Source organism: Pseudophryne corroboree, chromosome 7 (assembly GCF_028390025.1).
Source record: "Pseudophryne corroboree isolate aPseCor3 chromosome 7, aPseCor3.hap2, whole genome shotgun sequence".
Classification (NCBI taxonomy): domain Eukaryota; kingdom Metazoa; phylum Chordata; class Amphibia; order Anura; family Myobatrachidae; genus Pseudophryne; species Pseudophryne corroboree.
In genome coordinates, this window is record NC_086450.1 from 25,695,159 (window position 1) to 25,818,859 (window position 123,701).

The 123,701-nt window shown below is 48.5% G+C and overlaps 2 protein-coding genes and 1 non-coding gene across 3 annotated transcripts in view; 2 read left to right on the plus strand and 1 right to left on the minus strand.

The window, feature by feature from the left end:
- The first annotated feature begins 5,475 nt into the window (after positions 1–5,475).
- Positions 5,476–81,545, plus strand: LOC134944209 (glycerol-3-phosphate dehydrogenase 1-like protein). The gene is made up of 8 exons (XM_063932792.1): positions 5,476–6,207; positions 8,439–8,616; positions 14,840–14,980; positions 18,022–18,160; positions 25,042–25,154; positions 37,578–37,811; positions 71,937–72,043; positions 80,236–81,545. Exons 1-8 carry the CDS (start codon positions 6,167–6,169, stop codon positions 80,330–80,332), a joined length of 1,050 nt encoding a protein of 349 aa, XP_063788862.1. The 5' UTR covers positions 5,476–6,166; the 3' UTR covers positions 80,333–81,545.
- Positions 35,080–35,194, plus strand: LOC134946812 (U5 spliceosomal RNA). The gene has a single exon (XR_010182399.1). It is a non-coding gene; the product is annotated as a U5 spliceosomal RNA (small nuclear RNA).
- Positions 81,546–117,800: 36,255 nt separating the features above from the next.
- LMLN (leishmanolysin like peptidase) overlaps positions 117,801–123,701 on the minus strand; it is a 97,867-nt gene continuing 91,966 nt past the window's right edge. The window contains exons 12-14 of the mRNA XM_063932540.1: positions 122,678–122,729; positions 119,374–119,584; positions 117,801–118,711 (exon numbers count right to left, since the gene is read on the minus strand). Of these exons, the coding sequence (XP_063788610.1) occupies positions 118,611–118,711; positions 119,374–119,584; positions 122,678–122,729 (364 nt within the window). The 3' untranslated portion in view covers positions 117,801–118,610. The remainder of the gene's footprint in view (positions 118,712–119,373; positions 119,585–122,677; positions 122,730–123,701) is intronic.

Below are 123,701 nucleotides of genomic sequence, written 5' to 3' on the forward strand. Positions count from 1 at the left end.
AAGTTTGCATAGATTCCCAGCTCATGTTCCAACGCGTTTCGCTGTGTAACACAGCTTTTTCAAGGTGATGATGCTTGGTGCCAAGATGCCCTGTATATAGCAGTGCTAACTGTCCATAGTTTGCAGGTGCTGCTAATTGCATATTCATAATCAACATTAATTTCATGTAGACTATGAATATAAACGAAGCATCACTAGCACTAGCAGTGGAAGGTGGGACTATAGGCAGGGCAGCCGAGAGCCGGGCTGGGCCTAGGTACTTTTCAAGGGGCGTGGCCTAATCACAGGAGGTGTGGTCGTGTATCCTTAGAAAAAAATACTGAAAAAAATAGTATTTTAAGCACCTCCCTGGCCACACTGCAGCCCAGTACATAGCAGAGTATGTTGGGCTGAGGAGAAGAGCTATCACTGACATGGGTTGAGAGTGTTGTGAACTCGGGGGTTCTTCCGGTGACCGGGAAGGGGAACCACAGCTGGGCCGAAGTAGAGATGGCCGAATGTAGGTTTTCTTCATACAGGACTTAGCGGCAGACAAGGTTCGTGACGGATACTGGAGTCCACCTGAAAGACAGGACTTGAGAACGATGCTGGTGAATACTGCAAGTGATGCTGAAGAGTACTGAGGATAAGGCTGATAAGCGCAGAGACCGGGATTCAAGGACGATGCTGAAAGCACAGAATTAGCGGATTTGTGAGTGATGTTGAAGAACACTGTGACAAATGATTGTGAGCGTTGCTGAAGCACACGGTGACAAATGATTGTGAGCGTTGCTGAAGCACACGGTGACAAATGATTGTGAGCGTTGCTGAAGCACACAGTGACAAATAATCGTGAGCGTTGCTGAAGCACACTGAACGGTAAAAGCACTGAAGTTTGTTAAGGCTAGAAGACACGCTGAACACTGTAAGCACTGGAGTTCGTTTGGTAGAAAGTCTCGCTAAACGCTGGTTGCACTGGTGTCTATGTTACTGAGACACTCACAGGATGCTGGAAGCACCGAGGTCTGTGCAGCAAAGGAGCACGCTGAATGCTGGAGCACCGGAGTCGAAAGCAGCAGTAGGAGACACTTTAATGCTGGAACGCTGGAATCCGAAGTAGCAGTAGGAGACACTTGCACACTGGAATCCTGAAGTAGCAATGGGAGACACTTGCACGCTGGAACGCTGGAGTTTCAAAGCAGCAGTAGGAAACCTTTGCAGGCTGGAACACTGGAGTCGACTTTCTGGGAAAGAGAAGATACTCAGGCGCCGGGGCTCTGCCCGGCGTCTGCTTTTGAACTTCCCGCCCCGGTTTGATTGGCGGGGAGAGGAGAGCCGATGACGTCACCCGCCCACCCATCTCCGTGGACGCCGGCGGCGCCCACTCCCCGGAAGACTGCCGCGACCAGCTGCAACGGACGCCGGAACCCGGAGCCCACCAGCAGGGACGACCGCCAGGCGACCCAGCGCACCCAGAGAGGTAAGCGCGGCGGCCGCGGCGATGTGACAAGCTGCAGCTGCTGCTGCCAGGTAAGGAAGAGGGGGCCTGGGCCCCTACTGGAACTTCACTGGGCCCATCCATCAGACCTGGGCCTGGGTAATTTGTATCCTCTCCCCCGTCTCTCAACACCACTGACTATAGGGCCTTATTCAAGTTTGTTAGCAAACCAAAAAAGCACACTAATAGACAAAACCATGTGCACTGCAGGGGGGGTGGATGTAACATATGTAGAGAGAGTTAGATTTGGGTGGGGTGTGTTCAAACAGAAATCTAAATTGCAGTGTAAAAATAAAGCAGCCAGTATTTACCCTGCACAGAAACAATATAACCCACCCAAATCTAAAATTCTCTGCACATATTACATCTGCCCCCCCTGCAGTGCAACAAGGTTTTGCCCATTAGTGTGCTTTTTTGGTTTGCTAACAACTCTGATTAACCCCCATAGTTACAAAAGTCCTAACCTTAAATCAGGACAATTTGGAGGTAGGGTACAGTTACTTTTCCTGCCCACCTCTATGGGGAGCAAGGGAAAATCAATTGATGTTACTCTGTGAGGACGTTAGTATATGTAGACTTTTGTGATCCACTACATGGAGGCATAATGTCATCAGTCCAGCCCTAACATAAGTAAGACTTTTAGGTTTACTGGATGGTGAGACATCATATCCTTCAGTGGTGAATGCCGCCTTTGGAGATCATTGGATAGAGATGTCGTGTGCTGGGGCCCATCCCAGTTGTATGTACCCTTTTGGTTATTGCTGGATGGTGATACGCTTACATTGTATTAGAGTCATCACTGGTGTATGTAGGATTTTGGGGATCCCTTGATGGTGAGTTACCATTGTAAGGTTGGGTGTGGATCATTGGGTCAACCAGAAATCGACAGTCAATATAGGTCGACCTCATATGGTCTACATAAAGTATGTTGACTAAGTACAAAGGTCAACATGGTCAATAGGTCAACATGAAAAAGGTAGACACCACAACAGGTCGACAGGTACAAAAGCTTGACATGGAAATAGTCATCACAAAAAGGTAGACACAAGTTGTTGTTTTTTTATGTTATTTTGAATATTTAACCATGTGTAAGCCCAATTAGTGGAAATGTGTACCCTCTCGGGGCTCGCTTCACTTGCTATGCTTCGAGCAAGGTGCCTTGTTTCGCTACCGCTGCGCGCAACACAAGTTCTATTCCCAATCGTAGTCCACGTGGATGGTAAATGGTGAAAAAGTAAAAAAAAAGAGAAAAACTTGTGTGGACCATATGTGCGTCAACCATGGTCACGTCGTCCATTTGAATCTGTCGACCATTGAACCTGTCGACCTTAAGCACTGTCTATTTTTTACTGTACATGTCAACCTTTTGTTCCTATTGACCCAATACATGTTGACCGTATGGGGTTGACCTAATGATTGTCAACCTATTATCGGGAACCTGTTAGGGTTAATCCCTGATTTATGTAGAGTTTATTTTTTAGTGTTTACTGAATGGTGATATATCACATGGGTGGTCTCTTCCTGGTATATGTAGACTTTTGGGGATCACAGGATGGTGACATACAGTATCATGTTGGGGACTAACTCTGGTATATATAAACATTGTGGGTTAACTGGATCATGAGACACCATGTTGAGGTCCATCCCTGTTGTATGTAGACTTTTGTTGATCACTGGAGTGGAAGACATCATATTGGGGACCATCTCTGGATTATCTAGTTTTTTTGTGATAATTGAAAAGTGACATATCAAACTGGTGGTCCATTCCTGGTCTATGTGAACTTTCAGTGATCATTGGATGTTGTGAAATCATGTTGGGGGTCTATTTCTCATTTATGTAGACTTTGGAAATAACTTGATGGTGAGACCCCATGTTGGATTCCATCCCTATCTCATGAAGACTTCTGGGGATCACTGTATGACATCATGTATGGGTCCATCTCTTGTGTATGTAGAGCTTTGGGTATTATTGAATAGTAAGACATCATGTGGGGACCATCCCTGGCATATGTAGTCTTTTTTTTAGGGGTCATTGGATGGCGAGACATAATGTTGGGAGTCCATATCTGGTGTATGTATTCTTTTGGGGATTTCTGGATGTTAGAGTCCATACCTATTGTATATAGACATTTGGTGGTCCCTGAATGATCAGACATCATGTTGAAGGCCCATCCCTGGTGTATGTGACATTTGGATTTTTTGGGTGGTCAGACATTATGTTGGAGGCCATCAGTTAGGCATTTGGAGTCCCCTAGGTGGTGAAACATAATGTTTGGGGCTCATTCCCGATGTATGTAGACATTTGTTGGTCCCTGGGTGGGTTGACATCATATTGGAGGCTCATCCCTGGTATATGTAGACATTTGGTCTTACCTGGGTGGTGAGACTTCATTTTAGGGTCCCTGGTTGGTGAGACATCATTTTGGGTGTCCATACCTGGTGTATGTAGACATTTAGGGTTCCCTGGGTGGTGAGACATCATGTTGAGGGTCCTTGGGTGGTGAGAAATAATTTTGTGTGGCCCTGGGTGTTGAGACATCATATTGGGCTTCCCTGGGTAGTGAGATATCATGATAGGCTTCCCTGGGTGGTGAGACATAATGTTGGGCTTCCATGGGTGGTGAGACATCATGTTGGGAGTCCTTGGGTGGCGAGACATCATGTTGGGGGTTCCTGGATACTGGGTGATGAGACAACATGTTGGGAGTTCCGGGTTGGTGAGACATGTTGGGGGTCCCTGGATCCTGGGTGAAGAAACATCATGTTGGGGGTCCCTGGATCCTGGGTCGCGAGACATCATGTTGGGGGGTCCCTGGATCCTGGGTGGTGAGACATCATGTTGGGGGTCCCTGGATATTGGGTGGCGAGACATCATGTTGGGGGTCCCTGGACCCTGGGTGATGAGACAACATGTTGGGGGTTCCTGGGTGGTGAGACATAGTTGGGGGTCCCTGGATCCTGGGTGGTGAGACATCATGTTGGGGGTCCCTGGATCCTGGGTGGTGACACTTCAGGTGGGGGGGGGGGTGGGGGGCCTGGGGGGTGAGACATGTTGGGGGTCCCTGAATCCTGGGTGGTGAGACATCATGTTGGGTGTCCCTGGATCCTGGGTGGTGACACTTCACGTGGGGGGGGGGCCTGGGTGGTGAGACATGTTGGGGGATCCTGGGTGGTGAGACATCATGTTGTGGGTCCCTGGATCCTGGGTGGCGAGACATCATGTTGGCGGTCCCTGGATCCTGGGTGGTGAGACATGTTGGGGGGTCCCTGGATCCTGGGTGGCGAGACATCATGTTAGGGGTCATTGGTTCATGGGTGGTGAGACATCATGTTGGGGGTCCCTGGATCCTGGGTGGTGACACTTCATGTTGGGGGCGCCCTGGGTGGTGAGATATGTTGGGGGATCCTGGATGGTGAGACATCATGTTGGGGGTCCCTGGATCCTGGGTGGCGAGACATCATGCTGGGGGTTCCTGGGTGATGAAACATCATGTTGGGGATCCCTGGATCATGGGTGGTGACACTTCATGTTGGGGGGGCCCTGGGTGGTGAGGCATGTTGGGGGTCCCTGCATTCCAGGTGGTGAGACATCAAGTTGGGGGTCCCTGGATCCTGGGTGGTGACACTTCATGTTGGGGGCGCCCTGGGTGGTGAGACATGTTGGGGGATCCTGGATGGTGAGACATCATGTTGGGGGTCCCTGGATCCTGGGTGGCGAGACATCATGTTGGGGGTTCCTGGGTGATGAAACATCATGTTGGGGATCCCTGGATCATGGGTGGTGACACTTCATGTTGGGGGGGCCCTGGGTGGTGAGGCATGTTGGGGGTCCCTGCATTCCAGGTGGTGAGACATCAAGTTGTGCGGCCATCACTGGTATATGTGTGTGAAGTGTGTGATGATGGGAATATTTAAATCTGTAGGTTAAAAGCACAGGGCACATCCCGCAGTCCCGCCCTCAAAACAGTTTAGCCAATCGCAGACTAGCGGGAAGAATTATCACCTGACAGTCTCAACGTCTCAGATAGCCGGGCAGCGGCAGCAGCAGCAGCGGGCACACAGGGCGCAGCGTCACCCGGGAACAGCAGCAGCAGCGGGTACACAGGGCGCAGCGTCACCCGGGCACAGCAGCAGCGGGCACACAGGGCGCAGCGTCACCCGGGAACAGCAGCAGCAGCGGGCACACAGGGCGCAGCGTCACCCGGGAACAGCAGCAGCGGGCACACAGGGCGCAGCGTCACCCGGGAACAGCAGCAGCAGCGGGCACACAGGGCGCAGCGTCACCCGGGAACAGCAGCAGCGGGCACACAGGGCGCAGCGTCACACGGGCACAGCAGCAGCAGCGGGCACACAGGGCGCAGCGTCACCCGGGAACAACAGCAGCAGCGGGCACACAGGGCGCAGCGTCACCCGGGCACAGCAGCGGGCACACAGGGCGCAGCGTCACCAGGGCACAGCAGCAGCGGGCACACAGGGCGCAGCGACGCCCGGGCACAGCAGCAGCGGGCACACAGCGCGTAGCGTCACCCGGGCACAGCAGCAGCGGGCACACAGGGCGCAGCGTCACCCGGGCACAGCAGCAGCGGGCACACAGGTTGCAGAACCATCCGGGCACAGGTGGCACAGCACAGGGCGCAGCATCACCCGGGCACTAGCTGGCACATAGACTCCTAGCACCAGTCAGTGGAAATGTCCCCGCTCAGGGTGAGCATCATCGGCTCCGGCAACTGGTGAGTGGCCCCGGTATACACTGTATACTATTATATATATGTATATTATATTTCTCTAACGTCCTAGTGGATGCTGGGGACTCCGTTAGGACCATGGGGAATAGACGGGCTCCGCAGGAGACAGTGCACTCTAAGAAAGAATTAGAGTCACGCAGCCGCTGCGGCCCGCCCCCCGTTCGGTCGGCCGTCTGGCATGCACCGGTGCATGCGCAGTTCTGACCCGATCGCACAGCTGCGATAAACTGCAGCGTGCGATCGGGTCAGAATGAACCCCATAGAGTAGATATGCATAATCAAACAAAAAAATTACCCAAAACAGCATAGGTAAAAAAAAACAATAAACCCCAACCATCCCCTTCCCACATACTCACCCCAACACAGGTATACCTAGACCCTAACATTATAAAAAATAAAAATAGTTATACAAATAGAACTAGGGGCAACCAGTCCCATAGCCTACAGGACATGGAACCCCCCACCCTGAGAAGAAATACGTTGGCGGAGAGAACACATAGGGGTAATGCACACCCCAGCAACAGAAAAACAGTCAAATAAGAGGAAAGCAACAGAGCAGTGAGAACAGATACTTATGCAGGACTACAGTGTCACGGAGGGCCGGCACGCAGCGGTGGTTGCAGATCAATCTAGGCCCAGGCAGCCTGAGGGGTATCAAAGAAGTGCGTGCGGTTACCAGCGACCACTCTGAGATGAGCAGGAAATAGCATCGAGTATTGGAGTCGAAGATCACGGAGCCCCCGCTTTACCTGGAAAAACTGAGAACGGGATTTTTGGACTTCCGCTGAAAAATCCTGAAATACTGCCACCCCAAAACCTCCATGCTCCAATGGCCCCTGCGCCTGAGCAAGGTGCAGTATAGCATATCTGTCTTTATAGTGGAGAAGTTTAGCAATAAAAGTTCTAGGTTGTGCACCAGGAGGAAGAGGACGGACAGGAACCCTTTCCACTGCAAACTGCGGAGTGAAGGAATCTTTGCCGAAGGCCCACAAAAGCCAGGTCTCAAGAAAAGTTCAGGATTCGACCCCTCAGCCTTTTCAGGGAGTCCCACAAATTGAACATTGTTTCTTCTTAGACGCTCCTCCATATCAGTCAACTTAAGCTGACACGCCGACATTCGAGACTCCAGAGAGGATAAACGGGTAGGGACCGGCTTGTAAGAGTCTTCCAACGTGGAAATGCGATTCTCCGTCTCCCCGACTCTTTCCCGGAGCTTCTGCATATCCTGCCGTATAAAAGAAATGTCTACGTGCACTTCAGCAACTTTGTCCGTAAGCCGTTTCTCCGAGTCAGTAATAGCTTACAGGAGCTGCGTCATGGTGACCTCAGGAGAGCCGGCCATATTAGGCGAGGGGGGAAGCAGAGTCCGTATGTGGGGGGGATGAAGATGCAGAAGAATTCGAGTCAGGATTCCTATGGGCACATTTCGCCAGGCGTGCCGCGGCAGAATTGCCACGTCTACGGACCATGGGGCACACACACACAATAAAATGCCTTTGCACTTCAAGAGTAGCTCCCGACCAGCGCAGCTTTAGCGTGCTGGCCGGGAGCTACTCATCGCTCCCCAGCCTGCAGCGGCTGCGTGTGATGTCACACAGCCTCTGTGGACCGCCCCCCGTTCAGTCCGGCCACGCCAGCGTTGGCCGGCCCACGAAACGGCGTACAAACGCTGCCGTTCCGCCCCTCCCACCCAGCAACCGCCTCTGCCTGTCAATCAGGCAGAGGTGATCGTAATGGCCCAACGCCTCTGCCTGTAACGGCCGTCTGGCATGTAACGACGCCTCTGACTGTAACGCCCGTCTGGCATGCGTCAGCGCACTGCGGCACCGGTGCATGTGCAGTTATGACCCGATCGCACCGCTGCGATAAACTGTAGCGTGCGATCGGGTCAGAATGACCCCCAGAGAATATTCAGAATTCATTTTAGTTTCAGGAAACTGCAAACATTTAACTACAATATAATTCCTATTAAACCAAATGTGCATGACCTCATCAGGGGTTCATACTGTAGGTGGACGCAGCAGCGCAGATTGGTGGTCGCCTGTCTGCGAGTTTATGCAAATTACCCTACAAAGTTTGAAGGTATACCACAGCTGTCACAGCGCCGGTTACCCATAATGCACTGCTGTCAGTAGTTTTGGGTAGTTTATGAGCCTAGCATTGAGGGCTGGAGGGGTTAATCATTAATGTCTTCTGTACTTCTGATTGTGTTCCAGGGGTTCCGCTATCTCCAAAATCATTGGTAATAACACCAAGAGGTCCAACCGCTTCCATCCGGTGGTGAACATGTGGGTGTACGAGGAGATGGTCCAGGGACGGAAGTTAACGGAAATCATCAATCAGGATCATGAGAATGTCAAGTACCTACCTGGTCACCCATTGCCCCGGAATGTTGTAAGTGCGCCTTTACTGTACTCCGTGACGGCTTGTGTAGTTTTCTCTATCGTCCTAGTGGATGCTGGGGTTCCTGAAAGGACCATGGGGAATAGCGGCTCCGCAGGAGACAGGGCACAAAAAGTAAAGCTTTAGGATCAGGTGGTGTGCACTGGCTCCTCCCCCTATGACCCTCCTCCAAGCCTCAGTTAGATTTTTGTGCCCGGCCGAGAAGGGTGCAATCTAGGTGGCTCTCCTAAAGAGCTGCTTAGAAAAGTTTAGCTTAGGTTTTTTATTTTACAGTGAGTCCTGCTGGCAACAGGATCACTGCAACGAGGGACTTAGGGGAGAAGAAGTGAACTCACCTGCGTGCAGGATGGATTGGCTTCTTGGCTACTGGACATTAGCTCCAGAGGGACGATCACAGGTACAGCCTGGATGGTCACCGGAGCCTCGCCGCCGGCCCCCTTGCAGATGCTGAAACGAGAAGAGGTCCAGAATTGGCGGCAGAAGACTCCTCAGTCTTCTTAAGGTAGCGCACAGCACTGCAGCTGTGCGCCATTTTCCTCTCAGCACACTTCACACGGCAGTCACTGAGGGTGCAGGGCGCTGGGAGGGGGGCGCCCTGGGAGGCAAATGAAAACCTTTTTTGGCTAAAAATACCTCACATATAGCCTCCGGGGGCTATATGGAGATATTTAACCCCTGCCAGAATCCGTTAAGAGCGGGAGACGAGGCCGCCGAAAAAGGGGCGGGGCCTATCTCCTCAGCACACAGCGCCATTTTCCCTCACAGAAAGGCTGGAGGGAAGGCTCCCAGGCTCTCCCCTGCACTGCACTACAGAAACAGGGTTAAAACAGAGAGGGGGGGCACTAATTTGGCGTTAGAAATATATAAAAAAGATGCTATAAGGGAAAACACTTATATAAGGTTGTCCCTATATAATTATAGCGTTTTTGGTGTGTGCTGGCAAACTCTCCCTCTGTCTCTCCAAAGGGCTAGTGGGTCCTGTCCTCTATCAGAGCATTCCCTGTGTGTGTGCTGTGTGTCGGTACGTGTGTGTCGACATGTATGAGGACGATGTTGGTGAGGAGGCGGAGCAATTGCCTGTAATGGTGATGTCACTCTCTAGGGAGTCGACACCGGAATGGATGGCTTATTTAGGGAATTACGTGATAATGTCAACACGCGCCAAGGTCGGTTGACGACATGAGACGGCCGACAAACAATTAGTACCGGTCCAGACGTCTCAAAAACACCGTCAGGGGTTTTAAAACGCCCGTTTACTTTAGTCGGTCGACACAGACACAGACAGGGACACTGAATCCAGTGTCGACGGTGAATAAACAAACGTATTCCTTATTAGGGCCACACGTTAAGGGCAATGAAGGAGGTGTTACATATTTCTGATACTACAAGTACCACAAAAGAGGGTATTATGTGGGATGTGAAAAAACTACCGTAGTTTTTCCTGAATCAGATAAATTAAATGAAGTGTGTGATGATGCGTGGGTTCCCCCCGATAGAAAATATGGGCGGTATACCCTTTCCCGCCAGAAGTTAGGGCGCGTTGGGAAACACCCCTTAGGGTGGATAAGGCGCTCACACGCTTATCAGAACAAGTGGCGGTACCGTCTATAGATAGGGCCGTCCTCAAGGAGCCAGCTGACAGGAGGCTGGAAAAATATCATAAAAAGTATATACACACATACTGGTGTTATACTGCGACCAGCGATCGCCTCAGCCTGGATGTGCAGAGCTGGGGTGGCTTGGTCGGATTCCCTGACTAAAAATATTGATACCCTTGACAGGGACAGTATTTTATTGACTATAGAGCATTTAAAGGATGTATTTCTATATATGCGAGATGCACAGAGGGATATTTGCACTCTGGCATCAAGAGTAAGTGCGATGTCCATATCTGCCAGAAGATGTTTATGGACACGACAGTGGTCAGGTGATGCAGATTCCAAACGGCACAAAGGTGTATTGCCGTATAAAGGAAGAGGAGTTATTTGGGGTCGGTCCATCGGACCTGGTGGCCACGGCAACTGCTGGAAAATCCACCGTTTTTACCCTAAGTCACATCTCTGCAGAAAAAGACACCGTCTTTTCAGCTTCAGTCCTTTCGTCCCTATAAGAGTCATATCTGCCCAGGGATAGAGGAAAGGGAAGAAGACTGCAGCAGGCAGCCCATTCCCAGGAACAGAAGCGTTCCACCGCTTCTGACAAGCTCTCAGCATGACGCTGAGACCGTACAGGACCCCTGGATCCTACAAGTAGTATCCCAGGGGTACAGATTGGAATGTCGAGACGTTTCCCCTTCGCAGGCTCCTGAAGTCTGGTTTACCAAGGTCTCCCTCCGACAAGGAGGCAGTATGGGAAACAATTCATGAGCTGTATTCCCAGCAGGTGATAATTAAATTACCCCTCCTACAACAAGAAAAGGGGGTATTATTTCACACTATATTGTGGTACTGAAGCCAGAAGGCTAGGTGAGACCTATTCTAAATCTAAAAAAATTTGAACACTTACAAAGGTTCAAATCAAGATGGAGTCACTCAGAGCAGTGATAACGAACCGGGAAGAAGGGGACTATCTGGTGTCCCGAGACATCAGGGATGCTTACCTCCATGTCCAAAATTTGCCCTTATCACTAAGGGTACCTCAGGTTCGTGGTACAGAACTGTCACTATCAGTTTCAGACGCTGCCGTTTGGATTGTCTACGGCACCCCGGGTCTTTACCAAGGTAATGGCCGAAATGATGGTTCTTCTTCGAAGAAAAGGCGTCTTAATTATCCCTTACTTGGACGATCTCCTGATAAGGGCAAAGTCCAGGGAACAGTTGGAGGTCGGAGTAGCACTATCTCGGATACTGTTACAACAGCAGGAGTGGATTCTAAATATTCCAAAATCGCAGCTGATCCCGACAACAAGTCTCCTGTGCTTAGGGATGATTCTGGACACAGTCCAGAAAAAGGTGTTTCTCCCGGAAGAGAAAGCCAGGGAGTTATCCGAGCTAGTCAGGAACCTCCTAAAATCAGTGCATCATTGCACAAGGGCCATGGTAAAAAAAATGGTGACTTCCTTCGAAGCAATTCCAGTCGGCAGATTTCATGCAAGAACTTTTCAGTGGGATCTGCTGGACAAATGGTCCGGATCGCATCTTCAGATGCATCAGCGGATAACCCTATATCCAAGGACAAGGGTGTCTCTCCTGTGGTGGTTACAGAGTGCTCATCTTCTAGAGGGCCGCAGATTCGGCATTCAGTTTTGGATGTTGGTGACCACGGAGGCCAGCCCGAGAGGCTGGGGAGCAGTCACACAAGGAAAAAATTTCCAGGGAGTGTGATCAAGTCTGGAGATTTTTCTCCACATAAATATAGCTAAGGGTAAATTTATAATGCTCTAAGCTTAGCAAGACCTCTGCTTCAAGGTCAGCCGGTATTGATCCAGTGGGATAAAACATCACGGCAGTCGCCCACGTAAATAGACAGGGCGGCACAAGAAGCAGGAGGGCAGTGGAAAAAACTGCAAGGACTTTTCGCTGGGCGGAAAATCATGTGATAACACTGTCGGCAGTGTTTCATTCCGGGAATGGAAACTGGGAAGCAGACTTCCTCAGTAGGCACGACCTCCACCCGGCAGAGTGGGAACTTCATGGGAAGTTTTCCACATAATTGTAAACCGTTGGGAATTACCAAAGGTGGACATGATGGCGTCCCGTCTGAACAAAAAACGGGACAGGTATTGCGCCAGGTTAAGAGACCCTCAGGCAATAGCTGTGGACGTTCTGGTAACACCGTGGGTGTACCAGTCGGTGTATGTGTTCCATCCTCTGCTTTTCATACCTACGGTACTGAGAATTATAAGACGTAGAGGAGTAAGAACTATACTCATGGCTCCGGATTGGCCAAGAAGGACTTGGTACCCGGAACTTCAAGAGATGCTCACAGAGGACTTATGGCCTCTGCCGCTAAGAAGGGACTTGTTTCAGCAAGTACCATGTCTGTTCCAAGACTTACCGCAGCTGCGTTTGACGGCATGGCGGTGGAACGCCGAATCCTAAGGGAAAAGGCATTCAGGAAGAGGTCATTCCTACCCTGGTCAAAGCCAGAAAGGAGGTGACCGCACAACATTATCACCACATGTGGCGAAAATATGTTGCGTGGTGTGAGGCCAGGAAGGCCCCACGAAGAAATTTCAACTCGGTCGATTCCTGCATTTCTTGCAAACAGGAGTGTCTATGGGCCTCAAATTGGGGTCCATTAAGGTTCAAATTTCGGCCCTGTCGATTTTTCTTCCAGAAAGAATTGGCTTCAGTTCCTGAAGTCCAGAAGTTTGTCAAGGGAGTATTGCATATACAACCCCCCTTTGTGCCTCCAGTGGCACTGTGGGATCTCAACGTAGTTCTGGGATTCCTCAAAACACATTGGTTTAAAACCAGTCAAATCTGTGGATTTGAAGCATCTCACATGAAAAGTGAACATGCTCTTGGACCTGGCCTGGACCAGGCGAGTGTCAAATTGGTGGTTTTTTTCTCAAAAAAGCCCATATCTGTTTGTCCATTCGGACAGGGCAGAGCTGCGGACTCGTCCCCAGTTCTCTCCCTAAGGTGGTGTCAGTGTTTCACCTGAACCAGCTTATTGTGGTGTCTTGCGCCTACTAGGGACTTGGAGGACTCCAAGTTGCTAGATGAGGTCAGGGCCCTGAAAATATAGGTTCCAGGACGGCTGGAGTCAGGAAAACTGACTTGCTGTTATCCTGTATGCACCCAACAAACTGGGTGCTCTTGCTTTTAAGCAGACTTTTGCTAGTTGGATGTGTAATACAATTCAGCTTGCACATTCTGTGGCAGGCCTGCCACAGCCAAAATATGTAAATGCCCATTCCACAAGGAAGGTGGGCTCATCTTGGGCGGCTGCCCGAGGGGTCTCGGCTTTACAACTTTGCCGAGCGGCTATTTAGTCAGGGGCAAACACGTTTGTAAAATCCTACAAATTTGATACCCTGGCTAAGGAGGACCTGGAGTTCTCTCATTCGGTGCTGCAGAGTCATCCGCACTCTCCCGCCCGTTTGGGAGCTTTGGTATAATCCCCATGGTCCTTTCAGGAACCCCAGCATCCACTAGGACGATAGAGAAAATAAGAATTTACTTACCGATAATTCTATTTCTCGGAGTCCGTAGTGGATGCTGGGCGCCCATCCCAAGTGCGGATTATCTGCATTACTTGTACATAGTTACAAAAATCGGGTTATTATTGTTGTGAGCCATCTTTTCAGAGGCTCCGCTGTTATCATACTGTTAACTGGGTTCAGATCACAGGTTGTACAGTGTGATTGGTGTGGCTGGTATGAGTCTTACCCGGGATTCATAAATCCTTCCTTATTGTGTACGCTCGTCCGGGCACAGTACCTAACTGAGGCTTGGAGGAGGGTCATAGGGGGAGGAGCCAGTGCACACCACCTGATCCTAAAGCTTTACTTTTTGTGCCCTGTCTCCTGCGGAGCCGCTATTCCCCATGGTCCTTTCAGGAACCCCAGCATCCACTACGGACTCCGAGAAATAGAATTATCGGTAAGTAAATTCTTATTATAATGCGTAATGCCACACTGTACAGAGCCGCGGGAAATTGTGGTGCGGTCAATTGAGAAGGAACATTTTATTTAACTAATCTTTCTTCATCAGGGTCCACAGGATTCCACAGGGGAGACAATGGGATGTAGGTGGGGGACAGGAACGGTCACAAGTTTTTCCCCTTTAAATCACCATTTAACTATTTATCAAGCTGTTATTTTATTAAATTCAATTTATATCCATTACAGTACAGCTCTGCAGAATATATAGGCACACTATAAGTAATGTATAATAGTCGTGTCGATAGATTGTAACCCCCTACGGGAAGTGTTATATGTGATTCTGTGCACGTGTGATTTTCATGCTTACAAATGATAACCAACCATATATACTGTACAACGCTGCAGTACACGCTGGGACATCGGTAATAGATGTAGAAGGTGGTTTAGAATGTGTTTTGCTATATAATATAGAAGGTGATTACACTGAGCTGCATTGCATTGTGTACAGGCAGACGCTTCAGGATTAAAAACATTCCCCCAAAAGTGCATTTGCCTTGGGGGGGGGGGGGGGGCAGTGAACTTATCTTATCTCATCCTAATGACTATTATTTACTGTATAAACCTAACTCTACATTTTCCTTCTTTCCTGCATCGTGTTACAAGGTGGCTGTGCCGGAACTGGTGGATGCTGTAGCCGGCACAGATATCCTGGTTTTTGTGGTGCCCCATCAGTTCATCAACAGGATCTGCGACCAGCTGGTTGGCCACCTGAAAACTGGAGCATTTGGGATCTCTCTGATCAAGGTGAGGACGAGGATGGTGAGAGATGAGTGATGAGAAGATACAAGTACCTCTCTCCGCTCCAATCTATCCTCAATGCTGCTGCTCGGCTCATCCTCCTCACCAAACGCACTACGTCCACCTCCCCTCTCCTACAAGCCCCTCACTGGCTTCCCTTCCCTTTCAGAATCCAATTCAAACTTCTCACACTCACTTACAAAGTCCTCACCCACTCCTCTCCCATCTACATCTCTGACCTTATCTCCCTTTACTCTCCCACCCGTACTCTTCACTCTGCTAATGCACGCCGACTCTCCTGTCTTCTGATTACTTCCTCCCACTCCTATCTCCAAGATTTCTCACGCGCTGCTCCCTTACTCTGGAATTCTTTACCTCTCCCCCTCAGACTCTCCACTTCTCTACAAAACTTAGGTGGTCATTCCGAGTTGTTCGCTCGCAAGCTGCTTTTAGCAGCTTTGCACACGCTAAGCCGCTGCCTACTGGGAGTGAATCTTAGTTTCTTAAAATTGCGAACGAAAGATTCGCAATATTGCGATTACACACCTCTTAGCAGTTTCTGAGTAGCTCCAGACTTACTCGGCATCTGCGATCAGTTCAGTGCTTGTCGTTCCTGGTTTGACGTCACAAACACACCCAGCGTTCGTCCAGACACTCCTCCGTTTCTACAGCCACTCCCGCGTTTTTCCCAGAAACGGTAGCGTTTTTTCACACACACCCATAAAACGGCCTGTTTCCGCCCAGAAACACCCACTTCCTGTCAATCACACTACGATCGCCTGAACGAAGAAAAAGCCGTGAGTAAAATACCTAACTTCTTAGCAAATTTACTTGGCGCAGTCGCAGTGCGAACATTGCGCATGCGCACTAAGCGGAAAATCGCTGCGATGCGATGAAATTTACAGAGCAAACCACTCGGAATGACCACCTTAAAACGGGCTCTTAAGACCCACTTCTTTACCAAACCCAGCCAAATCTCATCCTAACCCTCTGTTCCACGCTCTCTATGTACCCCATCTGTGTCACCCCTGTCTGCCCCTCCCTTTTAGAATGTAAGATCTCACGAGCAGGGCCCCCTTCCCTCATGTGCTTATACTTTTCTTACTTAATAATCCTCAACTGCCCAAATCCTGCAGTTTTCGGCCACCCTGATGCTTATCTCAGTGTCGTCTACTGATGTAGTTATGTTTAGTTACCCTGTACTTGTCCTATATATTGTCTTCATCTGTGAGGGCTATATTCAATAGGAGTCGGATCCATTCCGACATGCAGTTGTCGGAATGGATCCGACAACCCCTATTCAATGGACGGCCAAATCCGACTGTCAGATTTGGCCGTCCTGTCAGGCAGCTGGCAGCAGGGGAGGGGAGTAGAGAGCGGCGTCCGTGAGCGGGGGGGGGGGGGGGGGGGCTGGCTGCGGGGGACATGTGTGGAGCCGCAGGTGTGGAGCCGCAGGAGGAGCTGGCAGCAGGAAGAGAGGTGCTGCGGCGGCGGGGGGAGAATTGATCTGCGGCCAGCAGGAGGTGCTGGCAGCGGGGGTAACATGTCTGCGGCGGCGGGGGGAGCATTGATCTGCGGCCTACGGGAGGTGCTGGCAGCGGGGTAACATGTCTGCGGCGTCGGGGGGAGGCGCTGCAGGGAGAGAGGGGACCTGGCCAGGGGACAGCCAGGCACCTATCTCCCTGCAGCGCCTCCCCCCGCCACCGCAGACATGTCACCCCGCAGCCAGCTCCCCCCGCTGGCCGCCGATCTCAGCCCCCACACCACCGCCCGCAGTACCGCTCCTCTACTCACCTCAATCCGACTTGTTTTCAAGTCGGATTGAGTTTGTCGGAAAAGGGGCCCCATTTCCGACAGTAGCACGTGGATCGGCGTCTATTCCGCCGATCCATGTGTTTTCCGACAAGTCGGGAATTCCCGACTTGTTGGAAAAAATCAGCCCCTATTGAATAGGTTGGAACCCTTTCCGACCTATTTATGTCGGAAGCTGACGTCTTTCCGACAAGATGGCAGCTTACGACAGTATTGAATATAGCCCTAAGTCACTGTCTTCCTGTTTTGATTATTTGTTTATGTACTCTGTAATTGGGCGCTGCGGAACCCTTGTGGCACCATATAAATAAAGGATAATAATAATAATAATAATAATGCGTAGTCACGTTGTAGCTTAGTGTAAAGTGTTTGTGTTGGAGACACGTTTCCTCATCACAGTATAACGAGATATTAATATGTCCGGGTGACAAATAGTGACGATAAAATAAGTCACAGTGTTGTACTGTATGAGGCCACAAACCGTTCAGTATAAACTTCATTTATTGGAGTGACAGTTGGCAAATCGCTTCTTGGCCAATTATAAAAGGAGTCAGAAAAAGTTATTTACTAAAACTACATCAACCAATCGGACTTCACTTTCTTTGTTTGACAGGTAGCAGAGATATAAAGCTAATTGCTGATTGGATGGGTTTGTGTTGGTGCACATTTGTCCTCATAAAGGCGATTTACAGAGATTGATTCTGTTAATGACTCGGAGGACTATAATTATGAGACAGTGGCTTTTGTAGGCCGCCAAGGATCTGAAGTGAAAATTTAAAGCGGCACTCACATTAAGGGTCAAGCACGCCGCTGCTTCATAAATACAGGCCAAAATGTTTTCCCTACTTCCTGTGGCCGAATTATTGTAGTAACTGTGTGGGAAAGTTGTTAGCGGACTTTTCTATGTACAGAATAATTAATATCTATATATCTTCACCTATAATGCAAGCCTTACAGCCAGGCTGACCAGTAATTGCAATCCTCCAGCTACAATGAGAAACTCTAGGACTATTTTGTGGCATCATTACATTGTTGTGGTCTAGGGCAAAATAATTTATCTAGAATAACGTGTCATGAAAAAGGTGCCTGCCTTGATTTCCATGATCCGGGGTTGAGCCGCTGGGAACCAGTGTTGGGAGCTGGGTGACAGCGCCCTCTCCTGGGGACTTGTCAGTATACAGTGTTTTCATTCACATCGTCTTATTTGATTGCCGCAATGGCCTTGGTCTGTGCAGGGAGTGGACGAAGCGCCGGATGGACTGAAGCTGATCTCCGACATTGTACGGGAGAAACTGGGCATAGAAGTCAGTGTCCTGATGGGCGCAAACATCGCCAGCGAGGTGGCCGATGAGAAGTTCTGTGAGACCACCATTGGTAAGAATATGTCATTGTATGAGGTGGATACTCCATTCTCCTAATCTGGACGGCAATATGGACTGATACTCTGTACATGGACTGATACTCTGTACATTAGCAGATTTGACGTGTTTCAACATTTTACACTTGAGCCCAATGATATTCTATAGCTTAGGTAGATAAAGTGGGATAATTAAGGGGAAACAGAGTTCAGGTAAGAATTGTTTTACAGGAAGGGAGTTCTCCTAAGAATGGGTATCCAACAAGAAAGGAGTCTTGGCCTAAATTTGTTAAGCAGCGACTTAGTGAAATTTCTCTAACGTCCTAGTGGATGCTGGGGACTCCGTCAGGACCATGGGGATTAGCGGCTCCGCAGGAGACAGGGCACAAAAATAAAGCTTTAGGATCAGGTGGTGTGCACTGGCTCCTCCCCCTATGACCCTCCTCCAAGCCTCAGTTAGGTTTTTGTGCCCGTCCGAGCAGGGTGCAATCTAGGTGGCTCTCCTAAAGAGCTGCTTAGAAAAAGTTTTTAGGTTTTTTATTTTCAGTGAGTCCTGCTGGCAACAGGCTCACTGCATCGAGGGACTTAGGGGAGAGAAGTGAACTCACCTGCGTGCAGGATGGATTGGCTTCTTAGGCTACTGGACACCATTAGCTCCAGAGGGAGTCGGAACACAGGTCTCACCCTGGGGTTCGTCCCGGAGCCGCGCCGCCGACCCCCCTTGCAGATGCCGAAGATGGAAGAGGTCCAGAAGCAGGCGGCAGAAGACTTTTCAGTCTTCCTGAGGTAGCGCACAGCACTGCAGCTGTGCGCCATTGTTGTCAGCACACTTCACACAGCGGTCACGGAGGGTGCAGGGCGCGGGGGGGGCGCCCTTGGCAGCAATGTATAATACCTTTTTTATGGCTAAAAATACATCACATATAGCCCCTGGAGGCTATATGGATGTATTTAACCCCTGCCAGGTCTCAGAAAAACGGGAGAAGAAGCCCGCCGAAAAGGGGGCGGGGCCTATTCTCCTCAGCACACAGCGCCATTTTCCCTCACAGAAATGCTGGTGGGAAGGCTCCCAGGCTCTCCCCTGCACTGCACTACAGAAACAGGGTTAAAACAGAGAGGGGGGGGCACTGATTTGGCGATATGACTACATATATTAAAATGCTATAAGGGAAAAGCACTTATATAAAGGGTGTCCCTGTATAATTATAGCGTTTTTGGTGTGTGCTGGCAAACTCTCCCTCTGTCTCCCCAAAGGGCTAGTGGGTCCTGTCCTCTATCAGAGCATTCCCTGTGTGTGTGCTGTGTGTCGGTACGTGTGTGTCGACATGTATGAGGACGATGTTGGGAGGCGGAGCAAATTGCCTGTAATGGTGATGTCACTCTCTAGGGAGTCGACACCGGAATAGATGGCTTATTTAAGGAATTACGTGATAATGTCAACACGCTGCAAGTCGATTGACGACATGAGACGGCCGGCAAACATATTAGTATCTGTCCAGGCGTCTAAAACACCGTCAGGGACGTTATAATGCCCATTTTACCTCAGTCGGTCGACACAGACACGGACACTGACTCCAGTGTCGACGGTGAAGAAACAAACGTATTTTCCTTTAGGGCCACACGTTACTTGTTAAGGGCAATGAAGGAGGTGTTACATATTTCTGATACTACAAGTACCACAAAAAAGGGTATTATGTGGGGTGTGGAAAAACTACCTATAGTTTTTCCTGAATCAGATAAATTAAATGAAGTGTGTGATGAGGCGCGGGGTTCCCCCGATAGAAAATTATTGGCGGTATACCCTTTCCCGCCAGAAGTTAGGGCGCGTTGGGAAACACCCCTTAGGGTGGATAAGGCGCTCACACGCTTATCAAAACAAGTGGCGGTACCGTCTCCAGATACGGCCGCCCTTAAGGAGCCAGCTGATAGGAGGCTGGAAAATATCCTAAAAAGTATATACACACATACTGGTGTTATACTGCGACCAGCGATCGCCTCAGCCTGGATGTGCAGCGCGGGGGTGGCTTGGTCGGATTCCCTGACTGAAAATATTGATACCCTTGACAGGGACAGTATTTTATTTACTATAGAGCATTTAAAGAATGCATTTCTATATATGCGAGATGCACAGAGGGATATTTGCACTCTGGCATCAAGAGTGAGTGCGATGTCCATATCTGCCAAAAGATGTTTATGGACACGACAGTGGTCAGGTGATGCAGATTCCAAACGGCACAAAGATGTATTGCCGTATAAAGGGGAGGAGTTATTTGGGGTCGGTCCATCGGACCTGGTGGCCACGGCAACTGCTGGGAAATCCACCGTTTTTACCCTAAGTCACATCTATGCAGAAAAAGACACCGTCTTTTCAGCCTCAGTCTTTTCGTCCCCATAAGCATATCTGCCCAGGGATAGAGGAAAGGGAAGAAGACTGCAGCAGGCAGCCCATTCCCAGGAACAGAAGCCTTCCACCGCTTCTGCCAAGTTCTCAGCATGACGCTGGAGCCGTACAGGACCCCTGGATCCTACAAGTAGTATCCCAGGGGTACAGATTGGAAAGTCGAGACGTTTCCCCTCGCAGGTTCCTGAAGTCTGCTTTACCAACGTCTCCCTCCGACAGGGAGCCAGTATTGGAAACAATTCACAAGCTGTATTCCCAGCAGGTGATAATCAAAGTACCCCTCCTACAACAAGGAAAGGGGTATTATTCCACACTATATTGTGGTACTGAAACCAGAAGGCTCGGTGAGACCTATTCTAAATCTGAAATATTTGAACACTTACAAAGGTTCAAATCAAGATGGAGTCACTCAGAGCAGTGATAGCGAACCAGGAAGAAGGGGACTATATGGTGTCCGGGGACATCAGGGATGCTTACCTCCATGTCCCAATTTGCCCTTCTCACCAAGGGTATCTCAGGTTCGTGGTACAGAACTGTCACTATCAGTTTCAGACGCTGCCGTTTGGATTGTCCACGGCACTCCGGGTCTTTACCAAGGTAATGCCCGAAATGATGATTCTTCTTCGAAGAAAATGGACGACCTCCTGATAAGAGCAAGGTCCAGAGAACAGTTGGAGGTCGGAGTAGCACTATCTCAAGTAGTTCTACGACAGCACGGGTAGATTCTAAATATTCCAAAACCGCAGTTGTTTCCGACGACACGTCTGCTGTTCCTAGGGATGATTCTGGACACAGTCCAGAAAAAGGTGTTTCTCCCGGAGGAGAAAGCCAGGGAGTTATCCGAGCTAGTCAGGAACCTCCTAAAACCAGGAAAAGTGTCAGTGCATCATTGCACAAGAGTCCTGGGAAAAATGGTGGCTTATTACGAAGCGATTCCATTCGGCAGATTCCACGCAAGAACTTTTCAGTGGTATCTGCTGGACAAATGGTCTGGATCGCATCTTCAGATGCATCGGCGGATAACCCTATCTCCAAGGACAAGGGTGTCTCTCCTGTGGTGGTTACAGAGTGCTCATCTTCTAGAGGGCCGCAGATTCGGCATTCAGGATTGGATGCTGGTGACCACGGAGGCCAGCCTGAGAGGCTGGGGAGCAGTCACACAGGGAAAAAATTTCCAGGGAGTGTGATCAAGTCTGGAGACTTTTCTCCACATAAATATACTGGAGCTAAGGGCAATTTATGATGCTCTAAGCTTAGCAAGACCTCTGCTTCAGGGTCAGCCGGTATTGATCCAGTGGGACAACATCACGGCAGTCGCCCACGTAAACAGACAGGGCGGCACAAGAAGCAGGAGGGCAATGGCAAAAACTGCAAGGATTTTTCGCTGGGCGGAAAATCATGTGATAGCACTGTCAGCAGTGTTCATTCCGGGAGTGGACAACTGGGAAGCAGACTTCCTCAGCAGGCACGACCTCCACCCGGGAGAGTGGGGACTTCATCAGGAAGTTTTCCACATAATTGTGAACCGTTGGGAAAGACCAAAGGTGTACATGATGGCGTCCAGCCTGAACAAAAAACTGGACAGGTATTGCGCCAGGTCAAGAGACTTTCAGGCAATAGCTGTGGACGTTCTGGTAACACCGTGGGCGTACCAGTCGGTGTATGTGTTTCCTCCTCTGCTTCTCATACCCAAGGTATTGAGAATTATAAGACGTAGAGGAGTAAGAACTGTACTCGTGGCTCCGGATTGGCCAAGAAGGACTTGGTACCCGGAACTTCAAGAGATACTCACAGAGGACTCATGACCTCTGCCGCTAAGAAGGGACTTGCTTCAGCAAGTACCATGTCTGTTCCAAGACTTACCGCGGCTGCGTTTGACGGCATGGCGGTTGAACGCCGGATCCTAAGGGAAAAAGGCATTCCGGAAGAGGTTTTTCCTACCATGGTCAAAGCCAGGAAGGACGTGACCGCACAACATTATCACCACATGTGGCGAAAATATGTTGCGTGGTGTGAGGCCAGGAAGGCTCCACGAAGAAATTTCAACTCGGTCGATTCCTGCATTTCCTGAAAACAGGAGTGTCTATGGGCCTCAGATTGGGGTCCATTAAGGTTCAAATTTCGGCCCTGTCGATTTTCTTCCAGAAAGAATTGGCTTCAGTTCCTGAAGTCCAGAAGTTTGTCAAGGGAGTACTGCATATACAACCCCCTTTTGTGCCTCCAGTGGCACTGTGGGATCTCAACGTAGTGCTGGGATTCCTCAAATCACATTGGTTTAAACCGCTCAAATCTGTGGATTTGAAATATCTCACATGGAAAGTGACCATGATGTTGGCCCTGGCCTCGGCCAGGCGAGTGTCAGAATTGGCAGCTTTGTCTCACAAAAGCCCATATCTGATTGTCCATTCGGACAGGGCAGAGCTGCGGACTCGTCCCCAGTTTCTCCCTAAGGTGGTGTCAGCGTTTCACCTGAACCAGCTTATTGTGGTACCTGCGGCTACTAGGGACTTGGAGGACTCCAAGTTGCTAGATGTTGTCAGGGCCCTGAAAATTCCAGGACGGCTGGAGTCAGGAAAACTGACTTGCTGTTATCCTGTATGCACCCAACAAACTGGGTGCTCTTGCTTCTAAGCAGACGATTGCTAGTTGGATGTGTAGTACAATTCAGCTTGCACATTATGTGGCAGGCCTGCCACAGCCAAAATATGTAAATGCCCATTCCACAAGGAAGGTGGGCTCATCCTGGGCGGCTGCCCGAGGGGTCTCGGCATTACAAATCTGCCGAGCAACTACGTGGTCGGGGGGAGAACACGTTTGTAAAATTCTACAAATTTGATACCCTGGCTAAAGAGGACCTGGAGTTCTCTCATTCGGTGCTGCAGAGTCATCCGCACTCTCCCGCCCGTTTGGGAGCTTTGGTATAATCCCCATGGTCCTGACGGAGTCCCCAGCATCCACTAGGACGTTAGAGAAAATAAGATTTTACTTACCGATAAATCTATTTCTCGTAGTCCGTAGTGGATGCTGGGCGCCCATCCCAAGTGCGGATTGTCTGCAATACTTGTACATAGTTATTGTTACAAAAAAATCGGGTTGTTATTGTTGTGAGCCGTCTGTTCAGAGGCTCCTACGTTGTCATACTGTTAACTGGGTTCAGATCACAAGTTGTACGGTGTGATTGGTGTGGCTGGTATGAGTCTTACCCGGGATTCAAAATCCTTCCTTATTGTGTACGCTCGTCCGGGCACAGTATCCTAACTGAGGCTTGGAGGAGGGTCATAGGGGGAGGAGCCAGTGCACACCACCTGATCCTAAAGCTTTATTTTTGTGCCCTGTCTCCTGCGGAGCCGCTAATCCCCATGGTCCTGACGGAGTCCCCAGCATCCACTACGGACTACGAGAAATAGATTTATCGGTAAGTAAAATCTTATTATAAAACAGCAATAATATTACATGCAAAACTGGACGCGTTTCACATTTAAGGTTCTCAACATTTTAACATTTGGGTCAACTCTGTAGAGGGGATCCGTTCTCTAGGTCGACACTATCTAGGTCGACCACTATTGGTCGACAGTAACTAGGTCGACAGTGTTTCTAGGTTGACGGGGTCTCTAGGTCGACAGGTCAAAAGGTCGACATGAGTTTTTCACAATTTTTTTTCTTTTTATGAACTTTTTCATTCTTAATGAGCCACGTGGACTACAATTGGGAACTGTAAACTGTGCTGAGCGCAGCGAGGCACCTTGCCCGAAGCATGGCGAGCGAAGAAAACGACACAAAAACACCATCAAAAACCCATGTCGACCTTTTGACCTGTCGACCTAGACCACGTCGACCTAAAGAACCTGTCAACCTAGTTACTGTCAACCAATAGTGGTCGACCTAGTTACTAACTACCTTCCATACCACACCCCTGTAGAGAACCAGCGACTTGCAAGAGCTGGCGCTTAGTAAATCTAGTCCCTGATGTCTTAAATTGAAGGCGCTCTGCAGAATATAACTCCACGCGCTGGTTGTTTAGTTAGCAATGCTCTGCAGATCTGCAGTGTGCTCTGTAAGATAATGATCTGCAATTATTCATGCAAATGTATATCTCCCACGATGCACCACTAGCCACCGGGCTCACAGGCGTTGCAGAGCTGAGAGCTGCTTGCCTCTGTTATAGCTACGATTCTTAATACATAGGCTAACTACTAAAGCCGCACAGTGTAGCAAGGGATCAGCGGAACCAGGTAATTGTAATACAGATGTTGTATGATTAAATCTCAGTCCCTGGGGGTTTATTACATATCCCGGTACAGCGTGTTCCCCCCAGGTGACTCAGGACGGAACAGGTTTAACCATCCGCACCAGCAGCTTAACGTTCCAGCTGTGTCCTGAATAAAATGGAATTGCTATGTTTTGTTTTTACTGACTCACCGATAGACGGGATGAAATAGCGCCGGAGGTATATCTGATGCAGGCGACAGAACGCTGACCGCTGCCGTCTTTCCACAGGATGTAAGAACCTGCGGCACGGGCAGATCTTTAAAGAGCTGATGCAGACACCAAACTTCCGTATCACGGTGGTGGAGGACTGCGACACTGTGGAAATCTGTGGGGCCCTGAAGGTAAAATCCATCCCACTCGGAGGCGTAATGAGTGACCCAGAGCAGAGATAAGCTAGGGCATGCACAGCATCACAATGGCACTATATATCAGGCAGAGGCAGCCAATGTGGTCTGTGCAATCCAGCTAACAATGTGATGACACCATGATGTCACTCTCAGAACCTGTTTGAGTTCAGTATATATATGGATAGCTGCACAGTGCCGCTCCAATAGCACCTGTACACATTTCTCTGTCCTCCATCTGGGGGACGCTGCGCCGTTACTTGTGGGGGTTAGAGGTGTGTGGTAGTGGAGATTGGCACAGAACTATCAAAAGCTGACTCCTCCCCCCTCTAACCCCTCCCATCTCCTTCCTGCTCAGCCCTGACCAGTTTTAGTTTTGTGCCTGTGGAGTACAGACACAGTTTTGATTTCTCTTTAGGAATTTTTTTTTTTTTTTATTATTTCTTCTTTCACAAATACCTAGTCCCTGTTTACAGGTGACAGGTATAACAGTGGAAGGGGTTAGTATCCCATTCCAGACTGCTGCAGGGAGGCCACTATACCTTCGGTCACTGGGGCCTTCAGAGAGAGAAAGAGAGAAGACAGCAGCATCAGGTACTGGACAGCCACAATCTGTCATTGACAGTATTGGGCTGTCCCTATTTCCTATTATTAATGTCCCTATTTCCTATTATTAATGGTGAATTTATTGGGACTACCAAACTCCTCCTCCCCTCCCTCCCCCCCCCCCCCCCCCGAGCGCGCGATCACCCACAGACAGCACGGAGGCTGATCTGGGGTGAAATGTGAGGTGGAGGACTGTGTTAGGTCCGGGAGGGTGTTATTCACTCCCTGGACCGTTACTTGGCTGCCGTGACAACCGCTCTGTGTAGCGGCGCACGGGAGCCGAACTTCCGGTTTTTGACGAGATGAGAATGACGTCAGGCGGGCAGAGCCGTCTTCCCGCTCAGCTCTGCCCGCGCGCGCGCACGGCTGGTCACGGCGCCATCTTCTCTGCCTGCACACAGGGGACGCTGTGCTACGGAGGAGGATTACATACACAGGGGGATAAAAACCGCAAGTATAAAAGGGGGGGAGGGGGATCACAGTGTCTCCTCTAGTCTGGTGGCTAGAGCAGCATATTAACAAAGAGCAAGTCTAGTGGGTTGAATCTCAGATATTTTTTAACACAACTTGGGGGACATAGTTCACCAGAGTAAAGATGACCAGCAAGCCAGAGAAACCTACTAAGGGAAAAACAACCTCAGTGGTTTATTTCTCATGTTCACAATGTGGCACAAAGCTGGCTAAGGGGAGTGCTGACGCAGGGACCCTCTGTACATCATGCTCTGGTGCACCAGCGGCAGATCAGCAGGGCAGATCCACAGATCAGTCAATGCCCCCTTGGGTCAAGGCCATGGTGGACGCAATTTCAGATTTGCGTCAGTCAAGGTCGGAAGCAGCTTTGGCCCAGACTCAGGTGGAACCGCTGTGGGCCCAGAATATGGGAAAATGTCTCACTGATTTGACTCAGTCTGTAAATAAATTTGTAAGTTCGGCCAGTAGTTCGGCGGCTTCTAAGCGAACGCAGCCGTTACCCGCTATTGCATTTCCAGGAGAGGAGTTGGATACTCTGACATCTCCATTGGAAGAAGGGGAGGTAGATCCTGAAGGGGACGAAAATTCGGCTTGGGAAGATGAGGATTTATCTACTAATTCAGGTGTTAGGCTACTAATAGAAGCCATTCGTCAGACCCTTAATATTCAGGATGAGGCAGTAGCCGAGACTTCTTCCTCTTTCTTTAAACGACAGAAGAGACAGGTTACTGCGTTCCCTTCTTACTCGCACTTTGCGGATATTTTAAGAGAACCCTGGCTAAAACCGGATTCCCGTTTCCAGGCGCCTAAAAAGTTAAAGTTTCTATATCCTTTTACAGAAGAGGATACAACAATTTGGGAAACCGCCCCAAAGGTAGACGCCCCTATTTCGCATTTAGCAAAAGCTACGGTTATTCCGTCAGTACAGTCTGCGACTTTAAAAGACTCTACCGATAGGAAGATAGAAGCATTACTAAAATCTATGTTTTCCTTATCAGGTGTTTCTCTCCGTCCAGTTCTGGCGAGTGCCTGGGTGCTTAAAGCCGTTGATGAGTGGCTTGCACAGGTTGTATCTGGGATGCAGTCAGACGATCCGTCGGAGGCCATTCAATTAGCAGAACAGATTTCTGAGGCCCTTACTTACGTGGGTGAAGCATTATTGGATTCGGTGGCGCTACAGTCCCGTGTTTCTGCCTTAACAGTATCCGCAAGACGATCTCTTTGGCTTAGGGTTTGGAATGCTGATTCGGACTCAAAGCAGACCTTGACGGCAGTCCCTTTTGAAGGCGAATTTCTTTTTGGATCAGAGTTAAAGAAAATTATTTCAGATACTACGGGGGGAAAGAGCCCTTTCCTTCCGTCTGCTCCAAACAAACCAAAGCCTACAAGATTTCGGTCCTTTCGTACGCAGGGCAGAGGTAATTTCCAGTCCTTTCGACCCTTCTCCAGATTTCCACGAAGGGGATCATTCAGAGGTAGAGGAGCTCAGGCTACTCGCAGACCGTCCAGTAAGCCTGCCGACAAGCCTGAGGCATGACGCTTCGGGCCCTCTGGAGGGATCAATACAGGTTGGGGCTCGTTTACTTCACTTCAGGGAAGTGTGGCTCCTATCGAAACCGGATCGGTGGGTAATAGGGGTCATTTCCAGAGGATATATGTTGGATTTCGAAGAAGCAGTCCCAGCCCGACTAATTGTGACGCCTCTCCCAGACGACCCCTCCAGACGTCAGGCTCTCCTTCAGGCAACAGCAAAACTATTACAAAATGGAGTAATCCTTCCGGTCCCAGCTCCTCAGAGAGGTCGGGGCTTTTACTCGGGTCTTTTTCTCGTAGACAAGCCGGACGGTTCGTTTCGACCCATTCTAAATCTAAAAGCCCTCAATCCGTACCTTTCATCCCAGAAATTCAGGATGGAATCCATTCGCTCCATTATCGCAGCCATGGAGCCAGGGGAATATTTGGCTTCAATAGATATAAAGGACGCATACCTACATGTTCCAATTTGGACAGGACATCAATCACTTCTGAGATTTGCAGTAGGTCCGTGGCATTTTCAGTTTCGGGCCCTTCCCTTTGGTCTTTCTACGGCTCCCCGGGTGTTTACGAAGGTCCTGGGTCATGTCGTCGCAGTTCTCCGTTGCAAAGGGGTCAACATCACTCCATACTTGGACGACCTGTTGATCAAGGCCCCGTCACCGGAGATTCTCACTCAGAACCTGCGTCTAACGATAGAGACTCTACAGTCTTTCGGGTGGATAATCAATTTTCCAAAGTCATCTCTACTCCCGTCACAGAAAATGGTTTTTCTGGGTCTTCTATTCGACACCAACAGCCAGAAGGTGTTTCTTCCTACAGACAAGATTCAAGACTTACAAGCCAGAATCAGAACCTTGTTAAAATTGCCGGCAGTATCAGTCCTCAGATGCATGCAGGTACTGGGCAAGATGGTAGCCTCATTCGAGGCAGTTCCATACGCCAGATTCCACGCCCGACCTCTTCAAGCTCAGATTCTCTACTGTTGGACTCGGACGGATTCGCGCCTCGAACTGCAGTTGATACGCTTGTCGATAAGAACTCGTCAGTCGCTCTACTGGTGGCTTCACAGTCACAATCTGAGGAAGGGTGCGCCGTTCACGGTCTGGTCTTGGATGATGGTAACCACGGACGCAAGCCTCAGCGGTTGGGGAGCAGTGTTCCAGACTCATCATTTACAGGGGCGCTGGAGCAATCAAGAGTCAAAACTACAAATCAACATTCTGGAATTGAGAGCGATCCGGTATGCTCTCATTCGGATTCAGACCATGGTGCAGGGCCATCCAGTTCGGGTGCAATCCGACAATGCCACGGCAGTGGCTTACATCAACAAACAGGGAGGAACTCGCAGCTGGTCCGCAATGAGAGAGGTTGCTCAGATTCTCACGTGGGCGGAGCGTTGGATTCCCGTGATTTCAGCCATTCACATTCCGGGAGTCGAAAACTGGGAAGCAGACTTTTTGAGTCGTCACACGATTCATCCGGGAGAGTGGGAACTTCACCAGGAAGTGTTTCTTTCTCTAGTGGATCGCTGGGGAGTGCCAGAATTAGACCTGATGGCGTCACGGCTCAACAAAAAACTTCCGGTTTACGGATCAAGAACTCAGGATCCTCAAGCATTTCTGATCGATGCACTAACAGCTCCGTGGCAATTTCAGCTGGGTTACGTGTTCCCACCAATTCCACTGCTCCCACGTCTACTCCAACGCATTCGGCGAGAAGGCCTTGCAATAATTCTGGTGGCTCCGGATTGGCCACGCCGACAGTGGTACACTCTTCTAAACAGCATGGTCGTCGGAGACCCCTTTCGCCTCCCTCTGCGACCAGATCTTCTGCTTCAGGGACCTTGTCGCCACCCAGATTTAAATCGGCTGGCTTTGACGGCTTGGTTCTTGAATCCAACATTCTGAAGGCAAAGGGCCTTTCTCGTGCGGTTGTTCAGACAATGATTCGGGCTAGAAAGCCGGTGACTTCTGGCATTTACCATAGAGTATGGCGTATTTACATTGCTTGGTGCGAGAAAAGGAACTTGACTCCGCATTTGTTTAGACTTCCTCGCCTGCTCTCCTTTCTCCAGGAGGGTCTTGACAAGGGTTTAAAACTTTCTTCCCTGAAGGGTCAGGTTTCGGCCTTGTCGGTCCTTTTTCAAAAGAAATTAGCAATCATTCCAGAGGTTCAAACATTCCTGCAGGGAGTACTTCGAATTCAACCACCTTTTGTTCCTCCGATTCCTCCCTGGGATTTAAACTTGGTACTTAAGGCTCTTCAAAAGTCTCCATTTGAACCTCTAGAATCTGTGGAACTACGTTATCTAACACAAAAAGTTGTTTTTCTGTTGGCAATTGCCTCAGCTAGACGAGTGTCTGAGTTGGCGGCTCTTTCTTGCAGGCCGCCCTTGTTAGTGTTTCATGAAAATCGGGTGGTGCTGAGGACAAAGCCTTCATTTCTTCCAAAGGTTGTTTCAGCATTCCATTTAAATCAGGACATCGTTCTTCCAGCTTTTAATCCGTCATCTTCTCAGGGGGAGGATTCCCATTTGGCTCTCTTGGATGTTGTTCGGGCCTTACGTATTTATTTGTCTCGCACGGAGGCTTTCCGTCGTACGGATTCCTTGCTGGTATTGATTGATGCTCCCAAACGAGGTTGGCCTGCCTCTAAGAACACTGTGGCCCGTTGGATAACTTCGGCCATCAGACAGGCTTACGTGTCCTCAAGCGTTTCGGTTCCTGACTCAATTAAGGCTCATTCGACTAGAGCAGTTGGAGCGTCTTGGGCTGTTCGCGGTGGTGCATCTGTTGAGCAACTATGCAGGGCGGCGACCTGGTCGTCAGTCCATACGTTCACAAAGTTTTACCGGTTTCATACTTTTAGTTTGGAGACTGCCTCTGTTGGGCGTCGTATTTTACAGACGGCTATGCCGTCAACGTCTCCCTCCTCTCATTAGCTTGCTTTGGGAAATCCCACAAGTAACGGCGCAGCGTCCCCCAGATGGAGGACAGAGAAATGGGGATTTTTGTTTACTTACCGTAAAATCTCTTTCTCTGAGTCCATCTGGGGGACGCTGCGATCCCTCCCATAGTTTGTCTGGTTTAATTGGTTAATTTTTTATTCTGGTCTATCTCCTTTGGCTTGGCTAAACGTTAACTGATCAGGGCTGAGCAGGAAGGAGATGGGAGGGGTTAGAGGGGGGAGGAGTCAGCTTTTGATAGTTCTGTGCCAATCTCCACTACCACACACCTCTAACCCCCACAAGTAACGGCGCAGCGTCCCCCAGATGGACTCAGAGAAAGAGATTTTACGGTAAGTAAACAAAAATCCCCATTTTACATTGCATCGTTGTAGATAGTATTCTGTGACACAGGATGGTGCACGGGGAGCATGGTATGGTGGAGGGGAGACATGACAAGAAGGGGTGCCCTAATTACAAAAACGGTTGGGAGGCAACACAGGGAAGCAAGTGGATATTGTCCGGTATTATCATATCCGGTGCTGTAGCATGTCTCCAATGTGTTTTGTGGCAACCTGTGTGTCCTAAGGTCATGCCAGGCAGCTCTCCATGCTGTAGGGTGCAGTACCAGGCACCTTACAACCCACATACAGGTGCCAACAGGGCAGCAACAGTGCGACACCACTCGCCCTTGCACCAGTCGTACATTCCTAGTCAAGGCCCAAACATTGGGACACACTCTGGAAGAAGGAGTTGTCACATTGTGGCGGGGTCACGCCTAGCGCTTTTGAATTGCAAAGACAGCCCTAGCCTCCCGCTCCTAAACCGGTGAGCAGGAAGTAGCTCCCAACCATTTCTTTATCATCCACTAGGGGTCACTGGAGTACTCTTGGGATATGGACGGGCGTAGCCGAACAAAGGCACTGAATATTTAAATTTAGGACTCTCCCCCCCCCTCCATATCCCCGAGTACCTCAGTGTACTCTCCCAGTGTTTTTTCGGTGCTCACAGCACGAACATCGGCTTGTGGGAAGAGCCCACATTTGAGATTTTATTTTTCATTTTACTTTTTATTTACACTTCCCTTCCCCAGTTTCTTGAAAAACAGGGGTCCGGGATGGTGCCGCTGCAAGGCAGCGTATGGCGTGTCGGTCCTCACAAAGAGCACCCTCACAGCCACAGGCGCTGCAAGGCAGCGCATGGCGTGTCGGTCCTCACAAAGAGCACCCTCACAGCCACAGGCAGCTGTCTCCTGCAGGCTGCACGGAGCTTACAGAAGAAGCCCCGTCACAGCCAGGAATAAGCTTACAAGCTGGACAGAGCTTACAGACAGAAGCCCGTCACAGCCAGCATGAGAAGCCCCGTCACAAGCTGGACGGAGCTTGCAGCACAAGGTATGGTGGGGTGTCAGGGCGGTCAGCTCACGCTGCCGCCCTGCAGTGTGGGGAAAGTGTTTCTTTTCTGTTGACCACAGCTGATTACAGCGCCGCTCATACACGTGCCCCGCTGAATTACGCGCGATCTAGCAGCAGAGCGGCCGCACGTCAATCACAGACGCCGGCCGCTCTCCCAGCACTGATACACAGCGAGGACACAGCTCCGAGCGGCCGCACGTCAATCACAGACGGCGGCCGCTCTCCCATCGCTAATACCCGGACACCGCTGTACAGCTAGGGGATTACAATTGTGGAAGCACAGCTCCGAGCGGCCGCACGTCAATCACAGACGCCGGCCGCTCTCCCAGCACTGATCAAGCCAGCCACTCTACAGCTCCGAGCGGCCGCACGTCAATCACAGACGCCGGCCGCTCTCCCAACGCTGGTACCCGGCCACCGCTGTACAAAGCGCCGCCCGAGCCAGCTACTCTGCAGAGAGCCAGCGACGCCGCTGATATCCGGTCACTGCGGTCTGAAGACGCCGCACGATCTTCCGGCCGGCTCCCCGGCGCTCTCCTGCTCTCCCTGCATCCGCTCCAGTCCGCTGCAGGTAACATGGGGTAGAAGTTACCTCACAAGCAGCGCAGCTGCAGGGGGGGTGAGGGGGGAGTAAATGCCCATAGCAGCAGATATAGAAAGGCTGCATGGGTTAACAAAAAGGCTGTTCAGTTTGTTAAGCAGTTAATGATAAGGCTATCATAACCTAAGGTTTTCTGTTAAGGCTGCAATATAATACATTCACTGCAGGCAGGGTTTATAGTAACTGGAGGTTAACTAAGTGTATGTATTTACTGTATAATAACATATAGGCTATTAAGCCTATATTAACTGTATAAAAGGCTATTAAGCCTATATTAACACTGCCTGTACTGTGATTTTCAGTGAAAGCATGACGGCCATTTTAATCATTGCTGTTTTTCCAGCTTATACTTCCAGAACATTCCGGCCATACACCTTTACTCCACAAGGAGGCGCAGGGGTGTTAGTGGGAATTTTTAGTTCAGGATAATTCTAGAACATTCCTGCCCTACATCTCTAAGCCACCAGAGGCGCAGGGGTGTTAGTAGGAATTTGGTTCGGGTTTCATATGCCCATGTGAACTGCTTTTCACATAAAGAATACTTTAGTTTCTCTTCATATGGGAAAAAAAAAAAAAAAAAAAAAAATCTTTCGTTTTTCCTAAAGATTTCCGTAGAGAGAAACAACCATGAGTTTCATATAAATATGCTGTTCAGCAATAACATATATATATATATATATATGCCATATAATCACTTCATTAAGTCGTGCAAGTGTCTGTCTGTTGCCTATTTTGGTGTCTGTCTACATAGCGAATAAGGCTCTAGTGCAGACTAAAATACTTTTAAAAAACCTATGTTAACATTGGCAATTCAAAATTAAAAGAGCGGTAATCGGAGTCTCGGAATGACTCCGCCAGCTCTAACAAAAGACAGTCTTTCCAAAGGGCCAATTTCCTTTTGGGTACCAGAGTGTTTATTTCACTGGTCTTATCATTTAATGCACGATTCTATGTCAAATCTCACACCGATAACTACAAGTGAGAAGGGTACATTAGTCCAGCACTCAGATAGTGCGGGGTTTTGGACAACCATACATAATCGTTTCCAAAAGGACGCGATCCGCCATTGGTAGATGCGTTTCTGTCAAACATTATAAAAACCCAGGATACATTTGGGTCACTAGAATCTATGTATGAAACAATGACGATCACTGGTAAAAGAAGCTGCAGAGTATATCTGTAAAGCTTCTGCTAACGCCGGTTATTTTCATTGTCGCTAGTTAAGCGCGACAAGGCCAGAGCTTGTTTGCTCCTAAATTTGATATACTTGTAACGGCATTTTATCCCTTTATGATATTCAGCCATTACCGCATACAGTATACTTGTAACGGCGTTTTATCCCTTTATAAGAAACAGTCACGCCTTGTAACGACAGGACGTTACAGTCAGCAAGCCAGTGGTTTGATGACCTCTTTTACAATTGTGGAAGCGCGTCTTTACATGTTACATTTGCGAGGTTTCATGACTTCAACTCATACATGTCTCAGCTATTTACAGCTTAAAGTACAAAACTGCCTCTGTCGAACGGTTTGGCAGGTTGTCATTTAGTCTTTGCTGGTTTATAAACCAGGCAGTAGTACGCCAACAGAGTCAGAGTTACTTATTCCCCTCTGTTTGAGCAAAACCAAACAGCTCCGTCGCAATATCAATCAGCAAGTCATTTACTACAGTTAGAAAATGGATTTTCTGCGGTTAGTATTTGCTTATTGGAGCCACAAAATTGCATAATTGCATTTGATCTTCACAATGCGTATTTACCCAGTCCGGTTTGTTCATCACAGGTTCTAGCGTTTGCAAATCGCCACAACCATTAACCATTTCATGTCTACCGTTGCTTATCGCTTCGGGTATTTACCAAAGTGATGTTGGGATGATAGCTCATCTCACATAAGAACTCTGTCTCAACAAAGTTCCTCTAACTTGCGCTACTAAGGTATACTGCGGTAGCAGATCAAGTTCGAAAACAATCGCATCTAATTCCGTCTAAACGATGTCAATTCCTAGGTAAGATTATAATTACGGTAAATCAAAGACTTTTACCTACTACACCAGCAAGAACAAATGTACATCTAGTAATTAGTGCAAAACACGCACACTAGCGGTACATTGGTGTATTCACCTATTAAGAATAAAGATGTGTTTTCAATTTAGTTCGCCACCCTTCACTCGCGTTTCCCACAGAGGGACAAGGGTGCATATACTCTGGACGACAGTCGCAGAGGGTCAGGATTTGTAGTTAAAATCAGCGACAAAGGTTCTAAAACACGACAGATTGCTGTCGATAAATGTCCTAGAACTCTGTGCATTTTACAATGCAATACATGTTTCGCTTTCAGTCTGACCAGGGATATACTCTGGTTTCTCTTCAGAACGAATAAATCTTTCGCCTTTTACTAAAGATTTCCGTGGAGAGGAACAACCGTGAGTTTCATGTAATTTTTTGATGCCTGGCTCACGCTGGCCTTAAGCAGTCAAACAAGGCAACGGCAGTTGCATACACAACAACCAGTGAGAACCAAGAAGCCGCATGGCAATGCGGCAGGTAACTCAAATCCTCAATGGCTCAGAACACCATTATGTGAAAATGTCAAGAGATCATTCCGTGAGTGGACATCTGTTAGACAGATGATCTCACCCGTCAGGATTTGGATCCTGAAAACTGGACATTAAATCCAGAGGTGTTTCATATGTGAGTCCACAGAAGGGGGTTACCCTCAAGTATACATGATGGCATCTCGCCACAATTAGAAAAGCTCAGTATGTGTACAAAACAGATCACAAGGGCAGTGGCGGTGGAGTCTCTCACATTCATGTGGTCATTCAGCATCGTGTATCTGGCTCCACCATTTTCCGCTGCTCTCTCCGTTGCCAAAACGGATCATAAGACAGTTCGTCACAGTCATACTGGTGGTATCTCATGGGTTTCGGAGAAGTTTGCTTCTCGCATTTTCAAGGAATACTTGCACACGATCTTCCCCGCTCATAATACGTCCAACCTGTTACATCAGGGAGCGTTCTTTTACCCATAGTTACCTATGTACCTATTATCTATGTACCGCAGCTGCGGTTGACGGGGTGAGGGTTCAGACCGCCCTCTTAAGAAATAGAGCATTACAGTATCGGTTATACCAACCATGTTACGAAATAGTAAGCCGCTTAAGGCAGCTCATTATTACAAAATTTCGTGTGCTTACATAGGTTGTAAACCTCGGAAGTTTCCAACATCATCCTTCAAGTTACCCGTATTCTGTTAAACGGGGTGGGATGGAAAACTGCGTTGATCTGCACTAAGAGTGCAGGTATCTGTGTGGTAAACTTATTTTCAAAGACGTTTGCCTCTATTTGCGTCTGTACACATCTTTCTACAAGGTGTCATCAAAGTTCAGACTCTATTATCCCACCTACAGCGCCAGGCGACTTGAGGTTGGGTTCAGATTTCTTAGTTTTCATATTTTGAACCCTTTCAACAAATGGGAATTAAGTTTCTCACTTTGGAAAACATTTTTCTTCTAGCCTTGGCTTCGGCAAGGGTTTTGTTTTCATATTTGGGTGCCTTGTATTCCAAGCCACCGTATTTGAGTTTTCTCATGACAAAGCAGATCTTCGGACGAATCACGCTTTCGTATTCTTCACATCAATATACCAATAGGGGTTCCTGTGTGGACAGCACATTCTAGAATTCTGAATGTGGTACACGCATTACGCGTTTATATATGTCCCGAACGTCAACAGTACGTGATATGAATACGTTGTTTGTTCTCTATGATACTGCCAACTGGGGTTAGCCAGTTTCTCAGCAGACATTATCCAGTTGGGTAATAATAATGACTACAAGTCAGGCTTACTTTAAGGCTAAGTTACAATCGCCTACGTCAGTAATAGCTCATCCCACAGGTTCTGTGGGAATGTCAGACCCAGTGGGTCGTGGAGCGTCTAAAACGCGGCTATATAGCCTTCATGTGCACCACGTTTGTGCACGTTTACACGTTATGAATGGTGGCGCCATCAGCATCTAGCTTTGGGCTGCCTACTGTTACAAGTATCAAACAGCTCTCCCGCCCACGAGGGAAGCTTTGGTACGTCCCAAGAGTACTCCAGTGACCCCTAGTGGATGATAAAGAAAATAGGATTTTGGTACTTACCAGGTAAATCCTTTTCTTTGAATCCATAGGGGGCACTGGACGCCCACCCAGAGCAGTTTTACCTGGGTTGTTTTAAGCTCAAGGGAGCTTAGTGAACACGTTTTACTTGATTGATACTAAGCTCAGAGGAGCTTATGGTAACACATTTTCACCGATTGGTTCAAATTATAAAGTTCTATCGGTTATGGTGTCAACTGTTTAGTTGACAGTAAGGTTATGGGTCAACATTCTTGTTGTCCGTTATGTTATAGGTATTCTCCATTGTCAACCTCTCTATATAGTTCCTGTTCGCTCAGTAAAAAACACTGAGAGAGTACACTGAGGTACTCGGGGATATGGAGGGGGGGGAGAGTCCTAAATTTAAATATTCAGTGCCTTTGTTCGGCTACGCCCGTCCATATCCCAAGAGTACTCCAGTGCCCCCTATGGATTCAAAGAAAAGGATTTACCTGGTAAGTACCAAAATCCTATTTTCACCAGGCGGACCCAGCACCAGAACAGGTCACATTTAGGGAACAAGATGGTTTCAACAAAGTGCAACCCCACTTTTGCTAATATTTGGTAAAATATACAAAGTAATATAAATAATGTACTATGTTTAGCTCACGTTTTATTATCATGTACTGTGTATAACTCATGTCTTTAGTACATGTCTTTTGTATGACCTGTGTTTTTATTACATGTAATTACTGTCCCCTCTACCAGAACATCGTGGCTGTGGGAGCCGGCTTTTGCGACGGTCTTGAATTCGGTGATAATACCAAGGCCGCAGTCATCCGGCTGGGGCTCATGGAGATGATCGCTTTTGCCCGGCTCTTCTGTAAAGGCTCCGTGGCCACCAGCACCTTCCTGGAGAGCTGCGGCGTTGCCGACCTCATCACCACCTGCTATGGGGGCCGGAATCGCAAGGTGGCGGAAGCCTTTGCCAAGACCGGGAAAGTGAGTGTCAGGTAGAGGGCAGCCAGTGGTGCCGAGAGAGGGGGGGGGGGGGGGGTACAAATTACCTGGGCCCAGGTCTGATGGAGGGGCCCAGAGGGGGCCCTGGGCCCCCTCCCTCTTACGTGGCAGCTGCAGCTCTTCTCAGCCCAGCATACTCTGCTGTGTACTGCACTGCAGTGTGGCCATGGAGGTGCTTAAAATACTTTCTCCTTCGTCCTAGAGGATGCTGGGGACTCCAAAAGGACCATGGGGTATAGACGGGATCCGCAGGAGACATGGGCACACTATAAGACCTTGAATGGGTGTGAACTGGCTCCTCCCTATACGCCCCTCCTCCAGACCTCAGTTAGATTCTGTGCCCAGAGGAGACTGGTCACACACTAGGGGAGCTCTACAGAGTTTCTCTAAAAAGACTTTTGTTAGGTTTATTATTTTCAGGGAGCACTGCTGGCTACAGGCTCCCTGCATCGTGGGACTGAGGGGAGAGAAGCAGACCTACTTCTGTGAGTTCAAAGGCTCTGCTTCTTAGGCTACTGGACACCATTAGCTCCAGAGGGTCCGATCACTTGGGTCGCCTTGCTGCTCGTTCCCGGAGCCGCGCCGCCGTCCACCTCACAGAGCTAGAAGATAGAAGACAGGTGAGTAACCGAAGAAAAGAAGACATCGGAAGGCGGCAGAAGACTTCAGTCTTCCTGAGGTACCACGCAGCGGTAGCGCTGTGCGCCATTGCTCCCGCTCACACAGGCACTACATGGGTGCAGGGGGGGCGCCCTGGGCAGCAATAAAAACCTCATTTATAGGGACTGGCAGGTATATACAGTGCTGTCAAAGTCAGAAAAATGTCTCAATGCACGTTGCCATATTTGCACCGCACACTGGTCCGCGCTGCGCGTGCGTACGCTCTCCCGTGGAGGGGCATACCCGCAATAGCGTGCACTCGCAGGCGCGGTATGCGTATTTACGGTAGAGTTTATATAGTCGTAGCGTGCGACTCATTCGTTACATATTTTCACAATTAATGTAGTTTATAGATCATGGTCCCTTTGATAGATTCTGAAATTTAGGTTAAAATACAATGTCCCAGAGCTGAGGAATCCCTCTTTATATCGTACGAAGGGTCTAACAGGAATCATACAGCAGTGTTTGGTACCCATCGGAAGAGTATTTAATTAGCAATATTCCGGTGTTGGTTTGGAGCGTATTAATCGCTCGTGCGAATAGTTATGGACATAAGAAGTTTATGTCCATTTCTATTATTTACACATACTCAGGTATGCGGCGGGAAACCTAGTTTCCCACCCACCTGAGCTGTTGGAAATCGTCACAGCCCACCTGTATGAATCACCCTATGACCTTTTGTTATGATGCAGGGCCGAATTCCTTCGGCCAATGGACAATGGGATTGTAGGACCAGGAGATTGCATTGTGTGTGGGGCATAAATAGGCAGGCCGACCACATCCAGCTCTCACTCTCTCATCAACGGTTATCTGCTGATAGCCGGGAGCTGGATATCGAGGCGCAGGCGATCATACCCTTTGTGCGTAAGTTTCTCTCCGTAATCATTGTCTTTCTGTGAGCCAATTTCTCTCATCTCATCTCTCTCTCTCTCTCTCTCTCTCTGTTCTGTTCTCTCATATCTCCCCTAGACTAGGCTAGTATTGTATTGTATTAGATAGTATTGTATTGTATTGCATTTAGGTCAGTGTAGTATTGTCTTTTTGTATTTATTGTTTAGTTCTGTGGTTAGGAAGTCTCTGTTATATTGTAGTGTATCATTTGTACTGTTATCCCCTTTTACAAGTATATTAGATATAATACAGTTAATAGGCTTTGGAACCTAAACCAGCATCTGTGTATTTCCTATAGTGTTAAGTGTTCACTTGAGCGTCGGTGACGCTCAAGCAGCTTTGTAGTTAGTCAGGTTACACAAGGTTGCACTTACACCCTGTACTCACATTAAGGTATTCAGTGTATTTCATTGGTATAAGGTTTTATCATAAAGGTATAGTGTTGTGAGCGTCTGCATCGCTGGTGACCTCCTCGTGGTCTCGAGCGTAGGCTACGCTACAGCGAATCTTTCCCCTAGTCATAACCAATAACGTGTCCTGTGATCACTGGGCCGCGAGCGAACGTGACGCTTGAGCGTCTCGCCTACGGCTGAGCGATCGTTACGCAGATAGCGTATCATTACGGTACTTCTTAAGTAAACAGCGTACAGTGTTCTTAGCTTCATAAAGGGTTGTTTATACGACAAAGGAATTTAGCATTGTCAATTGGGGACTCGTCCTATCCTTCTCATATCTGCACTAGGTAGATCAGCAGACATTATCCCCCCAGCAAAGGGTGGGAGGTTGTCTCGCTGTGCTGACGGGATAAGCGTCTGCTTCGCTTAGATAAAGAGTGCTGAAGGAATCCGGGAACCGGAAGTAAGAACAAAACGCTTGTGTCTTTTTAAAACTGTTTATTTTTCTTTTGTCTTGCGTACGCACATATATATCTGCATTTCTGTTTCATTTTCGTATATCACTATTCCTGTTTGCCAATTTTATAGTTGATAGAAAGTGCTAAAAAGAGATTTGCTGTTATTTAATAGTAGAGGTAATAGTTAAAGTATAGAACAACACACGGTTTGTCTAGGAGATACAAGGCAGTCAGTGTGGATTGCGGTAGATGATCAGGGATCATTTACATTGATAAAAATATATATTGTGTTACGGTGGATCTTTGCATTGCGTACACGTGTCGCTAACAAAGACTAGCGTACGCAATCCAAAAGGCAGACGCACGCAGCGTACATTACGCAACGTAGCGTCCGGTTACGCTCACGTAGCTCAAGTCACGAAAAAGGTGAATTAGCGCAAAGCGAGAATTAGCGCAAAGGCGATAAGTAACGCACAGCGGTAGATAACGCGAAGCGGTAAATAACGCAAATCTATTTTTGGAAAAAAAAATCTGAAATTTAGTTTAACAGATCCTGCTCCTAATTGGTAACACTGTTGGACTGAAGACAATTTCTGCGCAGAAATAGATATAGAAACAAAGTGTACATGTGTTGAGTGAGTGTGTTTTGTATACAAAAGTTTATATAACTTTAAGGTGGAACCAAAAGGAAAGCCGGGTACTCGTCAAGGGACACACGTGTAAGTGACATATACGGTGGCTAGGGAGGCATCCCTGGTTAAATAATATTTGAGCATTAGAGTATAGCGGACCATAAGGTAACAAGACCAGGAGGTCATAAGGTAACAAGACCAGGAGGTCATAAGGTAACAAGACCAGGAGGTCATAAGGTAACAGACCAGGAGGTCATAAGGTAACAGGTAAAATAGACAAAGAGGTCCGCTATAAAAGTCCAGTGGCACAACGCCTGGGGTGTTGGTGCAGAACCCATATAGGCCATACAAGCTCTTGCTGAAGGAATCGCGGCCGGAAACATCGATTCCATTGATCTTTCAGTACATGACAAGTAGTGCTCGTGTACTGAACGATTGGACCGCACGTAATTGTGTGCAGTAGTTAGTAATCTGACCTAATACCATTAGAGTAAAGTGGTCACAAACGCTATTTGTACATTCTGACGTGATTTGTGTAATTTTTTATTTTTGGAAGGGAAGTTCGCTGGTCACTCAGGAACTATCCAACAACCGATACTTGCTGGGGAACGCGCCCCAGTAAATAAAGGTTCACAGGGGCCCTGGGTTGGGTACCGCAGCTCTGGTTACAGTGATTGCAGCACAGGCCAACGTGGGCGAGAAGTAAGTGGGGTACTTGATAAACCACCACCGCCGGCCTGCCCAAGGACATCTTGGTTTGTTTGTAAGGGTTCGCTGAAAACCTTGAGATAAAGATCCAAGGAGGAATAAGCAACGCCTGCAGATTATGGGGGCCATTTGTTCAGGTAGGGGGCGATCAACCTCGGTTCGGGTTGATTCAGAGAACCGACCAGTTGGGTCGGCACGATATGTAATGTGTGAAAAATACGGTAGTCACACAGAGGTTTTATGTGATGAATGGGAGAGAATGACTGTACAAGACAGGGACAAATTCCCAAGAATAGGTAGCTTCAGTCCAGAAGTGTTACAAAATTTAAGGAGGAGGATATGTCTCGTAAAATCAACAAAGAGACGAATTCAACATCATGATTATTTACAGTTATGGCACCAGGAAGGTGAGATACAGAGAGGTTTGGCTCTGGCGGCAGGATCTGGGGCAGTCAGGAAGCTGATAGCCACAGCTCCTCCTCCACCATACATTGCAGGAGAGAAGTTGATTGCGGAGAGAAACGCACTGGGTTGTAAAACACAAACTCTTAGTAACCTTGTAAATGTTAATGATGTTAACCAAATAACTCATGCAAGTATTAACCCGTGCAAGATGTACCCTGTTTTGAACCTTCCTCAGGAGTGTGATCAAGAAGACGATTCAGCAACAATTTCAGCTCTCTCTCTTGCAGCCACCATAGCAGAGACCACAGTAGGCACAGCGACACCCACGAGATTAGTGAAAGCCCCTAGCGGAGGGATAGGTGAGGTCGTGTCAACGGGTAAGTACGGCACCATGCACTACACTGAAACAATTGTACCACAACAAGCTGTAGAATCTACACAGGAAGAGGCTGTTAGAATTGCTCCTGTAAGGGTAATAGCAGTTCCCAATGGAAAAACAGATGTGTCTGGAGCCACTCCCATAAGGAACATTGCCATGTACACTCCATTTTCCAGAATGGAATTAAGAACAATAGTGTCCGAATTTCCTGACCCCAGAAAGGACTTAGTTGCTAGCCAAAAATACATCAGGGATCTAGGTAACACTGTAGAACCCAACAACAAGGATTGGCAGATACTGCTAAGAGCTTGTTTACCTTCCAATGTTGACGCAACTCAATTTTTAGCTGACTGTGCATTGGATAAAGATGTACCGCTTACAGACGTGTACAACAAGGATAATGTAAAAAGGATAAATTTACAGCTAAAGGAGTATTTCCCAGCCGTTGTTAAATGGAATAAAATATTTTCCATTAAGCAAAAGGAGTCCGAAACGGCAACAGAATATTTTCACCGGGCACTATTAGAAATGGCAAAGTACACTGGTATAGAAGACATTAAGACCAACCCAAACCATCGAGAAGTAGCAGTATCTGTACTGATGGATGGTTTGAAAGAAACATTAAAAGCTAGGGTACAGACCACACAACCATGTTGGCGAGGTCTGTCAGTGTCCACATTGAGAGAGGCTGCTATTGATCACGACAGAAACATCACTAGGCACAGAGAGTCGCAAAGTGATAAGTTGATGTCCGTAAGTATACAGGCGCTGACCACAAGGCAGCCTGCGTATGTACCACCGAATCCTGTGGGTAAGGCAAGTGTAATAACATGTTTTTCTTGTAACAGACCGGGACACTATGCACGAGAATGTAGAACAAAGAATGTACAAAGATCTTTTCAACCCCCTAGACAACAACACAACACACGACATTGGGAGCAGGGTCCACAGAGGCGGAGTTTTGAGCCACATACAGGGGAAACAAAAAGATATCCCCCGAACAGAGACTGGCATGCCTCTGGTAGTTCCCAGCTAACTCCCCCACAAGTAGTTGCTGCCAATGGGATTCAGGGAGGTCAGCATACCCAATAGGGGTGTGGCCATACCTGTAATCTGCAGCCAGTTAAGTTGATTGCCAGTCTTGGAAGCGAACCAGAGATTGCAATCAATGTGGCTGGTAAAACTTTAAACTTTCTTGTAGACACAGGGGCGGCCAAGTCAGTGATAAATTCGACAGTGGGCATGAGAACCACTGGTAGGACAATTCCAGCCATGGGAGTAACAGGAGTAGTCCAGCACTACCCTGTTAGCAAACCAGCCGAGATTACAATAGGGCCTTTGCATACCAAGCATTCCTTTTTGCTGGCTGCATCGGCACCAACTAATCTCCTGGGAAGAGACTTACTATGTAAAATGGGTTGCGTCATTTATTGTACTCCTGAAGGTGTATTCTTGGACATCCCTGAGAATCACGCTCAGGAAGTACGAGACATGTTAGACTCCCCATCAAAATTAATGTCACATTCCATTATGACAAATAGGAATCCATCCCAAATAGAAGAGATGACATCTCAGATACCAGAGTCACTTTGGACAAAAGATGGACAGGACACTGGATTAATGGCAAACGTAGCTCCAGTAGTAGTACAAGTAAAAGATGGTAGGATAGCTCCAAAAATCCCACAGTATCCTCTGAAGCCAGAGGTGGAGTTAGGAGTTTTTCCCGTAATAGAGCGCTTGCTACAACAGGGCATTCTAGTAAGAACGTCCAGCACAGCAAATAGTCCCATCTTCCCTGTTAAAAAGAGTGGGGGGAGGGGTTACAGGCTAGTGCAGGATCTAAGGGGGATTAACAAAATAGTTGAGAGTCAGTTCCCCGTAGTGCCAAATCCAGCTGTCATCCTAATGCAAATTCCTCCCACTGCCAAATTTTTCACTGTTATTGACCTCTGCTCCGCTTTCTTTTCGGTACCTCTGCACCCTGACAGCCAATATTTGTTTGCATTCACATACAGAGGAGTCCAATACACGTGGACTCGGTTACCCCAAGGTTTCATAGATAGTCCAAGTATATTTTCTCAGGCTTTGCATGATTGTTTACAGTCTTTCCAACCAGAGAGTGGATCAGTATTGATACAGTATGTGGATGATTTACTGCTGTGTTCAGATTCACTGGAAGCATCTCTGAAGGATACGAAACAGCTCCTGTTTCATCTTTCAGACACAGGTCACAAGGTTTCCAAAGACAAGTTGCAATTATGCCAAGCTAAGGTAAAATATTTGGGACACTGTCTAACACAAGGACTGAGACACCTGACCGCTGATAGAATCCAAGCCATTAGAGACATGACACTGCCACAAACCCAACAACAGATCAGGACGTTTCTAGGAATGTGTGGGTATTGCCGTAATTGGATCCCAGGGTTTTCCATATTGGCGCTACCTTTGCAGGAAATGGTCTCCTCAAACAAACCTGATCGGATTTCGCATACAGACGAATCCGAAACAGCATTTGAGAGACTCAAACAGTGTCTAACGCAGGCACCGGCACTAGGTATGCCAGACTATGGGAAACCCTTTGAACTATACGGAACAGAAAGTGCTGGGTGCGCAGCAGGTGTACTAACACAAAAACACGGTGATGCCAGCAGGCCAATTGCATACTACAGCGCGCAGCTAGACACGGTAGCGCGATCCCTCCCCACATGCTTGCGTAGCGTTGCGGCGATAGCATTGCTAGTAACGAAAAGCGAAGATGTCGTGCTAGGCCACAACCTCACAATCCATACACCGCATGCGGTATCTGCCTTATTGAATTCTGCCCAAACCAGACACGTCTCATCTGCAAGGTTTACAAGATGGGAATTGGCATTAATGGCCCCCGTAAACATCACCATAAGGAGATGCAGCGCATTAAATCCTGCAACATTTCTCCCAGGTGTGCCTGGTCAGGCACAAAGGGTGGAAGGTGAGAGTGATGGGGAAGGAGGATTTAATGCAAAGGGAGATACACATGATTGTATGGAATATTTGACCCAAAATTTTACCGCAAGGCCTGACATCAGTGACAATCCACTGGAAGATGCAGAACTCACGTTCTACACGGACGGTAGTTGTCACAGACAGTCAGACTCGGGAGACTTGTGTACTGGATACGCAGTCGTAGATGACCAAGACACCATAGAAGCGGAACCGCTAGGCCCACCTCACTCAGCCCAGGTTGCTGAACTGGTCGCCCTAACCAGAGCATGTGAATTGGCTAAGGGTAAGTCTGCCAATATCTACACCGATTCCAGATACGCGTTCGGGGTAGTCCATGATTTCGGAGCCCTATGGCGGCTCAGAAATTTCATGACGGCGGCTGGTACACCGATAGCGCATGCAGCCCACATAAAAAGGCTTCTAACAGCGATACAGGAACCCGACAGAGTGGCTGTTATCAAATGTAAAGCACATACATATAGCCAAGACCCAGTATCCCTTGGTAACAGCCGAGCAGACGAAGCCGCAAAGCTTGCAGCTGCTACCCCCATACAGACAGACACCACACAACTGATGGTATTTAATACCATCAACACACAAAAGTTGTGTGAGATGCAGAATTTGTGTTCCACACAGGAAAGAGCAGTCTGGAAGGCAAAGGGATATGGCCAGGAGTCCTCAGGGCTCTGGACGGATGGACATGGTAAACCGGTGGCCCCCAGGGCATACCTTCCATGTCTGGCTGAAGCAGCTCACGGGCTGACTCATCTAGGCAAGGAGGGGATGTGCAAATTGGTAAGAGCATACTGGTGCGCCCCAGGATTCTCCTCTCATGCGAGTAAGAGAGCAATGTCATGCCTTACCTGTCTGAGAAAGAATATTGGAAAAGCAATACCTACAGAACCATCCCATATCCCACCTGCCGGCGGCCCTTTCCAAGTAATACAAATTGACTTCATTCAATTACCCCCATGTCGAAATTTGAAATATGTACTTGTCTGTATAGATGTTTTCTCGAATTGGGTCGAAGCATTTCCAGCAGCTACAAATACTGCCATGTTTACAGCTAAGAAAATTGTGCAGGAATTTGTATGTAGATATGGTATCCCTAGAATCATTGAAAGTGATAGGGGTACCCATTTTACAGGTGATGTCTTTCAAGGAATGTGTAAGTTGATGGGTATTGATAGCAAGCTGCACACTCCGTACCGTCCACAGGCGAGTGCGAAGGTCGAAAGAGTGAACAGCACTATTAAAAATAAATTGAGTAAAGTAATGGCAGAGACAGGATTGACGTGGCCAGAAGCTTTACCCATTGTTTTGTATAGCATCAGAACCACTCCCAGGTCCCCTCTTAATCTGTCTCCTTTTGAAATCTTGTTTGGTCGACAACCGCATGTCATGATTAACCCTCAGGATGATTTGAAATGTAACAATGAAGTAACTGTAAAATACTTGATTAACATGAGTAAACAGTTGAGGAATCAAAATGATAATCTGAAGTTGGTGATTCCTGATTTACCAGGTAGTAATTGTCATGACATTGAACCTGGGGATTATGTAATGATACGAAATTTTCTACGCTCAGGTTGTCTTATTGATAGATGGGAAGGACCATACCAGGTCTTATTGACTAGCACCACAGCATTGAAGGTTGCTGAGAGAGAGACTTGGGTCCATTCATCCCACTGCAAAAAGGTTGCCGATCCAGAGAAGTCCCGTGATAAGGAACAGACGGTAGAGGTTGTATCACTGGAGTGTCTGTTCCAGGAGGACTGAGGCGGCACCTGAGCCTTGAAGACCGAAAGCAGTTGTCGACTCCCTTCTCCCTTTTATTGTTTTTCTCCACTTCCCAGCCCCTCTCCCTTAAAATTTCTTTTTCCCCCTTCTCATTCTTCTCTATTTCCTCCTCAAAGATGGACTTGCCCCAAGAGACTGTGATCCGGATTTTGATGTTAACCATGATGTTGACCAGAGCAGTCTGTTCCGGCGAGAGTACCATAGAGGTCGAAAGAGGTTCTGGAATGGGTTCCGATTATGATGATGGAGGCGTAGTTTTCCAAGATCAACCAAACCAACAAGCAAAGGCGAGTATCAGAAAACGATCCGATAGAAGAAATTGTGATGGATTGTTAGCTGAAGAAAATTGTATCTGTAGGCTCTGTGATAATCTGGTTGAAGATGGATGCATAAAGAAATGCCAATCTAGTTTTAATATCCATATAGACCGGCATCCATTGAGTGACTATCACTCCTTAGTGGGTAACGTGTTAAACCAAACAGATTGTTGGGTATGCTCTCAAGTACCTCAGGGTCACAGCAAATCAGGGCTAGTACCATTTCCTTTAACGTTAGGGGAGGTACTTGAGCTAAGTGGTGGGAGACCGGTGGATCGGAGGTTTAACATCTCCAGCCCTCCTAGTTTGAAGCTCCACCAATACCATGTGGATAGGTCCCTCTTATGTTTCAACATCTCCAATCCCAGAAAACCGGGAAATTGGGAAGTGTCGTGGAGCAACCTTACCATGACCTTTTCACACAGAGCAGATAGAATGCCTACAGATACAGAGCTCGTACGCCATATAGCCAGTAGAGGAAAATCTTTTCGGTATCGATATACCTTAGGAAATAGGATTACTAGAGTTGGAGAGGTATCACCAGGATACTGTGCACATATCGTACAAACTGATACGTGCATTAAGCAGTTGGAAGAATTAGGGTCAGGAGATTTCACCTGGAAGGTTTGTAACATGATCATGTCCTTCTCCGTCCCTTATGTTCTCCCCGATGATGCATATTTCATATGCGGGAGAAAGGCGTACAAGTGGCTTGCCCCAAACTCTGAAGGATTGTGTTATATTGGAAAAGTATTGCCTGAAGTGATGACTGTTACACATGACAAAATGAAGGACATACACCGTGGTGCCCAAGCTCCTTATACTCACACTCATTACGAGCACCGATTTAAAAGACAACTGTCAGAAAGGTTAGAGCATCCGGCCTCTGATCTTATCCATGAATCCACCGGGATTCAGGTTCTGGTAGCGTTAGATTTCACTCGCACCGCTCGAGGTGTGATGAATTATAGATACATTTCCGCACTCGCCAATTTGTTAGATAATATCACTGAAATGTATGATGACACGTTTAGATACACTGGAAGAGAACTTCAAGCTTACAAAACAGAACTAGTTCAGCATAGGATGGTTCTTAATTATCTTACAGCAGTAACAGGCGGATATTGTGTTACATTGGCAACACAGTACGGCATAAAGTGTTGCACGTATATCACAAATAGCACCGAGGATCCGGTAGAGGTCATAGACCAAAAGATGGACGATATTCTCCAACTAAAGTGGGAATTTCGTCGAAAACACAATCTCACCCTTGCTGCTGTAGGTAATGAGCTGACTGGTTGGGTGTCATGGTTGAACCCGCGAAATTGGTTCTCCGGTTTAGGAGACTGGGCTCAAGGAGTCATAATGGATGTTGGAAAGTTTCTCCTATGTATTTTGGGTGTTGTTATATTTATTGGATTGATATTTAGATGCGGGCAGGCTTTAATGAGGTGCAAACAAAGTACAAAAGTGATGAGCTTGAGGAGTGAGGAAACCGTAATTAACCTGGATTTGATTTATGACCCAATGATAGAAACCAGAATGTGATGAAAATGCGATTATACGGTCCGTTTCTTTCACCTGTTTTTCTGCTTTTCTCCCAGATACAAAGACCCCCTTGGACGAGGAAGCTGACGAGACGAGATGTATACAGACAACGGATTGACCAAAGAAGAAGATTTGACAACTTTAAATATGGACACTTGATGAACTTTGCCATGGATCCCCAGTTTCCCTAGTATTTTTAAACTCACGCTAGCCCAACATTTTTGTAAATCTGATGGCTCAGACAAAGCTATTTGCTCATGCCCAAGGAGCAATACAGCGCAAAGAAGACGACTCTCAACAGATACCGAACACAACTTCAACAACAGATGTACATTTCCCTGACATAGAATATCATTGCATTTTTCGTAAGTGTTCTTTATCTTCATCTCTACAACCCACAGGTAACGACACACATAGACGATAGGGAATACAGGCACAGATAGCAGCAACCACATACCTCCCCCATTCATGTATCATCAACTAAAATGTGCATCCCATTTTTGTTACAACCACAGCCGAAATGAGCTCGGTAGAGTTTGACAGCCCATCCACAGACCTGTACCACAGGATAAGAAGGAATTCAAATGTATACTTCGCAATACCTCGAAGCTTGACTTACCACACGTACGGCACGATGATACATGACCCTCCAAACATGGACTCATACACACATGCTTCTACTTTCTCACTAGGTCATACCCTTTTCACACCTACTCCTCTCTTCTTCCTTACCCCACCATGGAAATCAATTAACCCCTGACTTACATTTTTCTCCTTAAATGTTTTGTGGCAGTTATTATTGACTGCCAAAGGGTGGACTGTCAAAGTCAGAAAAATGTCTCAATGCACGTTGCCATATTTGCACCGCACACTGGTCCGCGCTGCGCGTGCGTACGCTCTCCCGTGGAGGGGCATACCCGCAATAGCGTGCACTCGCAGGCGCGGTATGCGTATTTACGGTAGAGTTTATATAGTCGTAGCGTGCGACTCATTCGTTACATATTTTCACAATTAATGTAGTTTATAGATCATGGTCCCTTTGATAGATTCTGAAATTTAGGTTAAAATACAATGTCCCAGAGCTGAGGAATCCCTCTTTATATCGTACGAAGGGTCTAACAGGAATCATACAGCAGTGTTTGGTACCCATCGGAAGAGTATTTAATTAGCAATATTCCGGTGTTGGTTTGGAGCGTATTAATCGCTCGTGCGAATAGTTATGGACATAAGAAGTTTATGTCCATTTCTATTATTTACACATACTCAGGTATGCGGCGGGAAACCTAGTTTCCCACCCACCTGAGCTGTTGGAAATCGTCACAGCCCACCTGTATGAATCACCCTATGACCTTTTGTTATGATGCAGGGCCGAATTCCTTCGGCCAATGGACAATGGGATTGTAGGACCAGGAGATTGCATTGTGTGTGGGGCATAAATAGGCAGGCCGACCACATCCAGCTCTCACTCTCTCATCAACGGTTATCTGCTGATAGCCGGGAGCTGGATATCGAGGCGCAGGCGATCATACCCTTTGTGCGTAAGTTTCTCTCCGTAATCATTGTCTTTCTGTGAGCCAATTTCTCTCATCTCATCTCTCTCTCTCTCTCTCTCTCTCTCTCTCTCTCTCTGTTCTGTTCTCTCATATCTCCCCTAGACTAGGCTAGTATTGTATTGTATTAGATAGTATTGTATTGTATTGCATTTAGGTCAGTGTAGTATTGTCTTTTTGTATTTATTGTTTAGTTCTGTGGTTAGGAAGTCTCTGTTATATTGTAGTGTATCATTTGTACTGTTATCCCCTTTTACAAGTATATTAGATATAATACAGTTAATAGGCTTTGGAACCTAAACCAGCATCTGTGTATTTCCTATAGTGTTAAGTGTTCACTTGAGCGTCGGTGACGCTCAAGCAGCTTTGTAGTTAGTCAGGTTACACAAGGTTGCACTTACACCCTGTACTCACATTAAGGTATTCAGTGTATTTCATTGGTATAAGGTTTTATCATAAAGGTATAGTGTTGTGAGCGTCTGCATCGCTGGTGACCTCCTCGTGGTCTCGAGCGTAGGCTACGCTACAGCGAATCTTTCCCCTAGTCATAACCAATAACGTGTCCTGTGATCACTGGGCCGCGAGCGAACGTGACGCTTGAGCGTCTCGCCTACGGCTGAGCGATCGTTACGCAGATAGCGTATCATTACGGTACTTCTTAAGTAAACAGCGTACAGTGTTCTTAGCTTCATAAAGGGTTGTTTATACGACAAAGGAATTTAGCATTGTCAGTGCATAGGCACTGTTAGGAGACCCCTGCCAGTATAATTAATAGCGGGACCGAAGCGCGCCATGTAGGGGGCGGGGCTTCGTCCTTTAGCTCTGACCATCGCCATTTTCTCTCCACAGCTTGCTGCAGAGACGCTGCTCCTGGCCCTTCACTGCTGTCACAAGTAGGGTGCTAAAAACAGGGGGGGGGGGGGGCACATAAATTTGGTATTGGTTATTTATATATAACAAGCGCTTATAGGTCTGGGGCATTGTTGTTTTCTTCAGACCGGTGGGGCGCTGGGTGTGAGCTGGCAAACTCCTTCTCTGTCTCTCTGAAAGGCCTTACTGTGGGTCTGTCCCCTTTAGCCCAGTGTGTTTAGGGGTGTCGGTACGTGTGTGTCGACATGGCAGAAACTGAATGCTCTTCCCAGGAGGAGGTGCGTATGGGAGCTGAACAGAGAAGGAGTGACTCCGTCGGCATTGGGTTGAGATGTGGAATGTGTTAAATAACAGTGTGGCTTTGTTGCATAAGAGGTTAGACAAATCTGAGTCTCAGAACCAAACATGGAGACAATCCATGGGTGACGTGGGGCCACACACTCAGACCCCCTCAGGGTCCCAAAAACGTTCATTTACCCAGATAGCTGACACTGATACCGACACGGATTCTGACTCCAGTGTTGACTATAATGATGCGAAGTTGCATCCTAAAGTGGCTAAGAGTATTCAATACATGATAGTGGCGATAAAAGACGTATTACATATTACGGAAGACCCCGCTGTCCCTGAGACGAGGGTCTGTATGTTTAAGGGGAAGAAACCGGAGGTAACGTTTCCTCCCTCTCATGAACTGAATGCCCTTTTTGAAAAATCCTTGGAAACGCCAGACAAGAGGTGGTATATTCCCAGGAGAATTGCTATGGCATACCCGTTTCCTTCTCAGGATAGGGTTGGGTGGGAGGCGACACCCACGGTAGACAAAGCTCTAGCGCGATTGTCCAAGAAGGTAGCACTACCGTCTCCTGAAATGGCGACCCTTAAGGATCCTGCTGATCGTAGGCAGGAAGCTACCTTGAAATCTATTTATGTCTCGACAGGTACGCTGCTCAGGCCGGCTGTGACTTCGGCGTGGGTGAGTAACCCGACTGAAAAGTGGGCAGATAACTTGTCATCGGACATAGACACCCTGGATCGGGATAGCGTGCTTCTGACACTGGGTCATATCAGGGACACTGCAGTCTATCTAAAGGAGACGGCGAGAGATATTGGCCTTTTGGGATCAAGAGCCAATGCCATAGCAGTCTCGGCCAGGAGGGCGTTGTGGACTCATCAATGGAATGGTGATGCTGATTCTAAGAAGGCTATGGAGGCTCTGCCCTATAAGAGTGGAGTTTTGTTTGGTGAACGCCTCGCGGACCTGGTTTCTACAGCTACCGCGGGTAAGTCCTCTTTTCTGCCTTTTGTTCCTCCACAGCAAAAGAAAACGACGCCATATCACATGCAGTCCTTCTGCCAAATCCACCGCATGACGCTGGGGCTCCCCTGCGGGAGTCCGCACCGGTGGGGGTGCGTCTTCAGCTCTTCAGTCAGGTCTGGGTTTTCTCGGGCCTGGATCCTTGGGTGCTGGAAATTGTGACCCAAGGATACAATCTGGAGTTTCAAGACGTGCCCCCACACTAATTATTCAAATCGTCCTTGCCAGCTTCTCTTCCGGAAAGAAAGGTAGTGTGTACGTCAATACAGAAGCTGTGTCGCCAGCGAGTCATTGTCGAGGTACCCCCGTCACAGCGGGGACAAGGTTTTTATTCAAGCCTGTTTGTGGTCCCGAAGCCGGATGGCTCGGTCAGGCCGATTCTGAACTTAAATCCCTCAATGTGTATTTGAAAAGTTTCAAATTCAAGATGGAATCTCTCCGAGCGGTGATCTCCAGTCTAGAGGGGGGGGTTTTATGGTGTCAGTCGACAAAGGATGCTTACCTACATGTCCCCATATATCCTCCTCATCAGGCGTACCTAAGGTTCGCTGTTCAGGATTGTCACTACCAATTTCAGACGTTGCCGGTTAAGGATCATAAGAAGAACAAGGGTTCAGGCGATACTCGTTGTTCCAAATTGGCCACGGAGGGCCTGGTATCCGGATCTTCAGGAATTGCTCACAGGAGATCCCTGGCCTCTTCCTCTGAGAGATGATCTTTCTTTTTCATCCACTAGGGGTCACTGGAGTACTCTTGGGATATGGACGGGCTTCCGTAGGAACAGCACTGAATATTTAAATTTAGAAACACTCCACCCCTCCATATCCCTGGTCACTACCCAGTGTTTTTTCTGTGCTGAACGTGGCAGCAGCTTACTAACTGAAGTCACGGTTACTTCAAGAAATTTTAGTTTTATTTTTCTTTTTTCTAACAAATTGGCACATCCCTTTCCCCCTTCCAAAAGGCAGGGTCAGGGATAGTGCAGCTGCTGATAGCAGCACGGGCGTGTCGGGCCTCTCTGAAAGAGCTCCCTCACAGCCCTCACATCCTGTTACACTGGCTGCCCGGCGCTTGTTGAAGAAGCCCCGTCGGAGCCTCATGACAGAGTTTCACTGCAGGTATGTGAGAGGGGGCGGTCAGCTTCCGCTGCCGTCCCGAGGAGGGGAGAAGGGAGGACAGCAGCAATAATGCTCTCCGGATCTCCGCTCCAGAGTCTCTTGCACGGCCGTCGCTACAGGGCATCTACTCCCCGCGTCAGGCCGCCGCTTCGCCCCAGGCTCCGGCCGCCGCTTGTAAGGCTCCGGCCGCCGCGTGTATCGCTGGGGGCCGTAATAGCTCCTACTCTAACAGGTACCCGAGGTCCCGCACTGCACACTAAGGAGCAGCTGCGAGGGGGGGTAGAGGACAGCACTTTTGCATGGCAGGAAGACTGTTAATAATATCAGTTTAAGATATATGTTTAAGCACATTCTATATATATAATATATAATGAGGCTTTGCTAGCAGGGAGACTGTTAATAATATCAGTGTAAGATATATGTTTAAGCACATTCTATATATATAATATATAATGAGGCTTTTGCTGGCAGGGAGACTGGGTATAATATCAGTATGAAACTGTGATTATATGTTTAAGCACACTTTATATATATATAATATATAATGAGGATTTTGCTGGCAGGGAGACTGTTTATAATATCAGTATGAAACTGTGATTATATGTTTAAGCATGGCAGCCATTAACCATGCTTCCTGTGGCAGCCATTAATCATGCTTCCTGTGTCTTCCTCTGTGATTCCAGAAGGTTCCTGTCTTACATCTCTACACCACCGGAAGGCGCAGGGGTGTTAGTGGGAATTTGGGATCACATTTCATAGTACTGGCCACGTGTACTGCACTTGGCCAGATTTATATACAGAGACACCTTATTGCTATTTTACTGAGTCGTGCAGGTGTCAGTTTTTTGTGTATTGTATTGTCTGTCGCCATAATGAGTAAGGCACCAGCAAAAAACTAAAAAGCATAATTGCAAAATATGTGGCAGTGTGTTACCAGATGCATCTACCACATGTACAGTATGTTTTGTGGATTCCGTCCATAATACCATTGCTCCTCCGGTTTTACAACCAATTTCCTCACCGGACCCTCCGTGGGGTATGTTAGTGAATGTACTGGAGAGATTTCAGACAGAAATGACCGCTGCTCGTCTGGAGCGAGAAACGTTAAGATCTGAGTCTAGGGTGAGACCGCCAGAACTACAGAGGCGTCTCAGCCTTGCGTAAGGTCCAAATCCATTTTGGGCAAACGGGATAATTTTCATATGTCTTATGATTTTCCAGTGTCTGCTATGTTGCATTCTGACGATTCCATACCTGACCTCACGGAACACGATGAGGGTGAGGAGGGCGAAGTGGAGTCAGATAGCGAGGATGTTAACAGTTCCGGCATTGATGATCTCATCAGAGCGGTACGGCAGTCTCTAAGGTTTCCTGAAGCTGAGCAGCCTCTCACCAATGATCAGGTCGTATTTACTAAACGACGGAAGACGCCAGTAAGTTTTCCTGTGTCGGATTCTCTAAATCAGATGTTAGTAGAAACAAGACAGAATCCAGATAAACGGTTTTCTATACCTCGCAGATTTAAGTCTAGTTATCCTTTTCCAGACTCGGTAACGTGTACATGGGAGAATCCACCAATAGTTGATTCTTCTGTGTCAAAGCTTACCAAGAAATTAACCATACCAGTGCCAGCAGCTACTACGCTTAAAGATCCTTCAGATCGCAAGATAGAAACTATGCTAAAGACCATGTATGTAGCAGCAGGTGTGATGCTAAGACCTGGATTGGTTGGCATTTGGGTAACTAAGGCGCTCATAATATGGCTTACAGAACTCAAATCTGCTTTACAGGACGAAAACTTGATAGTTCTGGTAAATCAAATGATTGAGGCTGTAGAGTATCTCTGTACAGCGTCTACTGACGTCTGTCAGCTCACTTCTCGTATTTCATCTTCGCTAGTTACAGCACGAAGAGCACTCTACCTGCGTACTTATCAAGCGGAGGCAGAGGTCAAACGAAGTATAGAGGCGTTGCCTTACGATGGCAAGAAGTTGTTTGGTCCAGAATTGGACGCATGGATTAAGGAGGCTACGGGAGGTAAGTCTGTTTCTCTAACGTCCTAGTGGATGCTGGGGACTCCGTCAGGACCATGGGGAATAGCGGGCTCCGCAGGAGACAGGGCACATCTAAAAAAGCTTTTAGGTCACATGGTGTGTACTGGCTCCTCCCCCTATGACCCTCCTCCAAGCCTCAGTTAGGTTTTTGTGCCCGTCCGAGAGGGTGCAATCTAGGTGGCTCTCTTAAAGAGCTGTTTAGAAAAGTTTTTTTTTAGGTTTCTAATCAGTGATTCCTGCTGGCGACAGGATCACTGCAACGAGGGACTTAGGGGAGAGACTTGCAACTCACCTGCGTGCAGGAGGATTGAAGTTTTAGGCTACTGGACACTGAGCTCCAGAGGGAGTCGGAACACAGGTCAGCCTGGGGTTCGTCCCGGAGCCGCGCCGCCGATCCCCCTTACAGACGCTGAAGAACGGCAGAACGGAGGTCCGGAAACAGGCGGCAGAAGACTCCTCAGTCTTCATGAAGGTAGCGCACAGCACTGCAGCTGTGCGCCATTGTTGCTACACGGCTCACTGATCTCGGTCACGGAGGGTGCAGGGCGCTGCTGGGGGCGCCCTGGGCAGCAATATAGATTACCTTAGAGGCAAATAAATACATCACATATAGCCATTAAGGCTATATGTATGTATTTAACCCAGGCCAGTTTTCCTAATAACCGGGAGAAAAGCCCGCCGTGAAAGGGGCGGAGCTTATTCTCCTCAGCACTCAGCGCCATTTTCCTGACCAGCTCCGCTGGTGAGGAAGGCTCCCACTCTCCCCTGCACTACAGAAACAGGGTTAAAGAGAAGGGGGGCATAAATTGGCGATATAATTATATATTAAGAGCCCATATATAGAAACAACACCTTCTAGGGTTGTTATATACATTATGGCGCTTTTGGTGTGTGCTGGCAAACTCTCCCTCTGTCTCCCCAAAGGGCTAGTGGGTCCTGTCCTCTATCAGAGCATTCCCTGTATGTGTGTGCTGTAGGTCGGTACGTGTGTGTCGACATGTATGAGGAAAATGTTGGTGAGGAGACGGAGAAAATTGCCTGTAATGGTGATGTCACTCTCTAGGGAGTCGACACCAGAATGGATGGCTTACTTATGGAATTACGTGATAATGTCAACACGCTGCAAGCCGGTTGACGACATGAGACAGCCGGCGGACAAATTAGTATCGGTCCAGGCGTCTCAGACACCGTCAGGGGCTTGTAAAAACGCCCATTTACCTCAGTCGGTCGACAGACACTGACACGGACACTGACCCCAGTGTCGACGGTGAAGAAACAAACGTATTTTTCCTTTAGGGCCACAAGTTACATGTTAAGGGCAATGAAGGAGGTGTTACGTATTTCTGATACCACAAGTACCACAAATAAGGGTATTTTGTAGGGTGGGAATAAACTACTTGTAGTTTTGCCTGAATCAGATAAATTAAATGAAGTGTGTGATGATACGTGGGGTTCCTCCGACAGAAAGTTATGGGCGGTATACCCTTTTTTCCCGCCAGTAGTAAGGGCGAGTTGGAAAACACACCTTAGGGTGGACAAGGCGCTCACACGCTTATAAAAAACATGGCGTTACCGTTTCCAGATACGGCCGCCCTCAAGGAGCCAGCTGATAGGAAGCTGGAAAATATCATAACAGTATATACACACATACTGGTGTTATACTACGACCAGCAATCGCCTCAGCCTGGATGTGCAGCGCTGAGGGGGCTTGGTCGGATTTCCTGACTGAAAATTTTGATACCCTTGACAGGGACAGGATTTTATTGTCTATAGAGCATTTTAAGGATGCATTTCTATATATGTGTGATGCGCAGAGGCATATTTGCATTCTGGCATCAAGAGTAAATGTGATGTACATATCTGCCAGACGAAGACACGACAGTGGTCAGGTGAGGCAGATTCCAGACGGCATATGGAAGTATTGCCGTATAAAGGGGCGGTCCATTGGACCTGGTGGCCATGGCAACAGCTGAAAAATCCACCTTTTGTTACCCCGAGTCACATATTGGCAGAAAAGGACACAGTCTTTTCAGTCTCAGTCCTTTCGTCCCCATACGGGCAGGCGGGCGAAGGCCAGTCATATCTGCCCAGGGGGAGAGGAAAGGGAAGAAGACTGCAGCAAGCAGCTCATTCCCAGGAACAGAAGCTCCTCACGGCTTCTGCCAAGTCCGCAGCATAACGCTGGGGCCGTACAAGCGGACTCAGGTGCGGTAGGGGGTCATCTCAAGAGTTTCAGCAACACTCGCAAGGGAACTCCGGGATCCTACATGTAATATCCCAGGTGTACATTGGAAATTCGAGACGTCTCCCCCTCACACAATTCACAGGCTGTATTCCCAGCAGGTGATAATCAAAGGACCCTTCTTACAACAAGGAAGGGGGTAGTATTCCACACTATATTGTGGTACTGAAGCCAACCGGCTCGGTGAGATCTGAAATATTTGAACACTTACATACAAGCGTTCAAATCAAGATGGAGTCACTCGGAGCAGTGATAGCGAACCAGGAAGAAGGGGACGATATGATGTCACTGGATATCAGGGACGTTTACCTACAGGTCCAAATTTGCCCTTCTCACCAAGGGTACTTCAGGTTCCTGGTACAGAACTGTCACTATCAGTTCAGACGCTGCCGTTTGGATTGTCCACGGCGCCCCGGGTCTTTACCAAGGTAATGGCCGGAATGATGATTTTTCTTAAAAGAAACATGGACGCTTTCCTGATAAGGGCAAGGTCCAGAGAACAGTTGGAGGTCGGAGTAGCACTATCTTAAGTAGTTCTACGACAGCACGAGTGGATTCTAAATATTCCAAAATCGCAGCTTTTTCCGACGACACGTCTACTGTTCCTAGGGAAGATTCTGGACACAGTCCAGAAAAACGTGTTTCTCCCAGTGGAGAAAACCAGGGAGTTATCCGAGCTAATCGGGATCCTCCTAAAACCAGGAAAAGTGTCAGTGCATCATTGCACAAGAGTCCTGGTAAAAATGGTGGCTTATTACGAAGCAATTCCATTCGGCAGATTTCCCGCAAGAACTCTTCAGTGGGATCTGCTGGACAAATGGTCCGGATCGCATCCTCAGATGCATCAGCGGATAACCCTATATCCAAGGAAAAGGGTGTCTCTCCTGTGGTGATTACAGAGTGCTCATCTTCTAGAGGGCCGCAGATTCGGCATTCAGGATTGGATGCCGGTGACCACGGAGGCCAGCCTGAGAGGCTGGGGAACAGTCACACAGGGAAAAAATTTCCAGGGAAGTGTGATTAAGTCTGGAGAATTCTCTCCGCATAAATAAGCTTAGAGCAATTTTATAATGCTCTAAACTTAGCTAGACCTCTGCTTCAAGGTCAGCCGGTATTGATCCAGTGGGATAACATCACGGCAGTCGCCCACGTAAACAGAAGGGCGGCACAAGAAGCAGGAGGGCAGTGAAAACTGCAAGGATTTTTCGCTAGGCGGAAAATCATGTGATAGCACTGTCAGCAGTGTTCTTTCCGGGAGTGGACGACTGGGAAGCAGACTTCCTCAGCAGGCATGACCTCCACCCGGGAGAGTGGAAACTTCATAGGGAAGTTTTTCAACATGATTGTGGACCGTTGGCAAAGACCAAAGGTGGACATGATGGCGTCCCGCCCGAACAAAAAACGGGACAGGTATTCCGCCAGGTCATGAGACCTTCAGGCGATAGCTGTGGATGTTCTGGTAACACCGTGGGTGTACCAGTCTGTGTATGTGTTCCCTCCTCTGTTTCTCATAACCAGGGTATTGAGAATTATAAGACATAGAGGAGTATGAACTATACTAGTGGCTCCGGATTGGCCAAGAGGGACTTGGTACCCGGAACTTCAAGAAATGCTCACAGAGGACTAAGGGCCTGGGGAGCTAAGAAGGGACTTGATTCAGCAAGTACCATGTCTATTCCAAGACTTACCGCGGCTGCGTTTGACGGCATGGCGGTTGAATGCCGGATCCTGAGGGGAAAAGGCATTCCATAAGAGGTCATACCTACCCTGGTCAAAGCCAGGAAGGAGGTGACCGCACAACGTCATCACCACATGTGGTGAAAATATGTTGCGTGGGTGAGGCCAGGAAGGCTCCACGACGGAAATTCAACTAGGTCGATTTCTACACTTCCTGAAAACAGGAGTGTTTTGGACCTCAAATGGGGGTTCATTAACATTTAAATTTCGGCCCTGTAGATTTTCTTCCAGAAAGAATTGACTTCAGTTCCTGAAGTCCAGATTGTGAAGGATGTATTGCATATACAGCTTTTTTGTGCCCCTAGGGGCACCGTGAGATCTCAACATAGTGTTGGGATTTCTTAAAATCATATTGGTTTGAACCGCTCAAATCTGTGGATTTGAAATATCTCACATGGAAAGTGACCATGCTGTTGACAAATATCTCACATGGGAAGTGACCATGTTGTTAGCCCTGGCCTCGGCCAGGCGATTGTCAGAATGGGCGGCTTTGTCTTACAAAAGCCCATATTAAAATTTTCCATTTGAACAGGACAGAACTGGGACTCGTCTCCAGTTTCTTCATAAAGGGGTGTCAGCGTTTTCACCTGAAACAACCTCTTGTGGTGCCTGCGGCTACTAGGGACTTGGAGGACTCCAAGTTACTAGACGTGGTCAGGGCCCTAAAAATATATATATATATATATATATATAGTTAGGACGGCTGGAGTCAGAAAGTCTGACTTGCTGTTTATACTGTATACACCCAACAAGCTGGGTGCTCATGCTTCTAAGCAGTCTATTGCACGCTGGATTTGTAGTACAATTCAGCTTGCACATTCTGTGGCAGGCCTGCCACAGACGAAATATGTAGATGCCCATTCCACAAGGAAGGTGGGCTCATCCTGGGCGGCTGCCCGAGGAGTCTCGGCATTACAACTTTGCCGAGCAGCTACGTGGTCAGGGGAGAACACGTTTGTAAAATTTTACAGATTTTGATACTCTGGCTAAGGAGGACCTGGAGTTCTCTCATTCGGTGCTGCAGAGTCATCCGCACTCTCCCGCCCGTTTGGGAGCTTTGGTATAATCCCCATGGTCCTGACGGAGTCCCCAGCATCCACTAGGACGTTAGAGAAAATAAGAATTTACTTACCGATAATTCTATTTCTCGTAGTCCGTAGTGGATGCTGGGCGCCCATCCCAAGTGCGGATTGTCTGCAATGCTTGTACATAGTTATTGTTACAAAAATCGGGTTATTACTATTGTTGTGAGCCATCTTTTCGGAGGCTACTTCGTTTTGTTATCATACTGTTAACTGGGTTCAGATCACAAGTTGTACGGTGTGATTGGTGTGGCTGGTATGAGTCTTACCCGGGATTCAAGATCCTTCCTTATTGTGTACGCTCGTCCGGGCACAGTACCTAACTGAGGCTTGGAGGAGGGTCATAGGGGGAGGAGCCAGTACACACCATGTGACCTAAAAGCTTTTTTAGATGTGCCCTGTCTCCTGCGGAGCCCGCTATTCCCCATGGTCCTGACGGAGTCCCCAGCATCCACTACGGACTACGAGAAATAGAATTATCAGTAAGTAAATTCTTATTTTTCTTACCATTGCCTCCACCTGCGCCAAGAAGAAGGTACGCTGGACCTTCGTTCAAATCCTTTAGACCTCAGCCCTTTCGAGGACGTGGCAGAGGATCAGCCACGCCTGCTAGACGTGGTCGAGGACGTGGTTTCCATCAAACCAACACAACTCGCCAAAACGCTAAGGTTACCGACAAGCCAGTGGCATGACGGGTTACCAGCCCATCTCGGTTCTCCAATTGTGGGAGCACGCCTTCAGAAGTTCCATGGGGCGTGGTTCCACACATCCGCGGAGGGCTGGATTCGCAATTTAGTGTTAAAAGGTTACAAAATAGAGTTCGACTGTCTGCCGCCTCTGCGGTTTTTCAAGACAGGATTGCCTCTGTCGGACGACAAGAGGACAGTTTTGCAAATTGCCATTCAATCCTTACTGAATTCGGCAGTGTTGATTCCGGTCCCTGTACACCAACAGGGTCAGGGTTATTATTCAAGTCTATTTGTGGTCCCGAAGCCGGATGGCTCAGTCAGACCAATATTGAACTTAAAGGGACTAAATCAGTACGTAACTTACTACAGATTCAAAATGCAGTCTCTACGTTCGGTGATTGCGGGGTTAGAGACCAAGGAATTCATGATTGCGCTAGACCTCAAGGATGCGTACTTACACATTCCAATTTGGCAGCCTCATCAGAAATTCTTACGATTTGCAATACGCCAGAACCATTACCAGTTTCAGGCTCTGCCGTTTGGCCTGTCATCAGCGCCTCGGGTATTCACCAAAGTAATGTCTGTGATGATAGCTCACCTCAGATCCTTGGGAGTGACAATAGTTCCGTATTTAGACGATCTGCTCATCAAAGCTCCGTCTCAACAGATACTTACCCAGCATGCGCTGCTAACTTACAATGTACTAGTTCACCACGGTTGGATTGTAAATTTCAAGAAATCACATCTGATTCCGTCTCAACGCCTTCAGTTCCTAGGTATGATTCTCGATACGGTCAATCAAAGAATTTACCTACCACAACAAAAAGTACAAATGCTACGCCATCTAGTACAATTAGTACTCAAACCACGCACAGTGTCGGTACACTTGTGCATTCGCCTGTTAGGCACAATGGTGGCAGCTTTCGAGGCGCTTCAGTTCGGGAGATTTCACTCTCGTCCATTTCAGCTGAACGTGCTTGCCCAGTGGTCGGGCTCGCATCTGCAGATTCACCACAGGGTGAGGTTGTCACCAATAGCAAGAGTTTCTCTGCTATGGTGGCTCAAGGAACACAATTTAACCGCAGGAAGACGGTTCGGAGTTTGCAATTGGATAATTCTAACTACGGACGCCAGTCTCAGAGGTTGGGGAGCGGTAATTCAAAATTGTCAGCTCCAGGGTCTCTGGGCGGATCACGAGAAATTGCTGTCGATAAATGTTCTAGAACTCCGCGCCATTTTCAATGCGCTACGACAAGCAGTGCACATGATTCGCTCTCAGCCGGTCCAAGTGCAGTCGGACAATGCGACGGCGGTCGCATACATCAACAAACAAGGAGGAACGAGAAGCCGCATGGCAATGCGGGAAGTAGCTCGAATCCTCAATTGGGCGGAATGCCACCAGGTGATATTGTCGGCTGTGTTCATTCCGGGAGTGGACAACTGGGAAGCGGATTATCTCAGTCGTCGGGATTTTCACCCAGGCGAATGGTCATTAAATCCAGAAGTGTTTCACATGTTGGTTCAGCGATGGGGTTATCCTCAGGTGGACCTGATGGCATCTCGACACAATCATCAAACGCTCCAGTATGTGTCCAGAACAAGAGATCCAAAGGCAGTCGCGGTGGATGCTCTCACTGTCGCGTGGCCGTACAGTCTTGTGTATCTGTTTCCACCGTTTCCGTTGCTCCCTCTGGTGCTAAAACGGATCAAAAGAGAGTCGCTCACAGTCATACTAGTGGCGCCTCATTGGCCTCGGAGAGCTTGGTTCTCGGATCTTCGAGGATTACTCGCAGACGATCCGTGGCCGCTCCCGATACGTCCAGACCTGTTACAACAGGGTCCGTTTCTTTACCCCGATTTAGCGCGGCTGCGTTTGACGGGGTGGCTGTTGAGACCGCCCTCTTAAGAAGAGAGGGCATTCCAGATTCAGTTATACCAACCATGTTACGAGCTAGGAAGCCGGTTACGGCAGCTCATTATTACAGAATATGGCGTGCATATATAGGTTGGTGTGAGGTTCGGAAATTTCCGACATCAGCTTTCAAGGTATGCCGCCTGTTGTTGTTTCTACAATCAGGCTTAGATGGAGGATTGCGTTTATCTACACTAAAGGTGCAGGTTTCTGCTTTGTCAATTTATTTTCAAAGACGATTGACTCTATTGCCGTCGATACGCACTTTTCTCCAAGGTGTACTCAGGGTACAGCCTCCATTCATTCCACCTACAGCGCCATGGGACTTGAATCTGGTTTTGGAGTTCTTACAGTCTTCATATTTTGAACCCTTACAACAAGTGAATATAAAGTTTCTCACTTGGAAAACAATTTTTCTCTTAGCCTTAGCTTCGGCGAGGCGTGTTTCGGATTTGGGTGCCTTGTCATGCAAGCCACCGTATTTGGTGTTTCATGATGACAGAGCGGAACTTCGGACGAATCCCGCCTTCTTACCAAAGGTAGTGTCATCTTTTCACATCAATCAACCAATAGTAGTTCCTGTGTTGACAGCACATTCTGGAACTCTGGATGTGGTTCGCGCATTACGCGTTTATGTATCCCGAACGTCTTCAGTTCGTAAGACGGATACGTTATTTGTTCTCTATGATGCTGCCAAAATGGGTTGGCCAGCATCTAAACAAACTTTATCCAGATGGATAAAACTGACCATACGCCAGGCTTACCTTCATGCTAGGTTACAACCGCCTACGTCAGTAACCGCTCATTCCACACGTTCTGTGGGTACTTCATGGGCAGCTGGTCGTGGGGCTTCTGCGACGCAGCTTTGCCGGGCGGCTACATGGTCTTCAGTGCACACGTTTGTGCGCTTTTACAAGTTTGATACTTTTGCGGCATCAGCATCTAGCTTTGGCCGCCTAGTGTTACAAGTGCCAAACTGCTCTCCCGCCCACGGGGGAAGCTTTGGTACGTCCCAAGAGTACTCCAGTGACCCCTAGTGGATGAAAAAGAAAATAGGATTTTGGTACTTACCAGGTAAATCCTTTTCTTTGAATCCATAGGGGTCACTGGACGCCCACCCAGAGCAGTTTACCTACTTGTGGTTAGTTCTGAGGATCTTATGGTAACACACTTTCACCGACTGGTTCAAGTTACAAGTGCTGGTTAGGGTGTCAACTGTTTAGTTGTCAGTAACGTTATGTGTTAACTTCGTTATTGTCAGTTATGTTATATGTAATACTCCATTATTAACCTCTCTTAATTCCTGTTCGGCTCAGTAAAAAACACTGGGTAGTGACCAGGGATATGGAGGGGTGGAGTGTTTCTAAATTTAAATATTCAGTGCTGTTCCTACGGAAGCCCGTCCATATCCCAAGAGTACTCCAGTGACCCCTATGGATTCAAAGAAAAGGATTTACCTGGTAAGTACCAAAATCCTATTGTTACAGCAAGGGTTAGGAAAACAGAGGCTCTGTTTATCCTGTACGCGGCCAACAAGGTTGGCGCTCCTGCTTCTAAGCAGACTATTGCCCGCTGGATCTGTAACACGATTCAGCAGGCTCATTCTACGGCTGGATTGCCGTTACCAAATTCGGTAAAGGCCCATTCCACTAGGAAGGTGGGCTCTTCTTGGGCGGCTGCCCGAGGCGTCTCGGTATTACAGCTTTGCCGAGCAGCTACTTGGTCGGGGTCAAACACTTTTGCAAAGTTCTACAAGTTTGATACCCTGGCTGATGAGGACCTCATGTTTGCTCAATCGGTGCTGCAGAGTCATCCGCACTCTCCCGCCCGGCTTAGAGCTTTGGTATAATCCCCATGGTCCTTTTGGAGTCCCCAGCATTCTCTAGAACGTATGAGAAAATAGGATTTTAATACCTACCGGTAAATCCTTTTCTCTTAGTCCGTAGAGGATGCTGGGCGCCCGTCCCAGTGCGGGCTGTATCTGCAGTACTTGTATATAGTTATTGCTTGTGTTACACAAAGGTTGTGTTTGGTAGGGGTCAGCCTGTTGCTGATCTGTTTTGGTTCACACTGTTAACTGGGTTTAGTTAGTTAAATGCCATGTTGTACGGTGTGTTGTGGTGTGAGCTGGTGTGTATCTCACCCTTATTTTACCAAAATCCTTTTCCTTGAAATGTCCGTCTCCTCTGGGCACAGTTCCTATAACTGAGGTCTGGAGGAGGGGCATAGAGGGAGGAGCCAGTTCACACCCATTGAAGGTCTTATAGTGCGCCCATGTCTCCTGCGGATCCCGTCTATACCCCATGGTCCTTTTGGAGTCCACAGCATCCTCTACGGACTAAGAGAAAATAAGAATTGACTTACCGATAATTCTATTTCTCGTAGTCCGTAGTGGATGCTGGGAACTCCGTAAGGACCATGGGGAATAGCGGCTCCGCAGGAGACTGGGCACAAAAGTAAAGCTTTAGGACTACCTGGTGTGCACTGGCTCCTCCCCCTATGACCCTCCTCCAAGCCTCAGTTAGGATACTGTGCCCGGACGAGCGTACACAATAAGGAAGGATTTATGAATCCCGGATAAGACTCATACCAGCCACACCAATCACACCGTACAACTTGTGATCTGAACCCAGTTAACAGCATGATAACAGAGGAGCCTCTGGATAGATGGCTCACAACAACAATAACCCGATTTAGTTAACAATAACTATGTACAAGTATTGCAGACAATCCGCACTTGGGATGGGCGCCCAGCATCCACTACGGACTACGAGAAATAGAATTACCGGTGAGTAAATTCTTATTTTCTCTGACGTCCTAGTGGATGCTGGGAACTCCGAAAGGACCATGGGGATTATACCAAAGCTCCCAAACGGGCGGGAGAGTGCGGATGACTCTGCAGCACCGAATGAGAGAACACCAGGTCCTCCTCAGCCAGGGTATCAAATATGTAGAATTTTGCCAACGTGTTTGCCCCTGACCAAGTAGCTGCTCGGCAAAGTTGTAAAGCCGAGACCCCTCGGGCAGCCGCCCAAGATGAGCCCACCTTCCTTGTGGAGTGGGCATTTACAGATTTTGGCTGTGGCAGGCCTGCCACAGAATGTGCAAGCTGAATTGTACTACAAATCCAACGAGCAATAGTCTGCTTAGAAGCAGGAGCACCCAGCTTGTTGGGTGCATACAGGACAAACAGCGAGTCAGATTTTCTGACTCCAGCCGTCCTGGAAACATATATTTTCAGGGCCCTGACAACGTCCAGCAACTTGGAGTCCTCCAAGTCCCTAGTAGCCGCAGGTACCACAATAGGCTGGTTCAGGTGAAACGCTGAAACCACCTTAGGGAGAAATTGAGGACGAGTACTCAATTCTGCCCTGTCCGTATGAAAAATCAGGTAAGGGCTTTTACAGGATAAAGCCGCCAATTCTGACACGCGCCTGGCCGAAGCCAGGGCCAACAGCATGACCACTTTCCATGTGAGATATTTCAAATCCACAGATTTAAGCGGTTCAAACCAATGTGATTTTAGGAACCCCAAAACTACATTGAGATCCCAAGGTGCCACTGGAGGCACAAAAGGAGGCTGTATATGCAGCACCCCCTTGACAAACGTCTGAACTTCAGGAACTGAAGCCAGTTCTTTCTGGAAGAAAATCGACAGGGCCGAAATCTGAACCTTAATGGATCCTAATTTTAGGCCCATAGACACTCCTGTTTGCAGGAAATGCAGGAATCGACCCAGTTGAAATTCCTCCGTTGGGGCCTTCCTGGCCTCGCACCACGCAACATACTTTCGCCAAATGCGGTGATAATGCTTTGCGGTCACATCCTTCCTGGCTTTGATCAGGATAGGAATGACTTCTTCCGGATTGCCTTTTTCCTTCAGGATCCGGCGTTCAACCGCCATGCCGTCAAACGCAGCCGCGGTAAGTCTTGGAACAGACAGGGTCCTTGCTGAAGCAGGTCCCTTCTTAGAGGTAGAGGCCACGGGTCCTCTGTGAGCATCTCTTGAAGTTCCGGGTACCAAGTCCTTCTTGGCCAATCCAGAGCCACGAGTATAGTTCTTACTCCTCTCCGTCTTATAATTCTCAGTACCTTGGGTATGAGAGGCAGAGGAGGGAACACATACACTGACTGGTACACCCACGGTGTTACCAGAGCGTCCACAGCTATTGCCTGAGGGTCCCTTGACCTGGCGCAATACCTGTCCAATTTTTTGTTGAGGCGGGACGCCATCATGTCCACCTTTGGTTTTTCCCAACGGTTTACAATCATGTGGAAGACTTCTGGGTGAAGTCCCCACTCTCCCGGGTGGAGGTCGTGCCTGCTGAGGAAGTCTGCTTCCCAGTTGTCCACTCCCGGAATGAACACTGCTGACAGTGCTATCACATGATTTTCCGCTCAGCGAAGAATCCTTGCAGCTTCTGCCATTGCCCTCCTGCTTCTTGTGCCGCCCTGTCTGTTCACGTGGGCGACTGCCGTGATGTTGTCCGACTGGATCAGCACCGGCTGACCTTGAAGCAGAGGTCTTGCTTGGCTTAGGGCATTGTAAATGGCCCTTAGCTCCAGGATATTTATGTGAAGTGATGTCTCCAGGCTTGACCACAAGCCCTGGAAATTTCTTCCCTGTGTGACTGCTCCCCAGCCTCGCAGGCTGGCATCCGTGGTCACCAGGACCCAGTCCTGAATGCCGAATCTGCGGCCCTCCAGAAGATGAGCACTCTGCAACCACCACAGGAGAGTCACCCTTGTCTTTGGTGACAGGGTTATCCGCTGATGCATCTGAAGATGCGATCCGGACCATTTGTCCAGCAGGTCCCACTGGAAAGTTCTTGCGTGGAATCTGCCGAATGGGATTGCTTCGTAGGAAGCCACCATTTTTCCCAGGACCCTTGTGCATTGATGCACTGACACTTGGCCTGGTTTTAGGAGGTTTCTGACTAGTTCGGATAACTCCCTGGCTTTCTCCTCCGGGAGAAACACCTTTTTCTGGACTGTGTCCAGGATCATCCCTAGGAATAGAAGACGTGTCGTCGGGATCAGCTGCGATTTTGGAATATTGAGAATCCAACCGTGCTGCCGCAACACTACTTGAGATAGTGCTACCCCGACTACCAACTGTTCCCTGGATCTTGCCCTTATCAGGAGATCGTCCAAGTAAGGGATAACTAAAACTCCCTTCCTTCGAAGGAGTATCATCATTTCGGCCATTACTTTGGTAAAGACCCGGGGTGCCGTGGACAAACCAAACGGCAGCGTCTGAAACTGATAGTGACAGTTCTGTACCACAAACCTGAGGTACCCTTGGTGAGAAGGGTAAATTGGGACATGGAGGTAAGCATCCTTGATGTCCAAAGACACCATATAATCCCCTTCTTCCAGGTTCGCAATCACCGCTCTGAGTGACTCCATCTTGAATTTGAACCTTTGTATGTAAGTGTTCAAGGATTTCAGATTTAAAATAGGTCTCACCGAGCCGTCCGGCTTCGGTACCACAAACAGCGTGGAATAATACCCCTTTCCCTGTTGCAGGAGGGGTACCTTGATTATCACCTGCTGGGAATACAGCTTGTGAATGGCTTCCAATACCGCCTCCCTGTCGGAGGGAGACGTCGGTAAAGCAGACTTTAGGAAACGGCGAGGGGGAGACGTCTCGAATTCCAATTTGTACCCCTGAGATACCACCTGAAGGATCCAGGGGTCCACCTGTGAGTGAGCCCACTGCACGCTGAAATTCTTGAGACGGGCCCCCACCGTGCCTGAGTCCGCTAGTAAAGCCCCAGTGTCATGCTGAGGACTTGGCAGAAACGGGAGAGGGCTTCTGTTCCTGGGAACTGGCTGTTTGCTGCAGCCTTTTTCTTCTCCCTCTGCCACGGGGCAGAAATGAGGAGCCTTTTGCCCGCTTGCCCTTATGGGGCCGAAAGGACTGCGCCTGATAATACGGCGTCTTCTTATGTTGAGAGGCTACCTGGGGTAAAAATGTGGATTTCCCAGCAGTTGCCGTGGCCACCAGGTCTGATAGACCTACCCCAAATAACTCCTCCCCTTTATAAGGCAATACTTCCATATGCCTTTTGGAATCAGCATCACCTGACCACTGCCTCGTCCATAACCCTCTTCTGGCAGAAATGGACAGCGCACTTACTCTTGATGCCAGTCGGCAAATATCCCTCTGTGCATCACGCATATATAGAAATGCATCTTTTAAATGCTCTATAGTCAGTAATATACTGTCCCTATCTAGGGTATCAATATTGTCAGTCAGGGAATCCGACCAAGCCACCCCAGCACTGCACGTCCAGGCTGAGGCGATTGCTGTTCGCAGTATAACACCCGTGTGAGTGTATATACATTTTAGGATATTCTCCTGCTTTCTGTCAGCAGGTTCCTTAAGGGCGGCCGTATCAGGAGACGGTAGTGCCACCTGTTTAGACAAACGTGTGAGCGCTTTATCCACCCTAGGGGGTGTTTCCCAACGTGCCCTATCCTCTGGCGGGAAGGGGTATGATGCTAATAACCTTTTAGGAATTATCAGTTTTTTATCGGGGGAAACCCACGCATCATCACACACTTCATTTAATTCCTCAGATGCAGGAAAAACTACAGGCAGTTTTTTCTCACCAAACATAATACCCTTTTTAGTGGTACTTGTATTATCAGAAATATGTAAAACATTTTTCATAGCCTCAATCATGTAACGTGTGGCCCTACTGGAAGTCACATTCGTCTCTTCATCGTCGACACTGGAGTCAGTATCCGTGTCGGCGTCTGTATCTGCCATCTGAGGTAACGGGCGTTTTAGAGCCCCTGATGGCTTTTGAGACGCCTGGACAGGCACAAGCTGAGTAGCCGGCTGTCTCATGTCATCAACCGTCTTTTGTAAAGAGCTGACACTGTCACGTAATTCCTTCCATAAGCTCAGCCACTCAGGTGTCGACTCCCTAGGGGGTGACATCTCCATTACAGGCAATTGCTCCGCCTCCACACCATTTTCCTCCTCATACATGTCGACACAATCGTACCGACACACAGCACACACACAGGGAATGCTCTGATAGAGGACAGGACCCCACTAGCCCTTTGGGGAGACAGAGGGAGAGTATGCCAGCACACACCAGAGCGCTATATATATACAGGGATAACCTTATAGAAGTGTTTTTCCCCTTATAGCTGCTGTTTTATTTATACTGCGCCTAATTAGTGCCCCCCTCTCTTGTTTTACCCTTTTCTGTAGTGCAGGACTGCAGGGGAGAGTCAGGGAGACGTCCTTCCAGCGGAGCTGTGAGGGAAAATGGCGCCAGTGTGCTGAGGAGATAGGCTCCGCCCCCTTCTCGGCTGACTTTTCTCCCGCTTTTTGCTGTATTCTGGCAGGGGTTAAAATACATCCATATAGCCCTGGGGGTTATATGTGATGTATTTTCGCCAGCCAAGGTGTTTTTATTGCTGCTCAGGGCGCCCCCCCCCCCCCCCCCCCCAGCGCCCTGCACCCTCAGTGACCGGAGTGTGAAGTGTGCCTGAGGAGCAATGGCGCACAGCTGCAGTGCTGTGCGCTACCTTGGTGAAGACTGATGTCTTCTGCCGCCGATTTTCCGGACCTCTTCTTGCTTCTGGCTCTGTAAGGGGGGCGGCGGCGCGGCTCTGGGAACGGACTCCGAGGCTGGGCCTGTGTTCGGTTCCTCTGGAGCTAATGGTGTCCAGTAGCCAAGAAGCCCAAGCTGGCTGCAAGCAGGCAGGTTCGCTTCTTCTCCCCTTAGTCCCTCGATGCAGTGAGCCTGTTGCCAGCAGGTCTCACTGAAAATAAAAAACCTAAAACTAAACTTTTTCTAAGAAACTCAGGAGAGCCTCCTAGAATGCACCCTTCTCGGCCGGGCACAAAAATCTAACTGAGGCTTGGAGGAGAGTCATAGGGGGAGGAGCCAGTGCACACCAGGTAGTCCTAAAGCTTTACTTTTGTGCCCAGTCTCCTGCGGAGCCGCTATTCCCCATGGTCCTTACGGAGTTCCCAGCATCCACTAGGACGTCAGAGAAAAGGGTACATGACCACACCTCCTGTGATTAGGCCACGCCCCTTGAAAAGTACCTGGGCCCAGGCCAGCTCTCGACTACCCTGAGGGCAGCTACCACTCTAGTAGAGGGAGGCTGTGGTCAGAACGTTGCCCAATATAATGGCGAGTTCATCTTCCTTATGTGGGCTACAGCCCCAGGAGCAGACGGATGGGTCCCTGTCCTGTGGGCCTGTACAGTAATACACCCAACCACGTACTGACCAGCATAAGTGTCCTGTGATGTTCCAGCTGTAGTCCTGAAACCTTCTGGGGGTAATGTGCATGGTGGGAAATATACTGATAATTGCAATATATTTTCAGTCCATCGAGGAACTGGAGAAGGAGATGCTGAACGGGCAGAAGCTGCAGGGACCCCAGGCCTCAGCGGAGGTATACAAGATCCTCAAGCAAAAGGACATGATTGACAAGTAAGATCGCCCTCACCTGCCTGACCCATACTCTATAATCACAATCTATTGATACATAATCTAAGACCCCCTCTTCCAGCTTCTTTCTACCCTGTCAGTTATACAGCACTGTTTGTTCATCGTACACATGGAGAATACACGTTTTTACTAGAAATCATTTTACAAACATTCCAAGGCAACCCCAAATAAAACAACAAAATGCATATATAGGGGGATTCAAAAAGCACAGTACCCCCTTTTGTTTCAAAAACTGTGCAGGAAATGGGAAAACTGAATATTCCAGTAAGGTCTGGTTGAGGTGGGCTATGTTTCAGGGTATGTACCGAACATGGGCGCCATCTTGAAATCGGCCATCTTGAATCTAAGTCAGTTTTTGCAAATGGAAAGGGGGCCGTGCAACATGACAAACAACATGAGAATTTGCTGAAAAGTGTATTGCTGCAAACAGATTTGAAATAGCAGCTATGGTTCCAAAGTTACAAGACTTTTTTTGTTGCAGGTAACTGAAGAAGGCTTTGACAAAAGAGGAGAGAGTTGAGGTCATTTTGATGTCTGGAGAACAAAGTTTCCGTGTCATAGCTGCAGATTTTAACGACCGGCACCCAGAATGACCTCCAATTTCACATAAAACTGTCAGGTGCCTAATTTCCAAATTCTGGGCGACTGGGACTGTGGCTGACAAGTCATGGAGTGGTCGTCCAAAAAGTGCTACTGACGAGACAACCTAAACAATAGTTTTGGCATCCTTCATGAAGAGCCCACAATGCAGCACAACGTTTGTCAGCAGAATGACCTCAATTCTCTCCCGTTTTGTCAAAGCCATCTTCAGATACCTGCAACAAAAAAGTGTGGTAACTTTTGAACCATAGCTGCTATTTCAAATCTGTTTGCACCAATAAAATTTTCAGCAACTTCTCATGTTGTTTGACGTGTTACACGACCCCCTATCCATTTGAAAAAACTGACTTAGATTCAAGATGGCCGATTTCATGATGGCACCCATGTTCGGTACATACTCTAAAAGATAGCGCACCTCACCCGTACCTTACTGGAGTATTCCGTTTTCCCATTTCCAGCACAGTTTTTGAAACAAGGGTGTACTGCGACTTTTGAATCACCCTGTATTGTAGCTGCGCCTGAACTGTATATCATCGTGCATTTACTTGTATGCAAGTACAGCTCTGGTTAAACTGCAATTGTTCAGTCCAGAGTTATGCAAGAGTCCAGTTTGAATACATTTCCTGGTTTTCAGAAGTCTAGACTGCAGCAGGAATCCTTTACCGGATTACATGCTGCACAGATAATAGTTACCAGTACATTTGCTGCAGCAGTAGTCTTACCAGTGAGACTGCCATAGTAATGTGTGACCATCCTCTCCTAACACTGGCGGTAGCCATCTTGTATTGCTTTATAATCTAACTCCTTACCAGCCTGTCAAAATGACGGAACAACATAGCAGTAATGGCAGCGGCTGTGCACTTCCGAACTTGAATTGCCCTGTCAGGCGCCATCTAGTGGCCGCTGGCGCGCAAAACACAAATTTCCCCCATAAAGGTGAGGAACAGCGTTAGCCTGTTATTAGGGAGGCCAATCCCAGGATCGGGATCGGCTGGGATACCGGGATTTAGGCCCAAAAATGGCTGGATTTGAATCACGAGATTGGAGCCTCCAATCCCCCCGGGATTCACGGGATTGCATTGCGCATGTGCAGGGAAGGTGGGTGTAAGTAATACTAGTTAATATTAGGCAGGCGGCAGCCATGGACACACGCTGAACGCGGCGGCACTTCAAATGTAGCGCCGGCCGCCAGCCAATTACAGCTGGCGGACCGGCAGCCAATCAGGGAAGCTGCCGCGGCAGCCAAGCAGGAGTGACTGCTGCGGCCGCTTCCCTGATTGGCTGCCGGTCCGCCAGCTCTGGTTGGCTGGGGGCCGGCGCTTTATTTGAAATGCCGCCGCATTCAGTGTGTCCATGGCTGCTGCCCACCTAATAGTAAGTAGTATTACTTACACCCACCCTCCCTCCCTCCCGCGCCGCTACCTACACCAACCCTCCCTCCTGCGTCCCTACCTATACCCTCCCTCCCTCCCGCGCCGCTACCTACACCAACCCTCCCTCCTGCGCCCCTACCTATACCCTCCATCCCTTCCGCGCCGCTACCTACACCAACCCTCCCTTCCGTGCCGCTACCTACACCAACCCTCCCTTCCACGCCGCTACCTACACCCCCCCTCTTGTGCTGCTCCCTACACCCTTCTCCACTGCCCTTCACTGATCCCTACTGCAATTCCGGGATTGAGAAAACGGCCCGGGATTGGCCTCCCTACCTGTTATTATATAGGATTACTGGTAATTTCTGTAAATGAGAGTAATGGGAAAACATTGTGTGCACTTTTTCCCTGGTGACTGTTCGTCAGTGGAAGTGAAAGTACGGTGTGTCAGATTATCATAGTTTATTTGTCTGCTGGGGAATAATATAAACCTTTTAGAAATGTGCTATATAATAGACGTGGAATGCACCAATTTTCTCTATCGTCCTAAGTGGATGCTGGGGTTCCTGAAAGGACCATGGGGAATAGCGGCTCCGCAGGAGACAGGGCACAAAAAAGTAAAGCTTTTACCAGATCAGGTGGTGTGCACTGGCTCCTCCCCCTATGACCCTCCTCCAGACTCCAGTTAGATTTTGTGCCCGAACGAGAAGGGTGCAATCTAGGTGGCTCTCCTAAAGAGCTGCTTAGAGAAAGTTTAGCTTAGGTTTTTTACTTTACAGTGAGTCCTGCTGGCAACAGGATCACTGCAACGAGGGACTTAGGGGAGAAGTAGTGAACTCACCTGCGTGCAGAGTGGATTTGCTGCTTGGCTACTGGACACTAGCTCCAGAGGGACGATCACAGGTACAGCCTGGATGGTCACCGGAGCCGCGCCGCCGGCCCCCTTGCAGACGCTGAAGAGAGAAGAGGTCCAAAATCGGCGGCTGAAGACTCCTGAGTCTTCATAAAGGTAGCGCACAGCACTGCAGCTGTGCGCCATTTTCCTCTCAGCACACTTCACACAACAGTCACTGAGGGTGCAGAGCGCTGGGGGGGGCGCTCTGAGAGGCAAATAAAAACCTTATTAGAGGCAAAAAAATACCTCACATATAGCCCACAGAGGCTATATGGAGATATTTAACCCCTGCCTAACTTCAAAAATAGCGGGAGACGAGGCCGCCGAAAAAGGGGCGGGGCCTATCTCCTCAGCACACAGCGCCATTTTCTCTCACAGAAAAGCTGGAGAGAAGGCTCCCAGGCTCTCCCCTGCACTGCACTACAGAAACAGGGTTAAAACAGAGAGGGGGGGCACTGATTTTGGCGATATTGTATATATATAAAAGATGCTATAAGGGAGAAACACTTATATAAGGTTGTCCCTATATAATTATAGCGTTTTTGGTGTGTGCTGGCAGACTCTCCCTCTGTCTCCCCAAAGGGCTAGTGGGTCCTGTCCTCTGTCAGAGCATTCCCGGTGTGTGTGCTGTGTGTCGGTACGTGTGTGTCGACATGTATGAGGACGATGTTGGTGAGGAGGCGGAGAAATTGCCTGTAATGGTGATGTCACTCTCTAGGGAGTCGACACCGGAATGGATGGCTTATTTAGAGAATTACGTGAGAATGTCAACACGCTGCAAGGTCGGTTGACGACATGAGACGGCCGACAATCTATTAGGACCGGTCCAGGCGTCTCAGAAACACCGTCAGGGGTTTTAAAAACGCCCATTTACCTCAGTCGGTCGACACAGACACAGACACGGACACTGAATACAGTGTCGACGGTGAATAAACAAACGTATTTCTCATTAGGGCCACACGTTAAGGGCAATGAAGGAGGTGTTACGTGTTTCTGATACTACAAGTACCACAAGAAAGGGTATTATGTGGGAGTGAAAAAACTACCTGTAGTTTTTCCTGAATCAGATAAAATAAAATGAAGTGTGTGATGATGCGTAGGGTTACCCCGATAGCAAATATTGGCGTTATACCCTTTCCCGCCAGAAATTAGGGTACGTTGGGAAACACCCCTTAGGGTGATAAGGCGCTCACACGCTTATCAAGTGGCGTTACCGTCTCCAGATACGGCCGCCCTCAAGGAGCCAGCTGATAGGAAGCTGGAAAAATATCCTAAAAAGTATATACACACATACGGTGGTTATACTGCGACCAGCGATCGCCATCAGCCTGGAGATGCAGTGCTGGGTTGGCTTGGTCGGATTCCCTGACTGAAAATATTTTATTCATGTAGAGCATTTAATAGGATGCATTCTATATATATGTATGTGAGATGCACAGAGGGATATTTGCTCTCTGGCATCAAGATAAGTGCGTTGTCCATATCTCCCAGAAGATGTCAGGGACACGACAGTGGTCAGGTGATACAGATCCCATACGGCAGATGGAAGTATTGCTGTATAAAGGGAAGGAGTTATTTGGGGGTCGGTCCATCGGACCTGGGGACCACAGCAACAGCTGGGAAATCCAACCTTTTTTACCCCAAGTTACATCTCAGCTAAAAAAGACACCGTCTTTTCAGCCTCAATCTTTCCTTTCCCATGAGGGCATGCAGGCAAAAGGCCAGTCATATCTGCCCAGACATAGAGGTAAGGGAAGTAGACTGCAGCAGGCAGCCCTTTCCCAGGAAAAGAAGCCCTCCACCGCGTCTGCCAAGTCCTCAGCATGACGCTGGGGCCGTGCAAGCGGACTCAAGGTGGGGGGGTAGTCTCAAGAGTCTCAGGGCGCAGTGGGATCACTCGCAAGTTGACCCCTAGATCGTACGAGTATTATCCCAGGGGTAAAGATTGGAGAGTCGAGACATCTTCTCCTCGCAGCTTCCTGAAGTCTGCTTTACCAACGGCTCCCTCCGACAGGGAGGCAGCATTGGAAACAATTCACAAGCTGTATATCCAGCAGGTGATAATCAAAGTACCCCTCCTACGACAAGGAAAAGGGTATTATTTTTCCACACTATATTGTGGTACTGAAGCCAGACGGCTTGGTGACACATAGTCTAAATCTAAAATGTTTTGAACACTTACATAAAAGGTTCAAATCGAGATAAAGTCACTCAGAGCAGTGATAGCGAACCGGAAAAAAGGGGACTATATGGTGTCCCTGGACATCAAGGATTACCTCCATGTCCAAAATTTGTCCTTCTCATCAAGGGTACCTCTGGTTCGTGGTACAGAACTGTCAATATCAGTTTCAGACGATGCCGTTTGAATTATCCACGGCACCCCGGGCCTTTTTACCAAGGTAATGGCCGAAAAGATGTTTCTTCAAAGAAAAAAGGCATCTAAATTATCCCTTACTTGCACGACCTAAAAAGGGCAAGTTCCAGAGAACAGTTGGAGGTCGGAAGAGCACTATCTAAAGTAGTTCTTCGACGGCACGACTGGATTCTAAATATTCCAAGAATCGCAGCTGTTTTCCGATGATACGTCTGCTGTTCCTAGGGATGATTCTGGACACGGTTCAGAAAAAGGTTTTTCTTCCCGAGGAAAAAGCCAAGGAGTTATCCGACCTGTCAGGAACCTCCTAAAACCAGGAAAGGTGTCTGTACATCAATGCACAAGAGTCCTGGGAAAAATGGTGGCTTTTTACGAAGCAATTCCATTCGGCAGATTCCATGCAAGAATTTTCCAAAGGGATCTGTTGGACAAATGGTCAGGGTCGCATCCTCAGATGCACCTGCGAATAACCCTGTCGCCAAGGACAAGGGTATATCTTCTGTGGTGGTTGCAAAAGGCTCATCTATTGGAGGGCCGCAGATTCGGCATACAGGATTTGATCCTGGTGACCACGGACGCCAGCCTGAGAGGTTGGGGAGCAGTCACACAAGGAAGAAACTTCCAGGGGGTATGGACGAACCTGGAAAAGTCTATTCACATAAACATTCTGGTACTAAGAGCAATCTAAAATGCTCTAAGCCAGGCGGAACCACTCCTGCAAGGAAAACCGGTGTTGATTCAGTCGGACAACATCACGGCGGTCGCCCATGTAAACAGACAGGGCGGCACAAGAAGCAGGAGTGCAATGGCAGAAGCTGCCAAGATTCTTCGCTGGGCGGAGAATCACGTAATAGCACTGTCAGCAGTGTTCTTCCCGGGCGTGGACAACTGGGAAGCAGACTTCCTCAGCAGACACGATATACACCCGGGAGAGGGGGGTCTTCATCCAGAAGTCTTCCACATGCTAATAAACTGTTGGGAAAGACCAATGGTAGACATGATGGCGTCTCGCCTCAACAAGAAACTGGACAAGTATTGCGCCAGGTCAAGAGATCCACAGGCAATAGCTGTGGACGCACTGGTAACACCTTGGGTGTACAAATCAGTATATGTGTTTCCTCCTCTGCCTCTCATACCAAAGGTATTGAAGATTATACGGTGAGGAGGAGTAAGAAATACTAGTGGCTCCGGATTGGCCAAGAAGGACTTGGTAACCGGAACTTCAAGAGTTGGTCACGGACGACCCGTGCCCTCTACTTCTGAGAAGGGACCTGCTACAACAGGGTCCCTGTCTCTTTCAAGACTTACCGCGGCTGCGTTTGACGGCATGGCGGTTGAACGCCAGATCCTAAAAGGGAAAGGCATTCCAGAAGAAGTCATTCCTACCTTGATTAAGGCAAGGAAGGAAGTCACCGCGAAACATTATCACCGCATTTGGCGAAAATATGTCGCGTGGTGCGAGGATCGGAGTGTTCCGACGGAGGAATTTCAACTGGGTCGTTTCCTACATTTCCTACAATCAGGATTGTCTAGGGGTCTCAAATTGAGATCTATTAAGGTTCAAATTTCGGCCCTGTCAATATTCTTCCAAAAAGAATTGGCCTCAGTTCCTGAGGTACAGACTTTTGTTAAAGGAGTACTGCATATACAGCCTCCTGTGGTGCCTCCGGTGGCACCGTGGGATCTAAATGTAGTTTTAGATTTCCTCAAATCCCATTGGTTTGAACCATTGAAAAAGGTGGATTTTAAATATCTCACATGGAAAGTGACTATGTTACTGGCCCTGGCTTCCGCCAGGAGAGTATCTGAATTGGCGGCTTTATCTTATAAAAGCCCTTATCTAATCTTCCATTCGGATAGGGCAGAACTGAGGACTCGTCCGCATTTTCTCCCTAAGGTGGTATCAGCGTTTCACCTGAACCAACCTATTGTGGTGCCTGCGGCCACTGGCGACTTGGAGGACTCCAAGTTGTTGGACGTTGTCAGAGCCTTAAAAATATACATTTCAAGGACGGCTGAAGTCAGAAAATCTGACTCGCTGTTGATACTATATGCACCCAACAAGTTGGGTGCCCCTGCTTCTAAGCAGACGATTGCTCGTTGGATTTGTAACACAATTCAACTTGCTCATTCTGTGGCAGGCCTGCCACAGCCTAAATCTGTTAAGGCCCATTCCACAAGGAAGGTGGGCTCATCTTGGGCGGCTGCCCGAGGGGTCTCGGCATTACAATTCTGCCGAGCAGCTACGTGGTCGGGGGAAAACACGTTTGTAAAATTCTACAAATTTGATACCCTGGCAAAAGAGGACTTGGAATTCTCTCATTCGGTGCTGCAGAGTCATCCGCACTCTCCCGCCCGTTTGGGAGCTTTGGTATAATCCCCATGGTCCTTTCAGGAACCCCAGCATCCACTTAGGACGATAGAGAAAATAAGAATTTACTTACCGATAATTCTATTTCTCGGAGTCCGTAGTGGATGCTGGGCGCCCATCCCAAGTGCGGATTATCTGCAATACTGTACATAGTTATTGTTAACAAATTCGGGTTATATTGTTAAGGAGCCATCTTTAAGAGGCTCTTTCTGTTATCATACTGTTAACTGGGTTTAGATCACAAGTTGTACGGTGTGATTGGTGTGGCTGGTATGAGTCTTACCCGGGATTCAAATTGCCTCCCTTATTGTGTACGCTCGTCCGGGCACGGTACCTAACTGGAGTCTGGAGGAGGGTCATAGGGGGAGGAGCCAGTGCACACCACCTGATCTGGTAAAAGCTTTACTTTTTTGTGCCCTGTCTCCTGCGGAGCCGCTATTCCCCATGGTCCTTTCAGGAACCCCAGCATCCACTACGGACTCCGAGAAATAGAATTATCGGTAAGTAAATTCTTATTATTGTTACCATCATCCAGACAAACCGTCCCATCTCCGCTTGCAGGTTCCCCCTGTTCGTGGCTGTGTACAGGATCTGCTACGAGGGGCGCCCGGTCCTGGAATTTATCTCCTGTCTGCAGAACCACCCCGAGCATTACTAGCACAGAGGATAATGGATGCCCCCTGAACCGTATCCTCCATTGTCTGACGCTGAACCATCAGTAACTGCGCCTATACTGCAACGCCGCATACTTCCACGCCGCCAGGAGAGGATTCCGCCTCTTCCAGCGTATGATTTGCTGCCTCGGAGAAACGCTGCTCTTTTTGTTTCCGTTCCCTCTGTTGCAGCTGAGGATGAATGTACGAGATATTGTATGATCTATAATCACTCTAATAACCGGCCGCGCTCTACCTAATGCATTGCGAGGAAGGGGACGGTGATTGCTAGAAGCAGGGCAGGAGCGGAACACTATATCACTTGGCTGTAGTTCTGTCACTGGGGCAGGGAGCTGATGCTTCTTATCTGATCAGTAACTGGTAACGCATAAGTCCAGTGACAGATCCCCAGTCTGTATTCTATCGTTCATTATCTCCGGTGAGACTAGATTCTAATAATACACAGGGGAGATGTATTATTACAGCACTTATCATGCTGATAAAGCTCTTCCTGCTTCTTCCCTATCGAGGCAAATAGGAAGAAATAACGCAGAGATGTATTAACAAATAATAAAATATATATGTGATATAAAATGTATACTCTTAATGCGGAGAATGTGAATAAATTGCTGGTACGCGCACATTAGGCTATACAGTGTTCCCTGGCCTGTAATCCGGACACTGCGCACGGTATGACAGCAGGAGCCAGGTAAAGAGATCCGCAGTCGCCGGTCGAGGCCTCGTGTGATAATCTGAGGGTATAACGGACTATCCATGTCAAATTAAAAGATTGGTGACTAATTCTCCCTTAAAAAAGGGGCTTATTGTATTTGGTGGAATAACCATGGATTTTACAAGGGACACATATCAATCAAACCAAATTCTAGTTCTTATTTACCATAAAACTATGTTTCTATAAAGAATGAATTAGCAATATAGCGGTATAGATCATGCATGTTAAACTCATGGTCATCCAGCTGTTGTGAAACTACAAGTCCCAGCATGCTTTACCAGCTGATCAGTGGAAGGTATGCTGGCAAAGCATGCTGGGACTTGTAGTTTCACAACAGCTGGAGGGCCACGAGTTTGACATGCCTGGTATAGATACTTCAGAGGGAAGTAGGTGGCGTTATACATATATATTTTTACTGCTTGCTCTGGATAAATCCCAGTATTGTGCTCTCTTTTCATTTATAAATTTAATTTGCTGATTCAAAACATGTCCGAGTTGTTATTTATCTGAATATATAATATAAGTATTGTGTAGGGTATTTCATGTAAACTGGAGATTTAAATCCCGCTCTCTGCCAGCCCATGTTATCACGGTGTAGTTCCTGGGTCTACCAGTAGGTGTCCACAAGTAAGTTGGGACTGAAGCACTGAAGCTCCACCTCCTCTATAAATGCTCATCTCCAGCCGTCAGCCCTCAGATTCTGAACGTATAGCAGAGCGGTAGAGATGGCGACACAGATAGCGGACACTACAAGAGTGGATAGTGGGGGTGAGTCAGACCTGATCACTGTGCTGCTAAATTTGTTGTGCTGCGTTCAGATAGTCACCGCCCAAGGAGAATATTAGCCGAGAAGTGTGCGATCGCATGTGTACGCCGAGCTGCAAAAAAAAAACCCAGTCAGCGGACAGCTGCAAATCCGTTCACACCTCGCTCACCAGTGAATGATTTTTCCAGTGTGTGCTGTCTGTGCGCAGCCCAGGACTTACTCCTACAGTGCAATAAGAACGTTGATTAGGTTTGGCGCAGACGTCACACCCGCCCTGAAAACGCTTGGGAACACCTGCGTTTTCCCTGACACTCCCAGAAAACGTCCAGTTACCACCCACAAACGCCCTCTTCCTGACAATCACCTTTGCGACTGGTTGTGCGATTTAAATTTTCGCACCGTCCTGTCGCTGTCTGGCGATGCCTGTCGTTTGGTGACACGCGTGCGCATTGCGCTGCATATACATGCGCAGTTATTAGCTGATCGCCCGCTGTGCGAAAACTCACAGCAGCGATTTGGTCTGAAATGCCGTAATGTCCTGGAAAACCAGGAGGGACAAGGGGTGCCGACAGCACAGACCGACATGAAAATGCTTTAATAAGATGAATAAAATCTCACTTCTCTCTACCAACCCCACCATCCAGTGCATCGTGGGGGAATATACTAAGGTCTAAACTGCAAAACACTGGAGGGGGATTGGGAATGTTCACAGAGCCACATGTTCAAAACCAACACGTGGAGAATGACAAAACCATGGGGGTAATTCTGAGTTGATTGCAGCACGAACTTTGTTAGCAGTTGGGCAAAACCAGTTGAGTCATTCCGAGTTGTTGGCTCGTTGCCGATTTTCGCTATGCTGCGATCTGTTGCTAAATGCGCAAGGCACACAGGGCGCATGCGCTTAGTTATTTAACTAAAAAGTTAGTAGATTTGCTGTGGATTCTGCGGTGCTTTCCAGTCGCTCTGCTGATCGGTAAATGATTGACAGGAAAGGGGCGTTTCTGGGAGGTAACTGAGCGTTTTCCGGGAGGGTGCTAAAAAACGCAGGCGTGTCAGGGAAAACGCGGGAGTATCTGAAGAAACGGGGGAGTGGCTGGCCGAACGCAGGGCGTGTTCGTGACGTCAAACCAGGAACTAAACGGACTGAGGTGATCGCAATCAGTGAGTAGGTCTGGAGCTACTCAGAAACTGCTAAGAATTATTTAGTAGTAATTCTGCTAATCTTTCGTTCGCTATTCTGCTAAGCTAAGATACACTCCCAGAGGGCGGCGGCCTAGCGTGTGCAATGCTGCTAAAGGCAGCAAGCGAGCGAACAACTCGGAATGAGGGCCCATGTGCACTGCAGGCGGGGCAGATATAACATCTGCAGAGAGAGTTAGATTTGGGTGGGTTATATTGTTTCTGTGCAGGGTAAATACTGGCTGCTTTATTTTTACACTGCAATTTAGATTGCAGATTGAACTCACCGCACCCAAATCTAACTCTCTCTGCACATGTTACATCTGCCCCCCCTGCAGTGCACATGGTTTTACCCAACTGCTAACAAAGTTCCTGCTGCGATCAACTCAGAATTACCCCCAATAAGTCATAGAATATTCTGTAGGGTAACCATGTGTCTTTCCAGGCACCGCTATCTCACATCACACCGATTTCCAAAAGTGTAGTCAACAGCCGGAACAAAACCGAGTAACACCGACTAGAGTCCCAGCCTAGTGACTACCAGAAGACCTGGTCATAAACACCAAACATAGCAACAGGCAATGGCGGATTGGGAACTAATAGTAGACCTGGAAAATGATCTAGACGTGGCCTCGTGGGTGGCACCAAATAAACTGGAGGCGCAGCAAACACCAAGGTAGGCGGGATTACTACATCGGCACCGTAACTCAATGTTTACAGTAATAGACCAATACCATCAATCAAAATCTGATATGTAGCCAATCGCTGTGTCGGGCGATTTAAACAGACAAGTTGATTGGTCGGCTATTCAGGCCTGTGCCCAAAACAAACGTACTCTCCTCATCGCACCGCGCAGTACATCTGCACAGGACCGTGCACACCTACAGGGAATGGTGTTATCTTATAAGTGCACATAGCAGGTAAGTTATCATAGCTTGATAAATAGAAACCTTATTATAAGTTTAATGTTGAACCTTCAGCGGAATACCTGATGGACTGAGCTTAGTGAATATAGCGGTTGTTAGGAGTCTGTATAGCGAGCAGAGAATGTGCTTGTTTTTGATTCGGCCATGATGCTTGGTTTGATTTAATTCCAACTTTTCTATCTACTGGTTCATCCTGCCACTGCTGCTCAGTACCACCTTGCATGGCATCCCACAGAGAGGAGGAGATATGAAGGTGCCAATAGATTAAAAACGTTTTAACATCAGTTGTATTTATCTAAAGTCTTACAGGTAAATCTCTATAATATATTGTACAGTCATCTGTTGCGTTTTCTCTTACGTCCTAGAGGATACTGGGGTCCACATTAGTACCATGGGGTAGACGGGTCCACTAGGAGCCTTGGGAACTCTAAGAAATCAATAGTGTGCACTGGCTCCTCCCTCTATGCCCCTCCTACCAGACTCAGTTTAGAAAATGTGCCCGGAGGAGCCGGTCACAGCTTAGGGAAGCTCCTGAAGAGTTTTCTGCATTTATTTTCTGTTTGTTGTTTTCAGGCAGGTCTGATTGGCACCAGAGTGACTTAGGGGAGAGAACGGCCCAACCTCTTGAAGGGTTAATGGTCCTGTTTCTCCACTGACAGGACACTGAGCTCCTGTGGGAGTCATTCACAAGCCCCACCATGGCGAGCGTACTCTCCCGCAGCACGCCACCACCCCCTAACAGAGCCAGAAGAGTGGTGAGTACGGCGCCGGCGTCACGGTTAGCGGGTCGCCGGTGGGAATGGCGGCCCAAGGGTAGGAGCACAGCTCTGAGTGCAGGCTGCGTTCCAGGGGGCTCAGGAGGACATACAGTGTAGCGTGTCCCGCTGTGAGGGGCGCGCTGAGTCACCACTGATTACCCACACTGGCTAACATACCTAACAAGGGTTTTTTAACCCTCTGTTAGGCTTAAAAATTACCTCAGGCCAGTATAAAAAGCAGGAAGCCGAGCGCCATTAAGGGGGCGGGGCTTCACTATGAGCGGATCCAGCAGCTCACCAGCGCCATTTTCCCTCTGCAGCTTACACTGACAGGAATCACAGGGAAGTGCAGCTCCTCCACAAAGACTCCACGTCTCTTCAGCGGTACCAGGTGGTCTTAGAAGGGGGGGAATGTTGTAGTATACTAAGCCTTATTAAGGGACTTAGTTTGGCGACCCAGCTAAGTTTTACTTTGTTACAGGGGCACTGTAAGACTGGCTCCTATTTCTGTGTCTCCCTGAGGGCTCTGTGTGGGTTAAACTGTGTTTTCACCTTCTGGGCCAAATGTAATGGAGTGAGAGTTTCAGAAAGTGAGAGATTTGGTAAGGTTTTTCAGTTTTTTTTTTAATGTGGCAATTATTTACACTGCAAAACCAGGTTGATCTTGCAGTGTAAATGATTGCCACTTTAAAAAAAGACTGCAAAACCTTACCAAATCTCTCACTTTCTGAAACTCTCACTCTATTTCATTTGGCCCTCTGTCTGTGGGCGTGTGTGTCCCTTCACGTTACCATGTCCAGGGACTGTTTCCTGCACGGCTGACTGTCTTTCTTCCCCCGAAGACTCACTACCCTGTACTCAGGGTAGTGCACATTCTCAGGCTAGTGGGGCAGAACCCCCATGGTTAGCTTCCATTAGAGGGATGATATCTAATATTTCTATTAAATTATCCCATAATGAGAAAGACACAGATTTTAAGTCTATGGATGACCTGATGAATAGAGATTCAATACTCATACCAGTGTCTCAAATCCACACCATTTGCCCACAAAAGCGTTCTCTGGCCCAACTCATGCAGGATGACACTGATCATGGCCGGATCTAGACCTTGTGGCGCCAGAGCGAAAAATAGGGGCGTGGCCTCATGGAGAAGGGGCGTGGTCAGTTATGCCGCCTGTAGCTGTACCCACAGTAGTATTGCCCCACTGTACAGTTGTGCCCTCTATAGTATTGTCCCCAGTATTGTGCCTCCCGTAGAGTTGTGCCCCTTAGTTGCGCCGCTTACAAACAAAAAAAAAAATATCCTTACAATCCCCGCTCCTGCTTCCCGACTGCTGCTACCCTCCGTCTCCACGGATCTATGGGAGAGACATCATGACGTCTCTCCCATAGCACCGCATAGACACTAGAGGTCAATTATGACCTCTAGCGTCTGCCGCTCCCACAATGCAGTGCGGGTGCGCGATAACTTCATCGTGCACAGGACCAGCACCAGAAGCGGATCTTGCTACGGCAGCGGCACCCTCCGGAAGGCGGCACCCCGGGCAAAAACCTACTTGCCTGTAGCAAGATCCGCTACAGATACTGATGATACATCAGATCCAGAGGAGGGTGAAGTGAATGCGAATGGGGGGCAATGCGGTCCTGTCACAAGGAATACAGGCCCTGATAGAGGGTGTAGTACTGGTGACCGGCGGTCTCCTGACCGCCGGTCACCTTACCGACGCTGGGATCCCGGCGGGGAGAGGCGAGTGCATAAAAGCCCCTTGCGGGCTCGGTGGCGACCTGCGGTCGCCACGGGTTCTATTCCCACTCTATGGGTGTCGTGGACACCCACGAGTGGAAATAGTCCCTATTGGTTGGCATGCCGACCATCGGGATAGTGAGCCGTCGGGCTCACGAAGGAGGTCATGTGACTGTCGGTCAGCTGACCGGCGGTCACATGAATACCACCCCTGATAGAGGCTATCAGAAATGTACTGCACATTCCTGACAAGATGGCAGAGATGGAGGAGGAATCTTATTTTATTGTAAAAAAGAAATCCTCAGCTACTTTTCCTGCATCAAAAGAATTGAATGCCCTGTTTGAAGACACTTGGGCTAACCCTGACAAAAAACTTCAGATCCGTAAAAAGATTAAATTACTCCCTTTCCCTTTGTGGACGCATCGGTATCTAGGTTGTCACGTAAGATAGTCTTACATGTTCCTGGGGCAGCATCCTTTAAGGACACAGCTGACTGCAAGATTGAGAACACTCTCAAATCGTTATACACTGCTGCTGGGGTGGCCCAGAGACCCACTATTGCTTGTGCATGGATCACTAAAGCTATTGCAAAGGAGGGAGCTAGTTTTACTCCTGCAGCATATTCAAGACTCTGCTAACTTTATGGTGGAGTCCATAAAGGAAATTGGTTTGCTCAACACACGCACCACTGCCATGGTAGTGTCAACACGCAGGGGCCTGTGGCTACGCCAGTGGACTGCGGATGCGGATTCCAGGAAAGCCTACCAAACACAGGTGAGGCCCTTTTTGGAGATGAACTGGATATGTGGATATTCAAGGCTACGGTGGGTAAGTCTACATACCTTCCTTTCGCAGCACCCCCAGCTAGGGAATCCTACTCTGCTCCAACTCTGCAGTCCTTTCGGACAGCGAAATTCAAAGGCAAATCCAAAGGTTCTTCTACAACCTTCAAAGGTAATAAAAGGTAAACCCAGAAAATCAGCAACTGCAGGTTCTCAGGAACAGACCCCCGGCCTGCTTCCTCAAAGCTTTCAGCATGACGGTGGTCCGCACTGCCTGGAAGACAGGCAGGTGGGAGCTCGGTTACGTTATTTCAGTCACGTTTGGGCAACATCTTGCCAGGATCCCTGGGTCACAGACCTTATCACCCAGGGATACAAACTGGAGTTTCAGGAACTCCCACCTCACAGATTCTTCAAATCAGGCTTGCCAGCTTCTCCGGAAACAAGTACGACTTTACAGGCAGCAATTCAAAAACTGGTACAGACTCAGGTCATTGTCCCAGTTCAACTACACAACAAGGGATATTACTCCAAACTGTTTGTGGTACCGAAACCGGACGGTTTGGTAAGGCCCATTTTAAATCTCAAATCATTGAACTCGTATTTAAGGGTGTTCAAGTTCAAGATGGAGTCTCTGAGAGTGGTGATATCAGGTCTGGAGGAGGGGGGAATTCCTGGTGTCTGGACATCAAGGATGCGTACCTTCATATTCCGATTTGGCCGCCTCAACAGGCTTATCTGCAGTTTGCTCTACAGAACTGTCACTACCAGTTTCAGGCCCTGCCATTTGGCCTCTCAATGGCACCGAGGGTATTCACAAAAGTAATGGCAGAGATGATGTTTCTGCTCCGCAAGCAGGGAGTGAACATAATACCATACCTAGACAACCTGCTGATAAAAGCACCTTTCAGGGAGAGGTTGTTGGACAGCATTGCCCTTCTCAACCCGACTACTTCAGGATCACGGATGGATTCTGAACCTACCAAAATCCCACTTGCAACCAACAAGGAGGCTTCCGTTCCTGGGGATGATACTGGATACGGAGGAACAGAAGGTATTCCTTCCGTTGAAAAAGGCATTAGTAATCCAGTCGATGGTGCGGGATGCTCTAAAACCAGACCGGATATCGGTGCATTTATGCATTCGCCTTCTGGGGAAGATGGTCGCCTCTCACAAGGCTCTGCAGTATGGAAGGTTTCATGCATGGCCCTTCCAACTGGATCTGCTGGACATGGTCCGGCTCGCATCTTCACATGCACCAGAGGATACGTCTGTCGCCAAAAGCCAGGATTTCACTTCTGTGGTGGCTTCAGACTTCTCACCTGACCGAGGGTTGAAGGTTCGGGATTCAAAATTGGATTCAGCTAACCACAGATGCAAGCCTCAGAGGTTGGGGAGTGGTCACCCAGGGGGAACAGTTCCAAGGAAAATGGTCAAGTCAGGAAGTCATTCTTCTAATCAACAATCTGGAACTGAGGGCCATATACAACACTCTTCTACAGGCATCGCATCTTCTTCAAGATCACGCCATTCAGGTTCAGTCGGACAATGTGATGGCAGTAATGTACATAAACTGACATGGTGGAACGAAGAAATGTCAGAGGTAACAAGAATTCTCCTCTGGGCAGAAAGACACGTGGTGGCGCTGTTGGCAATCTTCATTCTGGGAGTAGACAACTGCGAAGCAGACTTCCTCAGCAGACACGACCTCCATCTGGGAGAGTGGGGCCTTCACCCGCAGGTGTTCGAGTCCTTAACACGCCGGTGGGGAATTCCACAAATAGACATGATGGCCTCTCGTCTCAACAAGAAGCTAAAGCGCTATTTTTCCAGGTCGAGGGACCCGCAAGCAGTGGTGGTGGATGCTCTGGTGACTCCATGGGTCTATCAGATGGTTTACATGTTTCCACCTCTTCCACTGATCCCAAGAATTCTCATAAGAATAAAAAGGGAAAAGGTTCAAGCAATTCTCATTGCTCCGGATTGGCCAAGAAGGGCTTGGTACTCGGATCTACTGGAGATGCTCCTGGAGGACCTGTGGCCTCTACCTCTTCGAAAGGATCTTCTGCAACAGGGACCATTCGTCTATCAAGACTTACCACGGCTACGTTTGACGGCATGGAAGTTGAGCGTCAAAGTTTAGCCCGGAAAGGCATTCCAGACAAGGTTTTTCCAACCCTGATCCAAGCCAGGAAAGGGGTAACGTCTAAACATTACCACCGTATTTGAAAAAAATGTCTTGTGGTGTGAAAACAGGAAATTTCCTGCAGTGGAATTTCAGCTGGGACATTTTCTCTTTTTTTTCTATAGTCGGGTGTGGATGTGGGCCTACGTTTGGGCTCCTTGAAGGTCCAGATTTCGGCCTTATAGATTTTCTTCCAGAAACAAATGGCTTCCCTCCTTGAGGTTCAGATGTTCTTGAAAGGGGTTCTGCATATCCAACCGCCCTTTGTGCCTCCCACGGCACCTTGGGATCTTAACGTGGTGTTGCAGTACATATAATCGGAATGGTTTGAGCCTTTACAGGAAGTTGATGTAAAGTTTCTTACGTGGAAGACCGTTACACTGTTGGCCTTAGCTTCTGCAAGACGTGTGTTGGAACTGGGGGTGTTGTCTCACAAAAGGCTCTATTTCATTTTTAATGAAGATAGAGTTGAACTCCGAACTCGTCAGCAATTTCTTCCTAAGGTGGTGTCTGCGTTTCATATCAACCAACCTATTGTGGTTCCGGTGCTTACGGACACCTCTGCTACCTCAAACTCCTTGGATGTTGTGAGGGCTTTGAAGATCTTATTGAAGTGGACAGCTCGTCACAGGAAATCTGACTCGCTGTTTGTTCTTTATGATCCCAAGAAAATTGGGTGTTCTGCTTCACAGCAGTCTATTGCTCGCTGGATCAGGATTACTATCCAGCAGGCTTATTCCACGGCAGTATTGCCAGTTCCTAAAGTACAGGCCCACTCTACTAGGTCGTGGGTTCTTCCTGGGCGGCTGCCCGGGGTGTCTCGGCTTTACAGCTCTGCCGAGCAGCTACCTTGTCGGGGTCAAACACGTTTGTTAAGTTCTACAAGTTTGATACTTTGGCCTCTGAGGACCTTCACTTTGGTCAATCAGTTCTGCAGGAACCTCAGCACTCTCCCACCCTGTTTGGGAGCTTTGGTACATCCCCATGGTACTAAATGGACCCCAGCATCCTCTAGGACGTAAGAGAAAATAGGATTTTAATTACCTACCGATAAATCCTTTTCTCGTAGTCCGTAGAGGATACTGGGCACCCGCCCAGCGCTTCGTACTTCCTGCACTGTTACTTTGTTAAGTATTGTTGTTGGTTCAGCTGTTGCTGTTCCTGTTCAAGTTTGGTTAGCTTGGCTTTCCTCTTGGTTGTGTGTGCTGGTTCAAATCTCACCACTGTTCTCTTACATCCTTCCTCTGGATAGGTCCGTCTCCTCGGGCACAGTTTCTAGACCGAGTCTGGTTGAGGGGCATAGAGGGAGGAGCCAGTGCACACTATTAATTTCTTAAAGTGCCCAAGGCTCCTAGTGGACCCGTCTACACCCCATGGTACTAATGTGGACCCCAGTATCCTCTATCGACTACGAGAAAAGGATTTACCGGTAGGCAATTAAAATCCAATTTTTTATTTACTGATTTTAATAATCTATAAACAGCAGCCCTGTGTCTGCGAATGAGAGACTCCCTAACATCATGCAGCGTCCTCTGTGGGGTGACAACGCCCCTTGCGGCAGGTGACCACACCCCTTCTGTGGCAGCACACACCTTTTTCCATGGGCCCTTGCTATACTACAGGGCATATGTACTAAGCCTTGGAGAGTGATATAGTGGAGAGAGATAAACTACCAGCCAATCGGCTCCTGTCATTTTTCTAACATGTGCTGAATGACTGATACAGGCCTACAGTGCATTATAAATGGTGCAACTTTATCAGGCCAAGAACCACACTAGCACCATCACTAAGGCTCTCCTGCGCATGATGAGAAAGGTGACCGTGGCGGTTCTGCCGACGGTGCTACAGGCAGTAATGGCCCTAGTGCAGACAGACCACAGAAGAAGCTGCCATGGACACGATGATACACCGCTCCGTATATTAAGGTACGTCAACTATCCCAGCGTCGACATACAGCTGAGCGCTCGGCACCTGCGCACGGAGCTAATAAAGCTCTACAGACGCTACCCATGGAGCGACATCAGCGCCATAATAAAGACGCAGCTTCTGGTCATAATGACCAAGATGCAGAGCACCAATGCCCAGTTGTCATCAGCTGCAGCTGCCTGTCTCCACGCCTGCTTACCCCACCTGGTGTGTGACACCAGCATGCTGAGGGGCAGTGGCTGGGAGGATCCCCAGTATAAGGAGTCCCTGTACAAACTCCTAGCAAGGAAACTGCTGCTGAAGAAGCTATTGTTGGACGCACTGAAAAGACTGACCTATCTGCATGGAGACGGGACCTTGTGAGGCTCATTGGGGTAATGACGGAATTTATTCCCGGTCATCTTAGGTCACCCAAAGACCTAAGGAACATGTCCAGGGAGCTGGAGAAGGCGCTGAGACATCTAAGGGCCAACATCCACCAAGGTGCAAGGAGCGTGGCTCAGTCTCTCGCTGAGATTTGGACTAGCCGGACAGCTGTCTGTAACAACCAAGTGCAGCGGCCCAAGGAGCCCCGATGCCTCGCAGACCATCAGAGAGGTCACCAGCCTCCAGGAACAGCTGATATTAACATGGTGGAAGGAGGAAGCCCCAGGCACCTCACAGGTCCTCAGCAAGATCACCAGACTGTGTCTGTGGCTAATTCAGAGGCAGAAATTAGGTGCACATTCCATACGCATGTGTTAGAGATGCGGAGGACGTTACAGCCGGTATATAATAATAATAATAGTTTTATTTATATAGCGCTCTCTCTCCTACAGGACTCAAGGCGCTATACAGACATCAAAAACAATGCACATAGGGCCTAATTCAGTAAGAATAGCAAATTCTGTTAATTAGCAGAATTTGCTATCCTTTGGCTCCATGCTGGGGACCGCCCTGCGAAGGTTGCTGCTGACAGGGTGTATATACGTCTGGAAACATCCATAATAAGCACCTGAGCCTCTCAGTGGCAGCAGAACTCCCCAAAACACCCGGAGGAGTCTATAACATCGCCCTTACTGACATACTGACTGCGTACTCCTCATAGCCCTACAGTGCATTAGAAATGGTGTAAGATCATCATTAAAAAGGAGGCCAAGGAACATGTTAGTACCATTACCAAGGCTCTCCTGCGCACGATGAGAAAGGAGACCATGGTGGTTTGGCCAGCTGTACTGCAGGCAGTGACGGCCATAGGGGGTAATTCAGATCAGTTTCTCAAACATGCGGGGGGTCGCCCAGCACAGGGTCAGGCCCTACCCCCCCCCCCCCCCCCCGCAAGGGTGCAAAAGCATTGCACAGCGGCGATACTTTTTCACCAGCTGGTAGCTCCCTGCCAGCGCAACTCCTGCGTGTTGGCAGGCCACTACTCGCCGCGTCCTGGGCCGCAGCGGCTGCGTGTGACGTCACGCAGCCTCCGCGGCCCGCCCCCGCAACGGTCCAGACACGCTTCCGTTGTCTGGACCGCACCCCACCAGCGGCGTGCTAACGCCGTTGGCACGCCCCCTCCTGCTCCGCGACCGCCTCTGCCTGTCAAACAGGCAGAGGCGATCGCAGCTTTTAGCATCTCACTGGGCTCCCGGGGTGCGTCCATGCATAATTTTTTTTTTAATCAGACTGCAATCGCTACCGATGCAGCGATCCAGTCTCAATTAGCCCCACAGTGCACACACATCACAGAAAAAGCAGCAGCCCAAGGATGCCTGGTGGGAGGTGGGAGCCCCAGGAGCCTCGCAGACCATCAGAGAGAGCAGCAGCCTCAAGGAACAGCTGATGTCACCATGGTGAAAAATAGGATTTTAATACCTACCGGTAAATCCTTTTCTCTTAGTCCGTAGAGGATGCTGGGGTCACTTCAAGAACCATGGGGTATAGACGGGATCCACAGGTGACATGGGCACTTTAAGACTTTCAAAGGGGTGTGAACTGGCTCCTCCCTCTATGCCTCTCCCCCAGACTCCAGTTATAGGACCTGTGCCCAGGGAGACGGACATTTCGAGGAAAAGGATTTATTGTTAAACTAAGGTGAGATACAGACCAGCTCACACCTCGAGCACGCCGTACAACATGGCATTTAACACAACACAAGTCAACGGCATGAACAACATCAGCAGCAGGCTGACTATAAACGTAACACAACATGTGTGTAACCACAACTAAAAACTGCAGATACAGTACGCACTGGGACGGGCTCCCAGCATCCTCTACGGACTAAGAGAAAAGGATTTACCGGTAGGTATTAAAATCCTATTTTCTCATACGTCCTAGAGGATGCTGGGGTCACTTCAAGAACCATGGGGTTTATACCAAAGCTCTAGAACGGGCGGGAGAGTGCGGATGACTCTGCAGCACCGACTGACCAAACATGAGGTCCTCATTAGCCAGGGTATCAAACTTGTATAACTTCGCAAAGGTGTTTGAACCCGACCAAGTAGCTGCTCGGAAAAGTTGTAATGCCGAGATCCCCCGGGCAGCCGCCCAGGACGAGCCGACCTTTCTGGAAGAATGGGCCTTCACCGATTTCGGTAACGGCAATCCAGCCGTAGAATGAGCCTGCTGAATCGTATGACAGATCCAGCGCACAATAGTCTGCTTGGAAGCAGGAGCCCCAATTTTATTGTGAGCATACAGGACAAACAGAGCCTTTGTTTTCCTAAACTGAGCCGTTCTGGCGACATAAATTTTCAGAGCTCTTACTACATCGAGAAACTTCGATTCCAGCAAGGCGGCAGTAGCCACTGGCACCACTATCGGTTGGTTCAAGTGGAACGACGAAACCACTTTTGGCAGAAACTGCTGACAAGTCCTCAACTCTGCTCTATCTTCATGGAAGATCAAAAAAGGGCTCTTGTGAGACAAGGCCGCCAATTCAGACACCTGCCTTGCGGATGCCAAGGCCAACAGCATGACCACTTTCCAAGTAAGGAACTTCAACTCTACCTGCTGTAAAGGTTCAAACCAATGAGATTGAAGGAATTGCAACACCACGTTAAGATCCCATGGTGCCACAGGGGGCACAAAGGGAGGTTGGATGTGCAACACGCCTTTCACGAAGGTCTGAACTTCTGGAAGGGAGGCCAATTGTTTTTCGAAGAAAACCGATAAAGCTGAAATTTAGACTTTAATTGAGCCCAACTTTAGGCCCGCATCCACACCGTCTTGTAGAAAATGGAGAAAACGTCCTAACTGAAATTCTTCCGTAGGAGCCTTCTTGGATTCACACCAAGACACGTATTTTCTCCAAATACGGTGGTAATGTTTAGACGTTACTCCTTTCCTGGCCTGAATAAGAGTGGGGATGACTTCCTTGGGAATACCCTTTCGGGCTAGGATCTGGCGTTCAACCTCCAAGCCGTCAAACGAAGTCGCGGTAAGTCTTGGAACACGTACGGCCCCTGCTGTAACAGATCCTCCCTCAGAGGAAGAGGCCAGGGATCTCCTATGAGCAATTCCCGCAGATCTGGATACCAAGCCCTTCTTGGCCAGTCTGAAACAATGAGGATCGCTTGAACCTTTGTTCTTCTTATGATCTTTATCACTTTTGGAATGAGTGGAAGCGGAGGAAACACGTACACCGACTGAAACACCCACGGTGTCACCAGGGCGTCCACTGCTACTGCTTGAGGGTATCTCGACCTGGAACAATATCTCTGAAGTTTCTTGTTGAGGCGAGACGCCATCATGTCTATTTGAGGGATTCCCCAAAGACTTGTCACTTCTGCAAAGACCTCTTGATGAAGACCTCACTCTCCTGGATGGAGATAGTGTCTGCTGAGGAAGTCTGCTTCCCAGTTGTCCACTCCTGGAATGAAGAAGAGCGCTTGTATGCCTTTCCGCCGAACGGAGCACCTTTGTGGCCGCTGCCATTGCCGCCCTGCTCTTTGTTCTGCCCTGGCAGTTTATGTACGCTACTGCTGTTATGTTGTCCGACTGAATCAAGACGGGCCGATTGCGAAGAAGTTCCGCTTGCAGAAGGCCATTGTGAATGGCCCTTAACTCCAGAACGTTTATGTGTAGACACATTTGCTGGATTGACCATCTTCCCTGGAAGCTTTTCCCCTGCGTGACTGCTCCCCAGCCTCGGAGACTCGCATCCGTGGTCACTAAGATCCAGTCCTGGATCCCGAACCTGCGTCCCTCTAGGAGGTGAGAGCTGTGCAGCCACCACAGGAGCGAGACTCTGGTCTTGGAAGACAAGGTTATCCTTCGGTGCATGTGCAGATGGGACCCGGACCACTTGTCCAACAGGTCCCACTGAAACAATCTGGCATGGAATCTGCCAAACTGAATGGCCTCGTAGGCCGCCACCATCTTCCCCAGCAACCGAGTGCATTGATGGATCGATACTCTTGTTGGTTTCAGCAGTTGTTTGACCAGGTTCTGAATTTCCAGAGCCTTTTCCACTGGAAGAAAGACTCTCTGTAATTCTGTGTCCAGAACCATTCCCAAAAACGACAGCCGTCTCGTCGGAACCAACTGTGATTTTGGCAAGTTTAGGAGCCAACCATGTTGCTGCAGAATTGTCAGGGAGAGTGTAATGTTCTGCATCAATTGGTCCCTGGATCTCGCCTTTATCAGGAGAACGTCCAAGTATGGGATAATCGTGACTCCTTGCTTGTGTAGGAGGACCATCATTTCGGCCATTACTTTGGTGAAAACCCTCGGAGCCGTGGACAGACCAAACGGCAATGTCTAAAATTAGCGGCTCCGCAGGAGACTGGGCACAACTATAAAGAAAGCTTTTAGACTACTGGTGTGCACTGGCTCCTCCCACTAAGACCCTCCTCCAGACCTCAGTTAGGATACTGTGCCCGGAAGAGCTGACACAATTAGGAAGGATTTTGAATCCCGGGTAAGACTCATACCAGCCACACCAATCACACCGTATAACTCGTGATACAATACCCAGTTAACAGCATGATAACAACTGAGCCTCTCCACAGATAGCTCAACAACAACCCTTTAGTTAAGCAATAACTATATACAAGTATTGCAGACAATCCGCACTTGGGATGGGCGCCCAGCATCCACTACGGACTACGAGAAATAGAATTACCGGTGAGTAAATTCTTATTTTCTCTAACGTCCTAAGTGGATGCTGGGGACTCCGTAAGGACCATGGGGATTATACCAAAGCTCCCAAACGGGCGGGAGAGTGCGGATGACTCTGCAGCACCGAATGAGAGAACTTAAGGTCCTCCTCAGCCAGGGTATCAAATTTGTAGAATTTAGCAAACGTGTTTGCCCCTGACCAAGTAGCAGCTCGGCAAAGTTGAAGAGCCGAGACCCCTCGGGCAGCCGCCCAAGAAGAGCCCACTTTCCTCGTGGAATGGGCTTTCACTGATTTAGGATGCGGCAGTCCAGCCGCAGAATGTGCAAGCTGAATCGTACTACAGATCCAGCGAGCGATAGTCTGCTTAGAAGCAGGTGCACCCAACTTGTTGGGCGCATACAGGATAAAGAGCGAGTCAGTCTTCCTGACTCCAGCTGTCCTGGAAACATAAATTTTTAGGGCCCTGACTACATCCAACAACTTGGAAGCCTCCAAGTCATTCGTAGCCGCAGGCACCACGATAGGTTGGTTCAGATGAAAAGCTGATACCACTTTGGGGAGAAACTGGGGACGAGTCCTCAATTCTGCCCTATCCATATGGAAAATCAGATAAGGGCTTCTACATGACAAAGCCGCCAATTCTGAAACACGCCTGGCCGAAGCCAAGGCCAACAACATGACCACTTTCCACGTGAGATATTTCAAATCCACGGTTTTCAGTGGCTCAAACCAATGTGACTTTAGGAAATCCAACACCACGTTGAGATCCCAAGGTGCCACTGGAGGCACAAAAGGGGGCTGAATATGCAGCACTCCCTTAACAAAAGTCTGAACTTCAGGTAGTGAAGCCAATTCTCTCTGGAAGAAAATCGATAGAGCCGAAATCTGGACCTTAATGGAACCCAATTTAAGGCCCATAGTCACCCCTGACTGTAGGAAGTGCAGGAACCGGCCCAGCTGAAATTCTTCCGTTGGGGCCTTCCTGGCCTCACACCACGCAACATATTTTCGCCATATGCGGTGATAATGGTTTGCGGTTACTTCTTTCCTAGCTTTTATCAGCGTAGGAATGACTTCCTCCGGAATGCCCTTTTCCTTCAGGATCCGGTGTTCAACCGCCATGCCGTCAAACGCAGCCGCGGTAAGTCTTGGAACAGACAGGGCCCCTGCTGCAGCAGGTCCTGTCTGAGCGGTAGAGGCCATGGGTCCTCTGACATCATTTCTTGAAGTTCCGGATACCACGCTCTTCTTGGCCAATCCGGAACAATGAGTATAGTTCTTACTCCTCTTCTCCTTATTATCCTCAGTACCTTTGGTATGAGAGGAAGAGGAGGGAACACATAAACCGATCGGTACACCCACGGTGTTACCAGAGCGTCCACAGCTATCGCCTGCGGGTCTCTCGACCTGGCGCAATATTTTTCTAGCTTTTTGTTTAGGCGGGACGCCATCATGTCCACCTGTGGTTTTTCCCACTGGTTTACAATCATTTGAAAGACTTCTGGATGAAGTCCCCACTCTCCCGGGTGGAGGTCGTGCCTGCTGAGGAAGTCTGCTTCCCAGTTGTCCACTCCCGGAATGAACACTGCTGACAGTGCTAACAAGTGATTTTCCGCCCATCGGAGAATCCTTGTGGCTTCTGCCATCGCCGTCCTGCTTCTCGTGCCGCCCTGTCGATTTACATGGGCGATCGCCGTGATGTTGTCTGACTGGATCAGTACCGGCTGGTTTTGAAGCAGGGGTTTTGCCTGACTTAGGGCATTGTAAATGGCCCTTAGTTCCAGAATATTTATGTGCAGGGAAGTCTCCTGACTTGACCATAGTCCTTGGAAGTTTCTTCCCTGTGTGACTGCTCCCCAGCCTCGAAGGCTGGCATCCGTGGTCACCAGGACCCAGTCCTGTATGCCGAATCTGCGGCCCTCTTGAAGATGAGCACTCTGCAGCCACCACAGCAGAGACACCCTTGTCCTCGGAGACAGGGTTATCAGACGATGCATCTGAAGATGCGACCTGGACCACTTGTCCAACAGGTCCCACTGAAAGGTTCTTGCATGAAACCTGCCGAATGGAATCGCTTCGTAGGAAGCTATCATTTTTCCCAGGATCCGCGTGCAATGATGCACCGACACCTGTTTTGGTTTTAAGAGGCGTCTGACTAGAGATGACAGCTCCTTGGCCTTTTCCTCCGGGAGAAACACTTTTCCCTGTTCTGTATCCAGAACCATCCCTAGGAACAGCAGGCGTGTCGTAGGGACCAGCTGTGACTTTGGAATGTTTAGAATCCAGCTGTGCTGTTGTAGCACTTCCCGAGATAGTGCTACTCCTATCAACAACTGCTCTCTGGACCTCGCCTTTATCAGGAGATCGTCCAAGTACGGGATAATTAAAACTCCCTTCCTTCGAAGGAGTATCATCATTTCCGCCATTACCTTGGTAAAGACCCTCTGAGCCGTGAAGAGACCGAACGGCAACGTCTGAAATTGGTAATGACAATCTTGTACCACAAACCTGAGGTACTCCTGGGGAGGATGGTAAATGGGGACATGTAGGTAAGCATCCTTGATGTCCAGCGATACCATGTAATCTCCCTCGTCCAGGCTTGCAATAACCGCCCTGAGCGATTCCATCTTGAACTTGAATTTTTTTATATATGTGTTCAAGGATTTCAAATTTAAAATGGGTCTCACCGAACCGTCCGGTTTCGGTACCACAAACATTGTGGAATAGTAACCCCTTCCTTGTTGAAGTAGGGGCACCTTTACTATCACTTGTTGTGAATACAGCTTTTGAATTGCCTGTAACACTGCCTCCCTGCCTGAGGGAGTGGTTGGCAAGGCAGATTTGAGGAAACGGCGGGGGGGAGATGTCTCGAATTCCAGTTTGTACCCCTGAGATACTACTTGAAGGATCCAGGGATCCACCCGTGAGCGAGCCCACTGATTGCTGAAATTTTTGAGACGGGCCCCCACCGTACCTGGCTCCGCCTGTGGAGCCCCAGCGTCATGCTGTGGACTTAGAGGAAGCGGGGGAGGACTTTTGCTCCTGGGAACTGGCTGTATGCTGCAGCTTTTTCCCTCTACCTCTGCCTCTGGGCAGAAAGGACGCGCCTTTAACCCGCTTGCCCCTATTGAGCCGAAAGGACTGTACCTGATAATACGGTGCTTTCTTTGGTTGTGAGGGAACATGGGGTAAAAATGTAGACTTCCCAGCTGTTGCTGTGGAAACGAGGTCCGAGAGACCATCCCCGAACAATTCCTCACCCTTATAAGGCAGAACTTCCATGTGTCGTTTGGAATCTGCATCACCTGTCCACTGCCGAGTCCATAACCCTCTCCTGGCAGAAATGGACATTGCACTAATTTTGGATGCCAGCCGGCAAATATCCCTCTGTGCATCCCTCATGTATAAAAGTGCGTCTTTTATATGCTCTACGTTTAGCAAAATAGTGTCCCTGTCTAGAGTATCTATATTTTCTGACAGGGAATCTGACCACGCAGCAGCAGCGCTGCACATCCAGGCTGAAGCTATAGCCGGTCTCAGTATCACACCTGTGTGTGTATATATAGATTTCAGGATAGGCTCCTACTTTCTATCAGCAGATTCCTTCAGGGCGGCCGGAGACGGTAGTGCCACCTTCTTTGACAAGCGTGTGAGCGCTTTATCCACCCTAGGGGACGTTTCCCAGCGTGACCTATCCTCTGGTGGGAAAGGGTACGCCATAAGTAACCTCTTAGAAATTACCATCTTTTTATCAGGGGAAGCCCACGCTTCTTCACACACTTCATTTAACTCTTCAGACGGAGGAAAAGCTACTGGTAGTTTTTTCTCTCCAAACATTATACCCTTTTTTGTGGTACCGGGGGTAACATCAGAAATGTGCAACACATTTTTCATTGCCTCAATCATGTAACGTGTGGCCCTACTGGAAGTTACATTAGTCTCTTCGTCGTCGACACTGGAGTCAGTATCCGTGTCGACATCTGTGTCAACCATCTGAGGTAGCGGGCGTTTTAGAGCCCCTGATGGTTTTTGAGACGCCTGGGCAGGCACAGGCTGAGAAGCCGGCTGTCCCACATTAGGTAGGTCGTCAAACCTTTTATGTAAGGAGTCGACACTATCACGTAATTCCTTCCACAGCACCATCCACTCAGGTGTCAACCCCGCAGGGGGTGACATCACATTTACAGGCATCTGCTCCGCTTCCACATAAGCCTCCTCATCAAACATGTCGACACAGCCGTACCGACACACCGCAAACACACAGGGAATGCTCTGACAGAGGACAGGACCCCACAAAGCCCTTTGGGGAGACAGAGAGAGAGTATGCCAGCACACACCAGAGCGCTATATAACACTGGGATCCCACTATCAATGAGTGTTTTCCCTATAGCTGCTTTTTTATATATATTACATATATATAATATCTATACTGCGCCTAAATTTAGTGCCCCCCCCCTCTCTTTTTTACCCTTCTGTAGTATTCTTAGACTGCAGGGGAGAGCCAGGGAGCTTCCTTCCAGCGGAACTGTGAGGGAAAAATGGCGCCAGTGTGCTGAGGGAGAAGCCCCGCCCCCTTTTCGGCTGACTTTCTCCCGCTTTTTCTGTAATACTGGCAGGGATAATTTTACATCTATATAGCCTCTGGGACTATATATGATGTATATTTTGCCAGCCAAAGTGTTGTTTATTGCCCTCAGGTGCCCCCCCCCCCAGCGCCCTGCACCCATCAGTGACCGAAGTGTGAGGTGTACATGAGGAGCAATGGCGCACAGCTGCAGTGCTGTGCGCTACCTTGGTGAAGACCGAAGTCTTCTGCCGCCGATTTTCCGGACCTTTTCTTGCTTCTGGCCCTGTAAGGGGGACGGCGGCGCGGCTCCGGGAACGAACACCAAGGTCGGGTCCTGCGGTCGATTCCTCTGGAGCTAATGGTGTCCAGTAGCCTAAGAAGCCCAAACTACCACCTGTTAGGTAGGTACGCTTCTTCTCCCCTTAGTCCCTCGCTGCAGTGAGTCTGTTGCCAGCAGATCTCACTGAAAATAAAAAACCTAAATATACTTTCTTTCTAGGAGCTCAGGAGAGCCCCTAGTGTGCATCCAGCTCAGCCGGGCACAAGAATCTAACTGGGGTCTGGAGGAGGGTCTTAGTGGGAGGAGCCAGTGCACACCAGTAGTCTAAAAGCTTTCTTTATAGTTGTGCCCAATCTCCTGCGGAGCCGCTAATCCCCATGGTCCTTACGGAGTCCCCAGCATCCACTTAGGACGTTAGAGAAATTGGTAATGACAATCTCGAACTGCAAACCTCAGGTAAGCCTGATGTAGGGGATAAATTGGAACATGCACGTAGGCATCCTTTATGTCTACCGACACCATAAAATCCCCCTCCTCCAGACTGGAGATCACTGCCCGGAGAGATTCCATCTTGAATTTGAATTTTTTTAGATAGAAATTGAGGGATTTGAGGTTCAGGATTGGTCTGACTGAGCCGTCTGGCTTCGGGACCACGAACAGGCTCGAATAAAAGCCTTCTCCCTGTTGTGACGGGGGAACCCTGACAATGACTTGATTGTGACACAATTTTTGTATTGCGGCGCATACTACCTCCCTGTCTGGAAGTGAAGCTGGTACGGCTGATTTGAAAAATCGGTGAGGGGGGACGTCTTGAAACTCCAGTTTGTACCCTTGGGGCACTATTTCTAAAACCCATGGGTCCAGGGCCGAACGAGCCCAGAACTGACTGAAGAGTCTGAGACGTGCCCCCACCGGTGCGGACTCCCGCAGAGGAGCCCCAGCGTCATGCGGTGGATTTGGCAGAAGCCGGGGAGGACTTCTGCTCCTGGGAACCGGCCACGACCGGTGATCGTTTACCTTTTCCCTTTCCTCTAGTAGCAAGGAAGCAAGACCCTCGGCCCTTTCTGTATTTATTGGGCCGAAAGGACTGCATCTAATAGTGGTGTGCTTTCTTTTCTGTTGCAGGCACATAAGGTAAAAATGATGACTTGCCCGCGGTAGCCGTAGATACCAAATCAGCGAGGCAGTCACCAAACAATACACTACCTTTATACGGTAGAGACTCCATAGCTTTCTTAGAGTCAGCAACAGCATTCCATTGATGAATCCACAATGCTCTCCTAGCTGAGACTGCCATGGCATTGGCCCGTGATCCCAAGAGGCCAATATCTCTCGCAGCTTCCTTTAGGTAGACTGCAGCGTCCCTGAGATGACCCAGTGTCAAAAGAATGCTATCCCTATCCAGGGTATCTATTTCAGATGACAAGTTATCTGCCCATTTTTCAATAGCACTACTCACCCATGCCGATGCAATGGCTGGTCTTAGTGTACCCGTGGTGACATAAATGGATTTTAATGTACTTTCCTGTCTATGATCTGCAGGGTCCTTTAGGGCTGCCGTGTCAGGGGACGGGAGAGCTACCTTTTTGGACAGCCGTGACAGAGCTTTGTCCACAATGGGGGGTGACTCCCATTTCTCCCTATCCCCAGAGGGAAATGGATACGCCACTACAATCCTTTTGGGAATCTGAAACTTCTTGTCAGGTCTTTCCCAAACCTTTTCACAAAGCACGTTTAGTTCATGAGAGGGAGGAAATGTTACCTCAGGTTTCTTCTCTTTATACATACAGACCCTAGTATCAGGAACAGTAGGGTCCTCAGTGATGTGTAATACCTCTTTTATAGCCACAATCATATACTGAATGCTTTTTGCCAATTTTGGATCTAATCTGGCATCACTATAGTCGACACTTGAGTCCGTGTCCGTGTCGGTATCCGTGTCTGCCAGCTGGGCAAATGAACGTTTTTGTGACCCCGAGGGGGTCTGGACTTGAAACAACACATCTTCTACGGATTTCTTCCAAGCCTGGTTCGGAGACTCAGATTTATCCAATCTTTTATTTATCAGAGCCACATTTGCATTCAAAGCACTCAAAACATTCACCCAATCAGGTGTCGGCGGTGCCAACAGGGTCACTCCCACAGCCGTTTGTGTCCCTAACATAGTCTCCTCCTGGGAAGAGCACTCCGCCTCAGACATGCCGACACACGTGCACCCACCACACGCTGATACACTGGGCCTATAGGGGACAGACCCACAGTAAAGCCTGTCAGAGAGACACAGAGGGAAATATTGCCAGCTCACACCCCAGCGCCCAAACCCGGTGTGAATACTACAGAAAATGTCCCAGACCTGCAGCGCTTTTAGAAATTATATATATAATGCACCAAAATCACTGTGCCCCCCCCCCCCCATTTTGCACCGTTACTTGTACAGCAGTGTGAGGAAGGACCAGCGTCTCTGCAGCCTTGTGGAGAGAAAATGGCGCCGGGCTGTGTGCTGTGAGGGCTAAGCCCCACCCCAGTAATGACGCGCTTCAGACCCGCTCTTTTTTAAAACTTTTTTATACTGGCGGGGGTCCGGACAGTGCCCTGGCACTTAGTCCGCTCTTGCCAGGTAGTGATTTCTGGTTAAAATGGCTGCCCAGGGCGCCCCCCCCCCCGCGCCCTGCACCCTGTAGTGCATCTGAGTGTGGGAGCATGGCGGGCAGAGCGGCCGATGTGCGGTACCTCAAAGCCGTCACTGAAGTCTTCTGATCTTCTTCTACTCGCCTGTCTTCTGACTTCTGGGTCTGCAAGGGGGGTGACAGCCGGCTCTGGGAACGAGCATCTAGGCGTACCTAGCGATCAGACCCTCTGGTGGTAATGGTGTCCAGTAGCCTAAGAAGCAGAGCCTTGAAACTCACAGAAGTAGGTCTGCTTCTCTCCCCTCAGTCCCACAAAGCAGGGAGCCTGTTGCCAGCAGCCTCCCTGAACATAAAAAAACCTAACATAAGTCTTTTCAGAGAAACTCAGTAGAGCTCCTCAGTGTGCATCCAGTCTGCCTGGGCACAGATTCTAAACTGGAGTCTGGAGGAGGGGCATAGAGGGAGGAGTCAGTTCACACCCCTTTGAAAGTCTTAAAGTGCCCATGTCTCGTGCGGATCCCGTCTATACCCCATGGTTCTTGAAGTGACCCCAGCATTCTCTAGGACGTATGAGAAATATGGCGCCCCAGGAGCCTCGCAGACCATCAGAGAGATCACCAGAACCCGGGAACAGCCAATATCAGCATGGGGGAAGGATGGAGTACCAGGGTCATGGCAGACCATCAGAGAGATCACAGCTATCGGGGACAGCCGATATCAGCATGGTGGAAGGATGGAGTACCAGGGTCATGGCAGACCATCAGCGAGATCACCCTGCTGCTCAAATATGTCCACAATACGATTACCACAGCTGCTGCCACATCATGCAGTGTAAGCAGTGCCGGCACTACCAACTCAGCAAGGGTATGCAAAGCAGGGAGGCGCTGGCCAGGAGAGACGCTCTCCCCGCTCTGCTACCCTGCTGCTTTCTGTCCACAGTTGCTGCCGGCTGCGCAACGTGAACAGTCCCCGCACAATTCACCTCTCCGCGCACCCTTCACCCCTCCGCGCACCCCATCCCCTTCACCCCTCCGCGCACCCCGTCCCCGCATCGCACCATTTACTCCTCCGCACACTCGTATCGCACCATTTACTCCTCCGCACACTCGTATCGCACCATTTACTCCTCCGCGTTCCTGTCCCACATCATTTACACCTCCTTTAATGTTAACAACACACTAGTCTATTTTAATATGTGATTGCAATGTCAATTTAAAACACATGCAGCAGGCAATCACCTAACACCAGAGCTGGAGCCAATGAGGAAGTCAGTTTAGTTGAGGTGAAACGCGCCGGTACACTCATATGGTAGAGATGCTTTTTATATAAATCAGGAGAGAGTGTTGGGCGGACTCCCTGCGATCACATCCACATGTGCCGTCACACTGCTGCAACAAGAGTCGCTGCCCTTCCCATACAAACTTATGTAAGTCTGAATATTGCATTTATACAATTCAAATCCAGCACTTTAATTACAACCCGCTCTCCTACATCATGGTGGTCATTCCGAGTTGATCGCTAGCTGCATTTGTTCTCAGCGCAGCGATCAGGCTAAAAAACGGCAGTTCTGCACAAGCGAATGCGGCGCAATGCACACGCGCGTCGTTCGGGCACAACGAACGATGTAGTTTCGCACAGGGTCTAGCGAAGATTTTCAGTCGCACTGGTTGCCGCAGAGTGATTGACATGAAGTGGGCGTTTCTGGGTGTCAACTGACCGTTTTCAGGGAGTGTTCGAAAAAACGCAGGTCTGCCAGGAAAAACGCAGGCGTGGCTGGGCGAACGCTGGGCGGGTGTGTGATGTCAAATCAGGAACTGAACAGTCTGAAGTGATCGCAAGCGCTGAGTAGGTTTTGAGCTACTCTGAAACTATACAAAAAACAACAACTTTGTAGCCGCTCTGCGATCCTTTCGTTCGCACTTCTGCTAAGCTAAAATACACTCCCAGTGGGCGGCGGCATAGCGTTTGCACGGCTGCTAAAAACTGTTAGCGAGTGAACAACTCGGAATGACCACCCATATGCGTTGCTGATGGGGGAGCATCCGGTAATCAACAAGTCCCAGATTATACCGCAAAGACAAGTGCATGCATGTAACCCACAGCTTCCTCACCATTCAGAATATCCTAACATACCACCAAGTGCATACTACCCCTTACACCCACCAGCTCTCAAGAGAGACCGTTACTGGATTTGCTTGGACATCTTCATATAGGTTATCATTATTACACCCCTATTGCTATTACCACTTACCATAATTAGCACCATCCGTCCTGCAATTACTGTACAGCGGCCAGCGCAGTGCCAGTCCTCCCATTTACGCTTGTGGTGGGCTCACTGCTGGTACCCAGACCAATTATAGAATATATCATAATTGAAGAATTGCATAATTATTGTATTTCCCATTCTGTACATATACAGAATGTCTTGTGCATCCACCATATTTGTAAACAATACAACATCCTGCCGCTAATTTCCCTGCACTGCGCCACGTTACTGGATAATCTGCATAGACATCATTCACATCCAACCACCATTTCTGTGACATAACGCTAGCTCTTTTCTGACCCGACCTTATATGTCCCCTATTGTATAGTCACCCAGATCCCTGCAGCTAGTCTCCGGAACCGTGCGATACCAAAGAGCTGCGCAACAGGAAGTACGACCGTACAGTACGGACAGAAGACACATTCACTAAGTCAGTCATGAGTCTTTATTGACACATTGGTACCAATGATAAAACAGATGCATATCTTCAGGTCATAATAGAATAAATCACATTGATAAAACCTTCTGTGAGTAACAATGGTCCTTTATTCCCGCTGCTACCTATATGACCGTTACACGGCCGAGAGATCGCCACATCTGTGGCTGTAATTTGCAGGATCAGCAGCAGAGACACAAAATTGTACAGATCTGCACTAATGCTCTGCTACTATCCCTAAAAAGTGACGGAATGCGCGCAATACCCACGCCAGGGGGGGGCGTCCGGGCAATCTCTACTGTTCAAGAACAAGAGGAAGAAGGGTCCGTAACAACATTACAAGATATCCTCCTATTCTGCCATAGACCCCCCCCACCAACCCCATTTGCAGGTTCTCCAGATACTTTAATAATACTGCAATGCAATCCCTTGAAAGACAGGGATAGAGGAATCTGAAATGACATGTACACAAAAGGGACTCGTCACTCACACATTTCACGTGGACTATCTACCGACACGCGACACAATCTTACTAACCGTTTGTTATTTAGTAGACATTGGAAGTAGTACACGGTCAAGAATGTGAATTCATTTCCATACACACATATATACAAACATAGGGCCTAAATTCAGACCCGATCGCTGTTGTGTGAATTCGTAGTGGCCGATTCTGGAATGACTGCGCATGCACCGCAATGCGCAGGCACAAGCCCAAACAGCGAAAATTTAAATCGCTAGGCGTACGAAAGTTGATTGACAGGAAGCGGACGTTTGTGGGCGGTAACTGCCCATTTTCTGGGAGTGTCAGGAAAAACGCAGGCGTCCCCAAGCGTTTTCTGGGAGGGTGTGCAACGTGTCGAAGTAAAAAAAAATTACATAAAAAAAACATACAAACTACACACATATAAGTCGCTATACTTGCAAATACGCGCAGCGAGCACAGCAATATATGGTAACACACGCATTTACACGGACATGCCACAGAGATGGATTCGACACTTATTTCATACAGTACATAATTATAATATGAAGCGCCAGACATCATGATGATTTAAAATTATCTAATGAAGTAATGTCATGAATGTGTATTATTTGAACGAAACAAGATAGACCTGTCGTGTTTACTGTTAAAACGACCAGATTGATGTGTAGATTCATTTGATACTTGTTATTAAGTTGTAGGACATTGCAACACGGACTTATGATTAAATGTATAAAAGCTAAAACCACTTTTGTTAGAACAATGGATGTTCCGATTAGGACAGTGGACAGGAAACTCAGGCCAGCCCTTTGGATGTCTTCAAGGCTGAACCTGATTACCATATACAAAGGGACTGGTGACTCATCATGAACCCCTCCCCCAGAAACTAGATAACACATTGATCACACAGGAGCCCAGTGGCTTTTTGATCGCAGAGGATGATGGACTTGCTGCCAGATCAGTTCCTGTATTTATTTACAAAGAGAGAGAGACATAAGATGCATTGGAGGGAATGGTAATTGTATCGCTGGCCTGTAGCTGAAACTGTATGTAATGGCATGTAACTATGGGGGTAATTCCAAGTTGATCGCAGCAGGAATTCTGTTAGCAATTGGGCAAAACCATGTGCACTGCAGGGGAGGCAGATATAACATGTGCAGAGAGAGTTAGATTTGGGTGGGGTGTGTTCAATCTGCCATCTAATTTGCAGTGTAAAAATAAAGCAGCCAGTATTTACCCTGCACAGAAACAAAATAACCCACCCAAATCTAACGCTCTCTGCAAATGTTATATCTGCCACACCTGCAGTGCACATGGTTTTGCCCAACTGCTAAAAAATTTCCTGCTGCGATCAACTTGGAATTACCCCCTATATGTATTAACGGCTTACTGTGTGAGTTGTAATCATGTAACTATAGGTATACTGTACTTTGTAATATATATTGAATCCATATCCTTTTAATAACAAATATATATATCAATGAGCTTTGGAACTCAGATAATGGCCCTCATTCCGAGTTGATCGGTCGCAAGGCGAATTTAGCAGAGTTACACACGCTAAGCCGCCGCCTACTGGGAGTGAATCTTAGCTTCTTAAAATTGCGACCGATGTATTCGCAATATTGCGATTACTAACTACTTAGCAGTTTCTGAGTAGCTCCAGATTTACTCTGCCTGTGCGATCATTTCAGTGCTTGTCGTTCCTGGTTGACGTCACAAACACACCCAGCGTTCGCCCAGGCACTCCCACCGTTTCTCCGGCCACTCCTGCGTTTTTTCCGGAAACGGTAGCGTTTTCAGCCACACGCCCCTGAAACGCCGTGTTTCCGCCCAGTAACACCCATTTCCTGTCAATCACATTACGATCGCCGGAGCGAAGAAAAAGCCGTGAGTAAAAATACTTTCTTCATAGTAAAGTTACTTGGCGCAGTCGCAGTGCGAACTTTGCGCATGCGTACTAAGCGGATTTTCACTGCGATGCGATGAAAAAGAACGAGCGAACAACTCGGAATGAGGGCCAATGTGTGGGTGTATTGTTTTCTCTTATGGGATGCAGTGTTTTGCGATGTATAGCGCACATTCATGGGATATGGTAATAAGAGTTGCAGGCATTTACAATATATATTACAGCGGGCATTTTAAATATTTGTGAGAAATCAATTTGGCATTCTTAGACGTCATCTCCGGCCCTGGACAGCCTGATTCTATGGCACTGTAGGATTAAGTCCTGGGCTACGTGCAGACTGGAAAAATCAGTCGATGGTGAGGTAATTGCGAACAGATTTGCAGCTGTTCACTGTCTGGCGAAGTTTTCGCAAGGCGTACACATGCATTCACACACTTGCATTGGCAGGTTTTCACTCTCTATGGGCGGCGACTATTTGATCGCACCCCCTCTGCACAAATGCAGCAATCAGGTCTGAATTAGGCCCATAGTTCAAACATCAGCGTTTTGCAGCAATCAGAGCACGTCCAGTCTTTTACGCACTTCATTTTCACTTCTGACATCACTCTTAAGGAGCACATTCTATAATCACACACAAGTATATGGGGGTCATTCCAAGTTGTTCGCTCGCTAGCTGTTTTTAGCAGCCGTGCAAACGCTATGCCGCCGCCCACTGGGAGTGTATTTTAGCTTAGCAGAAGTGCGAACGAAAGGATCGCAGAGCCGCTACAAAATAATTTTGTGCAGTTTCAGAGTAGCGTCAGACCTACTCAGCGCTTGCGATCACTTCATACTATTCAGTTCCTGTTTTGACGTCACAAACACGCCCTGTGTTCGCCCAGCCACGCCTGCATTTTTCCTGGCACGCCTGCGTTTTTCCGATTACTCCCTGAAAACGGTCAGTTGACACCCAGAAACGCCCCCTTCCTGTCAATCACACTGCGGCCAGCAGTGCGACTGAAAAGCTTTGCTAGACCCTGTGTGAAACTACATCGTTCATTGTAATAGTACATTGCGCTGCATGCGCAGAAGTGACTTTTTTTGCCTCATCGCTGCACTGCGAACAAATGCAGCTAGCGATCAACTCGGAATGACCACCATGGTCAACTGAAATGACTTCATGACAGAAAGGAAATGAGCCACATTCCCAGCACTATTTCCGTATCTAGCAAAGTGCTGCAGTCAAGGGGCTGACTTTTATTTCTCTGCGTAGCTCTCGTCTGACCAACAAAATGCAGCACATTATAGGGAGGGAGATGTCACCGAGTAGATGTAACTCAATTATCTTATCCAAACAGGTGGTACAAGCACTTTGCCAGGGACAGCAAAGAGTCCCAGGAAATGACCCCCCAGAATCCAGGCAAGTCTCACCAGGTACACAGAAGCCTGCGCTTTCTACACCTTCTGCAAAGAGAGAGAAAAAAATACCAGCATCTGTATACAGCTGACCGCAGCCCTGTGCTAAGGGACCGGTCATTACAATAAATAAATCTAGAGTGGCCACTCTATTAGGTACACTTGCTCGTTAATGCAAATCTCTAATCAGCAAATCAGGCAGCAGCAGCTCAATGCATAAAAGTATGCAGGCATGGTCAAGAGGTTTAGTTGTTGTTCAGACCCAACATCAGAATGGGGAACATATGAGAGCTAAGTGACTTTGACCGTGAAATGATTGTTGGTGCCAGATATATTATTTGATTATATAAGAGACTGCTGATCCCCTGCGATTTTCACATACAACGGAGTGTAGAGTTACACAGAATATGGCACAAAGTAAAAAAAAAAAAAATCCAGTCAGCATAAGCTCCGTGGGCAAAAATGGCTTTTAATGAAAGTTCAGAGGAGAATGGCCAGACTGCTTTAAGCCAGCGGGAATCCAACAGTAACTGAAATAACCACATGTAATGATACGCAGAGGAGCATTTCTGAACCCTAAAGTTACAGAAGCAGAAGACCACGTAATGTTCCACTCCTGTCAGAAAACTGTGGCTATAGTGCCCCCAAAAAAAGACAGCTGAAGAATGGAAACATGTGGCCTTGTCTGACACTCTTTCTGCTGCGACCTGCAGATGGTAGGGTCAGAAGCTGGCAAAACATAAATCCATCCTACTTTACCTTGTATCAGCGGTATTGTTCCTGACCACCTTTTAATGATGGCTTCTAACGGGATAACCAGCCACGCCACACAGCACGTCATGTCAGGCTGGTTCCACGACCAATGAGTACTCCGATTGCCTACTCAGTCACCAGGTCTCAGTATCTATGGCATGTGATGGAACGGCAGAGGCACAGCACCAATGTGCAGCAGCTACGCGACACTGTTCCGGATCAAAAAGCGGGTTCTACCCTGTACTAGAGAGGTGTACCCTGTAACGTGGTCACTCAATGCACATTATACCAGTGTCCTTTGCAGACTCAGGGTTTGGTAGCTGGGAAGAAGACACATTGCAGAGAACTAGTACACAACTAGCACCCTAATGCAAACTGCAGCATTCTGCTAAATGTAGAACCGTGGGGATCTCCTAAAATATGTAATAGGAATAACATGTAAAAAAGTAAAATATTTGCTACAAGATTCACTGTGAACTTTTACACATCAAAAAATAAATAAAAATAATAATAAGATTTTACTCACCGGTAAATCTATTTCTCGTAGTCTGTAGTGGATGCTGGGGACTCCGTAAGGACCATGGGGAATAGACGGGCTCCGCAGGAGACAGGGCACTCTAAGTAAGAATTAGGACTACTGGTGTGCACTGGCTCCTCCCTCTATGCCCCTCCTCCAGACCTCAGTTAAGGAAACTGTGCCCGGAAGAGCTGACATTACAAGGAAAGGATTTTGGAATCCAGGGTAAGACTCATACCAGCCACACCAATCACACCGTATAACTTGTGATAACATACCCAGTCAACAGTATGAACAACAATAGAGCATCAAACAAACGGATGCCAACATAACATAACCCTTAATTAAGCAATAACTATATACAAGTATAGCAGAAGAAGTCCGCACTTGGGACGGGCGCCCAGCATCCACTACGGACTACGAGAAATAGATTTACCGGCGAGTAAAATCTTATTTTCTCTAACGTCCTAGTGGATGTTGGGGACTCCGTAAGGACCATGGGGATTATACCAAAGCTCCCAAACGGGCGGGAGAGTGCGGATGACTCTGCAGCACCGAATGGGAAAACACAAGGTCCTCCTCAGCCAGGGTATCAAACTTGTAGAATTTTGCAAAAGTGTTTGAACCCGACCAAGTAGTTGCTCGGCAAAGCTGTAATGCCGAGACCCCTCGGGCAGCCGCCCCAGAAGAGTCCACCTTCCTTGTGGAATGGGCTTTCACTGATTTTGGATGCGGTAATCCAGCCGCAGAATGAGCTTGCTGAATCGTGTTACAGATCCAGCGAGCAATAGTTTGCTTTGAAGCAGGAGCACCTAGCTTGTTGGATGCATACAGGATAAACAGCGAGTCAGTTTTCCTGACTCCAGCCGTTCTGGTTACATAAATCTTCAAAGCCCTGACTACATCTAGCAACTTGGAATCCTCCAAGTCACGAGTAGCCGCAGGCACCACAATAGGTTGGTTCAAATGAAAAGATGACACCACCTTCGGCAGAAATTGCGGACGAGTCCGTAATTCTGCCCTGTCCATATGGAAAACCAGATAGGGGCTTTTACATGACAAAGCCGCCAATTCTGACATACGCCTAGCCGAAGCTAAGGCCAATAGCATGACCACTTTCCACGTGAGATACTTTAGCTCCACGGTCTTAAGTGGCTCAAACCAGTGAGATTTCAGGAAACTCAACACCACGTTAAGATCCCAAGGTGCCACTGGTGGCACAAAAGGGGGCTGAATATGCAGCACTCCCTTTACAAATGTCTGAACCTCAGGAAGTGAAGCCAGTTCCCTTTGAAAGAAAATGGATAGAGCCGAAATCTGGACCTTTATGGACCCTAATTTTAAGCCCATAGTCACTCCTGACTGTAGGAAGTGCAGGAACCGGCCCAGCTGGAATTCCTCTGTAGGGGCCTTCCTGGCCTCACACCAAGCAACATATTCTCGCCTTATACGGTGATAATGTTTTGCGGTCACGTCCTTCCTAGCCTTTATCAGCGTAGGAATAACTTCATCCGGAATGCCCTTTTCCGCTAGGATCCGGCGTTCAACCGCCATGCCGTCAAACGCAGCCGCGGTAAGTCTTGGAACAGACAGGGCCCTTGTTGCAACAGATCCTGTCTGAGAGGCAGAGGCCATGGGTCCTCTGCGAGCATTTCTTGCAGTTCCGGGTACCAAGTCCTTCTTGGCCAATCCGGAACAATGAGTATTGTTCTCACTCCTCTTTTTCTTACGATTCTCAGCACCTTGGGGATGAGAGGAAGAGGAGGAAACACATAGACCGACTGGAACACCCACGGTGTTACTAGTGCGTCCACAGCTATCGCCTGAGGATCTCTTGACCTGGCGCAATACCTTTGTAGCTTTTTGTTGAGGCGGGATGCCATCATGTCCACCTGTGGCAGTTCCCATCGATTTGTAATCTGTGTGAAGACTTCTTGATGAAGTCCCCACTCTCCCGGGTGGAGGTCGTGCCTGCTGAGGAAGTCTGCTTCCCAGTTGTCCATTCCCAGAATGAACACTGCTGACAGTGCTTGCACGTGATTCTCCGCCCAACGAAGAATTCTGGTGGCTTCCGCCATCTCCACCCTGCTTCTTGTGCCGCCCTGGCGGTTCACATGAGCCACTGCGGTGATGTTGTCTGACTGAATCAGCACCGGTTGGTTGCGAAGCAGAGGCTCCGCTTGATTCAGGGCGTTGTATATGGCCCTTAGTTCCAGGATATTGATGTGCAGACAAGTCTCCTGACTTGACCACAGCCCTTGGAAGTTTCTTCCCTGAGTGACTGCCCCCCATCCTCGGAGGCTTGCATCCGTGGTCACCAGGACCCAGTCCTGTATGCCGAACCTGCGGCCCTCGAGAAGGTGAGCACTTTGCAGTCACCACAGAAGAGACACCCTGGCCCTGGTGGATAGGGTGATCAGCCGGTGCATCTGAAGATGCGAACCGGACCACTTGTCCAACAGGTCCCACTGAAAGTTCCTCGCATGGAACCTGCCGAAGGGAATGGCTTCGTATGACGCCACCATCTTTCCCAGGACTCGCATGCACTGATGCACAGACACCTGTTTTGGTTTTAAGAGGTCTCTGACCAGAGTCACGAGCTCCTGAGCCTCCTCCGCCGGGAGAAACACCTTCTTCTGGTCCGTGTCCAGAATCATGCCCAGGAAGGGCAGACGCGTCGTAGGAATCAGCTGCGACTTTGGAATATTCAGAATCCAGCCGTGCTGTTGCAACACTTCCTGAGTGTGCTACGCTGATCAGCAACTGCTCTCTGGACCTCGCCTTTATGAGGAGATCGTCCAAGTATGGGATAATTGTGACTCCTTGCTTTCGTAGGAGCACCATCATTTCCGCCATTACCTTGGTAAATATTCTCGGTGCCGTGGACAGACCAAACGGCAACGTCTGGAATTGGTAATGGCAGTCCTGTACCACAAATCTGAGGTACTCCTGATGAGGTGGATAAATGGGGACATGCAGGTAAGCATCCTTTATGTCCAGAGACACCATAAAATCCCCCTCTTCCAGGCTTGCAATTACTGCTCTGAGCGATTCCATCTTGAACTTGAACCTTTTCAGGTAAATGTTCAGGGATTTTAAATTCAATATGGGTCTGACCGAACCGTCCGGTTTCGGTACCACAAACATTGTGGAATAGTAACCCCTTCCCTGTTGAAGGAGGCGAACCTTTACCACCACCTGCTGGAGATATAATTTGTGAATCGCCGCTAACACTATCTCCCTTTCTATGGGGGAAGCTGGCAGGGCCGATTTGAGGAAGCGGTGAGGGGGCATCACTTCGAATTCCAGCTTGTATCCCTGAGACACAATCTGTATAGCCCAGGGATCCACCTGTGAGCGAACCCACTGGTGGCTGAAATTTTGGAGACGCGCCCCCACTGCTCCCGGCTCCACCTGTGGAGCCCCAGCGTCATGCGGTGGATTTAGTGGAAGCCGGGGAGGACTTCTGTTCCTGGGAACTAGCTGTATTGTGCAGCTTCTTTCCTCTACCCCTGCCCCTGGCAAGAAAGGACGCACCTCTGACTTTCTTGCCTCTTTGTGACCGAAAGGACTGCATTTGGTAATACGGTGCTTTCTTAGGCTGTGAGGGAATATAGGGCAAAATATTTGACTTCCCAGCCGTAGCTGTGGAAACTAGGTCCGAGAGACCGTCCCCAAATAATTCCTCACCCTTATAAGGTAAAACCTCCATGTGCTTTTTTGAGTCGGCATCACCTGTCCATTGCAGAGTCCACAGGACCCTTCTGGCAGAAATTGACATTGCATTTATTCTAGAGCCCAGTAGGCAAATGTCCCTCTGGGCATCCCTCATATATAGGACAGCGTCCTTTATATGCCCAGGGTCAGTAAAATAGTATCCTTGTCAAAGGTATCCAGTTCCTCAGACAGAGTATCTGTCCATGCCGCTACAGCACTACACATCCAGGCCGACGCAATTGCCGGCCTCAGTATGGTACCTGAATGTGTATAAACAGACTTCAGGATACCTTCCTGCTTCCTATCCGCAGGATCCTTTAGGGAGGCCGTATCCTGTGACGGCAGGGCCACCTTCTTAGATAAGCGTGTCAAAGCTTTGTCTACCCTAGGGGATGACTCCCAGCGTCACCTGTCCGTTGGCGGGAAAGGATACGCCATAAGCAACCGTTTGGGAATCTGCACTTTCCTATCAGGAGAATCCCAAGCTTTTTCACATAAATCATTTAACTCATGTGAAGGGGGAAAAGTCATCTCTTGCTTTTTCTCCCCATACATATAAACCCTCTTGTCAGGGACAGGGTTTTCCTCGGATATGTGCAATACATCCTTCATTGCTATAATCATGTAGCGGATGGCTTTAGCCATTTTAGGCTGCAACTTTGCATCATCGCCATAGACACTGGAGTCAGAGTCCGTGTCGATATCCATGTCAACAATCTGGGATAGTGGGCGCTTCTGAGACCCTGACGGCCTCTGCGCTGTAGGATCAGGCATGGGTTGAGACCCTGACTGTCCCAAGGCTTCAGCTTTATCCAACCTTTTATGCAAGGAGTTTACATTATCATTTAACACCTTCCACATATCCATCCAATCAGGTGTCGGCGCCGTCGGCGGAGACACCACATTCAACTGCACCTGCTCTGCTTCCACATAGCCTTCCTCGTCAAACATGTCGACACAATCGTACCGACACACCACACACACAGGGGATGCTCTATTTGAGGACAGAACCCCCACAAGGCCTTTTGGAGAGACAGAGAGAGAGTATGCCAGCACACACCCCAGCGCTATATGACCCAGGAATCACACAGTAACTTAGTGTTTACCCAGTAGCTGCTGTATATACTAATATTGCGCAAAATTTATGTGCCCCCCATCTCTCTTTTTACCCTCTTTCTACCGTGAATCTGCAGGGGAGAGCCTGGGGAGCTTCCTCTCAGCGGAGCTGTGGAGAGAAAATGGCGCTGGTGAGTGCTGAGGAAGAAGCCCCGCCCCCTCAGCGGCTGGCTTCTGTCCCGCGATTTTGTGAAAAATAATGGCGGGGGCTCATGCATATATACAGTGCCCAGCTGTATATATGCTTTCTTTTGCCAGGAGGTACTTAATTGCTGCCCAGGGCCCCCCCCCCCCTTGCGCCCTGCACCCTACAGTGACCGGAGTGTGTGGGTTAGTGTGGGAGCAATGGCGCACAGCTGCAGTGCTGTGCGCTACCTCATATGAAGACAGGAGTCTTCTGCCGCCGATTTTGATGTCTTCTTGCTTCACTCGCCGCCTTCTGTCTTCTGGCTCTGCGAGGGGGACGGCGGCGCGGCTACGGGAACGGACGACCAAGGGTGAGATCCTGTGTTCGATCCCTCTGGAGCTAATGGTGTCCAGTAGCCTAAGAAGCAAGACCTATCCACAGTGAGTAGGTTTGCTTCTCTCCCCTCAGTCCCACGTAGCAGAGAGTCTGTTGCCAGCAGATCTCTCTGAAAATAAAAAATCCTAACAAAATACTTTCTTATTAGCAAGCTCAGGAGAGCTCACTAAAGTGCACCCAGCTCTGACCGGGCACAGATTCTAACTGAGGTCTGGAGGAGGGACATAGAGGGAGGAGCCAGTGCACACCAGTAGTCCTAATTCTTTCTTAGAGTGCCCAGTCTCCTGCGGAGCCCGTCTATTCCCCATGGTCCTTACGGAGTCCCCAGCATCCACTAGGACGTTAGAGAAAAAAAAATATATATATTTATTATGTATTGTGCTGCCATGGCTCTTCCTGCTTCTCCTCCATAGCAGGAAGCAATAACGCAGAGATGTATTAATGTCTTGGCAGCCGGAGAGAAAACTCCCTGCAAGTCCCGCAGCGCATCAGACTAGTGCTCTCTATTCCTCCCGGCCGGCCACAATGCGCTTACGCAAGATGTCGCAAATAAAGGTGAGATCTCATGCGCACTTTGCTCAGATGGACGTGGGCACTGGTTAGTACACATCCCGGCAACTATTCCTGACGATAGGTAAACACCCCCCCCCCCCCCTCCTGATAAGTTATATAAATGTTATATCTTGGAGACAGATACCAGTGTCATATTGTGCTAGATTAAGCGCAATTAACACTTATCGACCAATAATACATTTGCCCCTCAGTCATTTTGACACTTTCATTATTATTTTATATTTTGTCAAAGTTATAGCAGAAAGATCGCCATTTAAACAAGTTATTTACATACTGTAAAGAATACTGTACTAAATCTATTCTGTAGCCTTTTTATACAATCATAATATACAGCAGCAAAAATATCTACACATAATTTAACGGAAAGTAGAGAAGATTTACAATAAATAAATAAACCGGCCTACAGTGCGCTCAGCCCCCAGCCACCTACCTTGCGTCAGAGCCGGTCCCTTACGCCATATTATACAGCAGTGTGTGCAAACACAAAAATAAATACCACGTATACAGAAGACGGCCGTCCATGTCACAATATAGAGGGAAGCCGTTTGCACGGCTGCTCTGTAGAACCACACACGGTGCAGGTCTTCTACCTTCTTCATCAGCGTATGATAAATATACCACAATATTGTTGGCCCTAATTAATAAGCTCAGCTTGTGCTTTGGGGAACGGAGAACTGCAGCATGTTTATAGAGGGGTGAGCGCTGAGCTGGTGGCACTGCAGCCTCTGGACGCTCCTGGTCTGTAAAGCGCTGCAGAATATTTCTGCGCTATATAAATAACTCTAATAAAAAAAAAGTGTAAACCTCTTGTTATCTTCCAGAAGGCAGAACTTCAAGTAACATAGGTCAGAACCTACAGCACCCGATCCATGGGTGCCTGTAATGTCCTCTCCAGCCAGACAAGCAATGCCTGACCCTACTGCACGTGGGTGCACATATCCTGTACGCATAAAGTGCAGACTGTGTCGCCAGGACACGATGAGGCACTCTGACCCAGAGCTAGTGATCTGCAGCAACGTTACGTAGCTCCTGCGTCACTTATACACGCAGAGGAAGAACCCGGCCAGCAGGGGGAGTAAGTTCAGCATTAGAAGCCACAGGGTCACTACCAGGTTTGAAGACCGAGAACAGACATCTGAAATAAAAGGTGGAGAGAGGAGGTTACACGATGGGGGTCTTACAGACTGGAGACTTGAATGCAGTAGTCCCAGCTAATCCCCTTTAAAAATGAATGGGTCCCCCTTTCGCACACCCACAAACTGCATTCCCCCCACCCCCCGAGCTACCCTGTGAATAGTGTCTCAGTCCCCTCTTCTTAAAGTTCTTCTATTCCAGAATAAGTATAACTACATTTAATAAAATAGAATAAATAGAAATTCACCCCCACTGGAACAGACTTTGCTATGTATCTTGCCACGCCATGCACTCTGCGGTGAAGAATTGTACAATTAAAGTACGCGCACACACTACAATCCGATTGGAGGAGTGAGAATTTCATTTGGAAGAATTTGCCGCGATATTGCAGCATGCATGGGATAAAAATTGCTATAATCCCAGATTAAAATCCTCTCAAAGATGATCACGGTCATCGTCCTCCTTCACTGGTGTCTAGTTGTCATTCATTTTTTCTGGGTAGACGTGGCCATGCCGCCATTATTTTGCCATGCTTCCCCAACCACCCTGGTCCCCCACTGTTCTCTACAGCCCCCGGGCCATACTGGTGATTGGCTGCACATGTATAGGGAAGCCTATCTGCAGGAGTGTATATCCTGCTTTCTAACACACAGAACAACTTACCCAAAGGGGTAGATCTGGTCCTGTTGTCTACCGGCGGCTCTCGCTCTGGTGGGCAGAAGTCACAGAAGTCTGAGCATGGCGGGCATATTAGGTTTCCTTCATAAAACCAGCCATTGATCTGGGTGCTGACTGTAAGTACCTGCCCTGCCCTGGTGCACAGGTAGGGGTACTCTTCCACCCAGATGTGCAGGCCGTCCGGGGAGCAGCCGACCTGTAGGGGAAACATGGAGAGGATAACATTACTGCCGAGACCCCTGCAGTCTGCAAGTTATGTCATTTATTGGAGTACACAAATTGGCCCGAAATACACACAATAAGATCACACACACACACACACACACACACACACACACACACACACACACACACAGACACACACACACACACACACACACACACACACACACACGAATTTACCCACTGGCTACAACAATGCCTGCAAATAAAAATGAAACCCGTCCAATTCGGTCTGTTCATCCCATTTACGTTCATATTCCCACCTTTGCATTGCGGCTTGTTCAGATTTCAGCTCGTACAAATCACATCCGCCTACGTGAACAAGTCAATTCACCACTATGGGCCTGTATGGTGTACATCAGTGGATCTCAACGGCGGACCTCAAGTACCCCCAACAGTTCATGTTTTCCAGGTCTCCTCACAGGATTGAAAGTGAAATAATTTGCTCCACCTGTGGGTCTTTTAAAATGTGTCAGTGAGTAATTAATACACCTGTGCACCAGCTAGGTGACCTGGAAAACATGAACTGTTGGGGGTACTTGAGGACCACGGTTGAGAACCACTGGTGTACATGAACACTTACATAAGGGCAATTCTGTATTTTCCCATTCATGGCAATGGCCCATTTATTCCAACTGAGGTGTGCTTCACATGTATCCTGGTGAAATGATGCACTGCTACCATAATCCACTTGTGAGGCCGCATGGAGGTTTCCCCATTTATTTCTGTAGTCTGACCAATTCCATGGGGTTTCCAGAGTTTCCCCCCAAGGGCTGCAATGTGATTGGCTGGCTGTGAGTGGGAGTGCCTGGGACATTTTGCTACGGTAGGGATCACTGTGATTGGAGGGTAAACAAGTTAGCAGTGCATCATTTCACCAGGATACATGTGAAGGGTTCCGGTATGAATGGTCGACCATGTTATGGTCGACAGTCATTAGGTCGACCACTATTGGTCGACATTGACATGGTCGACATGGACACATGAAAATGGTCGACACATGAAAGGTCGACATATGAAAAAGTCGACATGAGTTTTTTTACTTTTTTTGGTGTCGTTTTTTGCGTAAAGTGACTGGGAACCCCAATTAGTGCACCGCGTCCCCTCGCATGGCTCGCTTCGCTCGCCATGCTTCGGGCATGGTGCCTTCGCTTCGCTCGGCACACTTTACCGTTCCAATCGTAGTCCATGTGGATCGTAAAGTATGGAAAAGTTCCCCAAAAGAAAAAAAAGTTAAAAAACTCATGTCGACCTTTCATGTGTCGACCATTTTCATGTGTCGACCATGTCAATGTCGACCAATAGTGGTCGACCTAATGACTGTCGACCATAACATGGTCGACCATGTGAACGGATATCGTGGATTATACCAACAACGGATATATCACACGCACACGGCTTATTACATGTGTGTGTACACGCACAGCGTTTACATATGATCACACACGCATTTTGCAGGGTTATTGGAGAACTATGATGCAATCAGAATAAGGTCACACAGCTTTTTACTATGGCCCCAACTTTTTACATTCAGTTTGAAAATTGGCTTCATTTCTAGCAGCTTTCAGTAAGGAGAAATCGCAGCTTTTAATTGCACCTCCAGTTCTAAATTATCATAATGTAAAATTGTCAGGATATAATGCAGCATCTCCTAATGTATAATAATGTATTTATAAGGTGTTTATATAGTGACGTGTCCAATAAAGACACTTCATTATTCATATCATATTCACTAAAAGGCAGAGAAATCAGTGTAACTGCCCTGGGACAGGTAGGTGGAGGTGTAAATGATGTGAGACAGGTAGGTGTAAATGATGTGAGACAGGTACGTGGAGGTGTAAATGATGTGAGACAGGTACGTGGAGGTGTAAATGATGTGGGACAGGTAGGTGTAAATGATGTGAGACAGGTACGTGGAGGTGTAAATGATGTGGGACAGGTATGTGGAGGTGTAAATGATGTGAGACAGGTACGTGGAGGTGTAAATGATGCGAGACAGATAGGTGGAGGTGTAAATGATGTGAGACAGGTACGTGGAGGTGTAAATGATGTGAGACAGGTAGGTAGAGGTGTAAGTGATGTGGGACAGATAGGTGGAGGTGTAAATGATGTGAGACAGGTACGTGGAGGTGTAAATGATGTGAGACAGGTACGTGGAGGTGTAAATGATGTGAGACAGGTACGTGGATGTGTAAATGATGCGAGACAGATAGGTGGAGGTGTAAATGATGTGAGACAGGTACGTGGAGGTGTAAATGATGTGAGACAGGTACGTGGAGGTGTAAATGATGTGAGACAGGTACGTGGAGGTGTAAATGATGTGAGACAGGTACGTGGATGTGTAAATGATGCGAGACAGATAGGTGGAGGTGTAAATGATGTGAGACAGGTACGTGGAGGTGTAAATGATGTGAGACAGGTACGTGGAGGTGTAAATGATGTGAGACAGGTACGTGGAGGTGTAAATGATGTGGGACAGGTATGTGGAGGTGTAAATGATGTGGGACAGGTATGTGGAGGTGTAAATGATGTGAGACAGGTACGTGGAGGTGTAAATGATGTGAGACAGGTACGTGGAGGTGTAAATGATGTGAGACAGGTACGTGGAGGTGTAAATGATGTGAGACAGGTACGTGGAGGTGTAAATGATGCGAGACAGGTACGTGGAGGTGTAAATGATGCGAGACAGGTACGTGGAGGTGTAAATGATGTGAGACAGGTAGGTTGAGGTGTAAATTATGTGAGACAGGTAGGTGGAGGTGTAAATGATGTGAGACAGGTACGTGGAGGTGTAAATGATGTGAGACAGGTACGTGGAGGTGTAAATGATGCGAGACAGGTATGTGGAGGTGTAAATGATGCGAGACAGGTACGTGGAGGTGTAAATGATGTGAGACAGGTAGGTTGAGGTGTAAATTATGTGAGACAGGTAGGTGGAGGTGTAAATGATGTTGGAAAGGTAAGTAGAGGTGTAAATGATGCAGGGACAGGTAGGTGGAGGTGTAAATGATGCAGGGCAGGTAAGTGGAGACATGAATGATGGGACATGTATGTTGATGTGTGGTACGGGTGTAACTGTTGGAGACAGGAGCTGCAAGTAGTTTTCCAAATTTTTCCACCTGTATAAACACAATATAAAGGATGTTCTACACTAGGGGTGAGCAACGTGCAGCCCGCGAACCGATTCTGCCTGGCCCCGCTGTCCCACACCAGTGTGCAATGACAAGCGGCCCGACTGGCTGAGCCGCTCGTCATTGCGCTACATAGCTCCCAGACGCGGCGCCGCAGAGGAAATCCCGGTCACGTCACAGGGTCTGCTGACCGGGATTTCCACTGTGACGTCAGGCGCAGGGCGGCACAGGGGGCGCGGCCATGGCAGGAGTGGGCAGCAGGGACTCCGTGCGGCACAGCGGGCATCTGGCAGCGGATCTGCTACTGTGAAAAAAGGTAAAGGGATCTGTGCTTAAGTTTAAAAGCTGCTATATAGGATCAGGGTAGGGACTGCTATACGGGTTTAGGAGAGGGGGGGGAGGGAGGTAGAGACTGCTATATGGGTTTAGGGGAGGGGGGGGGAAGGGAGGTAGGGACTGCTATACAGGTTTAGGGGGGGGGGGGGTAGGGACTGCTATACGGGTTTAGGGGAGGGGGGGAAGGGAGGTAGGGACTGCTATACGGGTTTAGGGGAGGGGGGTAGGGACTGCTATACGGGTTTAGGGGAGGGAGGTAGGGACTGCTATATGGGTTTAGGGGAGGGGGGGGAGGTAGGGACTGCTATATGGGTTTAGGGGGAGGGAGGTAGGGACTGCTATATGGGTTTAGGGGAGGGGGGGGAAGGGAGGTAGGGACTGCTATACGGGTTTAGGGGAGGGGGGGGGGAAGGGAGGTAGGGACTGCTATACTGGATTAGGGGGGGGAGGGGACTGCTATATGGGTTTAGGGGAGGGGGGGAGGTAGGTAGGGACTGCTATATGGGTTTAGGGGAGGGGGGGGGGGGAGTTAGGGACTGCTATACAAGTTTAGGGGAGGGGGGGGGAAGAGGGAGGTAGGGACTGCTATACGGGATTAGGGGGCGGGGGTAGGGACTGCTATAC

Bases quoted from the DNA above. Each gene is read 5' to 3' on its own strand.
- LOC134944209 (XM_063932792.1), top strand. From the start codon at position 6,167: ATGTCCCCGCTCAGGGTGAGCATCATCGGCTCCGGCAACTG. The intron at 18,161-25,041 runs GTAAGAATATGT...GTCTTTCCACAG, and splicing joins GTTCTGTGAGACCACCATTG to GATGTAAGAACCTGCGGCAC. The intron at 37,812-71,936 runs GTGAGTGTCAGG...ATATATTTTCAG, and splicing joins CCTTTGCCAAGACCGGGAAA to TCCATCGAGGAACTGGAGAA.